Below are 144,179 nucleotides of genomic sequence, written 5' to 3'. Positions count from 1 at the left end.
TCCATTAAAAACAGCATGTCATTAAACTATACATGTGTGGCCCTTTATGTGATTCTCACCCTTTAGCCTCCTATTCAAGCCAAACTCTCTGGAAGAAAGTGGACAAATACCGTCTCCCTGCTGTTACGTCTCTCTGTGACACTCTGAAATGTTCAAAAAATAATAATAAATCACAGACTGAGTGCCAGTTCATTTTCATAATGAGCATGTATCTATTTATTTATTTACTGCTGCTTATCTTCCCCTTGATTTATTTGTGCAAATATATGAAATTAATATTGTACAAAAGAAATGGTAAATGGACTGTACTTATGCAGTCTTTGCGACCACTCAAAGCGCTTTACATTATATGTCATTCACCCATTCATACACTGATGGCAGAAGCTACCACACAGGGTGCTAACCTGCTCATCAGGGGGAATTTAACCATTCATTCACATTCATACACCGTTGGCGCAGCAACAGGAGCAATTTTGGGCTTAGATGTTTTGCCCAAGGACACATTGACATGTGGACTGGAGGAGCCGCGAATCGAACCACCAATATTCCAATTGGAGAACGACCGCTCTAGCTTCTAAGCCACAGCCGCCCAAATGAATTATATCTTACTGATTTAGAGCGTCCGTTGTCCCTGCTTTTCTATTCTGCGCTGCATGATCTCTTTCAAAAGCTTTCAGTAGGACACATGACTCTTAATGGTCGGAGGGACTCAAAAGTGAGAATATCTGTTCGCACATATGTGGATCCAAATGCACAAATCAATGCAAAGGCCACCTCCTTCAGACAGTAAAAACTTCTCTGGCAAGTTTTCCTGCTGGGAAGATTTGCAATACCATGGAGGCCCCTTGATCGATGTTGGCAGTTTTCAGTGTTTGTGTGTGTGTGAATTTGAATTTGTGTGAATTTATATGCCCGCAGTGAGGATGTGTTGAGTTCTATCTGCTGCATTTCAAACTCCTCAGTCCCCATCCACCGAAACAGGGACATGCTTTTCTTCCTCAAGTTTTCTCAGTTCATCAAAAAAGAAAACACTGGGCCATGTTGCTGGAACTCCCAAAATCTGGCACAGAACTTAGATTCCAACTCTCGCATATAGTACATGTTGACGTCATTGCGGTTGACGGTTTGAAGCCCTGACAGCTCATTCAGGAGCTTGAAGTAATGACCACTTGGAATTTCCCGTGAGTAGATGCCAGTTTTTACCATGAGCGCCATCCATGCATGAAACAGAAGCAGCATTCAGTCCCACACCTTGTAGCTGTAGGTTGAACTTGCTTAGGTGGCCTGTGATATCCATTAAGAACATGGGTTTCACAAACCATTTCTCATCGCTCAGGACAAGGTAGTCTTCTTCTTTCTGAGCAGAAAGGCCTCAATCGTATCAAAGCACTCTACAAACCTTTCAAAACCCTTACCACCACTCAGCCACCTAACACTGCAGACTACCGTTCATCTCCTCCTGCAGAGATCTGAGGTAACGGTGTGTGAAAGAGGAACCAACCACAACATAAATAACCATTTTCACCACCATAGCCATCAAGCTATTAAGATCAGACTTTTTGTGCACAAATTTCCCTGCTGAATAATGCAATGAAAGTTTATCATAGGATGGCGAACAGAGCACACAGCTCGGTTCTTTTGTGAAATAAATTCAGATTCATTTATCCAAGATGAAGCATTAAAAATGGCCGTTATGATAACAATTTAAAATTATTCATGTAAAATGTATGTATTATTAGAAACATAATCATGATTAATACATGAAATTATTTCCTCTGCCTGGATCCCTTTTGCTTTTCCTCACACTTAAAAGGTTTTGTTCAGCCAAGGCTACATGAATGGCACATGTGAGCCCATTAACTTTGTATTCCCTTACATTTCTTTGATGTCGTCCTCTCACAGTCTTTGCAGAAACTAGCCTTCACTCTGATTTCAATCCCTGCTGTACTTCAAGCTTCCTCTTTGCTCCCTCTTGATCCCCCTTCTCACGGTAACATTGCCCTGTCCTACCCAAACAAGCTCCTAATGAGGCCAAACCTCAATTTTCACACGCAGACACACGTACACACATCTGAGTGCTCTACTCATGCATGCACGCTCAAACCCGATCCGTTCTCAGGGTGGTGTTTTGGACCTTCATGACTATGATACAGAAATTTCTTCTCCATCTGTCTTTTTTTTTTACACATCTCAATCTCTGTTGTACCCTCCCTCTTCTTCATTTCCAGCTCCTCTGTCTCTGGGGAGACGGGTATGAATGTGTCTGTGGAGTTTAAAGCCTCTAGAAAGTGGGACAACGACACAGATCGCAAGTAGAGGTGACACAGATAGAATGGACACTGTGACATAGCGTAAAAGGACCCCTGCCCTGTACCTGCCCTTGTTTTAATTCTTCTCTCTCTCTCTGTGGTATTTTCCAGCAGTCTGCTCTCCGCGGCCCAGAAGCAGCAGATGTTACGGAGTTAAGCTGTAATCGTTCTGCTTTAGCTGTAGGCGACAGCTGTGCTGATATATTCTAAAACAGCAGCATCTCCTCCACTGTACCCCTCCCTCCCTGCTGGAAGAGTGATAGTTATTGGACTAAGTTTCGCTGCAAAAATCCACTCCCTGCTCCAATACACCCTTGACTTTAATGCTATTCATTTGCATCGATCTTTTTCTGTTCGCCTGATGAGTGAGTTTCTTTTTCATCTGTTCACATCATTCTTTTTCTTTTTCTATCTTTTCTTTGTTCAACACCATCAGACTGACTTGCATGTATCATCTCTCTGCATAGTCCTCCCACATTTCAGTTTCTCATCCTCATGCAGGGTTCTGTCTCCATTTCCTAATTGGTCTGTCTATAATGCATAATGCCACTCTGTAGACGGGCTTAGTGCCTCTCCAGCTTCCTAGTAGATGAAGGAGGATGTATTGGGTTATCCCTGATAACCATGGTGACCGGGGTGGCACAGTCAATGAACATACTCAGTAGAATGAACTCCACTGATTATGGTCAATACTGTCGTGTGAGTGTGTGAGAAAAACTGTGACACCCAGCAGACAGAGTATCTGCAGTGGAGTTTAAAATACTAAAAATAAGACAGTCCTTTTTTTTGGTTCAAGCCTGCTCTGTAATAGAAAGCAGCACAGTGAACTCCTCTTTCCTAAGAATACCTCAGCATGTTTCAGATTTACTACAACGATGCTTGTACACTGAGTAGTTAACAATTAGCACTACGGTAAGTTTCTATATATACATAACCAGCAGTACAAAAAAACCTAAGATGCCACAGTTTGCTTGTTGTAATAAACATGTGGGTCATCAAGTATCTCAAGAAACACAGGAAACACATTCACCTCTTTATTACGATATCAACTAACATGAAACATTTTCACATCGCCCATTCGCCTTAATATTGCAACCAAGTGGAGGGGTAAAACCATCTCACATTTTACATTTTTGAGAAGGAAATAGAAGAGAACATCAGTTACCTACACTCTTTAAAGAGTTTTTAATAGTGTTTAAATAACTGATGTTCTTCTTTACACAAAATCTGTTAAAAACGCAATTCATGATGGATTGAACACAAGCTAGTATATTTCTTATTCCACGGCACTGAATTCTGTGGAAATATACCCCAGCTATACTTACAAAATGAAATGGATTATTTTGGTGCAAGTATTTCACATGGTGTTTCACACGGATAAATAATTCTAGCTTTTCTTAACAATTTAAAATATATATATATGTTAAAATATATGTGCTTTTAATGGGGTTACCCTTTTGAAAGGCTGGTCATTTAGGTCTATAATAGTCTTCGGATACAGAATATAAACTATATGTAATTAGGTCTTCCAGGTCAAGTCAAAAAACCTTATAGCCTCTCTGTATTCCACTAGGAGGTGCAATTCACAGCATATTATTGCATAGCTAATAATAATTTTCATTATCAATTCATCTGTCAAATATTTTGGATCAATTAATCAATTAGTTGTTTGGTCTATAATATATCAGTAAATAGTGAAACACTGAATCACTCTTTACCAAAGCCTTACATGACATCCTCATGTTTACTCTCATAGAAGTCTAAAGAAGCCAGAAAAGATCCCCTTTTTAGAAACTGGATTCTTCAAAAATAACTGTAAACGATTAATTGATTATCAAAATAATTGGCGACATTTTCATGATTGCACTTTGGGCGTTTTGACAGAAAAGCTTATGAAATATTAGTAGAAAAAATTGGTAGAAAATTCAATCAAATAGCGGTTTGGAATTTATGAACAAACTATGGACTATATTACTCAGTAGTATTTTGTGAAAACAAGCAGATTTTTTTCCAGTTCTGACCCCGTAGGCTGGTGTCAAGCAGCCATTAAACACTGACATAAGTGAGCTGAGGCTACATTATGTTACAGTATGGTCTATTGATGCTACTATTGATGGAGAAATTAGCATCTCTGTCTCTTCTACAACACATGTTTTCCCTGTATAATTGATGAATGTCAAAAATGACCAAAAATGACTCTTGGTTAAAGACAATGAATAAATGTTTTTTTTTGGGGGGGGGGGGTTAAGTTTTCTGGTATTTAGCTGTACTGAAAGGGTTACTTCATTCATGTTTTGCCATTTATCTATGAAAATGATTGCCATAAGAGATGCAAAGCACACCATTAATCATTATCTGTGTTAATCTAATTATGTGGAGAAATATTCAAACATGTGCCCTTACTGTAGCAAGTGATTTATGACAGCTAAAGTGGAATAATGCAGAAGTTCACGGTCAGGGCGCTACAGTGTGTGTTTATGATGACAATGATCAAAGTCAGTGTATTGTGTACCTGTGTGATTCAGTGTGTAAGTATGAAACACTCCTTTTCTCCCCACAATGCCTTGTGTCTTTGCAGCTTGTTTATGCCAACATTTCTGCAAAATTGTTGGCACTTGCAGCAAACATTTTGCAAAAAGAGTGGATTGTCGAGATGCTTATATAATAAAAGCAATCAAGCTAATGCTAAGTATTTGCATATAATCGTATGAGAAATGGTTGCATTATAGTGTTGTTTAAGTGTGTTTGTGTGTGTGTGTGTGCGTTTATGTGAGCATGCACACATTTTTGTGGGTGCGGACATGTGTGTTTGCAGTTTGGATATCAGTGGCTCATTTAAAAATAAACTGATACTCACAATTAGATAAGAGGCTTATCGTATAGTGAGACCATCTCATAATTAAAACTGAATATGAATAATCTCTAGAGGACGTGTTTCATTAATGGAATGTCACTGCTGTATTTACTCTGACATTTATTTACGACACGTAACAAAGCCTATGTCACCCTGCAATAATGTCTCTGTTAGGTTATAAAAACAACAGCAATCACTACGCAATCTGATAATCCACCCACGCAACGTCACGTGTGAATCTAAAAGTAACTATGCTGTCGTGTTTTACCAACATTACAACAACACAGCTGATGTCCAAGGGAAGAGAAACAAGCTGCAACACAAAATTGTACCCAAAAAATTAATTGATTAATTGATTTATTGTTTTGCCTCTGCCCCCCTTGCAGAGAAGCATTCAATTAAAAATGCATCTTTGAGTGGAAGGTAACAGCAGCACATGAATCAGCTGGTACAAGGCAAGATTGATAAACAATAAGCTGTCAGGATGATAAAATATGCCTTTAAAGTAAAGAAAGGTAAGGTTGGCACAAACGAGAGGTCTCACAAACACAGCTGCACATACACACACCTCAGGAAGTGATGAGACAGCTCTACTTTTGAATTGAAGCTGCCCATCTTTGGTCAGCCCATAAAATTCCCCACAGAATCACAGGTCTGAACCGTAAAATTCCCCATGATAAAGGGAATATATGACAGCCCCCCGCCCTCTCTGCCCCCCCTTCACCCACCAACTTCCATCCTCTCCTTCGTCCCTTCTTTCTCTCTCTCTCTCTCTCTCTCAGGGAGATTGCTGTGGATGCCCTGGCCCCTTTGATGTGAGCAGAGCAAGGGCTTAACTCTGCTCTGGCCTGGCTGACTGGCTCCGATTGCAGAAGGTATTACCATGCTAACTCTTTAAGGTAAGCCAGTGCTCCGTCACCTCTGGACCGCAGGGGGCTCCTGGGTTAACACGCAGGGATTGTAGCAGGAAGGAGAAATTGGGGTGTAGGGGGGTGGGTTATGTGTGTTTACACGGTATCAATTCTAATTCATCTGCCGTCGCTGAAGTGTCCTTGTCATTATTAAAACAACAAACCAAAACAACTGGCAGCTGTAGGAGGGGATTGAAGAAGTGGATTACATGTTATTACCCTCTTTTCTGGTGACACCTCGGGATGATTATGGAGGAATTAAGTCGCTTCATCTCTGACTTCACTATTTTAGCAGCACAATACTTTATTTACCCCGCATTGTACTTCTCTCCTGGCTACATCTGTATCCACACTAAGACATGATTGGTTATTACTTCAAGTGATCTGAAAATATGTAGTCTGCTTTTCAATATCTTTAGAAGCAAACCCAACTCCCACACGACCAACAGCACATGTGCGCACATGTGACGACATGAAAAACCTCTTCCATAAACGTGTCTGGGGAAATGCTTGTGAAATGACATTTGGAGACGATGTAGCTTTCTTGATCTGTTGCCGAACAGAGCGTGTAAGGTCCCTCAGACTGGCAGAGGCAGGTAGTAGCAGGCGGAGGTAGTAGCAGACCAAAATACATCCTGAGATGTGGGCAGGATCCCTGGCAACAGTTAAACGTTTTTTAACTGGATGATTGGATACAAAAATATGTCGTTCAGTTTAATATTATTCCATTGCGCACTTGTTTCGTTCTGTTTGTATAAACCAGCTTCCCCCCGCAAAATAGCAAATAAAAACTGATTTCCTGAATAAGAAAATAAATTTGGGTTTACCACAGAAATCAATATTTCTTTTTCTTGCAGCCCACATGGTCCCAGGTAACATTCCATATATGTTAATTAAACTGGACTTCCTGGGACTACAGCAGTTCCTGGGAGTTGTCCATATCAATTAGTTTGTGCAAGTTCCTAGTCAATGAATGTAAGTGTTGCTGATTCTGTTCAATACAAACCTGAAGCTTTCCAGAATCACATGTGCTCAGATCAATGGCGGCTGACTGATGAAGCTAAGCAAAAGACTCATTTTACTCGCTTTAACTTATGTGACATATTCATCTTGGCAATAGGATATTTTTATGTTAATAGCCATCTTTAAAATGTATGTATTGGCAATCCTCCCTTCAGCCAAGATTCATCATCAGTCAGTGTGAAGATAAAGCATACCCTGTCTTTACAATATAGACAAATATACTCATCTCAGTTGCCCTAAATATTGAGCAGTGCAGCACAAATCTGCCCCGGGGACAGATGATTTGCTCTGAGAGTGGTTGCTTGACATGGTGTTAGTCACACCTATTCAGAGAGAGAGAGTGGAAAGACTGAAAGGCATCACAGGAGTGGGATAGATAGTTAGATAGGTGGGTCATTAAGTAGCAGAGAGAGAAAGACAGAATTGCACAATAATCATGTTTGTCCTATTTAAAAGTCCAACTGATTCATCCATCCTTGAATGTTTACTGTGGCATTTGGTGTAGTTCATTAAGAGATGTTTACTGCAGCCAGGCCTCTAGGCTGAGTGTTAGTATCTAAGCAGGTGCTGAAAGTCTGTCAGAGGTCACCATCTGCTAAACACAGTGTGCCGCTTTTTGTGTGGTTGCATACGGCTCTTGCTATCACAAGACTGATTGCAGCGGTATTGATCTGGCCTGCTGAGAAATCGACCTAAAACATGTTTGACAATATCTTCTCCTCCTTCTTGCTCCATCTCTTTCACACTATGTCCTCCGTCCTTTTCATCATTCTACAGTGTGGGCCGTTTTCCTTCACCTCGGCTCCTTCCTGTCTGCATTTACAAATCACTCTCTCACCTCTCCTCTCCTTATGCTATCACTGTCGCCGCCATCACTCTTTTCCCAGCACTCACCTTCGACCCCACCCTCGTCTGTCTAGATTTTTCCTCGGTTCACTTCTTGCCCCACTTTTTCTTGTGTTTCAGACCTCTGTGTTTTTCCACCTTTCTCTTTCTTGGCATGCCTTGCTTTTCCTATCTATCACCTTCTCCTTCCTGCTCAAGCAGCTGCATCTCCCCCCTCCCTCCTCCTTCACCCAATATTTCTGCCCCTTCTATTGTTCTTCTCACTTTCTTTGTTTTCTGCATTTTTCTTCAACTCTCTTCTTCTGAATCCGAACTTCTCCACCCTAACCACTTGCGCTTTCTTTTTTTAACCTTGCACCTCATCCTCTCTCCCCCTCCTTTCCTCCCAGGGTGATTAAGTGATGGTTGGGCTGGCACAGCTGGTGTAGTTGGGCAGGCAGCCCATCTTCATGACAGCTGTGCTGCAGTGTAGCTGCCAGATCCTTATTGGGGCAGTAGCACTGTAGTAATCATAACAACAACACAGGTCGTACAGGCTTTTGAGGGACTCAGTATATTATTAGGTAGGCATCTGCTTTGTCGTGATTATCTCTTGTGCTGTTATGTCACCAAATGACAGGTGCAAACAAACATATGAAATTCTGTCATGTGACGGAAACTCGTGAGCATGAAGGTGTCTGTTCCTGCACCCCTCCATCCTCGCTCATATTTTCCATCCCTCGCTCTTTCACACATCCTCACGTTGTAACAGCACTGGTTCACACTGCCTCTGCATGCACACCTTTCATTAACTCACGCCTGCATAACCAATTGAATGTCTTGTGCCGTATGGGGGTGAGCTAACATTAGCTTATGAGCCAGTGGTGCCATCTGTTAAATAGGACATTGGGGAAAAAAACGGTCTCAAAAGTCAGGGATCTGTAACCTGCCCTGGTTCATGTCTAGGTCACACACACCAGGTGGAGAGCTAGACTGACTCATGTGTGAGCAGAAACATCTGAGGTAAGCACATTTTCCCAACGCAGTAATTGAATTGTGCCAAGATGGTGCTGCAACTCTGTTATGAGCTTGGTGAGCTGTGCTAAACTCACTATTAGTCACAAGCTGTTGTCTTCTTGGCGGGAGTTTTTCCTCTTCTCCGCACACTAGTGCATCGCCGGTTTTAGGTCATGTTGACAGCTTAGGGAGATTAATGCAGTACTGGTTAAGGGGGAGAGGGAGTTCAGAGGGTGTGCTGTGGATGTCTTCACTCTTCCTCCCGCTCACCGCTGTAATACTCTGTTCAACTGCGAGCCAACAGCGTGTTTTAGTAATCATCCTCTAACAGACCCTAACCCTCAACATTAACCGTGCTGACGTCTCCTGACACAGATGCTGCAGGGACGAGTCTCCTATAAACACCACTTACATGGCACAGCAGCATGCCCATAAACCAGCTCTATCAACAATGGCTGTACCATCGTGACACTTTTATTTAAAGCTCACTATATTTAATGTTGTCTCTCTCAGCACATACTGCAGCTCTGGGTGGCCGTTCTGGTCTGTTCATATGATATCAATCTGCAATAATCTTTTCATAATTCAAAGGCAAATGTACTGTACAACATGCCATAAATGAGAGGCTTCCTTCTCAGCCATAGGCCTCCTTTGAATGATTACCCACATAAATCCAAGCTCGCTTCATAAAAGAAAAACTCACAATGGCTTATTACAGCCACTACCTTGAGCCCATCATGTACAAATCATTTCTAATTTCCTGAACCAGGAACTGTCACTATCAGGGTTGGGTTAGTGTTCAGAGAATGCACTTGCTTGATATATTAAAGATATCTAACATATTAATTCCATTTTAATGAGTTTATGGTTTCATTTAATGTATTTTACTGAAAATAATAATATCTATTCCAGGCTTGAATTCAACACAGCTTGGGAAAAAATAGCTAAAACAAATTATGTACAAGCCCATCTGAAGTATTCTGACTCACTCACTCACAAAAGAGCATCAGATGCCTAAAATATAAATGTAATGTCATGAAAATGACGGCTTGTGCAGCAATGTAAAATATGATGCTGATTTACTTGAATATTAGAGCAAGTACACATTTCCAGCTCTATAAAAAAGTTTGTCTATGATAACTTTTTCAGTGGTGCTCCAGAAAACCTCCATACTAGATCCAATAACAGGGCGTCCTCTGGGATTCATCTGTACAGTGTCTACAGCTGAGCATCTGATTGTTATGTAAGACTAAGTGTGACACACACACACACACACACACACACACACACACATACACACATGTGAATACACCATGCTCACACACATACACGCACACGCCTTTGTGTTATAATGAGACTCAGAGTGAAGACACAAACAAGCTGTGGCAGCAGACAAACAACACTTTCTCACACGTCCCTCATCTCCTGTTCTTTTACATCACTCCATCTTTACTTCCTCTCATCACTCTGAAGCGCGCATCAAACACAAACACCGGCTCCCACAAAATTCCCACAAAAATGTTCTAATTTCAACCACTTCATGCGCCAGTGTCTTTGTACGGCGTGCTGGTGGGCTTTTGGGAGGCAAAGTCATTTTTGGCTTTTCCGTTTTTGTTTGAGGGCTAATTTAGGAATTTAGTCAGGACTTGGATTTAGCATCAGTAAAAATGTCTCAGGATGAGCTTCATTAAACCCACCAGTGGGTCCTGTCTAATGTCTGTATCTGTCTGTGTGTGTCTGTGTGTGTGTGTGTGTGTCTGTGTGTGTGTGTGTGTGTGTGTGTGTGTGTGTGAAGGGAGTCAGGGAGTCTGCTTTACAAGGCATTTTCCAAAAACAACACACAAAAATGTTTACAAGCGACAAGCAGTAGGACTGCAAAGAACAAATATTTTCTATAACAAATAATATGTCAATGTTTTGTTTTTAATTAAATGTAGATGTAATAATATGTCATGAATACTGTAATAACTGTAATTGTACTGTAATAAGTACCTGTACAAGTTTCCAGAACCCAACAAGATGCCTTCAAAACAAACATTTCAGTCAGTGGAATCAGTAAATATTTGTCTCTATAGCAACTTTTAAGCTCAAATTTGCTATAAAACCATTACATAGATGCATTAGTGTTTGATTTTATGAAACAGGTCTTGTTCAAAATAAAAAATGTCCAAACAATAGCAAAGTCACACAGCTTTAGTCCGTTTTCACCTGGTTCTTCTGCTCATAAGGGCAGTTCAGACAATCTTACATTGTGTGTGCTTCTTTTGAGCGTGTATCATTTCAAATGCAGCACTAACTTTGCGTGTAAGAACCAGTCAGAGGCAGATGGGCTCGTTAATGCAGTGATGTAGTTATGTAAGACCTGCTACTGCTGCCGCTCCTGTCTGTCTATACTGCAGTACAGAGAGAGAGGCATAAAATGTAAAAGAGAGCTTTTGAGTAAGTCGCTGTGTGTCTGCATGTGTCTCAGTTTGAGCTATTATCTATGTGTGCGGACACACATTTTGGGGGATGTGTGTAGGAGTACTGTGGGACAGATGGGGATTGATGCGGTAAATCAGGGGGAATTGACTTGTTGTCCTGGGTTTGATGAACTCTTCTCCCTCTTTAACCCATCTCCTTCAATTCCCCACATGCTGGGTAACAGCCAATACAGACTGTAAACACTTTACCACACAAAGGTAGAGGAAAAGGCGAGAGACAAACAGAAAAGAGTCTCAGAAGTCAAAGTGATCAAAGAAGAGACAGATTGCAATGCAGTTTCTGTATATGAATTAATACAGCAATACATTTTAAGATAGTCAAGAGCTCCATTTGAGATTTATAGCAAAGGGTAGACAAAACAACGTAAATAATAAATGTAAAATGACTTAACTATGAAGTAACTGAATAACAAGTACAAACATTGCTTCAATATGGATGAATCGTGTGATGTTGAATGTCAATGTGCTGCATTTGTTAACTATAAAAGAGGTTATGGGATCATAATTTTGATATGAGTTCATCGAGGCAAAATCATCTGTGTTCCAAACTGCAGGTTCACTGATAAATGATTTGATAGAAAAGAAAATACAGATGTTGTAATAACATGAGGCAAACACAGAAGACAACAACTAGCCCTCCAAACTTATCAGATGTCAAAACATTGCACAGCAGTTCATAATACTATGAGACAGGATTTTTACTGCTCTGGAGAGTTAAATAGTGTAAATTTTCATTATAACATCTCTAAATAAATGGTAGAAATAGTGTTTATGTTACAGTGATCTACCAGCAAGTGTGAACTTTCACTTATGTGATAGACCAGTGTCAGACAACCCTGCATTTTCTTGTCAAAGACCTCTGTGTTGGCTCCAAGTGGCAGCTACCACTGCTTGAAGGTGAGGCATCTTTGCAGAGCTTGAGAGGCACCACCGTGCACTCCTTATTTGTAACGTCTAGGCTCCAAACAGATAAAATAGCGCAGACTATAAGCAGCAACTCATGGCTCCAAAGCAGCTCTACTGCAAGCCAGTGGGGGACGTCACACCTCACTACATCCGTCTTTAATCTTTTTACAGAGTCTACGCTTGCACCCCTGCTGCGTCAATGGAGTGATCCTATTCAAACAAGTAAGGGTGTGGAGGTAGGGGGTTGGGTAGAGTGACCTAAGGCAAATGAACAAACAGGTAAGGTTTCTGATGGAGTCCAATCATTATATTTCATGGTGAAGTGTAGTGTTAGTGAGTGGAAATGGGCTAAAATTCTATTTTTTCAGTGTTCTTTAAGGTTTTACATGATTTATCTTCAAATTCCAATTAGGAGTGCAGGACACTTTGTTTGATAATATAATGCATTATACATATATACATTTCATGAATATTTTTGCATGTAATGTTCTGGGGACAGAAAAAGCACCAATTCAGCAAATGACCCTTATGCTGTTGTCTCTCTTGTGAGGACAAGAAGACATGCATCTCAGAGGGACAGAGCTGTCCCAGTCACACACTGAAACTAACAGGGGTATGATGGACAGTACACAGGGAGTTTTTTCAATGCAGCTAATAGTAGTTACTCAGTCACTTTAAAGATGAAATCCTTTCGCATGAAGTGTTTATGTTATTTGTCGACTCCCTGTAGACACCGGGGGGGCTGCATTATGAGCCAATATGGAGACATGTATAAAATCCTATTTACTTATTTTTCTGTTTCTACAAGTTCTGTTTCCATGGTAATATCCAGCATATTCAATTTATTTATGTTTGCAGGGTTGTTTATAATCAGGAGAAGAAGATGGATATCAAGAGCTTATCTAGAATAAAACCTGGAATAGGAGCTGTTGGCTACAGTATTGCACATGCATGCAAACACGCTTACGGAGAATGTGAGTGGCGCATATCAGGATAACTAGCATGTGATAGTAGAGGATGAGAGGTTGTTTTTTTTAAAAAGGAGGGAGGCAGGGTGAAGAAGGGGAAGAAATAGGGGAGTGAAAGGATGGACTGAGCCGTGTGATCTGCCGCGAGGAAAGCAGCAAGCCCTTACTTCTGAGAGCTGTGGACCCCAAACGCCTTATCAGAAACCAAAACAGCTATCAATTATTCAACAGGTACAGAGCGAACCAGCTACAGAGGAGAAGACATGGGAGGAGAGGAGATTTGAGGGGAGAGGGGGGATAAAGGAGATATATCCTGCATGGGGGTTAGACACAAAGGATTTGAATTATTCCGTGTGTGTGTTAGGAAACATGGTATTTGTTGCTCATTCATCGACATTGCAGCCATAACTTTTTAACAACTAAGGTATCTGCAAGAGTGAACAAATATAGGACGTTTAGAGAATTAGATGCAAATATCAGTATCAGTCTGATGTGCAACAGTAAATGCACAGCCTGGCTCAAAGAAGGAAAAAATACACTTTCTGAGCTCACTAATTAATGTGCTGTAGCTCATTTGTTTAACCCATTCATGACCAGGAATGTAAAAGTGAAAACTTGTGCTTTTAGGGGGAGTCAAATGTTTGATTTATTTCTTGGCAAACTCATCCAGGTACAGTAACTTCCCAAAGCCTTGTCATTGTGCCTGAGAGAAACTAGAATAAGACCACCTGTGACCACAGACAAACAATATACACTGTGTAAATAGGCCAGGCTAGCTCTTTCCCCCTGCCTTCAGTTTTTAAGCTAAACTAAACTAAACATGAGATTAATATTAATCTCCTCATCTTACTCCTAGAAAAAAAGTAAATTAGCCTATTTATAAATAGTTAAACTACATGTCTCAGTTTATGGCTAATAGAATAAAACATGCCAACATTAACATGAATAATAGTTGCTCATTCAATTGAGTCAGCAAAAGAGGAACCTGCAGCAAGTCACTGGTTTGTCCGACTGTCTCTCTGTCTGGTGATAGAGAAATACCCAAGTTCCTGGGCCAGAGAGGGAGAAACTATCAAATCAGTCTGCACACACACATACACACATACACACATTCAATCAACTCCCGTCAGCTCAGTTTTCACTCACCACTGGCTCTGTCTCTCTCTCTCTGCATTCCTTTATCCTCCAGGTGAAGTCTGTTTCCAAATAATCGCTCATTTTCTTCGTGTCCATCTCTCCCTCTCTGTGTCTGCCTTGGTGTACAGTGTGTCTCCATCTTCCAGCTCTGACATTTACACTAACTGTTCCTGAGGCTCACACACAAACACACAGACACATACACACAAAATCCTCATGGCCACTGCACCATGTGTTCTTGCTATGTGATCACACACATTTGTGTCCCTTTCACTCAAAACCTCACACTCATAAGTATAGACAGATGTATTCATCTCATCCTCTGCCCCGTTGTCTCACACATACAGCACATACACAACTATGCTAGCTGCAGATACGTGAATCTGCAGTCAGAGGCCACCACAGGACTCCTGATAGGGAACAATGTCTCATTTGATTGAGCACTTTATTCACACAGAAGCCTCCTGCAGTGTGTGCAGCCAGCTCTCAAGGTGAACTGGAGAGATTCATAATAAAATTAGTGTGCCATATTTACCAATAATTTAGCAACAACTTTACTGTCACAGCAACTAAACAGACATATTATGGTCCTAATTAGAGGGAATTGAGTCATAAATCCTTTCTGCTCTGGCTTTTACTACTTTTTATAGTTTGAACAATGACAAATAGCACCAAGGATTGTTTCTTTTGCTGTAACTGACTCCATTGACTTGCAATGTAACGTAGAAGAAATTACTGAAAATGCAAAACGATGGTTGGTGCATGAAGATAAATGTGTGATTGAGCTTTTTTTGGCAGGAAAGTTGGGATAAAACATACCACAGGGCCATTATGAAATGCCATTTCATGCTCTGTGCAGCATAATTTGTAGCACTTGGTGTTTGTTTACTTAGGATCAAAACAATTGCTGCTCATTAAGTGTTTCATATTATTACTATTATTTATTTTTTTAGTGTTTGTTCACCCGTTTATAAGCTCAGAGCAGTAAAACATCAATCCCTGTAATTATTTTGACACGTTTATGCACCGTGTATCACATTGTAAATGAAGCACACGTTCAGGTAAATTGTTGTACAACTTGATGATAAAACAGAATTCACTGAGCGGACGCCACTGAGCCCAGGATACAGCAGGAAAAAGAAGGTATCTGTGAGTGACCTTGAGATCAGGCGAAAGGAGCGGTTGCAAAGGTCATTGATATGCACAGAACTGCACGGACGCTCGCTGTGTGTGGCGCTGTGTGTGGCGGTGTGTGTGGCGATGCGTTTCATCCGGTTCTCCACTGTGACTTGCATTACAGATGTTATTGATTATCATATGAATTCCATTCCAGTCATTGAATCCCAAGGTGATTTAGTTCTTTAACATAATATATCCACAAAATTCACAAAGTACCACTTTCCCTGTATTGTCTCCCTCTGCATAATCTGTGAAATCTGCCCACTGCCTCAGGATGTCGGTACTGCAAGAGCAAATTTGGATCAATCTCAGCACTCAATTACCCCACCATTTGGTGCTTCACGACCCGAATAAACATTTTGTCACTAATCCATATGTTATTATCATCCACTAAGGCTATCATAGATGCTACTACACACACGCACGCACACACACACAAACACACACAGCAACAGAAAAGAGCAACAGCAGCTTCTAATTGTTTGTAGACTTGACAATAGCCTGAAGGCAAAATGTATGTGTGCCAATGCAACTGTCAGCTCAGGGAGAGAAAGTAAGGATGTGACATTTCTCTTTGCCAGAATGTGTATGATATGTTTATGACAGCGATTTTATAAATAGATCAAATGAAATTCGTCCCGTGAGAAAGCATGTATAAAGATTGCTCGTTATTACTTGAATTACAGGTCAACATATAGTACACACTACAATATTTCACTTGAATACTGCTGGAGGGTTTTATAAATCAGGCCAGACTTTATTCACATTTGGGTTCAGAGAAAGCTAATGGCCCTCAGGCGAGGTTGAGGCTATAGTCTGAATGAACAGTGACTTGCAATTTTACCATCATATATTGATATTGATCAGCGAGTTTCAGCACAGAGTTTAGGTTAGTTATAGATTATCATGGCTGAAGGTAATATCACAGAACATTTCACTACCTCAGATATTGCAAATTTTTTTTACAGTATAGTCATCGGAGAAACCGGGAGCGGAGGAATCATATTAAGAAGTAATGATAGGAAGAGAAAAGGTGGGAAGTCGAGGTTTCTTAAAAGTTCACAACTCAAGAAATGTTTTCACACATTTGCTGATATTATTCCCCAAAAATGTCAAACTTTGCAAACTCACACAGGCTAAACTCTTCCATACCTTCTTCCATATAAACTGACTTCATATAACACACTAACACCATCAAATCCACATATATACTGCTATGCAGGTATTGTAGTCTTCATAAATGATGGCTGTATAGTAGAACAACATTTAAATTGCTTAATTGTGACTTTCTGAATTAAGTGTGAAGTGATATTACCAACTGCATCAGCAAACAAGTTTAATTCAAGTACAAATAATAGTTTTGAACAATTTCTAACAACAAAGTCCAGTTTTCCCAAGTCCAAGTTTCCTTCTCAAATAATTGACACAAGAGGACCAAACCATAAATTATATTGTCATCACTTTAACTCAAAATGCATTCAGCCAACAGTTGGGTTTTTTTCACCATCACTGAATTTGATTCTCACTCCATTTCTACTGTCAGCAAAAATGAATTTCGGCAGTCCATGAATGTACACTTATATCTGCAGTTTTTAGGAATATCTGAAAATTTCAAACCAAAGAAGCTGAATTCCTCAGACTAGCGGTTTGCTGCTTAAACAAATTATTTTAGGAATCTCCCCAGAATTCTTCAAACTCAGACAATTTGACTGTATTTTTCTCAAATTTGACAGAGCTGCAGCAGAGTATATGCTGGAGCAGTGCCATTTTCCAATTCATGCTTTCAAAACCTTAAGAAATGTGTTTGTGTTGATGCTGTTAATCTGATCTACCACTGGCAGAACTCTAAAGCTTCACATTTTTTACTCTTAAATGTATTACTGTCGATTGGCTCTTGTCACTGTTTCTGAGTGAAATAATGAGCTTTTCTGTGCTTTATTGGTGTAATTTTGTATTTGATGGAGCAAAAAGCTTAACCACATTTGCAATTTAGTGAAAAGAAAAAGAAAACCCTAGATGAATAGTGCTTGGATTTGGCAAAATCAGTGTGAGCTTGAGCTTTGCTGGCCAAGGACATCACCCTATTCCACTTACTCGCACTGAAACATGTAACTTGATCATTTATGAATATAAAAAATGAACAGGTGTGAACTATAACATGATAAAATGTGCTGGAGAAATAACAGCTTTAGATAATCTCATTTCAAGGCTTGAGGTGTTTTGTTTACACAGCTCCAGTTGTGACTGAGGAACTGTAGATAAATAAGGAGACAACTGAGAAGTTGGAGACAGAGGCAAAGTCAAGTAAGGGAAAAAATCCAGCTTCAAACTGGCAGGGAAACAAAGCTTGGGCAGCTACCCAAACCAGCCAGCTACTAGCCAATCAGCCTGCCAGGCCTCTCTCCTCTCACACTGTGGCTGGCAGCAGGAACTGGCCAAGCAGAGAGAAAGAGAACGAACGAGAGACAGACAAAGAGAGAGAGGGAGTTTCCATTACACAAAAACACTTATCCTCCTTCTCCTCACTCCCCCTCTTGTTTTATCCAACCGCAGAGAGATACCGTGGGTAAAGGTGACAGACATAGATAACTGTATCTCAGGCAGACTGCACAATTACTCTGAATTTTATTATTGTTACTGACAGCCACATATTTGTAGGAGGAGATACAAAGCAACGCGTCAGCCATCACAACCGTATATGTATTTATGTGCATGTGTGTGTGTGGGTGCTATCCATCTGAAATTACAGGAAGATTAAAATTAAAGCATGTCTCCCTCTAGCCAGCAAGCTCTCTGTCTCTGTTTTGCACTGTCACACACACACGCGCACGCACACACACACGCATACAGTGACAGCACTAATCAGCCCTCTGTCAAGCCCATTAGGTCCCACCCTTAATGAGGAGATCGCCCAGCTTGTGCCCTGAATCAAGCCGACCAAGTGAGCTAATGGATAATGATGTGCATGGATGTATGCATGTAGCTTTCTTCTTCGGTGTGGAGCTGCGTTGAAATGACAAAAGACAGACATCCAGTGTTTCTATTAAAGAATGTTTTTCTATTATGTTTTCAGGGTTCAGTCAGCCGTGCACTACGCTCATTATAAAACAGTAGCCTGACAATCTACCTTTCACTACAGCCCCACAGTATGTTTTTGGGGGGTGGTGGATTGGCAGATGAGTCACCACTTCACAAATGCTTCTTTTTAAAATGTGTGCGTGTGTGTGTGTCTGTGTGTGTATGTGTGTGTGTGTTTGTGCTTCCATATTTTGCTTCATATTTTCAGTTATGACATTATGAGTTGAATATTTAACATGGTGCATCAATTTGTAAAATGGCTTTTTACATTTTTGACAGACAGTGATGCTAATTGGAGCTCCTCTCTGTCACACACGTGCACGCTCGTTTGTGCATGCGCAGAAGGATGCTGTTGAGGATGAGGATTGGAGATTTCCTGTCAACACATACACAGGCAAGGTCAACTTAATACCTTTTCTCACCACAAAACAGCTGCATGTCACATATGAGAAAGCCAAGTCCTCGCCACGTGCTGTTTTTCTGGTGTCTACTCCTCCACCGGTTTCTATCCTCTGTGGGCCCGCGGACCCGGTGGGAGAGCCGCTCTCTCCCCTGGTGCAGACAGAAGTCAAAATATCCTGCTGCTGGTAGGCTGTGCGCCTCATTCTGTCACGCCAATTTCACCACACACGCGCACAGAAGTGCGCGCGCAATCAAAAGAGCGATGGGTACGCGCACGTACAAAATGTCAAACGGGTAAAACTTACAAAGTAGTAACAAAAAAGCACAATTGTGAACTTTTCCCCCCTCATGATTTCTTTCTCTCGCACACTGCCTTCTATGTATCCCTCAAGCGCACACAAGCGCGCGCAGCAACAGCGCCAGCCATCCTCGTGCAAGTCCTACAAACTGCAGTGCGGCAGAGGTTCTCTATTTTAAGAATAATTTTTACATGAAGTGGATAAATATTTAATTCCCTCTCCAGTCCTGGCCGCCAGCGAATAAAGGACGACTGGAAAGTTGTTAAGGCAGCAACGAGAAGCTCCCTAGCGACAGCCTTCAGCCAAAATTTAAAAAAAGAATAAATACAAAAGAAAACATTCCAACAATTTGTACCAACTCACAGGGACACACACACAAGCACTTATGAACAACCCAGCCACACAAGCTGCGCATCGATAGTCACAAAAACAAGTGCACCCAGTTTCTCTTACCTCGCCTGAACATATTGGCAGCGGCTGTTTGGACCGTCTAGTAGTCTCTGTGCTGAAGTAGCATCCTTGTGAGCGACAAGTCCTGCGCTGCTGTGGTGGACCAAATTGTTATTTTGATTCCCTTTGACCGATGGGCAGGCAGGCAGGGTGGCAGGCAAGCAGGCTGTAGTCTGGTCTCCTTGTTGTGTGAAGTGAAGACGGTTGTTGGAAGAGGAGGAGGAGGTGGTGATGAAGAAGGAGGGGGGTCGGATGGTGTGTTTTTAAATTAAGGATGAAAATAGAAGCTCCGCCACCGGTAGAAACGAAGTTGTCTCGTCCGCAGTTTCAAGGAAAGAGGTGCGAAAATACTTTTCTCGTCCCAAGATGTGATCAAGTGGTATTTCAACTCACCGCCATCTGGTGTTTATGAATCAATCACACGCATTATTTGCTTTATCTGATGTCCAAACGTGAATATGCTGTCAAATCAAGAGCAACTGAAAACTGAGGAAACTTGTGTCTTCATCATTTTTCCTGTCAGCTTGTCGGATTGCAGGTCAGGTAGAGTCTAAATTGTGTGTGTGGATGGTCGGTGTGAGTCAGTGCCGTTTACTGTCTCTGTTACCAGAGAGCTCGAAGGCATGCAGCCGCTTCTATCCCCCTCCCACAGCGAGATGTGACTGATGAAAGCCAGAACAGCTTTCACAGCTCTCTCTCTCTCCTTCTCTCTTTCTCTCTCCCACTCTCTTTCTCGCTTCCTCTCTCCCTCTGTCTTCAAATTTAAAATGCGTTATTGGTATGACAGGGAAGAAGCCTATATGTTGATGAGGCAGTTATAAGTTGTTCACCGACTCTTCCACCTCTGACCATGTCTCTGCTGCTCCTCCACTTCCCTCAGTTCAATTCAATTTCATTTCACCAATTCAGCATGCTTTACTAGGGTGAATGTTGCACAAACAACCAAAGCTTCAATTACAATTCAATTATTCCTTTTCTCTTGATCCCTGAACTCTGTTCCTCCGCTTCTTGCATTCTCCAAAGTCAAAGTCACATTCAGAACTGTCTTAATGGCATCACCATAATTAAATTAAACATGTATTGCTAAAGCGTGTTGAACAAGGCTTACAATATATAATGATAAAGAATATTAGGAAAAAAGACAGCAAATTGTTTGCATGTTGTAAGATAGCACACCACAATGAAAATGAACTGCTGCATAGAAAGCATTACAAAAAGATAAGGAGATCAGTGTATTGTATTTCTCTCTTTCTATTTTTCTGTACTTTGTTTTTATTATTGGTGTGGGGGTGGGGGTGGGGGTGGGGGGGGTTAATTGTATGTTTTAATGTTTCTCAAGTTACATGTTTTTCTGTAAAGCACATTGAGTTGCCATTGTATATGAAATGCGCAATATAAATAAAACTGCCTTGCCTCGACTTGTAGTGCATTGTTCAGACATTAAGTTATGTACTGAATGACAAATGTGGGGTATTTGTACTTTCCCAAACATTTTATACTACTTTATACTTCTACTACACCAAATTTCACAGTGAAATATTGCACTTTTCACTCCTTTAAGTTGCGTTATTATTAGGGCTGCAACTAATAATTTTCTTGATTAATCAAATAATCGTTCGGCCAATGAAAAAATCCTGAAACATTGCATGCACAATTTCTTAGAGCCCACGTTGATGTCTTCAGTTTGTCCAAAGCCTTCAGATTTTCAGTTCACTGTCATATATGACGAACAAAAAGCAATCATCAAAGAAAATATTTAGCATCATCATACTGAAAAATAATATACATTATAATACATCTCTTTGAAAGGACATTCTCTACAATGGGTACTTTTGATACTTTTTCTTGTTTTTTTAACATTGCTGTATTACTAACTTGTTCTTATGTAATGGATCTGAGTTCTTCAACCACTGGTTTCCCCTCAGGCTGTGACATGCTGTGACATATGTTACTGCTTGGAGGCCTGTGGCAGTTTTTACCCAATTAAATGCGGAATGTTGTTTCAGCCTTAGAGTGTGTCAAAAATGTTTAAGTTGTATTTTGTTTGTGTTTTTTGTGTCTTTATACAGGCTGCATGTGCAGGGTTTTCCTGCCTTTGACAGGTGATGTTGACGGAACGAAAAAGGCACTCGAGTGTCTGCAGCACACACAGTCTGGAGTTATCTTGGAGTTCTTCCTCAAAAACAGCAGCAGGTGCAAGCCTTTTTTGATTTAATGACAAAATGATGACTTTTGCGAGATGAACGTGATGTACAATGTGAACTTTACACATCGTCACCCAGAGACTAACATTGCAGAGCAGAGCAGTGAACTCCAGCAGTAACAAATGAGACTGGTTGTGTTATAGTGTGTGACCAACACATACTGGACAATTTAAAAAACCTAAAACCAATCCTGTGGTGAAGAAAATAACTCAGTGCTTAGTGTGTTTGACCCCTAACACCCTGCGCCCACTCAGCATGTTGAACAGTGATGTCTTTCCTGGAGCTAATGGTGCAGCAGAGATGCTGCTCTCCAGTGCTGGAGACATGACACAGCGGAGCACTCCACCTCTCCCTCAGTTTGCTATTGTTATACAGACAGACTGTTTGGTGCTTTGAAATTAATTAATTCATTTCATTAATTCAGTTATTTTTTTTAAATAAAAAGGTTACAGACCATTTATCTTATCTGCGACTTCTGTTTCATATTGTACTTCAGTGAAATGAGGACACCAGTGAATGGTTTGGCACTCAGTGTACTGAAGCATCAAACTGAAATTTGTGTCCCTTTTTCCATTCATTCAATTGAAAATCAGTCAAGAATTGTTTCTGAATCATATTGGCATCAAAGTATCATGATTGTAACACATTTGGGAGATAAGGCCTAAACAATCAATACCATCATTTGTCACAACCTTTATTCTTCTTATTTTTGTTCCATCTTGGTATACAATTTAAATCCCTATGGACCCATTTTTTAAATATTTTTTTGCTTAATTGCATGACTCTCTAATGGTGTGTGACTGCTAGCACAAACTGTGTACAACATATCATGCACCTTCTCCAGCCTTTTCCACCTTTGTCTCAAAATAGTCCAGGGAAAGTCCTGCATGTGTCACAGCAAGTGTTCATCTGTCTTTCATTCTTATTCAAGTCCATATTTATTTATATACTGTAGTCCAATATTACAAACACAAATATGTCCCAAAGGACTTTGCAACCTTTACAGCCTATATCATCCTCTGTCCCTTGATTCAAATAAGGAAATACTCCCCAACAAATGGAAGAAACCTCAGGCACAGCAACAGTTAGATGTTAGTAGATGTGTGTTCTGAATAGACCAAGATAGCAAAATTACAGTCTGGAAAAACAGGATGACAACATTATAGATAAATCGATAACATGTGTGAAAAATATGACCAGGAGGGCATAGAGGAGCTTTCAGATACCGCCAAACAACTGTTGGCAGATAGTGTTGTCACTGCTCCTCAGTATTATCTATTCAGGTCAAACCAGCACTTAAGTTTACTTAGAATTTTTGTATTATAAATCTAAAGGCTGATATACTTTTCTTTTTCTGGGGCTACAATTCATAACTGTCTCATTCAATAACTCAGCTTTGCAGAAACCTTTGTGTTTTTGATCGAACCCTCAGCCTAGATAAACATGTTAATTCAATGGTTCAATCCTACTTTTATCATCTCAAAAACATTTCAAGGATTTAGACCATTTTCTTCCTGCCAAAAAACTGGAAGCTGTCATTCACGCTTTCCTAACCATTCGATTGGACTATTGTAATTCCCTGTTCTCTGGCACCAGCCAAAAAAATCCCCCTCCTGCCTCCAGCTCATCCGAAACTCTGCTGCCAGGATTTTAACTCTGTCTAGGAAACATTATCACATTTCACCGATCCTGGCTTGCCCTTCACTGACTACCTGTTGCTTTTTGAATAGATTTTAATAATAATAGATGGATGATAATATACAGATAATAGATAGATTTTTATAATAGATTTCATTGATTACTAAAAAAAAGTCTTGAAAGGTCTCACCACAAGCTATCTATCAGATCTCGTATTGCACTTTATCCCTTTCAGCTCCCTGAGATCATCAGATGTGTCGCTTCTTGTTGTCCCAATGTCCAGATTGGTACATAGAGCCTTTGTGATCAGGACTCCTAGACTTTGGAATGACCTGCCTGAGGAGATCAGGGCTGCCAACTCTGTCGCATCTTTTAAATCACTTTTTAAAACCCAATTGCTTTGCTTTTCAGTGCTTTCAGTTAGTTATTGCATTTTAAATGTAGTCTATTTATATTGTAAAGCAGTAAAGTTATTATCATTGTTATTTGGTTGGCATGAGACTTGTGCTATCAGTCACGTCAAGTATCTTTCCCATTTTCTTTCATTTCCTGTTTCTAATTTAGTGAACCCCACTTAAATACTGCCAAAGTAATTACCAACAGCTGACTGTAATTTGAATGACACTGACACCTTTTATCAGTGAATGTTTCTGATTGTGTATTTGAATGTGTATCAGAACAGTATAATAAAATAATCACAATCATGCGAAACAGAAACAAGTGAGTGAGTGTTGATGAGAATAATTACTGTTTTCATGTGTTTCTCGAATAGTTTATGTTTACACGCTGCTATATTTAGCTGTCTCTGGGGAGCTGTTTTACTGCCATGCAGGAAGCATTTTGATTTGACCAGAGGAGGTTTTATTCTCTTTAAAAACATACTTCACTTTTGTATGGAATTTGGTACTTTTTTTAAAATCATATTTGCCACAGTGGAGCAGAAAGTGTTTGTCTGTCACCTTGTTTCAAGGGGCAGAACTGAAATCTCCTGCCTGCTCTTTGCTGCCAGGTTTGTCTTTGTATCATCCAGTCTTTTTGCCCCTCTGCCTGCTCTCTCTCATTTTGTGTTTGTATCTGCTGTTGCTGAGTAGTTTTATTACATTTAAATTGTGAGGGAAAACAATTTAACAAGACAAAATATATTTTCTCTCCATCTGTTTTCCCCGTTTTTCCTCACACACTCAATTTCCCTTTTCCCTACGTCTTAATAATCCTTATTAGCATTAATATTTCAACTACAGATACAAATCATTTAACATAGTCTGAACAACAAGAAAGTGGACTGTAACTGTAGAACACAACACAGTGAATGCAAATAGGCTTGTAAATTAAAGGTGTGTGTGTGTGTGTGTGTGTGTGTGTGTGTGTGTGTGTGTGTGTGTGTGTGTGTGTGTGTGTGTGTGTGTGTGTGTGTGTGCGTGTGTGTGTGTGTGTGTGTGTGTGTGTGTTTGCTGCAGTCCATCTTTCTGCAGTTTCTGTCCATTTCCTTAATAATTGACAGTCTTCCCTGGCAGTGAATTAACTAATAAATAAGCACAAAAAATAAGGGGGAAAAAAAGAAAAACACAAAGAGACAAAACATATTGGTGTAGGAGAGCGTACCTTCTTGTTCTTCCATGTAAAAGCCGAGAGATAATCTCACTGGTGGTGAACAAGCACAATGAAACTCTCCCCTCAACTGACAGCATTCATCTCTTACATGCCAAAAAGCTATCCGCTGAAAGACAAATCTTTTCTTTTCTGTCATACACACAACAAAAGCTTTTATGTATAATTCAGCTGTAATCAAATGCAAGATTTATCATTGCTTAGTGTTAGTGTCAGCATTACAAACAAGGAAGACATTATGTAGAAAACTCTGCCTCAGCATTGAGTCTAGAGACTGAGGCAACCACTTGTAAGTGCCTGTATCTAAATCATTTAGACAAGTAAAACATGAAGAATAAATGTTGTGGTCTAATTTGATTATTTCAAGAGATTTATATCAATAAAAACCTGCTTCATTTTAGCCACATGGGGGCAGCACAACAAGCTGAAAACAATCACCTAGTATAGTTCTTGCAATTTTTTGCATTTTTACATATATAAAAGACATTAGCATTCATTTGGAGTAGCTTCCAGTCACCTGAGAAACATACATTCCATATTTAGTGTCTTTTTAGCTCTGTTTTGGTCACTATCGAAGAATTCTTAATATCTGGCAATTTAACTGCTAAATGTTCCACTTTGTTCCCCAGCTAGCTGCTAACTCTGTCTGTTAGCTGGTCAGTAAGGCCACAACTGAAGATACCTCAACAATTACTGGATGGACTGCAATGAAAATTAGGGCAGACATTGTCCCATAGTCATAGTCCCCACATGAGGAATCCTTATGATTTTGGTGATCCCTTGATTTTTCCTCTGGCTCCACCATGAGTTTCACATTTGTGGCTTTGAGTTATATATCTGAAATTTGGTTCACACATTCATGTCCTACTTGGAACGAATTGTAATCACTTTTGTGATCCCTTACCTTTTGACCTATCTCCAACGTCAAGTCAAAATTTCAGTTTTTCCAGGTGTTATGACTTAATACCTGAAGAACTAAAGACACTTCTATCAGCCTCAGCTGTAGTCTGTGTTAAGTACTGATGTTAAACAGCAAACATTAAGATAGTGAACATGCTGAATATACCTGCCAAACATCAACAAACCAACATACTAGAATGACTGTATGTAGACTGTAGGATCTTGTTACTGGATATCTGCTGAAATATCTCACTATAGTTGAAGTTGTGTCAGTGCCCCACACTCTCATTTTTGCCAGCCCCCCCAATCCCTTTCCTCCCTTTCTTTGGGTTGCTACTATCTTTAACCATTTATTTCCATATCTCTTTATCTTGTCTGTTTCTCTTCATCTTTCGAAGCCATTTATTTTTCCATTTCACACTGATTCGGAAATCACTTTTGTACGGATGGAAAGAATTAAGCAACATTGGTAACAACAGTCGGATGTTTGGGTACCGTATTCAGTTGTTAAACCAGAGTTGTAACATGTGTTGGATTGAATTGGATCATTGGAGATATTTAGCCATGGTGAATATGAAGTTTCCCTATTCTGCAATATGATATAGGACTAATACAGTATGGAGATGCTGTAGCTGATTACAAAAATGCCATTAAGTATTTTCATTAACTCAGTATGGACTAGCACAGGAACACTATCAGTTTCCAAATGCAAATCATCAGTGTTCATTTCACTCTAAGATGTGAAAATGAACACTTCAGCATTGCTCATATTAGTCCATGCTATTAGTGCTAATTTAACTTGCACATAGTTATGAAAAGCTGCCCTGGAGTTAAATCAGCTCTGAGTGGACAAACAACTCTCCAATTGACAACAAATAATTGTCACAGGGAAAAAAATAATGCTTACAAATTTGCTGTTTTGGAGCATAATCATGTTTTGGTTTTGTTTTGCTCGGGCTTGCTGTAGAATGAATTGATTGAGTTTAATGAAACAACCGTAACATGTTGGAAGGGAAATTAATCTCAAGTCCAGGTTAAGAGACCCTCTGCTTTTCATATTTTTAGCTTGAAACATCACAGAAGCAAGTCTTTATTGGTGCACATGAAGAGGAATATATATATTTTTTTGTCTAGTGGTGCAGTCAATTCTCCAGTGTTCAAGTCAATTCTCAAATCTCATTAAGCCTAAGGCTCTGTTTATTTTATAGCTCTTGTGATTTGTCGTTTCTTTGAACATTTAAAATTTAAAACTATTGTAAATGCAAGGTCAAGGCATCTGATTAATGCGTTACCAGCATTATAACCACTCCTGTATAAAACATAGACATAGAGATGTTGAGCAAAGATCCACATAATACATAATAATTTATTTTGATTACGCTACAGTAAGACAAATATGCGTGCCAATTGTGTAAGTGTCCTTATGAAATATATGCTGCATGCCTCCATAATTATAATACATCTTTTGAAAGATTTTTTAAGCATTATAAGGCCATAAAAAAGACATATTGTGTGTAAAATCCAACTCTTGTATGTTTAAGTTATAGTGTTACAAGTTTAGTAGCTCATCACGAGCAAACAGAGAAGGAAATGTGATTTGTATGGGCACTGGATACTTGGCTTAATACATCAATTTTATACTTGAAAGTAATGTGCTTTTGGGCCCTATTAGAATAAATCTGCATATTTTCATGAAATTAAGATGACAGATTTGAAGATTTACTTGATTAATGCAATATCTAATGTCTGATATTCAGTCTCGGGGAGTCACACTTCATTTGATTGCCCAGTATTGATACTCAGTATTAAATGTGTGTGATGTGTTATTAAAAAGTTAATTAACCTGCAGTACTTTCATTTTGTGAAAAGATAGTTGATACTGTAGATAGTTAAAATCTGGGTAAGCCGAAGGTTGGACTTATACTTCAGTGTTATAATTGTACATTTTAGATGATTAAATACTGAAAACAATAAAAACAGGTATAAGTATATATACTGGATGAAGGTTGTACAGATCGAAACATCGCAGTCTAATAAATGTTTCAGCAGTGAGTGAGACAGTGTGGGGGAGTTTTTCTTGTTGTTTTCAAGTTGCACTTTCCTCCGCTACACCTGTCACATATCAACAATCAGGTGTGCAGAGATTTTTTCAGGATGATTAAATATTAAAATTAAATATGAATACATTAAAGTGAAATATGTGTCTATAATTAATTGAAGAACTGCAGTATTTTACACATAATCTTGAACCTAAACAGACCTACAGTGATATAGATTATTTTATTGGGAAGCAGATTTAGTTTGGACCATATACTGCATACAGGTTGGGATGGATATCCAAATATGTGAAGTAGTTCCTTTACTTTGAGAAAGCCTGGCAGATGAGGAAAAAGGCCCATTATCAGTATAAAACATATCATATGGTGTAGAGGTGTTACTGTAGTAATTATATCTGTCTTTTAGTTTTGTATAGGTGTTACCAGAAGTTGTCTTGCTATATTTTCACATGTGACATACAGATATGTCTTCTAATTCTAGGTAGGATGAGCCAAAAGGTTGGCATGACACAAAAATAAAAAATAACTGACTAACTGATGGACATGCACCAAAAAGGCTGGTTACTTGGATGTTTGACCTTCACTATGCAGAATTATGTAGTTTGACACTAGAAAGTTGTTTTAACATTCAGCTGTTTTGCTCACTTTAAAGGTTTACTACTCAGGATTTAAAGTTGACTCCCCTCCCTAGCTCAACCTGAGCGAGCTGAGAGAGAGCGAGAGAGCAGCAAATAAATAACAAATAAACACACCCACATCCTCCGCACTCCTCTATACAACGCTGCATGAAGGTGCCGCATTTCCGGATTTTGTGTGAATGCAGAACTTCATCCAGTCTGCTGTGGTCTCTCTGCTTGTGTGCGTGTCGGTCAAACAGACACACCGACAGCAGAGGAGCAGCACTGCACACAGCAGGGGAGAGAGACAGGACGGTAGAGGAAACAGTGAAGCATATAAAAACACAGTAATGTAACCTGCATGCTGTTATTGGCTGGGGGCTACACACCCACTGCCCAAAGGTTGATGCCAAGAATGTCCTGAACACAGCAAAATAATGAGAGAATACAGGGCAGGGTCTCTACAGAAAAATATAGCACCATTCACTTGTAGTGGATCAAAAGTGATGATTGTAAGGAATTTCTGTACATTCACTATACTATCCATTGTATATAGTAGTAGTAATAGTATAGCTTTAAAGATTCCCCAGACATGTTTAAAAATATAAAACATGGGATTTAGAAAAAAACTTCAATTATCTCATTAAAAGCCTTAAAATGACATCTACTCCTTCCCCCTCATTGAAAAACCCATAATCTCTGAATATGCAAATAACATTCACTTCAAAAGTTTTACTACCAACACAAGATGCCTCCTTCACTATGAAGTGTCTCTCTGTGTTTGTGCATTGGAGGCCTAAGGTCTCCACATCACACATGTCTAAGTTGCATATTGGACCATGATTCTCTCCACAGTTAATGTCACACACTGAGGAGCCATCCTTTCACCTGCTCGACAGCGTACAAAACTCCTGCGTGATGAACAGAATATTTTAAATTTTGATTCATCAGTGCATAACACCTTCCAGTCTTCAGTAGTCATGTTCATTGGTGGTGTTTCATGGCCCAGGCAAGCCTCTTCTTCTTATTCTGAGGTCTTAGCGATGGCCTTCTTGCTGTCGTCCTGTGAGCCGCCTATCACATACGCAAGCTGTTGACTCTCAGAAACTTGTCTTCTAACTCTGTTGTGGCTTTGGGTCTGCCAGACCTCTTCCTGTCAGAGTTTCCCCCGGTTTCTGAGTGCTTTTTGATGGTGAAGGAGACTGTACTCACTGTCACCTTGACTTTCTTCACAATGTCTCTGTAGGAAAGACCTACATTTTTAAGTGTTTTTGTATAATTTTCAGTTTTGGGTAACCTTACCTTTTTTTTTAACCTCTGGCAGTTCACCACTTACCTTTCAAGCTATTCACTGGACTTGAACTGCTTGAATTTCAATAAAAAACTGGAAACATTGGGGTGTTCTAAAACTTTTGACCAGTAGTGTATATATCATAATAATATTTACATAATATACAGAACATGTGTGTATTCTGCTGGAGTCTGGAAGATAAAGCAGGAATTCAGCATTGCTGCTGTGGCAGGGATTGTCCTTCTTTCATCACTAACAACAAAAAAACACACTCAGTAATTATTTAAGTTTTTAGGCAATACATTATGGAGCTCTTTTTGATGAAGTTTTAGAGACTGTTTTTGTATATTTGAGCAAATTGGGGTCTTGTCTTCTTATGACAGATTTGTGTGCAAATGTCTCAACACAAACCTCAAGTTCCCCATTTTCCTAAATGTAAAAAGTCTCCATTTTATCAAGAAATGTCTTCAATATTGTCCTCTACATTTTCTCTTATGTTGGGGGTAAAAATATTCCACTACTCATTTCACTTATTCAGTTTCACCTAAGGCAGTTTCACCTCTTCCTCTGCTGGCTTGTGTCTGCAACAACTCCTCCGTGGGTGGTGCTGGAATACCACACAGAGCTCCTAGAAGCCTGAAATCATGAGGCGTCCTTGACCTCACAGATAGCATACCCAAAGTGGACAACAGCCTTTTCTGCAGGGTAGCTCTTTGACATGCAGGAACGTAGCTGTAGCTCTCCACTTCATCCACTGTCTGCAGTGTTCACTTCCTCCATTACATGTTGTAACATTTAACTCAGTTTGATTTGTACTTAAGAAACTATTTTGACAACATGTCTAAAGCATAAAATGGCTTCATCCTAAACTTACTCAAATGATCCATTTGCCTTTCGCTTGGGCAATCTGCCATGGTGATGGTTGTAGTCCAGAGCAGCCAGCAGGACCCAAGCTCCATACAAAGGGTGGTGGTGGTGGTGTGGGGGTGGGCTGGTGTTTAAGCGCTTGCCAGCATTCATCAGGATGTGATTGTGGAAAGACTCCAACTCTACAGTTGACCTGTGACATTGAAATGCCGACAGTCAGATATTTCTTACCCATTTCTTTTCATTGCTACAACAGTGTCCATATGGTCAGGAGCCAAAGTTATTGTATACCGGTAGATACTGTACCAAAATAATAGCACCCATTCAGGCAGACTGACCTGAAAGTCAAACGCTTTGAGAACAAGACTTGAGCCAGCGTTCATTCAGGATTACCACTACCTCTACCTGAACTTTGAAGTCCTTGTGCATCCAGGACTTGTCTCTGTTGTCAAGAGGAGGGTGATATTTTAGGGTCAAGGGGCCTTACACAATGTACTACACATTTCAGTGGAGGCTACACCTGTGGACAATACCAGCAGCTTAAACCTTTGAGTTAGTGAATAAATGTACGTATTCCTTCATAGATTGTTGTACTATATTCACATTACATATAATATAAAATCAAACAATATGCCCACACAGGACGATTTAACTTAACATCAGAGCTTGTTATGATATTCATGTCATTTCTTTCTTTTGAGTTTATAGCTACTTTTTAAATTATTTCCAGTTTCAGATTCTTCTCTCTCTCTCTCTGCAGCAGTGTTCTCTCTCAGAGATCTTTGACAGGCTTGTTTTTAAAAAAGCACGGTCATTCTTGTCCAGCTCAGATCATCCACTTTTGGAGGAATTCATTCCCCTGCCATCTGGATGGAGATTTAGGCTACCTCGAGCACGAACAAATAGGTTCAAATTTTCTTCAAAACAACATTTCTTATTTTTATTCGGATTGAAATTGTTCTTATCAAGTTTGGTTGTGTTGTATGTCACTGTTTATTCATCTATTTATGGTTGTTGTGTTAGTTGTTTTTTGTTACTGTCACTGCAAACCAAATTTCCCCTTGAGGGACAATAAAGCTCTGAACTGAACTGATTATACTCCAATAAATACTTATTATACTTACAGCATGTGTCTTTTTATTGAGTGAGTGATGAACTCTGCTGTCTTTGATTGAAATTGACAACAAAAGATACATAAACAATGTTGGTATCAATAACATTTGGCAATCTATTTCCTGGTTGTAATCCAAAACAGTTCAGTTTATGTCGGATGAATGTTTGGGAACAAATGCTCTTTATAAGAGCACCAGCAATGAATCTGTAAACACAATATGCTTTACCAAACAGAGAGGCAATTTGACCTCTGTGCAGAACTCTGAAAGCTTCAGTTCTTCTTCAGTAAAGATTGGATGAATGCCTCTCTATAATGATGGAATTACTCCCAGCTTCTCTCTTGTTCATGTTGACCACACTACTTATTTCTTTAGTGCCGTTACACATTGTGGTGTATGTAAAAGGTAAATGAACTGTTCTTATATAGCGATTTTCTAGTCTTTACAACCACTCAAAGAGCTTTACATTACAACTCATTCACCCATTCACACACATTCATACACTGATGGCAAGGGCTACCACACAGGGTGCTAACCTTTTTACAATTAATTTAACCATTCATTCTTATTCACACACGGTTGGCACAGCAGCAGGAGCTATTTGGGGTTAAGTGTCTTACCCAAGGACACATCAACATGTGGACTGGAGGAGCCAGGAATCAAACCACCAATCTTCCTACCTCCTGAGCCACAGCCATGATATTTTGCATAGAAATCAGGTCTGTCCATTTGAGCATCAACAGAAAACACAAACAAAAATGTCATGAGTTAGTCTACTCATATCTTAAGTTTGTTTGCTTGTTGTTGTTTTTTTCCTTATTATAAATATGGATTTTCAGTGGATTTTAACATGAGGATATAGGGAAAACCTCACCCTAGCAGTAATCTTATTACTATAAAAGTAATGTTCAAGGCTCTAATAAAATAAAATAAAAAATAAAAAAACTGTGTGCAGAGTCAGGTCCAAAATTGTAGTAAAGCACATTCTATCCACTATATAATAAAGTTGATAAGACAAAATAAAAACTGACAAATAATCAAATGGAAAACACAGCTCATGTTATATTATGGTAGAGAGAGAGATTTAGCAATATGACTTCATGCTATAGCCCAACACCAAAACAACGACACTAAGGGCCAAAGCTAAAATGCATTGACCTTAAATTGAAGAGAACCTACTCTGATAATAGGAGAACTGAAATTTAAAAACAAGAATAAGCTTCAGTTTTACCAAACAGCAAACAGAGAGAAGACTGAACTGGCCAAATACCTGGCAGCTCCTGAAACCAAGGAAGACATTCAAAAACCTGGCTACTCAGAGACCAGAGACTGTCATCATTACCTCTTTAGAAATAGTGACTGAAATGCACTTCCTTCTCTCATGTCCACAATATGAGAAGATAAGGGGAAAACACTACCCTAAATTTGCAGAAATATTCAGCACAGTGAATCTCAAACATCAAACTGAGGGACCTAGATGAAAGACTAATTTTTGAGTGAAGAGGGACTTTAAATCATAGTTTGATACAGTATATGAGCAAGATCATAGTCCAGTACACAACTTACTTATTCAAAGAAAGAATGAAAAATGTGGCAGTGTTTAGCTCAGTGGGTAGAGCACCCGCCCCATGTGTAGAGGCTACAGTCCTCGCTGCAGGTGACCCCGGTCCGAATCCCGCATTGAGGGGTCCTGTCCTGCGTGTCATTGCCCCCCTCTCTGCCTCCTGTTTCCTGTCTCTCTCTACTAACCTGTATAATAAAGGCAAAAAGCCACAAAAAAGAAGGAAGAAAAAGGAGCATAGTATTTTTAAATGTCTTAAAACATGCCTGAAAGAGATCTTTAAATGTGCGCTACTTGGTACCTAAAAGTTAAGCATTGGCCTATCACAAATGTGCTTCTCATATCAAACAGATCATTGCATCCATTTATTCATAACATCCACACCTCCCGTCGACTGCTACTTTCTATCAAAACAAGATCTGCGGTACTGCAACATTATAAAATCAATACATCTCCACACCAGGTTTAACCCCTGCGTGTGAGTTCTTCTGGCCAAATGTGTTCCGTTTCCTCGTTGTGAAGTCAACACCAGTCACCCACCATCTGTCATCCCTCTCATCTGCCAAATGTTATCCAGTATTATCTACTTACTGGCAACTTTGGCAGGTAACCAACCATTGTTTGGGGACTCTTCTCCGTGATTGGTTAGTGGGTGAAACAATCAAAATCTTTAGTAAATACCAAAGAATAACAGTCTCTGACCGACCCGATGATATGTGGCTTCTTATATATTCACTGTCAGCGAGGGAATTGTGTCCTTTTGCTCGTGGGTTAGGGTTACGTTTTGTATTTTAGAGGTGAAAGGAGTCATTGGGGATTCTGTTTCATAAATGTTAACAATTCACCGTTTGTCACACTATGGAAAGTTATCTTTGATCCCATTCTCCTAATTAGTCACTTTGTTATGCTCCTGTTCATCTTTTCTGAGAAATATATATGTCTGGGAATTTTTCTTTCTGTTAATATGAGATTGTGTAGCTTATTTTCCTGCATTACTGCTGTGTTATCTCAAGAATGTCTTCAGGATTCTTTACTTTTATATTTTTTCCTTTGCCCTCCTATTTGTCTTTCCAGCGTCCTTGCATCTCTACTCTAAATGACTTGCTTCTGTTCTTGTTATCTACTCGTGTGAGGCTAATTCCTGCCTTGACCAGGTGAGCTGTGCCTATTTTCTGTAAATGCTGCATTAGTCTCACCTACGTAAAATGTATGCAACACAGAGACATTAATAACCCTTCTCTGTATCACTCTCTTGCTCACCCTGTAAAGATAGGTCATTCAGAGAAATGATGGACAGGTGATCTGTGCTGTGCTGTTGTGACCTCTATAACCTTTTAGTGACCTTTCACAACCTTCTGACCAGCCGATTAGTGTCCACCCCGTCCCTCTCTGATTAGCCTGAAAATTGGAGCTATTTGGACGACCTTTTCAGCCAAAAGGTCCACTCGCTACTCTACTTTCCCTCTTCATACACTTGTACTTCTTTTCCACTGCATTCATTTGCAGCAGTGCTCAGCCCCACACACACACATATACACACACACACACATATATACACACACACACACAAAATCTAACACTCCACCTCAAGCAACCCATCTCCCATCTCCCCTTTTTGCTTCTGAAGGGTAACATGATGAGGCTTATCGACCACAGTGTTGTTAACCACAGCAAATTTGTAGTTGTGTTCTCCTACATTTCACTGTGTCCTCCATGTGGACTCCAGCCTGAGTATATTCTAATTACTCTTCAGTTTCTGTAGCTGCTTTCACTTCACATTAACTCCTTCACTCGCCTTATTTCTCTGCATTTTTCTATAATGTGCTGTGAGTCACTTTGTGAGACAACTATGGGAGGCAGAAACGCTGTATTTTTATTAAATAGTTAAAAGTAAGGGTGGTCAGACAATACTAAAAGACCACAGACAGAGCCCACAGTGCAACTTTGTCCTCTGTTGTCAATCGACGGCTCAGTCAGACTTAATTTCAGGCGGTAACAATGCCACAGCTGCAGATGGAAATGCTCAATAGATTATATAAAGCAGTTACCTTAGGCTAGATTGTAAACCGTCAGCAGTGCCTGCCCACACACTGCATTTATTCCTCTGAGACTCACCCCAAATGAAGGAGTTATTTTATCTCCCCAATCCATATCTTTCACTTGTCCTATCGTTTATCTTTCTCTCCCTGTTGTATTTTATCGCTGTCTATCTTGTTTTACAGGGTTTGGGGAAATGAGATACAGAGAGAGTGAGAGAGGGAGAGAGAGAGCCAGAGAGGAAGACAAAGTGGTGTGTTTACTATGGAGCAACCTGGGTCTGTTGGTCCCTTTGGGAGAGCCCGTTGGCCTTCACCTTGAGGTTTGCACATACAGGCAAACGTGCTCCTGCTCACACATTCAAAGATGCACAAGTGATTTTTGTGTGAGTGGTTATAGAGGACAAATGAGGACATAAACACTGTAAACCTAAATCTGAAACGCCTATTAAGTGAGTTAATCTTATCTTATTCCAATCAGTGTTACCATTGTTTAACCCCTAAACAGGCAACATACACCAGGAGATACAGACTCTTTAACACCCTGTTGGGAGCATGATTGGTTAAGGTGGTTGTTCAATTGTACGTGCCTTGAATTGGTAGAATTGAAGCTTGTAGGCCTATATTTTGATAAAACTGATAAAAATCAGAAGAAACTAGTATGTGTGATATTAATGACCAGGGAAAGCAACAATCACTTCTCTTTATCTAATAAAACATTCAATAGTTTTTACCATTTACCTTAATAGGGGCTACCTGGTGGAGATACAACTCATTAAATCCAAAATATACAAAATATTTTAAAATATACAGTCAAGCCCGAAATTATTCATACCCCTTTTGGACATGCCACTTTTTGTTCAAATGTAAATAAAAGCTGACTGAAATATTTTTTTTACCACAATGATGCCTTTTGTACATCGTCTTTTTATCTTCTTGGAGACGCCTGTGTCACTTCCGGTCAAAAAACAACTTGCTGGTTGAATAAAAGTAACTTTAAGTCAAAATTTGCCAGGGGTATGAATAATTTCGGGCTTGACTGTATATTTATGGAAGTGTTTGACTTCGGTGCAAATGAGATAACTAGTAACATCAAATTATTTTTCCACATCTCATTTTCCACTCCTGCCTGTTTAAGTGTGAAGTATTTTATCTCTGTTTCTTTTCGACTCATTTTGACTTTACACTTGTAATATTACCCTTCCTCTTTTTTACACACATGTTGGCTACATTAGCTCCAATCTTTCTGCAGCTCTTGCTAAAAACACTGCTTGCTGGGCACTGTGACACCATTAGAGAGGAAGCAGAAAAAACAGACTGCTGGAAGACGCTATTTTTTACTGCAAGAAAAGATTTGCATCACCCCACCACAGAGCATGGTGCTTTCTATGCCAAGAGACCATTCAGCCCCTCACTGCGCCACACATTTATTTTACTCATAAACAGCAAAATATCACAGACCAAAGCAAACAACCATAATTCACAAAACTCCCCACTCCCTCCAGTAATTAGCCTCCCCCTGCATTTTCTCCTCTGCAAATACTTACACAATGCAGTGCTGTCTCACAAATTGTTTTAAACTGCGCACCTCATCCTTAACATTTAGTGTTTTCAAATGTAAAACTTCCTACATAATAAGATAATTTTCTTCACTCAAATATTTTAGCAATAATAAGCTTCATGAATAATTCAAAAGCAGAAAGATACATAAATTACATTTAATTGAATACCACAGGAAAATTACAAGCAAGCAACACTAAACAAAACATACACTAACCTGCCTGATAACCTTTCTGTTTTGATTGCACATTATTTTGTTATATTTTTGAGATGTGGTAAAAATGTATGTTGTAGATTAGGAACCTGATGAACTCCTGAACTGATGCTCTTTCTGAGCAGTATACTATGATGTTTAATTATTTATTTTAAATAGATTTATGGAACAATGTAAAAATGCAAAAACTGCAGAAACTATTCTGGCTGAATGACAAATTTGTTTGGTACAAGAACTCGCAAATCAAATTAACATAATACCTTGTGAATTTTAAATTGCCACAAGGTTTTTTTGTTGTTTTTTGGTGTATTAAGCAGTTTTGTTTCTTGCTTTTTGCTTAAGTGGCAGGTATTTGAGATGATAGTTGGTATCAACATAATCATCAGTCTTTAAAGGAATAGTTAAGGTGACACACATTCCCTTTCATGGCAAGAGTTCATTAATATAAAGCCATGAGTAGATTATCTTATCATAAAGACTGGAAGCAGGGGGGAACAACTAGCCTGAGTCTGTCCAAACATAATGCCCAGCAGCACAACTCTTAAGCTCAATAATTAGCCTGTTATGTCTCATTTGTTGAATCAATACAAAGACCGAAGACAATATGTTGTGGTTTTAACATGGGGTTGTGTGCTTTCATATTTACAGACAGAAAGTGGTATCAATCTTCTCATTCAACTCACAACCAGAAAGCTTGTAAGGATATTTGTAAGGATACTGTGAGGACAGACTCACAAACAAGATAATGTCTTCAGTCACACTGACCTTTCACCTCATTTCAACTACAGCTTGTGTAACACAACACTGTCAAACTATTTCTTTAAGGAACACGCTCAGCCATTTAATTTACCTTGATCAATGTAATGCATGAGATTAAAAAAACACCTATGTTCACAACTAGTTGACCTGTAAAGAGAGATCAAATATATGTGGCAATAGTGTCAGATAAAAGGTGAAATAAATGTATGCCAATGAATCAGTAAGTGAAATAATATCAAATAGACTTGATGTAAGAAAGAGTGGCAGGGAGAGGTGCAGTGTTGAGAGAAGTGTAGGGACTACATATCAGGTGTAATTAGGTGCATAGAGACTCTCAGGAAGAGAGAGGAGTGCTGAGTGAGCGAAACTGGGCTGTCTTTAGGCTTCTCTTTTGTCAGTTGTATTGACCCAGTGGCACTGACATCTGATCTGCATCACATTTAATGTAATCAACGCTGTGTTTTTTGCCCAGGGAGCACTGTGAATACAGATAGCTGGGAGAATGAAACAACCAAAAGCACTCCTGGTGGAGTGTAGCAGTTAAAAGCTCCACAGTGAAACTACACAAGCCCCCTTTGGCTAAAGAGTGAGTCCTTACTGTTCCCTCTCCTCGTTTTTGTCCAATACGATTCATTTTTTCTGTCTTAAAGTGAACTGGAATAATAAGACCATGCAGCTGTAGTTCAGCCAGAGCAGAGAACGAGCCTGTGGGGGGCATTGACTCATGACTTTCTTCAAAAAAAATGGCACTGGACTCTCTTTTAAAATAGGCTCAAGAAGGTTTTGAAGCAACTCTCAAGTCTGAATGGCTCCTTTCAGTTGTAATATTAGTGTGTTTGCAGCATTAAATGTAATTGGTCAATATGAAGTGAGGTGCTAGCAAGTAAGTTGATAATACGTCAATTTTGCCTGTTTACACACCCAGTATTTAAGCCAACATTAACATTCAATAAGAATTGTGTTTCTGGCTAATTGTAAATGTAAATCTAGTATTAATCTACTTTTTGCTCTGTTTTTGCGCTCTGGTTCTCAGCTGCTAAATGCTCAGCTATGTTCAAACGCTAGTTTCTTATTGTGTGTGTCTGCTGTTTCTTGACCTTAGACATAGAGTTGTCATATCATAAAGCATAATTATGTTTCTACAATTATTTGTGAAGGAAGCACAGACAAATAAAAAATGCTTCTATGTGTAAAAAACCAAGTCAGCAGCATCTCTAGGCAGTCATATAATGCGTGACCACCCAAAACAGAAAATACTTGTGAACGTTTCTGTTTTCTCGAGCCAAGACACTTTAGAAAACACTTAAAAGAACATTACTCTAACCACCAAACCAGAGACAATATTAATAATGTCAATGGCAATCTACCTCCTCAAATAAATAAAATATCTCAAGGCTTTTAACAGATCTCAAGGCTTTTTACCCATTCCCAACAGGAATCAGCACAACATCTGATAGAAAACTGGAAGCAACATGCTTCATCTTGCACATGCATGTTTCAACATTTGGAAATCAGTAAGTCAGCAGGGTCATTTAATCTTCATGGCCAGCCTTTTTGATGGTCAGTTATTAATACATTTACTGTAACAGCTGCAGTGGTGGTGTATTGGTTCAACACAGGCACACAGGTACTTACTGCTTAACCCTCCTGTTGTCCTCAGGTCAAGGAAGGAAGGAAGGAAGGAAGGAAGGACGGAAGGACAGAAGGAAGGAAGGAAGGAAGGAAGCGAGGAAAAAAGAAAGGGAGGAAGGAAAGGAAGGAAGTGAGGAAAGAAGTATGAAAGGAGGGGAAGAACAAAGGAAAAATTACAGAAAGAGGGAGGAAGGAAGGAAGGAAGGAAGGAAGGAAGGAAAGAAGGAACAGTCAAAAGAGAGATGGGGTCAATTTGACCCGGGAGGACGATAGGAGGGTTAAAGGATTTTTCTTTTTCCAACTTTGATACTATTTTTGTTGTTTCCATGTTTCATATGAGCAATAATAAGTCATTGAGTCGCTGATATCTGAGAGGTCACCACCATTACTAAACAGATGAGGTCAGATGGGACAAACAAACTTTGAAAGGAAAATGTAACATAAGGGATGTTACTCATACAGTCCAGCTCACAGACCAACCTTCTGGTCTAATGTTTTTCTCTGTAATAGGGAAATATTGCTAGTTACTACTTATTAGTTTTACCTACAAATAAAGTGTACATATACTAGCTTGTTGGGAACTTCCCCCATAGCTAATATTAGGCCAAAGACCACATTCTGGGATCCTTCCCAACCCCCCACCCTCCCCAAAAATGAGACAGCTGTTGACAGTTTTACAGCCAGTCTGATTATTAGTTGAATCTTTGTTGTAGAGATGTTCCAACATTATCAGAGCTCTGTTGAACTACAAACGTATGGTACACGGCTCTCATCAAAGTTGTTTCCAGATGCAGCAGGAAACTGTTGCGCTACCTGCTCAGCAACAAACAGCAGACAAAATTAGCAACTAGCTGTTGAACATAGTGGAGCATTTAGTGACTAAAGAGCCACATATTATCCTCAGGCATTGTTTTAGAGACCAAAACCAGAGCTAAAACAGAGCCAAAAAACTCAGTTGTTGCAGGTTTAAGCAGGTTGGCTGTTGTACTATGTGTACTAAAACTATTAGCACTTTTCCACTACACAGTTCCAGCACTGCTCGGCTCGCTCGTCTCGACACAGTTCCAGGAACAACCTTTTCCATTAAAAAAAAGGTACCTACTCAACGTGGGCGGGGTTGTCATTGCACGGCTCCGAAACTGCTGTGACTTCATTTTATACACGACACAAACACATAAACAATGGAGGACATGGAGGCGATGATGTACTTGCTGCTGTATGTGGCTTTCTGTCACACACAAAGCAACAAAATTGAGCCGTATGCCTGTTACGCTGTTGCCGGTATTTAAAAAGGCCGGGTTTGATTCATATGTGGGGCCACTCAGGACTCTTCCAGTGACGACTCTCTGACCAATCAGTGGCCGGCAGTCTGTTGACGTCACATTTAGTATCAGCTCGGCTCGCTTGGAACCTCAGCAGAACAGGTACTAAAAAAGTACCAGGTACCAGGTACTATCCCTAGTGGAAACGCAAAAAAAGTCGAGTTGAGTCGAGCCAAGTCAAGTCGAGTCGTGCTGGAACTGTGTAGTGTCATCTCTACTTTACTCTATAACGCCTCTGAAACACACACACACATTTGACAGACTTGTCACTTGTATCACTGGTATTACTGGAGAAAGAAAAAGTAGGTAGGAATATGTGCTCTCTCTCTCTCTCTCTCTCTGCCTCTGTATCTTTCTACCACTCTCTTTCTCTCTCTCTCTCTTTCTCTCTCTCTCTCTCTTTTGTTTTATAACCATCTAACCCAATCTGATTGCAAATAATGAGTGTGATTACTTTAGAAGCCGCTAATAACTGTAGCTAATCCCCCCTCTGCCCCCTTTCATTTCATCTCCTGCTGCTCCTCCTGCATCACTCCACACATCTCTCAGCTTTCTGAGTTTGCATGCCATTATTACTGAATGTGCGACCCCTGAAACCCCCCCTATCCATCACTAAGCACAGGAGGCAACGCTGTAAATGTTCTACTTGAAGTGGAATTAGTTGTGGTGTGTGTGTGTGTGTGTGTGTGTGTGTGTGTGTATTGTGACAAAAGTGTGTTAATGTTATGCTGCTCTCTAATTGGGAGTGCTGCACATGAACCACACCTGAGGAGGAGTCTTGTGACTGACCAGTAAAAGACAATCTGTACCGCCACAACAGTGCTGAAAGTTACGTTTCACTTGGGAACATTTTAACCTTCAACCGTCAAAGTTGAGGAGAAGTCGTTTTTTCTTTTCACAGTCGCCATTCAATTCTTTTTTCATATGATAACTACAAACAAAGCAAGAAGGACACAGAGCTGAGACCGCATTACCTATAGTACATTTCCTTGGTGTAATTTTTTGATGAGGTTTTCAAAATGAAGGTTAAAAGGTGGTGCTGAGTAGAGGTCCCTAGAGCTGCCTGTGGAGTAAATGAATAGCTATACAGTTATGTACACTAAAAATGTAAATGTTCTGCCAATGTGAATGATCAATTCATCTCATGCTTCTTGGTATTTTCATTAATTGAGATCAGTTAGGGAATGCCATCTGTGTACACTGACACCAGTATTTCTTTTTGAAATATAATCTATATTATTGTTTGTTAATTAAAATCGTGGATGTGCTACAAGCTCTCATGCAAGACCATATAACATTCATGAATAATGTGAGTAATGTAATAAACAAACCAGCAGGTGCACATGTTGTGGATGTATGCATGAGCATGTTTGTCAGTGGGTTGTTGGGTGAGATAAGCATTTGGTGTTTGAATGAATGAGATGAGGGTGTGAAAGAGGGGATGCAAAGCAATACTTCAAAGAGGAAAAGTGTGAAGAGTCACATCGATAAACCTTCTCTCAAGGTTATCACTGTTTCCACACTGTCTTCCTGTTCTCTCTGTGCATGTTGCACTCTGATAAGGTAAATTAAAGCTAAATAACAAGCAATGGATACATTTACACACGGCTGTACTGACGCTTGTAATAACACAAACTGAACCTGCTCCTATTCTAGTGGGTGAACTTGCTAGTACAGGAATTAAAGACAAATCCCACATTAAACGGTTGCAAAGACAGCTGTCACTCACAAATGAAAAAAAAAAAAACGCCTCAAACTGTAATATTCAGTTTCCATTTTTATTCTACATCTGGCCTGTGAAGTGACTTGTTCTTTAAATGCAGAAGGACACTGAGTTGAGTCATCTCTGCAAATGTCCGTTATGAAGACTCCCACCTTTACAGCAATACAGCAAATTAATCTCCTTTCTTTTATTTTTGGTAGAAAGCATGAGTGTGTATATGTACAACAACTTACACAAATTGCAAATGCATACAGAAGTGTTGTGTAGGTGGTGTGTGCACTAATTGTTTTGATAAAGTTTCTTTTTGATTTTGGCTTCAATATATTTTGCCACTTTGCCTGACTTGTTTGTCTTAGATACACATACACACACTTTAAACCTCCTCACTCCGTTCCCCTCTCGCTCCCCTTTGTCTGATTTGCAGCAGGAATATTATAATATTTCTGTTCCTCATAAATCACTGTGACAGGGAAGGGCCACATTACACCTGAGTATAGGAACTCCCCACTTTGTTTCTCCTTCCCTATCTTTTTATTGCACCCCGCCTCATTTGCAATCTCTCTCTCTCTCTCTCTCTCTCTCTCTCTCTCTCTCTCTCTCTCTCTCTCTCTCTCTCTCTCTCTCTCTCTCTCTCTCTCTCTCTCTCTCTCTCTCTCTCTCTCTCTCTCTCTCTCTCTCTCTCTCTCTCTCTCTCTCTCTCTCTCTCTCTCTCTCTCTCTCTCTCTCTCTCTCTCTCTCTCTCTCTCTCTCTCTCTCTCTCTGCCTCCCTCGGGGTCCAACACATGGCTCCTCATCAGTGCTGAGGAACATCAACAGCAGCCTTGTCCCCTGGGTGTGTTTTTTAACTCTCCCTAATTGGCATGTGCACCATAATACAACAGTAAGCCTGTGTGCACCCTCATCGCACAGCAACAAAACACCATTTGTAAACCTAACTAGCATAGCCTACAGTATATGTGACACCTATCTAAAACTAGTGTCATATCAAAGATAAAATATAGGAAAGGAAAATCACGGGGAGCCTGAGAGGAGAGAGTCACTGAAAACAGTCTCTCATATGGGAGCTGCATTGCCTTGAAACAGACCCAGTGGCCGCACCTATTAAACAGGTGGGTCACGCCTGCCTAACGACCAGGTCCCTGCTGGATAACTGGATAACTCAGTGCCTTTTGATAACATGTACACTCACCAAGCACTTTATTAGGAACACCTGTGCAATCTCATACAATCCACAACAGCTTTACCATAAACTCTACTTTTACATTTTCAGTTTTTGTTGACATTGACAGAAAGGTGTACATTTTGCTTCATATTTATTATTGAGGGCGTAGTGGAAGGTGGAGGTGTCCTGGGAGTACAGACTTGTGTGGTCCTTTATTATAACATAAGGAATTTTGGGGAATCCACAAGTGGAATGCAACTTTGTGACAAAATGATTTCAGAATATATTTCAGCCCTTTTTAAAAAAAACTCAGTTATATAAAACTCAGTGGACTGTTAAGGAGCTCTGATAAGGTTTCAATAAAAGGTATGAAAGTACAGTACGTAACTTTTTCTGTGCCTCTCCTGCGAGCCTCCATTAAGTTTCCCATTTTCTCAAGTCAACTGAAATACCAGGCGACCTTTCACCACAAGAGAGACAGGGATGTCTTTCTTCATTGCCTCTGTGAAAGCACTGATACACTACTTCTGTTCATCTCTTCAATCTTCATCTTCAGTGTCTATCTTTCTCTCTCCCTCTAGACACTTATCCTGCTGCAGCCTCCTTTTATGAGCTGGAGAAAATTCTCTACACAACCCAAATGCCCTAATATACAATCCTCCACAAGTTCAGAGTCATTTGTCTCTCTGAATGTTGGGCCTTTGTCCAGAAACAACAGATCCACCTTTTCTTGAAGATCAGCTACTCTGTGCTCGAGTCATTGCTTTATGCTGACAGATGAGTTTGGGACTGGATTAATGTTTTATAGCATATGCAGCAGTTGGGCTTCAATTACTAGATGTTGAAATATCTGTAACATAAAATTAAATAATTGAGCAGCATGTGAAGCGGATGATGGTGTGAGGGTAAAGAGTGGGATTTCCCACGTTCAGTGTTTGATTCCCCATGCGTCTGATCATAAAATTTAATTTCTGGTGGCGACACGGTTTATCCCCCCCCCCTTCTAGACTTTTATCAATTTGATCTCTTTGATCTATTTTTTAATGAAAGCCCGCAGTCAAAAGCATCAGGACCACTTGAAGTTCTGCTAGCTCTGCAGCAGCCAATGGACTGTGAATTTAAACAGTGATGCGTCAGTGCATCATTTCATGTGCAGCTTTTTACACATCGATACAGAGACATTTTCCTTCCTACATGTGAGAAAGAATAATTTACAATAAAGCATAATTTCACTTTTTTTTAGCCTGAGCGTCTTTACTCTTTACTTTTCCTGTTATTCACAGTATAAGACAGAGTGAAGCAGTGTGCCATTCCTACTGGTTGAGTCACAATTTGTTCTCCAAAATTAACTGCTGAGATCACAGGGAGTTCCTCCAGCATGACTCAATCAGAGTAACACTGCCACTTTCAATAAATACCAGCAGCCCTTCGATCTTCAAGGACAGTTAGAAGAAGTAGTCAGTGAGTCAGGGAGTGAACTCCAGCAACATTTTGTATCTGTAACAAAATGTTGCTGAAGCAGTGAGGTGTGAGTCTGCTCATTCAAAGTATTCAAAGCATCATCTAAAGGAAAGGATAAGAGGCTTTGTAACAGACTGTACTGTATGGTACTGAGAGCAACATCATATGGTTAAAGGACTAAAAGAGATTTTATCAGAGGGGACTACAGTTCAGCTCCAGTCTATCTATTTGTCACACATAATACCTTGGTATTTTAGTTGTTAAAATTCTTATGTTGGGCTCTACTCCACTTTTTAATTACAGTAAACAGTATTCACACAGATGAGCCAAATGGGGAACGCGCATTTATGTAATTTGTGTCATATTCCAGAAAAAAAGATGATTTTTTTGAATGAAAGTGTGAATTAAAACACTTGGATTTATCAGTGTTTGATTCTGACAAAACATAGAGTTGTAATATTTCTGCAAACAGGATTCTGCAACCACCACCTCAGATCAAATAACATAAAAACAGATGAGATTTATTCAACACTTCAGGAGATAAACAGGTAAGCCTGAGTTGATGCTGAATCAGGAAGTTGTCTGAGACCATGTCTTATTATTTAATAAAAGAATGATAATGGTGTGACACACAGAGTCAAAGTGACATTTCCAGTTACAAGAAATGACATGTCTCCAACTTCTGCAGCTTCACCTGTCAGCTGTCAAGTCTGCAATACAACTAAATAGCCTTCTATCACACAATACGCTTACTATATTAAGAACCATAGTGGTCCTTCCTGAGTAGAACATAAAACTTGAAGATAAACACTTTGAATAAGCATGGATCGTCTAGCTGCTTTTCTTCGAGGGCATCTGCGGTGTGTATGGCCTACATCGGCAGCTCCAGTGAGGATCCAGAGCGGACAGGGCATTCGTCATACTCTTCTCTGTCCTCCTTTATATGCTCACAGACTTCACAGATAGCACGGCAGAATGACAGGGGTTTCTAATAATGTCACTGCAGAGGACAGCGGCACACATCTTCCACCGGAGGACACAATCTGCAGGATGCTCTCTGAACATGACTGCTCCCTCTGTTTTGGTTCTTGGCTCTGGCTGTGAAGCTTAACCTGCATGTGCTTGTGCATGCGTCAGATCATGCTGCACCATCACTGTTCAGCTGCCGGCTTTAAAGTGAGAATGATTACAGGATTCTCTTTCCACAAATAGTGTAATTCTCAATCTGCTGGTTGGATCTGCTGTTCTTAATTTGAATAGTTTAATTTCTAATTAGAGTAATTACAGTATTATGCATGACTCCACTCTTGATCATTATTCCATCAAAGTACTTGATGTGGACTCTTATATAGTAATACACACAGGTAGGTTCAGTTTGCTGTTAGTATTATGCTACCAAGCAAGTGTGAGGTCTGCTGCTTCTTAAACCTATAGTGCACCACTGCCCCCTTGTGCACTGCAGTACAATGTGAAGGGAGACCTCATTCCCCCCCACAGCCATAGTGCTACACTGTTTTACCATTAATTTTATCTAATATTAATCTAGCAATATTAATCCCATACACAATCTTACTTCTATGTTTCTGTGAAAAATTATTGTCACATTGTTGTCACTGGAATTGAAATCAGTGTGTGCTGTACTGTGTTCAAACCCGTTATCATTAAAGTTGACTTTCAGCTGATTTAGCATAATCCATTATAAAGGCTTTAGTCACTAAAATTATAGTTATATAGTTTAATGTATTATATTGTTTGAGTGTCAAGACTGAACAAATATGAGTAACAGATATGATTTTACAAATTTTGCTTCTTAGGATTTGTAGTAATCCAAACATCCACCATGGCATAATGTTCATTTTAATTTATTTAAAAGTTCTGTCACTGAACAGAACAAATCAATCTTTAAAAAGTCCATGTTATGCATCTGAATAAATATTATGCCTTGTATTATATTTATAGATTTAGATAGAATTATGCACGTGGACAATTTAGTTAACATCTGATCTTTTTTCTGCCTAAAACTAAGAAACATACTTTTCAATAGTTGCAAATTAAACATTAAAAAGCCAATTATTCTTATTTAAACTGCTTTGAAAATAATAATAATACTTGTAATATCCAGAGTTCAGCATTCAATATTCATGCCACAGGTTGACTTCTGGTTTCATTTCACAGTTAATGTTCTGCAGTCTTTTGGTGCACATTACGGCCTCATGTTATATTTATAGACTAATCATGCTCATTATGATATTATGTTCATTGTGACAAAGGGTTGAATATTATATGCTACAATTAAGATAATTAACATCATGTTATTGGTTTGCCTATTGTGTAAAAGGTTCCTTTTGATATGTTGCTAGTTATTTGTTATATATTATGATATATTATGATATGGTGCCACAAGTCATGATATTGTTTTTTGTGTGGTATGATCCACATCAAATACTTGGGATGCTGAATTTTGAATAACAGGAAATGTCTTAAGTGTAGCGCTGGGACAGCCAGGGAGTAATGTGTTGCAGCAGCCCATTCTGGAAGGAATTAAAAATAAATAAAAAATGAAAAAGGAGATCAGTTTGCCTACACCGTCAAAGGTCTCTTGCACTCTCTTTCCCTCTCTCTGTCTCCCCGATGGATTGCCACATGGCTCCTCACCAGTGCAGGAGAACATCAACAGCAGCTTCCCCCTAATTAGCATGTGCGTCATGGCAAATCAGCACGTGCGCTTTCTCAGAAACAAAAGACCTTTACTAAACCTAATTGACAAGAGCCTGTATATGAGGCTACTCCAAAAGCTGGAACAAAATCATCAAAGAAAACAACCTTGTTGACAGAGACCCTGAAGGGAGACAGAGGCAGTGAAAACAGACTCTCTGAATCAGAAGCGTGTGCCTCGAGGCCACACTTATGAAACAGTTGGTGTCCTCCCTGCTCAACTACTGTACCAGCTGGGTAAACCCTGACCCAGAGCTCCTCCATAATACACAAATATGCACAGGTTATCTAAGTAAACATCTTTGCAGGTACACCCTGTAGCCACATAAACTATGTTGTATCAGTGAAAAGATACTGTATGTTAAAGATGAGTTATACAGAAAAGGATACAACAATTAACAAAACAACACAGTGTACATTTTATCTCCAGGGATTATAGGAAAAAGCACTGCCAGGCAGGTCAAACCCAGGTTAACTATTTGTTTTTCTTTTAACTTTTTTTCTGTCTTCCATTTCCCCTTTTTGAGCACTAAGCTTTTACGCCTGTCACTGTTTTGGGCCATCCCCAAAAACCCTCAGGAGGACTGGCTAAATGCCAACCCCTGCATATCACTCCTAAGTGAGAATATGGCCTTTTGGATATTGCCTTCACACTGTATTTGTCAAAGAGAATCTAGATCAAAGATAATGCCTGTCTTTCTGACAGGGTCCTTTGGGAGATCTGTGCTACAACTGAAGTTGAAAGAGAGTCTGATAAGTGAGTTTCCTGTGGCCTAGAATTAGCATTTCACTTTTATCAGTGTTGAAAATAAAGTTCTTTCTCCTTGCATGTGTGTGTGTTGTTGTTGCAGAGAGCTGAAAGATTTAAGCGCCCAAAAGCTTTCATGATTTTTACAGTAGCTGCTTTCCATCACCTAGATTTTCTGAGATGTCACAGCAACAGATATTCTCATCTGTGTCTTTAGAGGTCAGCCTTCCACCAGCAAGCAGTGAGTCCATCTTTGTTTGATAAGTGTGAGCTGCCCCAGGAACTCCACCACACACTGTATCCAGGTGAGAGCACCCGCAGATGTAAGGATAGAAGAATTCTGTGATTTTCCTATTTTCTTGAATAACACGGTTAGTTTCACTAGAGTGAAATAACAGTTTGGCTCCTATAACAAACTGTCAATCCTAACCTGGAGCTTACTGTAGGTCTTGGGTTAATAAGTAATAAAAACAAGGTTGCTCCAGCAAGTCTGGGTTTTCTGTAGCCTAGAGTTTAGTTTAGCTCAAGGCTACGAAATGCTTGTTCCAAGAGCCTTATTGTGCTTCAGCTAAACTATCACAAAGTTCACTGATTTGCACTTTTCTGTTGAAATTTTTTTTTCTGCCATGCACTGAGGGCTGTAGACCGTTTCTTTCTCTGCTCTGCTAGGCAGCATTCCTGTTTGCAGGCTGGCTGCTGCTAACAATAATTTTGACCAGCTTTAACTTATTTTTTCAATTAGGTTGTTTTGTCCATATGGATAAAAAAGGTTTATCCCATCACAATTTTTATCACAGTGCCCAATCTAGCATTTTATGAAAGTGTAACACTGCAACATTTGATATTTTATATGTGATATTGGACATTTTCTGTCAGTAAACTAATAAATTAATCATTTAGAAGTAGTAGACACAAAGAATATCCAAAGCAGAATTAGACCAAAGAAGTTTTTTCAGAGTTTTTTCTCTTAACAATGTCATAAACACAGCACAAATTATTACATATATAAATGCCCAGAAGTTCATTTTGCTGCATCTTAGCTTTCAGTCACACTATGGCAAATTTTTTAACAAATCTGAATCTCATAATGCAGGTTGATCCCCGCTCCACCTGGCTTCATCTTTGTAAAGTGCTGAAAGCATCAGTGAGTCCAAACACGACAAAAAGTAGTTTTGTTAGATCTATGCAGTATTTTTGTTTTATGTTGAGCTCAATAAAATATTGCATAGATTTAAGTGTGTAGAAATCTCTTTTATCAAATCTGAGTTTCATAAGATAGGATGCAAATTACTTTTCATGGATGCAAAATTTTACTTTTTCCCTATGAGAACACTCTCCAGTCATCTTGTGTCTATAAAATTCTTCAACGTCAAGCCTCATGAAGTTAACACAAGATTGCAGTGTGACATGTAGCTGGTTTTTCAGCATCATCAGTTTGAGCCATATGTTTAGCAGGCTGTTTATCAGAATGTCTGAAGGAAAGCAGGGCAGGCAGGCAGTGATGTACAAAAAAAAAAGTTTGATGCAAGGGGGTGTCAAAACTACTGACGATGTTCTCCGATAAAATATCTCTGCACTGTCTAATGTACCACTCTCCTATACATAAAGTGTGATAGAAATAGACATATAGTATGTGTATCTGTGTGTAACCTTCATCATTACAAACTCAAAATGATAAATAGGTGAAACAGATAAATCATAAATGTTGGTGATTCAGAGTCCAGGTGCTGAATTTGAACTATATGAAGCAATAGACTCTTCCAGCTTCTACAATCAGACAAACAAGTCCAACACAAGAGACTAAATGAAAGGTTGTTTCTTCAGGCCTTCAGGGTTGTGAACTCTGCATCCTGAACCTTGTCTGGTATATTGTCGTCTCTTTGCACCACCTGGCACATTTACATATCTGTACCCAGAGTGCACGTATAGTTTGCCTTACAATTGTAACACATGTATATTTTAACATCTTTATACACTGAAAAATTGTATCACTCACCTAAATACCTGTTTGACCAATATTCACATAGTTTAATGCATATATTACATACGTACTCCCTTTTTTTGGATTCTTATCAACTACATTTGTTAATTTTTGTAAAGCCCCACTTTTTGTCAGCCCTGTAGGACTAATGACACTCCACCACTGACCAGAATTAAAACCACTTAACGCACGCTGTTCCGTCGACGGGACGGGACGGATGTTAGGAGGTAGCCACAAGTTTTTCTGGATGTTTTAAACACCAACCCTTAAACATATATATTCATGCCGTACATCGTTGGAAAGCTTAGATTGTCCTGATTCATTCAAGACCACTCACGACTTATATGGTTGCTCACAGTCGTAATAGTATTAGCGATTAGTTCGGCTAGCCCCTGAGCTAAGTAAGAAAAGCTATAATGCCTACATACCTTCAAAGTCTTCCCTTTATCCACAACGACCATCTTATGACTCAGCACTTTCTGTACAGCTCGCCAAATATCCATTCTTGTGAAATATGAAATCCGTTTCCATAAAACCGAAATATTTTCCGCAATATGTCCATGTATTTAGTCCAACACGTAATGTAATAACACAAATAACAAACCAAATACGGTCCGTTTACGTCATTTCCTGACCTGCGCGTCCATCTCAGAGTACACGTGACTAGATGTTTACGACCGTGAGCCTCTTCTGCTTCTGACGACACCACACACAAGCTGTCCATAAACAAACTCCAAGCGTAACCGGCGTGCGCCCTGTGCGTAAAAGAGTTGAACCATATATCATTACGCACTCGGCATTTTGGTACACGGTTGGTTCTTCTTCGACTTGACATATGACTTATACCAAAATAAACAGATAGATAGATAGATAGATAGATAGATAGATAGATAGATAGATATGGCCAAACAAAAAAATATGGTTATATGTAATAATAATAATATTAATAATAATAATAATATGGCGTCAGCTTTCATTAGAGACCAAGATTTTGATTGTAGGCAAAGGGGATGTGAAGTTATAGGTGTTTGATTGTGGTTATACAGCTTTGGTAACCAAGTGTCCATTTGGAGTCTCCAAAAAGGACCTAAGGAAAACGCATGGACATACCTGTGGAAAAATAATTCTGAAAAATTCATCTTTTGGTCTTTTGACTCCAAATTTGGACTGCATGAAGCCAAGACCTGTGGCTGTGGCCTCATTGTGTCTATATCCTGCTGAGAGGTCCCTGAATGTCTGTACACATGTCATTGTAAAGGCAAACCTATGGGCAAGTAAACAACGTAAACAAGTGGTTAAGACATGCTAAAAACACTTTTTAAAAATACCCAAACCGTCAGATTTTATTAAGACACCAAGACAATAAATAAGGTCTACAAACAACAGTCTAAAGACAACAGCAGCACATGTTAAAATCCCAGGCTGAGAGGTAGCAAGACCAGCAGTTATTAGAATACATATTTTACAAACTAGTGTCTTTGCACAGCAATAATATGCCATCCTGCATTTGTTTGTGTTGACTTACATGACAAATAAAACATTTGAATCATGGAATCAGACCCTCAACAGGCTGAACAAAACAAATTGTAGATGTCTACTGTTTGATAATTTATCATTTAAAAAATCTAATGATACACCAGCTAAAATATAGGCCACACTTTATGCATTAAATACGGAACTTTTGCATTCAGTGAAAATATATGAAATTATGTTTTCCTAGGGATATAATACATCCATGATACATTTTCAGGTGTAGCCATAGATTGTTTAAACTGTATAAATCTTTGGTCAAGCTCACTGAAGCTACGTCCCGAGTCAGATTTTCTTCAAAATAAAGACATCAAATACAATTTAAAAAATCACAAAGCATTTCATTTTTACATTTAATTTAATTAACCTCCATTAAATATGTTAACTTTCATTTTTTAAATTTACTACATAATCATAATAAACTTATTCTGCATTTACGTTGGTACATTTAGAAAAAAAATCTTTACAGTCATGTTCATCAACAACGATTTTACTTTGAAAAGAATAAATGTGGTTTTCCTTTATGCGGATACCAGAGACATTATTGCGGATACTCTGGGAAGACTCGCTCCTACTCTGCTCTGATTGGCTCTGGCCCGGATATTCTTATCCTAACTCTGACGAATCCCATTCCTCATTCCTAAACCTAACCAACGAAGGCAACGAGTAGTAGCCAATGAGAGCGAGAGGAGGACGGGTCTTCGCGGAATGCGGGTGGGAAAAGTATAAGGCCAGCTGACTTCACGAGTTGTTACTTCCTCATTTTTCTAAATTATCTGTATTTGAACAACTAAGTGACACTTTGTCGTTGTTCAAATACACCACAGTGTATTATAACAGACTAGTCACAGTGACGTGGTCATTTTAAACATAACCACTCTACGACTTCTGACTAAATAAACTAAACTTCTCTGACTGGCTAATGCTAAGCTAACATCGTCTCCATGGCACCTCTTCGGGTCCTGTGCATCCATGGTTACCGTCAGAACAGCAGCTCGTTCCGGGAGAAGACGGGAGCTCTGCGAAAGCTGCTCAAGAAACAAGTGGAGCTTATTTACATGAGCGCACCACTCAGTGTACAACATGTTAATAGTGAAGGTGGGTCATCCTCTATACCCGTATACAACCAAAACACATGAAGGGGACAGTCGCTAGTAGCTAGTTTGTGTTATTTAAAGTTTAGAGGTGGTCACAAAGCTGCGTTCACTCAGACCCCAAGTAGCTGTATGGTCATAACGTGAAAATGTAAAATTAAGAAATGAAAATAAATAGATTAATAAACAAACGAGTAAACTCTGGCAAAATTGAAGCCAAATTCTGATTCAGAGTTGAGGGAAACATAAATAATAATATTTAGGAGCTGATTCTCCAGTTTTGCACCATTTACACTTGTGAAAAACTGTTAGTCATCAAAGCAAAAACCTCAGCACTGTTTAAACAAAATTTAAGAGTTGTGAAACCTTTATTTTATTATATAACAACACCAAATACGCTTTTCACTTATATTTCACCATCCAGAACACATCTGACCAGGTCCAAATCAAAAACCACTGAGTGTCTTTGTGTCTCCTCGGTAATCTAGTCCAGATTTGGCAGTTATAAGTATAGTGCTATATGTTCAAGACTAGAGCCCAGCTGATACATTGGTCAGCCGATATTATCAACTATATATTGGCCTTTCACATATATATCTATATCAGTGTATATGTTTTCCAAAGTGTGCCTATATATATATATATATATATATATTATTCTTTTAAAGTTATATAGGCAGCATTTTATGTATATTTGATCATTTTTCTTCATTCAGGTTTAATATAATGTACTTATGTGTCTTTTGTTTTGTGTTTTTTATTTATATTTATGAAATTTACTGTTTCAGTAAAAGGTTAGGGTTAGGGGTGCATTTTATTGTAAAATATCATCCCCCCACTACATATCTGTCACAAGTGTTGTGTAGTGGAAGTAATAATGATTTACTGTAATGCAGCCATGATTGCTTAAACAGATTTAGACAGTTGGTTTTATCTTTGTATTTGTATAATATGTCATAGAGCTGCAACAGTGAGTCACTTAATTAATTGGTTACCAACTCTTAATTTTTTTTTTTTTGGTAATCAATTCGTAGTTTTGACTGATTTTTAAGAAAACGACTCCAAATTCTCTTACTCCTCAAATATCAAATATTTTCTGGTTTCTTTAGTCTTTCATGACAGTAAACTGACCATCGTTGGGTAGTGGACTGTTGGTCTAGACAAAAGAAGACACATCACCTTGGGTTTTGGGAAACTCGACTTTTTTCATATTTTTTCATATTTTACAGACCACACAACTAATCAATTAATCAAGAAAATAATTGACATATTAATCTGTGATGAAAACAATAATTAATTGGTGACCTAATGTAATATAATATAGTACAATTACATTTATTTCTATGGTAGTTATACATTAACTTAAACAGATCAAGAGTGAGTAACAGTGTCAGACAGTAATTTTTGGTAACAGCTATAAAAAGATATATTTTCTTCACAAATTAATTTTCTGCTTGTATGCAAACAAACAAAAATAAAAATACTAAACTGCAACATAATAAATGTAAGGAGATGAAAGAAATGTTGGTCCACTCATCTGTGGTGCCTCCTTTTGAAAGTTTAATCATTTAAGACAGCATGATAGCGGCATTCTTCTTCTGTCCTTTTACAAGCTCCAGACAAGGGGAATGGTCCTGGACCTGGACCCGGAGGTGATGAGGACCACAGGGGTTGGTGGTTTTCTGACACCCAGGCTCGGAGTTTCAGTGCTCAGCAGCAGTGTGAGGAAAGCCTGGGGCTCGACGAGAGTGTGGCGGCTGTGAGAGAAGCTGTGAAGGATCAAGGTCCGTTCGACGGCATCCTTGGCTTCAGTCAGGGAGCAGCTTTTGTGGCAATGCTGTGCTCTCTGCAAGAGCAAAAACTGGAGCCAGAGTTCTGCTTCCGCTTTGCCATCCTTGTTGCTGGTTTTCGTAGCGCGTGTAGGGAACACCAAAAATTCTACGACGGTCCCATCCAGATCCCCTCCCTGCATGTGTTTGGACTGGAGGATCGTGTCATCCCTGATAACATGAGCAGGGAGCTCCTCCCCTCCTTCCAAGACCCTCAGGTCCTGACGCATCCTGGTGGCCATTTTGTCCCTGCCACATCTGCTCACAGACAAACTTACCAGGACTTTCTCAAGAGCTTCCAGTGAGAAAATAAAGTCACAGAAACTCTAAATAAGTGAAGCGGTACAATCCATGATGAAGACTTAAGCACTTAAATGAGGACAGAGAATGTTGATTATATAATGCTTAGACACATCTTGTGAGAACATAATTAATTCCAGAGGCACGTGGCATAATAATGGCAGGTTCAGAGTCATGACCTTTGTACTCTGGATGCAGTTTTTTTTCTGTCATCTGATCCATCCAAAACAATACTGCTGTTCTTCTCAGGGAAAATGTTGTCTTGTAAGAGATAATAAATAAGATAACTTGACAAATTCTGGTCTCAGTTTCTTTTTTTGTAAGCTTTCTTTTATCTTTTATTGAGCCTTTATTGGCTTACTACAAAAACATTTATACATTACTAACAACCTTTTAAAATATTTCGGAATATATGAGACGTTTTAACTAGTCATAACAAAAGCAGCAGTGTACCTAAGGACATTTACAAAGGCTTGTTATTAATTACACCAATACTTTCCTTACTGTCTACATATCTGCTGTGAAAAGGACCAATTAGAAGCAAATGTTTTAACACTTCCATCTTATTCCACATGGACATGATAATTGAATGATCATATCATAAATCATTCATCTCTCAGCTGGTCAGTCAATTTTTTTAAATATTGTGCTGAAATGAGGTTGAGATGATGAGATAAAGGTCCCAGTATGTTTACACAAGAAAAGTGATGTAAATAGTGAAGAATGAAAAAGAGAGCTTTGAAGTTCAAACACTGCTTTAATTTCACACTTGTGCACACCTGGTCGGTTGATGTGGAAAGATTCAAAAGTTGTTGGCACATCGCCCCAAATTCTGCCATCACAAACGGTTGATGTTACACCATCCGACAGGCACTTTGCTTAAAGTCGATGAGGCCTTTGGACAGATGGAAATAGTCAGGATTTTTTTTTTCCTTTCCTGGGAGCTAGATAAATATCAGGAAATATTATAATTTAAAAAATAAGGACTCCTTTTACAGGAATAAACGTAAATGTGTTTTCCATTTTTTTCCCGAGCAATAGTCTCAAAAGTGAAAGCTAGACGGTGTGTTTTCCATTAAAAAAAAATCTAAACCAAGGACTGACGTTTTTATGTTCTGGGAAGACTCCACCATGATTGTGGAAAGTTATGACAAGAATTTTACATCACAGTGGAAACCTTGATTCAATATGTTTTCACAATGTTTTGAATACTTTGCATTACTTTAGTAGCATTTTGACAGCGGTGTAAAAGTCAAACCTCTCACTTTAGCAAATCAGTTCTAAAAATGGTTTATAAAAAAACAGTGTTTATACAAATGCGGATACATGAGGAGGAGAAAATTAGATGCAAACATGATAAATGTTCTAACAATTGTTGGCATCATCTTATTACATAACAATGTGGTTACTGAGTCATTTCCACCCACAGTGGATTTACATTACAGTGGATGGGAGGAGTTAATGAAGAGTTGGTCTTCTTCCGGAAGCGATATATCTCAACGATGAGATAGGGGATTTTAGGGTTTAAAGATGCATGAGGGTGTTTCCTCATATGCAGGTTATATAGACAGGTTTATGCGCACACTCAAATGTGCGGGGTTCAAGGACATGTTGTTCTTTCATAGCTGAAGCATGTGCATGTTAGGCTGCACTCATTTGATTGTTTCCAGATGTGTGCTCTCTCCTCTCTACTTCTCTCTTTCCTTCCCTTTTTGCTTTCATCTCCCACCGGCCTCTCGAACTCTCCTCGACATCCTCCTCCCCTCCACATCATGTGTGTCATCAGCTTTGGCCACTAACATACCTTCTCACATATCTGCTACATTTGAGATGTTGACAGAAATAGTTTGGCGCTGAGGAGAATGATGCAAATTGATGTGGATGTCTCAAAATGACATATGTTACTACATCCAATGAGCTTTCACTGTCACCCACACACAGACATCATCAGTGGCAGAAAGTAACCAACATATTTACTCAAACACTGTACTCCAGTATATTTTCATTTTCTGCTACGTTATACTTCCACTCAAGTACATTTTAGAGGGAAATACTGTGCTTTACATTACATTTATTTGACAGCTTTAGCTACTTTTCAGATGAAGATTTGACACAATAGATAATATAACAAGCTTTTGACCTCTTACAAAAAGCAGTGTGAAGTTGGGGTCACATTTCAGATGTCTGAGTTGTTAACAGCTCCACCAAACAGTGTTTCTTTTCCTCTAAACCTCTCACATGGTTTCATTTCTATTAATGTTCAAATTATCCAATATTTCAACAAAAATAAAAGATTAGAGAAGGAGCTCAAAAACAGCTCGAAAACATATTTGTGTTTCCTTCTTTCCTCTCCCATTAATCATCTCAAGACTCTTCACATTTATCTGGTGACCCTTTAAAGGGGCCTGACCCCTGGGTGGGGAACTAGCTCACTGTATATAAAGTAGTTGAAACTAGCTCCACCTCCAGCAGCTGCAACTGTAACATGCTGTTTATTGATGCTTCAGTATTGATAATCTAATGATGTCACATATATCAGTCAGGGGGACCAAACCACTACTTTACTGCAATACTTTAACTACATGTTACTGCTTATATGTACATACATAGGTACTTAAGTAGTTTCCATGCAGGACTTATACTTGTAATAGAGTTTTTTTACATTGCTGTATTGGTCCATTTACTTAAGTAAAAGATCTGCATATATCTTCCACCGCTGGACATCATAGCCTTCTCTCCTGTGCTCCCCTGTGGCCCTTGTGTCCCTCCAAGACCTCACTGCAGACTCTCACACACTCATACACATGGTTTTGATAACAAGTGGAGACGAACGGAGAGAGTGAGTGAGCGAGCGAGCGAGGGAAACAGTAAAAGAAAAACACAGAGGGTCACTCTTGCCAGTAAGTTTTACAACAGAGCCGTGACTCTCTTCTCAGGAATCCGTTCCCCCTGTTGCACAACAACCGGGAAATAATGGAATGAGAGACAGAGACAGATGAGGGTGGAGTTACCCTCTCCCTCTTCCTCTCCCTCTCTCTCTTTTTCTCCCCCTTTCTTTCTCCCTTTCTGCCTCTTTCTGGCTGTTGCGGTTAAAAAGGGAGAGTGAGGGCACATTCAAGTTTTCGGAGGATCACTTTTTCCCTCTTCCCCCAGTGGAGTACAGGGGATGGAGCAGGGGGCAGAGGGGTGTGTCAGAGCACAGATGGACTCTATTTTGATTATGGAGCGTTTGTTGTTATGGGAGACGGAAGGAGGGGAGGGGCCATGTGGTGCGTGTGTGTATAAAAGACTTGCACTTAAACTCCAAAGAGCCTGGTCATCCCATGGCCCAGGCTGGTCCACACATTGACAAAGTTGACCAGCTTTGCCTTGTTATTACAGTTCTCATTACTGACAGCTCCAACTGGAGTAATCTGTGATTACAACATATTCAGCAGAGGATCTGAGATTTTATTACCTGAGATACAACTTTTGGAATTCAAGTTTTTCTTGCAGCTTTTAACTATTATTTTTATTTTTGCCACCATGCGAATCTACAATGTTTTGTTCATCACAAAGAGAAGATGTTGAAGACCGGAGCTGGATTTTTTATGCCTCTGTGGAAGGATGGACATTAACTGTTTTATGAATCAATCAGTCTGACGCAGCTCCACAAAGAATTTTTCAAATAGTTGTGTATATTTAAGTTCATACACATGTCTGCATGTGTTTATTTGCCTGCTTGCACTGGTATGCTAATTTTCATGGGTGTGATGTAATGTCATGTTGGATGTTTTCCAAAGGTATGGGCCTGTGTCCAGTGTCACATGGGGTTTAGCCATGCCTCTCTGCTTCCTGTGTTTGCTTATGTGTGTATGTGTGGGTTGGTATGTTTGTCTGTGACTAGGCTGCATGCGTGCCTGCAGTGGTTTGCATAGGTAAGAAAGAGTAGCCTCGTTGCGTGAGAGCTGCTAGGAGATGCAGTGTAGCTGGCATGTGTGTGAAAGAGGGAAACAGAGGGAGTATATTTAGCGTTGTCAGATGAGTTGCTATTTAAAGAACAGTAAAAGGAAGGAAAGTTAGTTGAAACTACACTTTGAAGAAATCAATTTCCATCTTTGATGCAGTATTAGCACGATATTTAGGACCAAAGAGCAGGCAGTGGATGTTTAGGCGTGTAGGCGTGTGTGGGTGTATATCTACATACTTTGTTGCTACATATGGGTGTGACTTGGTCATCTGTTATTGCATGTTTGCCTACTCACACACTTCTGGTTTTCCTCTGCGTTGTGGTTTTCTTGTTTGTGTGGACAAGTGGACTTGGCTGGGGTGAGGGCATATCTGTGGTTGTTATTGTGTAACATTCCCTCTGTCTGTCCCTGTCACTGATTTTGGACACAACATATTGTCATCTGCTTGTTTAATGGATGAAAGGTCTTGTCACATGTAAACAGACAGTCACACATTTGCCCTCCTGCAGCATGTTGTCTGACAGCTCAGCTTACTGGTCTATGTTGTTAAAACTGTCACTAAAATACCACATGAAAAAGTAGCTCTGTGGATGGTGTGTGATGAGGTTGTGGTAGTATCGATTCCCCGACCAAGGAGGTACAGGGGTGAACTGAGGACACAGCCATCTGAAGTTAGGGCAGCGGCCATTTGATATATGATGTCATCTGTAGCCTTTTGTCTGCTTGTGCGCTTTACTGGACTGTTTTAGAGGCCGTGGCTTGGCCCTGGCAAGGAGAGCTGTGGTTTGGCTGTCCTTATAGGTGCCTCACTGACACTACTGGGGTAAATATTAGTCATCGTGACTACGAGGGAGGACTGTGGTAGAGTCTGGAAGACAGACAGACATAGAGAGGGAGAGAGGCATGCCTTGGCTCCCATACCCAAACAATTTGAACATTGTTGTGCAATCTTGTTCAGTTTAAGACAACTACTAAAAGGTTTGGAGAGTGAAAAAGAGGCATTATCAAGAGGCATTTTAGCCTTTGTAGAGGAAACCTGTGCAGGCTAAAGAAAGTGGTGATTTTTTTGGAAGATTTAACACTAAATAAATGATGACAATCAAATAGCTGATGATGTAGTGACCATGATAAAACTCACTGATGGGTATTCAGTAAGACCACCTTTTCTCAGCCAAGTGTTGGCACCACATATGGTGTAGATAGGTAAGACTGATATTATATAGCCAATATTTATTTGATATTAAAGGGTTCAACATTTATTATAATGATTAGACAATATAATAAATAAATAGTAGACAAAAAACTACTTTCAAATGCCCCAACAATTTGAGAACATGAGAACTTTTGGGTCTTAATGAGAACTCCAGAAATCCAAGGCAATGATAAACAAATGAGCAGAAGTAATACCTTTGTGTGTGTGTTTTTGTGTGTGTGTGTGCGTCTAACAAGTTTTCCTCTCAGCCCTGAACAGTAAGAGTTTATGTGCTGTTGTTAATCTGTCAGCACATGAGCTTTTACGGTGCAGGGAGGCAGAGGATAAACAACTGTCCATCCAACTCAAATATATTTTCATGTCCTCTCATCTGTCAGCCATTTCAAAAGATCGTGAAGACAAAGATAATGAAGACATGCGCAGCAGAAATATGATGTCCAGGGATGTAGTGAAGACTAAAATAGTTGTCATAAAGTACTCATAGTACTCATAAATGTATGAAAGTCTTCAAATTTTATGCATTGTGATAGGTATCAACACTTTTGTGCCTCATATGAATGTACCAATATAACAATGTATATATCTTTTCATTTGTGTTGTTATTATTAGTGATGAATCTTAGTCATATTAGTGAGTAGAGAAGTTTCAGTGCATTACGTCGATTTTTTTATGTAAAGGATTAAATATATTGCTTCCCTCTAGCCGTAACTGCACAGTGGTCTGCATTTTTTCAGTGAGTTTAACTAATTTTGAAAAACTAAAACTTTTAAAGTGTATTATATCTGAGAGCTTGGACATCTTACATGTATAATTTGAATCAAGAAATCTACTTTTCTGTGATGGCAGAAGCTGGTGTCATCCAAATAGTATTTGTTTTATCCAACTCATATTCAGACCTATGATAACGGACCACCATCTGTCATATCAGACATTAGAAACTGATGAAAACTGAAACATAATAATAAGCATCCATAACACACTGTGGCAAATGTTTTTAATCTTTATTTCATTTAGCTAAATCAGTCATCAAAATGTTGCAGCATGGAGAAAGTTATATTTTATGTTATTCTTTTTCATAAGCTGATGACAGAGACATACTGTATCCTGACCTGTAGAGGGCAGAATAACTCTAGATATTACAGAGCAGTGCTTGAAGAAGACTGGTTCAGGGTCTAGTCAATTCTTTGTGTGTATGTGTTTGTTGTGAGCATACTGCATACATGTGTCTGCATACATGTGGGTCGGCCCACCTGTGTAGGACCCAGCGTGTGGTTTGTGTCTGCCTGCAGGTTACAGAGCTGCCTACTGGGAATTCCTGGCTGTGCTGCTTTGAAGTGAGGTTGCTCTTGTCTGATAAACAGAGAGCAGAACAGGTGCTGGAGCTGGCTGACTCATCTGTTCAGCATCTGTTCTTTGCATTCATTACTGTACTCAATTTATAAAGAAACACATTATATCTAATAAAGTAAAAGAGGAAATCTGCATGTGTCCATATGTGTCATTGCATACGTGATTGTTAAATTTAGTTTGGTGTGTCAGGCAAATTACCTTGTGTATTATTGGGACTTTATATAGAATTGTAAGAAGTAAAAGATAAAGATACACTATATTTCAAAAATGACATTCATTTTCACACATAGTTGCAGCTGTGAAGGAGTCAAATTGATAAGTTTACTCCAGCTATAAGAAGAGGATTCCAACAGATAAATAAAATTCAAACTTAAATTATTTGTTACAACTAAACTTTTTTCATTCCCTTTTGTCTCTTGATGACACCTGCCCCTAACGACCATGGCTGTAGACTGTTACCATGGTGCTGTTGCTAGAGTAACAATCTAAAGCCACGGTCACCATGGAGACAGCAGGGGAGAGGAGGAGCTGGAGTCGGCATGGTAACTGGAAATTGCAAGGTCTCATTGGTTTGAGCGTAGATGTTACGCAGTTACACGGTGTAGGACTCCCCCAATGCAAGCCCACACAGGCTTCCTTTTGAGCAGCAGAAAAGAGACAGACTGAGAGGGACAGAGAGACAAATATCTCATATGTATTGTCACTTTCAGCTATCAAGTCAATCATTTTAGAAGTACTGAACAGAGGTTGATATCACTACAACATTGCCACTGCATGTCCATGTTGTCCTCAACGAGCTGTTTGGTGCATTGCCAGGCTTCAGTAGCCATGACTGTAGACTGTTACTGTACTGTGACACTGTATAAGCAGTAAGCAGTCTAAAGCCAAGGTGCTGATGCTCTGGCCAAGGTAGGAGGATGGGGAAGAGATGACAAGAAGGACAAACACTCCCTTCGTGGAAACCTGCATGAGCAAATAGAGGAGAGGAGAATCAAACCTGACACAGTTCCCAAGCGCTGGATGCTGATCAGTACAGTTCCTGTTGACCAGGGGGGATCCCAGTGACCTGAATAATTCTCATCATGAGTGGACTACACTGACAACAAGATGCTGAAAATGATTAATTACCAACTACTTTGAACCATCAATTAAGGCTTTAAGTGTAGTTGTAACACCATGTCTGCATCATTATTACTGACCTGTGCAACCGATAATAATGAATAACAACACATTGCTCATTATACAAATCTAGGTCTTAAATATACAAAGGTGGAGGGGTTTTTGTTAACCTTTTAAATTTTAACAGTCCTGTGTAATTTCAAACCTAATATGCAATGGTTCACAATCCTGATCTTTACTCTGCTCAGGGACTGACTTACTCCTGTAAGAACTTGGGAATATAATTCTGTTGCTGGCAGGCCAAAAAAAAGCAGGGCTGTGGTAATGACCAGGACTGAGATATGTTGTATTAATTAATAATAGCAACAACTGCAAAATGTCTTTTTAAAATCTTTTAACAGTTGATACTGTTATTTATAATAATGTGGATATGATTGACTAACTGTTCATAAGTTATATACTTTGCTTTAGAAAAACACATTGATTGATATAGTGTCCAATGGAGACCAGGCTAGTTTTTGTTTATTCCACTTTGATTTTGATTTTTGATTTTATTTTATTTTAACTGTTAACATGTAAATAAGACACACCTGAATGGTTAAATTGAACCTGTTAAAACAATAAATTAATCAGCCATCAGTTAATAAGTTAGCTTTCAAAACACTCTACTGAATCAGTCAGTCAATCAAAGTAAAAACTTTGTTTGTCAGTCAAAAACTGTAATAAAATTAATAAAATATCTACAATGATTGAGTCATCCTGCTCATACCTGTGAACTTGTTCAAATCAATTTAAATGAATACTTTTTTAAAAAACAGGACTGACAGTTGGCATCATGCACTCACTGTTTAGCCTTCCTGTGTCTGACCTAGTTAGTGTTTATGTGAGTGCATGTGTACACGAGATAGAGTGAGTGAGGCAGAAGGACAACAAGAGAGGACAGAGGGATTTTGTAAATTGTGTTTGACTGTTTTGATCTGCTGAAATAGTTCAGTCAGTCAGTCTCCCAGAGAAGAATACATATCACAGCCATTTCAGGTATAGCCCTCAATAGTGTACAATAATGTCTTTTTTTTAATTGAGGCCTTCTATCTGATTGGGGATATATTGAATGTTTGAATCATTACCATAGCTTATTGATGATTACTCTTGACCATCGATTCGCTAATTTACTAAAACTTAAACATTACTGTAACTTCCTCTCTAATATTCCTGGAAAGCGCCTGCCTCAACATTCTTAAGGTGCTGGGGTTTGCAGCACAGATGTACCTGATTATGAGACTTATCTCTACTTAGTAGCTCACTAGGGACAGTTCAAAGCCGCTAATCATGTTGACCATACTAAAGACAGCACTGGTCAAACAGCCAAGTCCTCTATGAAAATGATAAATGGACAGCATTTTATATAGAGATATCAATGACAGCGATTACGACAGTTAATCAAATATGTCTTGCAAGAAAAATTAAAAGCCACTAGCTTTCACTTTTTAAAGGCTCTTTCCTTAACAGTGCACATGTCAAATATCTTGTTCAAGTGTTTATTTTATTTTTATTTTTGATATAAAACAAAGTGTGTCTTGTTAATTAGGATGTTTCCGCAACAGGTTTCCTCTTTGTGTTTCAGCACTACGGCGTCAGGACAGCGACATATCAGCGCTCTGGCTCGGCGCTGTCCACGGTGCTGAACATCCCGTCTCACTTTTTAAACCACATTAAAAGTTTTATTAAAAGGATTAAAAGTACTACCGTATGTTTAATCTCACCACAATATGTTAGATGCATTAAATATAATTGTGCATGTTGTGCCGCCTTAGTTACTACAACTTCACCACGTCCAGAGCAGGTTTCGGGCTCTGCAGTCTCTGCTCTCATTACAGGATATAATGTCGATCGGATGACGAGTAGCGTCACGCGTCTCCGTGCTCGTCGAGTCACACGCCCGAGGGTAAAGATATATGACGTCACGTTTAGAGCAAGCCAATAGGTGCTCGTCCTATTCTGCTGCCTGGCTTATCAGAGCGCAGTGGGCAGTGGCTTGGTCCGGCTCGGTTTCCATGGCGCCGGGGAGAAACCGCTTCGACCGTGTGGGTAGACTTGACGAGCATGCGGATCCTCCAGTGAAATACGCACGACATGATATAGACGTGTCCCCTGAAACTGAACCGGGACTTTAGTGGATCTTCACTTTTGTGTTATATGAAACCCTCGCGACATCTTAATCCAAATTGAAGCATTAAACCGACAGTATGCTTACTGTATGTACAATATTGTTTAAATTATGATAGTTCCGATATCATATCATTTCATAACAGGAGTTGAATCTGTTCTCATCGGTACATAAACTGTTACAGTAGGCTATCACAGTATAATAAGTTGCTTTTCTTTACTACATATAATTACATTCAAAGTCGTGCACAGCAGCAACAATAACGAGTAGTGAATGAACAAGGGGGTTTCATTGACTCGGTCCACCCACTCCTCCCTCGTGTTGTCCGTGCACGAGCATCTCACATTGCGCATTCACACCCCCGCACATGAGAGGATCACACTGCAGTGTGCGCGTGCGTGCGTGTCTGCGCGCGCGATGCCTTTAAAAGGGTTATAGTAGGTGACTGCGTATCATCTGCAAAGTGCGCAAGAATGACGCAGGGCTGACTTCACTGGCCGACTACGTCACAGAACTGAGACTGAAAAAAGTTAAAGGAAACGACGACCGGAAGTGCATGAAGGGAAAAGAGGGAGAGAGAAAGAGAGAGAGAAAAGGAGGAAAGAGGGAGGGAGGGAGGGGGGCGGAGGAGAGAAGTGTGCCGCCACACCGGAAGAAAGTGATGGCTATAATGTCATCACTATCGCCGGAAACCTCCCGGTGCCACGCGCTCCTGAGAATGTAGGGGTTGGTGAGGAACACTTCCCCACCTTCAAACTCCCCTGACTCCCCCGCACGTACACGATCATGTTGAAGCCTATACACACACACACACACACACACACACACACACACACACACACACACACACACACAAACACACACACACACACACACACACACACACACACACACACACAAACACACACATACAGGGGAGCGTGTGCGCCTCTCTGCTCGTGTACGTGTCAGTGTACATTTCACAGTGACAATTTGCACATTTCAGTTGGACGGCACCGGACAGCCGACAGATGATCCAGGGCTGTTTGATGAGCAACCAAAACAGTATCTACCTGCTTGAATCTGAACCAATCACAACCTGCATGACAGGTGTACATTAATAACCAACATATAGAGTGTAATATATTCATATAAATATATTTTATACAGTGCGTAATTGGAACAGAGTGAACCAGATTCTGATAGAAAAGACACATTTCTATGGCGATTCTTCTCCACAGGTTATATAGTGTAAGATATGTTTTTTTTTCAGCTGCAGACTGAATGCTGCCCACATGGGAGAGAAAATGAGTCACACTGCACCAACTTCTAACCGGAGAGTGAAGATGAGAATAGTGTCAGTTAAAGCAGACTACAGGGCTTCTTAAGGGGATGGCCCGTCCAATACATTCCCTCTCTCGGTTGCACCTAACCCATGTCAGAGGTGACTACTTAATAAATATTGTTCTCCCATGATTTGGATAAAGCAACAGAAAGTCATTTCTGTAGAACAAGAGAATATAACTTACCTCAGTCAAAGTTCCCTGTGTGGCCGTGACTGAGACTCCTTGCTGTAGAAATACGACTGTCCTATCTCTAAGCTCGTAGTCTTCAACAACATTGGAACTGTCAAAATCTGTGCCATGCTGTCTTCGCACAGACGCCGCTGTCGTCCCTCTTCTCCAAAGTCGCTTCCCATACAGACCGGGCTCTCCCATCAACCGTAGGCTTTTTATAGAGATCCCGTAGTAACTAGTGGAGGGAACGGAGGAGGAGGGAGGAGAGGGAGGGAGGGGGGCGGGGAGAGGAGGGAGGGGGGGACTCATTCAAAGATTCACCTACACATGTACGTGCGTATCCCACGTCATTGAAAGGAGTGAAGCTATTTATAAAGGGGAGGAAAAATAACCTGAATCACAGTGCATTTCTTTAAAAAGGGGGATGGAAATAGTATGTGCCCTTTACACCGATATAATGTAAAATATGCAAAGCTCTGGTGATAATATTCCTGTAATGTAGATATGTTTAGACTCTACGAGGTGCTCATTAGTGAGTTAAATCGTATTATTATCTCCCAATATTCCTATAATAGTCTATTTATTACGTTATTACATGTTGTTAAATTTCGCTATAGGATTCATTTCAGATATTCATTGGGTCTTCTTGGCCAAGATTAGTCGCTATGCATGCTGTGATAGCTTTTGTCAGGAGATGTAGTTGTTACTGTGGTGACAGTATTGTGCTCAGTTCAAGTGGATAACAAATATCAGGCTATTCTCCGTGTTTGAAATCAATCAGATCAATCAATTTAACCGTTTTCGATTCAGCCTGTTTATTGGATTAAATGAGACCGTTTCGAGGAAAAAATAGATGACGACACCCATCTAAAGCTGACATACCTAATCCAATATGTCAAAAAAAGTGTTTACTAAGCCTATAAGTGCGGTAAGAGAATCGTGATGTGTAGACTAGACCACGAATCACTGCAGCTGCCTGCTTAGAATGACTGAAAATGTTTGGCGCATCGAACTGACTTTTTTTTCTCATGTTAATGTAATTTCACAATTCAAAGATTTTCCAAACACCAAGATTCCACATATGTGTAGAAACTTCGTGAGTGGTATGACAGGAGTCGTGCGTAAATCCATCTCGACACCGTTGAACCTTAGGGGAGATACGAGGGAGACCCTGCATCAAGTGTGTCAGACATACGTAGGTGTGAGTAGTGGAGAGACTCCTGTTAATTAGACGCACGTTGGACACGAGGCTAAAATGCCCGTTTGGTTTTTGTTGTTTTTAAGATCTAGTAAATCGCTGGAGTTGAGAAAGTATACAGTCACGCCACATTAGAGTGAAAGTTGAGAAAAAACGAAATCTCCCCAAACACTGAAAGACAGATCAGGTGTTGATTATCATCTATCTCCTGCAGAACCTACCTCCACATGCTTCCTTTATGACTGGATGAATTGAAGATGATTTCTTTACTCACAACTGTGGATTTTTAAAGTAAAGTTTCAAATCACTTATAACTCTCGATTTCAAGATAAGTCCAAATCAAATCCATGTCATTTTAAAGGTTTCTACTCTATCACCAAATGCCACAGATTAAGCTACAGGCCTCCAGCAACAAATCAACAAGTATGATGTTATTATAATATTGTTCCAGTGTGTGTTTCATCTTCTTTCACGTTGGAGAATTTGAAACACATTAAAATGAATGACCTCTTCATTACACTTATCTAATATAATTAATTTTAAGTTGTATACACAAACCAGAACTCATAAAGGGAATATACACCCTAAAATTCAATTCACATAGCCTCAATTATGAACTTCTGATAATGTATGTACTCTGTGGAGATAACATACTGGTTGAGCTTGCTCTTCTCCCCCTCCTCCCCCTCCTCCACCCCGTCTTCCTTGCCCTCTCTTTCTGTGTTTCAAGGTTATCAAGGTCACTCTCAATGGCCTTTAACCTTTATTTACAGAGAAGCTGAAATGATTCCTAAACCAACCAAAACAAAAAGTTCCTCAATTATATCATTTTTGATTCTGAGAAAACATGCACACTAAAATATTTTGCTTTCAAAGTTTCCTTTGCTTTTGTTGCATTTTTGAAAAAGCACTCTGATGTTTGAAGTATGATGAAATCTGAATACTGTAGATACTGACTGTTGCTTACTCCAGCCATGACTTTAAAATATACATTAATATCCCACTAGAGGCAGCTTACTGGGATGTTTGCCTATCACTTAACAGAAAAAACATCTTTGCAGAACAGAAAGAAATCAAGTTAATGATACACCCACAGAAGCAAGTACAACATTCAGCTTTATTCACTGTGTTATTTCATTTTGATGTGGACTTTTGCTCTTTTCTTCTTCTCCTTTTAGGGTAAAGTTGCCTCAGCAGTGATTGCAGAAGGGGAGGAGTGTGAGTTTGAGCCTTAGGCCTCTAAACTGTAGAATCTCTTCTGACTGCAACCAAACAGCAATATAAATGTGCTGACGTCTGATGGCTCTCTATGTGAGTGTGTGGATGTGGGTAATCACTCTGTAAGTGTGTATGTACACAAGCATACACAATCCAATTTCCTCACACCCCCCACATGTAAGCAGGGGGAGGGGGAAGGGGTGAATGATTGAAATCATGTGAATGAAATAGTTACTCACTTACTCCCTCATTAATCTGACACTCCCTTTCATTACTGACCTCATACTGCTTTAAACACACATGTTCCAGCAAACATATACATGCAAACTGTCACAGTATCACTCTCTTTTTTAACATTTTCATTTTTCTGGAGTGTATTCAGCTTGTAAACGTTAACCTCTTGCTTCTTGTTTTAACACCAAGCAATCATCCCACAGGCAATCCGCCTTCAACTCATATTCAACATTCAACTTGTTTCTATCTCCCAGCTTGATCATGGATCACGATGCAGATTATTTCCATTCAAATATCTCATCTGTCTGTCATGCCGAGTTGTTGGCTCTCTTTCTATCTCCTCATCTGTATTCCAAACTGAGAATGCAGTCAGAAAAAAAAATCATCCCTCTCATACACTCTTCTCTCTCCTCACAACCGCCTACCTTGCCTTCCCACCTCCCCATCTCCCATTCTGACTCATACTGAAATCCCAGTGAGCTTCCCCCCTCCCCCCTCCCTCCCCCCTCCACTCTCATTTGTGTTTTCTTTCCCTTTGATTGCCAAGCTAACTCGAACGCAATGAGCAGGGCAAGAGAGAATGAGCAAATGAAAAAGATAGAGAGGGAGAGAGGAGCGGAGGGATGGAGACAGGGAGGGAGAGGAGGAGGAGGAGGAGGAAGACTCTGTGCTGCCAAACGTGCCCGTAATGAGGATTCTGTCAAAAGAGAGCTGGGAAGGAGGAAGGGGGGGGGGGGTTGCGTCAGAGTGAAATGGAGGTTTGGAAAGAGTGGGTGTTTATTAGTGAAACCCCTCTCACCCCCACGTCGTTCCCTCTAGCGTCTCTATGCTCTTCTTGCCTACAAGATGTGTGAGATCCCAAACCCATACTCACACAGCAGCAGCAACTTCATGTCCACCCACTCACACACACATACACGCACACACACACACAAACATACACATTTACGTCTAAACAGGGACAGATATTGTGAACCTGTATCCACTCAGAAACTTTGAATATGTGTGTATATGTTGTAATGTTGTATGAGTCGGGGAGGGAGAATCGTGTGTGAGTATGTGTGTTTCTGAGCATGTACTCTCTCAGTGACATGTGTTCCTCAGTCACCAGGGCCAATTAAATGGCTCCAGAAAAATTGACTTACTTGAGATGGCATGACAAGATTATTCCTGTGATTTCATTACATTTGCTGAGCATCGGTGGCAAAGCGTACATAGATGGGCTGTCCTTTTGCAAAGTCATATGCCGTCTCTGACAGTGACTCACACAAAAAACTTCTGAACATTATGCCAAAGCCATATGCTGAATGTAATTAATGTGCAATGCCTGCTGTATGTGTGTGTATGTGTGTGTGTGTGTGTGTGTGTGTGTGTGTGTGTGCGCGTGTGTGTGTGTGTGTGTGTGTGCGCGTGTGTGTGCGTGCGTGTGTGTGCGTGTGTGTGCGTGTGTGTTTCCTTGAAAGCATATGATTAAAAATCAGATGTAACTGTGGAGGTAACTCCCTTCAAACTCATTGACCTGCTCAGGGACATTACAAACTCATGCTGTGCAATCAATGTCCATTTACTATATTTCACAAGGATAATGCACTCAATACTGCTAAGTAGTCCCAGCTGCATATATAAAAAATAAACACTCAAAACGTGAAACTAACCACCTGCACCTGTTGTTCAAGCCAGTGACAATTGTGTCTAGATTTATGTTTATATTGTATTACAAAACTTGTGGATCAGCTTGTTCCCTGGTAGACCCGTCTATGATTTCAAGTAGCAGCGCCAAAGTACTGACAAACTTCAAAAATTGTGAACCTATCCTTTGACAAGCTTGAAGAGGTTAAGAGATGGTTGTGCATGGATGAAATACAGTTTTGGTCTTTGATTAATGTATTTTATAAAAGTTTCGTTGAATGAGGTCATGAATGCAGTCTGGTACAATCTGTGTTACATTCTGCCTCAGATGCCTTTCTTTAATATTCTCTGTTTTCTCTTTGGCTCCTCTGCGTTGACACATCACTCCGTGTACTCTATCTCATATTTGTCTTTTTCGCTCATTCCTCCCCTGTCACTCTCTCTATCACTTTTGTGAATTATACATTAAAACCAGTTGAAGCGGATGTACTCCAAACATCTAGTGCCAGCAAATATGCGTCACAACAAGCCTCTGGCCTCAGTCTCTCTTTCTCTTTGTCTTTCTGTCTGTCTGTCCTACACACACACACACACACACACACACACACACACACACACACACACACACACACACACACACACACACACACACACACACACACCTTCTTTCATTTCTGTCCTTCACTAATAGAGATGTGGATCCCATTTCAGTTGTCTCACTCTCATCTCCCTGACATTTGCCTTCTCTTTTATTTGTTACCCACTTTTTTTCAACCCCATCATTTTCATTCTGCTCCATCCTCTACCTCAATGTCCCACTCTTGTCTCCACCTTTCTCTGCTGACTGTATTCCCCCATCTGTTTTCCTCCTCCACTCCAGTCATCTCTAAAAGTCATGTACTCCCACCTCGCAGTGTCCCAGTGGGGAGAGGCAGAGTGAGATAGACAGGAAGACAAAAGGAGAGAGAGAAAATGAAATGGAGGCAGTAGAGATCGAGATGTGATTGGGCTGGAGAAACCCCCTGGTGTTAGAAATTCACCTGCAAAAACTCCCTGCTTCCCCCGCGTTTCTCATCTGTATTCACAGTCTCTCCTCCTCCTGTTCTCTCCTCTCCTCCTGCATCATGCCTCCTCACCTCTCTTTCTGGCTTCCTCTTCCTCTCTGTCTCCCTCCTTCCCTCCCTCACTGCCTCCTAGCCTCCCCCTCTCTGTCCTTCTGTGTCTCTTATCATCCTGCATTGCTCCACCTGCACTGTGGTGCAGCACTGACAATCAGAACTCTGCACACACACACACACACACACACACACACACACACACACACACAGGCACGCATGGAGGCACACAAGCACACACACACAGGGAGACACACACCCACCACTTCCGGCAGCCCCCCTCCTCCCTCCCTCCTTTCCACTGCAGACACGAAACATTCTACAACCCCTGGTGTGCCACAGCTTCATCAAGAGACAACTGCTCGCACTTCATCAAAACAGCCTTTTGCATGCACATGTGTGGCTCATTGTTTGTGCAAAGTCAAAATAATTGTACTGGCAAAACGATACACAAAGGGAAGAGTTCATTATAGGAATAAGAGAATTATAATGATTATAAAATGACAAATAACAATAATCATCATCACCATCATCATCATCAACATCATCTTAATTTAACATTGTGTGTCTTTTTGTGTGCCATACATAAAATATAAAATAAATGAATAAGACAGTAATTGACAACAGCATACCATAAAAGTAAAAAGAAATTATGTGCACTTTATAACACAGCACTTTATATACAAAAATGTTTAAAATGTGTACAAATTAATTAAATCTGTAAAATTGTGTAATTAGCCCAGTTTTTCTCTGTGTTGCCAGCTTGCTTCATTTATGCTTTGGGGGTTATACTGTAGTAGCTAAATTAAATGCAAGTGACTTATAATACTATGAGAAGTAATCTACACACACACACAAGTAGTGTATGTGTAGACCTTCCTGATTACTATGCCAAAGAAGTGAGCCAAGCACCTTGGATGAATTATTTAGCAACGTGATGAAGGAAGAAGACGAGGTTTGGCTTTGGATGAAGAATCAAGTGTGGGAGATTTATAGGAAGGACATGAGACTCTGGCCCTTTAATTTGGTGTTGCTAGGGAAATGGAGCTGTTTACTCTACCGTCAGCCACACAGATGATGTCTGCATGAACTCTCCTTGTACCCCCCCCCCCCCCAACACCAACACCAATATGTGAATGCATGCGCGTGCACATATACAAACACACACTATCCAGTTCTTCAGTGTGTGTTTCTGTCATTTCTTTGTGCAGTTTCACAGTCTCACTCAACACCTCCTCTTGCAACTTGTCAGTTCACTTGAAAGTCACTAGTAGAAGGCAGAGGAGAAATGATAAGAGGGAGCTGTTGCACTACATTAATATAAATGACTGTGATGGAAAATAAGTTGATGGAAGAAAGTTTCCTCTTGTCCCAATCTGAAGAGTAGGACAGAACTAAAATTAAGAATAAATGAACAATCCTGACACCTAGTGGATATTGCATGAAACTGAGCACAATGTGTATGTATGTAGGATATGTCTGTCTGTTTCTTTATATAATATGGAGACCTATAAGCCCCCTTCCCCCAAGCCTCATATTTAGGTCAAGACCTACGTAAGAATTACATAACTACATGTTTTGGAATGACATAAAATTTGTTCAATTGTGACAGAAAAATGTGCAGGAAAATGATAGCATTGACGAGTATGTGAACCATTTTTGCCAATAACTATGATTTTAATAGAAATGGCAATAAGAGTGGTACAGCAAAAACAATATAACCTTAAGAAGAATGGAACATTTTAAGCAGTTCTAAGTGGAGAGTGATTAAGCACATCTAGTAAAATTTTGAGGTACTTGTAGGCTACCTTACTTCCAGTATTTTCATATTTGGTACTTTTACTATACTACATTTCAGATGGGAATATTGTAGGTCTACTTTTTTCTCCACTACGTTTATCTGACAGCTTTGCATATCATTATTTTAAAAACAAAACATGATCAGATTGTAACACTGTTAGTTATCCAAACGTGTTATTGAAATTAGGTCCACCATAACCAACTACAGTTTTAAAATCTAAATTATTTTACTTGTCTATGAGTCAGTCATATAATACAGTAATATATTCTACACTAATATATCAGGGGTCATTCTGTTGCACAGTGAGTACTTTTAATTTTGATATGCCTGCCAAAATGGTGGTGCAGTGTTTAACACTGTCAAATCGCACCAAGAAGGTTCTAGGTGCCTCTTACCCAGTGATGGCTGGGATTGACTCCAACACCCCCATGACCCTCTTGAGGTCTCAGTGGTATATGAATGAGTATTCCTACTGAAAGTACATTTGGCTGATATGTTTGTATTCTACTTTACTTAAAACCTCTTAACGCACGCTGTTCCGTCTACGGGACGGGACGGATGTTAGGAGGTAGCCACAAGTTCTTCTGGATGTTTTAAACACCAACCCTTAAACATATATATTCATGCCGTACATCGTTGGAAAGCTTAGCTTGTCCTGATTCATTCAAGACCACTCACGATTTATATGGTTGCTCACAGCCGTAATAGTATTAGCGATTAGCTCGGCTAGCCCCTGAGCTAAGTAAGAAAAGCTATAATGCTTACATACCTTCAAAGTCTTCCCTTTATCTACAACGATCATCTTATGACTCAGGACTTTCTGTACAGCTCGCCAAGTATCCATTCTTGTGAAATATGAAATCCGTTTCCATAAAACCGGAATATTTTCCTCAATATGTCCATGTATTTAGTCCAACACGTAATGTAATAACACAAATAACAAACCATATACGGTCCGTTTACGTCATTTCCTGACCTGCGCGTCCATCTCAGAGTACACGTGACTAGATGTTTACGACCGTGAGCCTCTTCTGCTTCTGACGACACCACACACAAGCCAATTGGTGTTTAGGATTAGGCAGTACATGTCTCTAAAGCCAATGAGGACATGTGACCGACAACAATGACGACATGGCTTTGACTGACTGCTGTTCTAGCCTATGGAAATATTCGGTGAAATGAAGTTGATAACCTTTTAGCCAATAGACAGAGGTTTCCAACGGCGTATGACACTAAACTATTAGTTTCCATGTTCCATGTCCATAAACAAACTCCAAGCGTAACCGGCGTGTGCCCTGTGCGTAAAAGAGTTGAACCATATATCATTACGCACTCGTCATTTTGGTACACGGTTGGTTCTTCTTCGACTTAACATATGACTTATAGCAAAATAAACAGATAGATAGATAGATATGGCCAAACAAAAAAAATATGGTTATATGTAATAATAATAATAATAATAATATTAATAATAATAATAATAATAATAATAATAATAATAATAATAATAATAATAATAATATGGCGTCAGCTTTCATTAGAGACCAAGATTTTGATTGTAGGCAAAGGGGATGTGAAGTTATAGGTGTTTGATTGCAGTTATACAGCTTTGGTAACCAAGTGTCCATTTGGAGTCTCCAAAAAGGACCTGAGGAAAACGCATGGACGTACCTGTTGAAAAATAATTCTGAAAAATTCATCTTTTGGTCTTTTGACTCCAAATTGGAGTCAATTGGAGACTGCATGAAGCCAAGACGTGTGGCTGTGGCCTCATTGTGTCTATATCCTGCTGAGAGGTCCCTGAATGTCTGTACACATGTCATTGTAAAGGCAAACCTATGGGCGAGTAAACAACCCCATCATTGTAACCTCTGCCACTCTTTGTCAGTAAGTCACAGAATCACACAGACACTTTTACAAGAATCCTGAGAGTGTTTCCTTTCCAATGATACCAGACACATCTCTGAGTCTCAAACTATGTGGGATCTGTGCTGCTCACAACTTGGGCATGTCGTTTAGGCTAACAGCATAAAAAACAGGGGCGCGTGTTAAGTGGTTAAGGGATAGGTTCACAATTTTTCAAGTCTTTCTTGAAACAACAGTCAGGCCCAAAAGAACATTGAAACAGATTTGACTCACAGTAATCATCCTTGCTGTTCATACTGACCATGAGAATCACTTATCACTTCCAAACACATGTACAGTGTATGTGATGGGGGACAAAAGCAAAGCTAAACAATGTATTGAAAGGTTTATCTGAAGATAATATGAGGCTTCAACTGCCTAAGTGGATATCTTCAACAGTTACAAAAAAGTGTCTGTGTCTTCATGTTCAGTGTTTTACTGCCCAGCTGCAGTGGATGGACTGTAACAAAAAGAGGTACACAGTGCAATAAATGATCTCTTCATTTCCAGTATGAACAAGAGGAACGATTAGAGCAAGAAAAACAAATGTGTCAGTGTTCTTTTTGGGCACTTGACTGTTTTAAGTCAGACTTGAAAAATTGTGAACCTATTTTAAGAAAAATCATGAATGCAAAGCGATGGGGAGTAACTAGTAACATGTAATGGCATTATATATTTTAATTACAAAATTAATGTAACTGTAATCCATTACAGTTACTGAGAAAAATGTGAAAAATCATGAATGCAAAGCGATGGGGAGTAACTAGTAACATGTAATGGCATTATATATTTTAATTACAAAATTAATGTAACTGTAATCCATTACAGTTACTGAGAAAAATGTGTAATTACATTACAGCCACTAATGAAAATGTTGATTAAGGGGATTACATCTGAAGTCAGACCTTTAGAATTTGGCCTGGGAGGAGAGTTCTTTGATCATTTTTTGATATTTAACGTGTTACTGAATACATTTATTCCTGTATTTAATTATTTCAAAAAACAATCTTTTTTTAATACATTGTAAATAAATCATGATGTGGGTTTATTTAGAGCACACATGGGCTTCAATGGTGTCACAGGTAATCATGCCAAACTTTTGACTTTTTTTATGAAAAATCTTGCTGACTCCAAAATCTACATGAAATGAATACATCTTCAAATAAGAGATAAATCATACTTTATAAGAAATGATCTCCCTTATACATCATGTCAGTATCCATGAAAAACACCTGAGATTAGATTTTGGTGTGTTTAATTAGTACACTTATCCTAACAGTTGAAAAAAAGTAATCAGATGTAATAAGTTACATTACTTTGACTAAGTAATTGAAATAGTTACATTAATCATTACATTTTAAATAGGGTAACTAGTGATCTATAATCATAACATTTCCAAAATAACCTTACCAACCCTGCGTACTACATTACCCGTCGGCCTTTGCTCCAGCGTCATTTGGTAAATGATTGACCTAACTGGGCCACCATACTTGTTGTGTTTGTGTTAGTGAAAACAAAGATGGCGACCGAGCTAGACAGAGTGCGAATCTCAGCTGCAGAGCTCCGAGCTGAAGCGTCGAATTTAGTCAATATTTCTGACTCTCAGAAAGGTGAGACGAAGCCAGACATATATTTTGAAGTGGTACGATCATGGCAATGTCGTTAAATTGAAGCGAAGGAGTATGTGAAGTTATCTCAAAGTAGCCTGCGGACTTGCTAAGTTTGTAACAAGCTATTGTTGTTAGCTAGCTGGTCCCGCGCGGTCCGTTTTAAACGCCCCCTTCAAACAAAACGACACCAGATTATGTTTGCACGATTTAAAACAGTTCTTTAAAAATCCTCACACTGTCTGTTGTACTGACTATTTTAAGCACATTAGTAGGAGGAAGATGTCGTTTATATGTGACTGTAACGTTAAGCTGTGTTACGACCCGTGAGCTCAACTTGTCGCTGAACACTGAAGCACAAATACATGTTCCGCCGAAGAAAACAAAATGATTGAAATGAAGCTGTTTAATTGATTGCTGTTGATTGAAACCTCCTTCATCAAAAGTGTCGTGAGTCAAAACAGTGGCGTTGCTGGTTTATTAGCGGTTAAAGCCTACTCCTTACAACTCAACCAGCGGTGTGCTCGCTGACAGCTGCTGGAGTTAGTTGGTAGAGTTTGTGTTTGAATGACAACAGGCAACTTTTTCACTGGTTATTGGTCAGCGTGTGAATGTGTGTAAGATTATATCTGTCTCCCAACTATCCTCTGATTCAGAACATGTAAAAATGAAGACATCTTAAAGGACTTGGCTTTAAACAGGAACTGCAACGTTGAACTTAACGTTATCCTAGAGTCGCACTTATGTCGGTGAAGAAATGTGTGAAAATCTGATGAATGTAAATATGTCCATTGCTGTTTTTTATAGGCTCATGGTGCCGTCCTCAATTGTCTCGTTTTGTCCAGATCAACAGTTTAAAAGCCAAATATATTACGTTTATTATTCGTAAAGACTAAACTAAAGCAACCAGAAAATATTAATTCCTATCACAACCCAACATTTGTTTGAGAGTTTGTAAACTGAGAATTTTGGTATTTCTGCTTTAAAAAATGACAAAAAAGAATAATAATAAAATAATTGTTTTTTTGTCAACCAATTAATCGATTAATGTTGCAACTCTATATTCTACTTACATAAAATATTGCCTGTGTAGCCAAAGCCTGATGTTTCTTCTGTGACATAACCCTCTGGTATTCTTCAAAACTTATGAAAAACAGTGAGACACACCATTGTATGTAGGAAGAGTAATTTATTTTAAATCTGAGATTTAAAAAAAAAATCCCATACACCCTATTCTGCTGACATGCATACCCACAAGCACCAAATATATACTTACTTACTTAATTAAATATATAATACTTGATCACAACTGAAAACAACACATTTGCAATTTACTCCTATTAAAGTCATTTTTGCTTGAAACTCCTTAGCCCCTTTTAGATATGTATGCTATGTATTTGTAATCAATTTTTGAAGATTTACATTTAACTGAAAATTACACGGCTTAGGGCTGGATGTCACAGATATGGTAGTGAGGCCGGATAGAACAGAATCAGAAACAGAATTTGGATCTGACTTGTCATTGGATTTGTTGACAAAAAGAAATTCAGAATATGCCAACCTTGTCCTTGGAATTACATGCTCCATTTTATTGTGTTGAGGACTTAACTTTCTTTATCACAATTTCTTTTTTTTCTTTGTGTGTTTATTCCTTCAGTGGAAGAGTGTCAGGAGCATAATACACCCAAGCATAACAAGAGGCGTGGAGGAAAGCATCCCGATCTGCAGCGCTACCATCCGGCGCCTGGACATGGACGGCATCACCATGACAATGAGGAGGGAGCAACTGGTCAAAGTGAAGACTGTGGCCCCTTGGCCTCTGATTCACATGACCAGGATCAAATGTCAAAATCAAAGGATGACCGTAAAAATGTCTCTGATACAGTTTTGGAGAGACATGGGAGCACAGATGGAGGGATGAGTGGCAACAGAAGGGATGAAGACAGAATGAGAGGTGATGGTAGTAACACTCAGAACTGTAGGAAGGACACCCACCCACATGCTAAAACAGAAGTAAATCAGGATAAGGACATTGTTGAAAATGGCAGGGAAAATCAGGAACCTTCTGGAGCTGCAAAGCTAACAAAGAAAGCCCGCAAACCAGACAGAGAGTTTTATCAACCTGGTAGTAGGAGAAGCATCCAAGGAAAGGACTGTGGAGGTGGAAGAGAGCAGGATAACCCTCCTCCCAGGAAGACTGACCAGAAAATGGATCCAGAGTCCCAGTGTAGTACAGAGGAAAGAGAGAGGAAGCAAAAAACATCTTTACAGAAGCAGGGTGGGAAAAACAAAGAGGTGAAAGGCATTCAGGAAAATGTCAAATTAGATAAATCCAGCGAGACAAAAATAAAACAAGGAAACCGAGATGTTGAAAAACCTCCATTACCCGTGGATGCTACAGTGGAGAAACTTACTGGCAAAGTAGAAAAGCTCAGCGTTAAAGAAAGGGGAAAAGTGGGAGCTGAAGGCCAAGATGGTGAAGAAGCAAGTTGCCGGAGAGGAGAAACAACTGATAAGGGGAGGAGAGGCCAAGGGGTTGGAACAAAGGAGGAGGAAGAAAAGGTAGAGAAGAAAAGGGAAAAGGGAAACCACAGGAGAAGAGGGGGGGAGAGGGAAAAAGAGAGGAATCATCAGGATTCCAGAAGAGGAGAATATGAAGTAAGCAGTGGAGGAAAGAGTGAGCGGGGGAAAGCTGAGAAAGATAGAGACAGGAGAGCAACAGATACCAATAGGGATATCAAACCAGGCAAGACAGGAGAGACACACCAAAGCAAAGGAAGAGAGAATCGCAGAGAAAGAGAGAGCAGAAGAGGAGACAACAACAACAACAACCGGTCCAGAGATGCTGAGAAAGATGCTAAGACGGAAAGAAACATAGACAGGGCTGTAGAAAGAAGTGATAGAACCAAATCCAATGCAAACATCACAACTCCAACCTCAAAGCGCTATTCCAAGTCAGATATTAGACGCTCAAGGAATCGAACTTACAGCAGTAGCTCAGCCAGCAGCCTGGACGGTCCGGGACTAGGCAAGAATGCAGAGGGCTCAAAGTGGTTACACTTGGAACCCAGACAGAATAACAGAGAGGGGATGGCTAACAGTGGAGAGGGACGAAGGAGACATTTACAGAGCTGGACAACCAATGGGGAATCATCTACAGAATCACTGGAAGGAAGTGAGATGGGTGACATAGCAGAGGACAGAAGGAGGAGAAGGACAGGTAGAGAGGAAGAGCTGAGTGCAGAGAGGCGGAGAGAAGAAAGGAACAGACCAAAAGGAAACAAAAGTGGAGGTCGTGGAATCCTGAGGGTTTCTCTTGAGAAACAGGCAGCTCCCTCAATGCATAGTGAAGATGCACAACATCGCAAGCAAGGCTTGGTTCCTCGGGGCAGAGGTGGGGGTATCCTGGTGCTTCCAGCTCGCACTGACATCACTAATTCACCTGAGGTTGGGCAACGGCTTTTTGGTGGAATTAGGGGAGGAGCAGCTTGCAGGAGTAGAGGAGGCAGGGGAGGAGGAGTGAGACGACTTTGGGATCCAAACAACCCTGACCAGAAACCTGCCTTAACCCGCACCCCGCCATCACAGCACTCAGCTCTGCAACAGCCTATATATCTTCAGTCAGGCGCTGGATATGGACAGCTTCACTTTCTGGACACCGACGATGAGGTATCAGGCAGTCCTCCAGTCCCACAAGGTGAGCATTTCCGATCTCAGCAGCAGCAGGCTGCTGCTATGGCCTACTACAAGTTCCAAAACTCTGACAACCCATACTGCTACCCCATGGCCACCAGCAACCCACACAATCCAAGCACCACCACCAGCCAGCGCTATCCGTATCCTTATCACATGGGGCCCTACCAAATGGCTCCCCCTAACGGAGTATACCCAGGCTCTGCTGTGGGTCAGTTCTATAGAGGAGCAGGTTATTCCCAGCAAGGTGCTGGAGGTGGTTTGCCATTTGAAGAGGCGGAGCAACAAGCAAGAGGGGACCTCGGGAGGCTGCTGAGGGCTGCAGATGCCCAAGAGCTCCAGCTCAGTAACCTGTTGTCCAGGGACAGAGTGAGTGCTGATGGACTGGATCGCATGGCCCAGCTTAGGTGAGGATTTAGAGAAAGAGATGTGTGACAGTGGGAAGAGAAAAAGTAGATATTGAAAAGGGTAAAAATAAATGTCACTTATATATGTATGTATTTATTTATTTATTTTTTAGAGCTGACCTTTTGGGGCTATATGAGCAGGTCATCCTGACAGACATTGAACTATCAGACTCCCAGAATGTGGATCAGGCTTTGTGGAAGCATGTCTTTTACCAAGTCATAGAACGCTTCCGGCAGCTACTCAAAGACCCCACCTTTGATAACACCCCTCATATCAGGAACATGCTGCTCACGCTGCTTGATGAGGTAAGGAATGTGTGAGAAAGTTGGACAGGGTTACATGAAGCATAGATAAAATCCATAAAATGTGTTCTTCACTATCACGTCACTTGTCCATTGTGATAACTCTCTGTGTTTTTCAGGGTGCTCTATTCTTTGATGCGCTGCTCCAGAAGCTGCAAACAGTTTACCAGTTTAAGCTAGAGGATTATATGGATGGCATGGCTATCAGGGCTCGGCCATTACGCAAAACGGTATGGCCAAACGCAAAACTATATATATATGCTCAAGGACTTATCCAATGATGTATCTTAATAAATTGATCTTAAGTTGGGAGGCACTTAACAAATCACAAATCTTAACTGAAAAGCGTGTCATTGTTTAAGGTTTGTTGAGGGTGTGTCATAGACAACATATACCGAAGTTTATACCTGCAAAACTAATGATTTTCCCATCAGCCTCCACTTAATTAAAAAATGTTAGCATGCTAACATGCTAAACTAAGATGGTGAACATAGTAAACAGTCTACTAAACATCAGCATGTTAGCATTGCCATTGTGAGCATGAAAGAATGCTGACCTCACCATTTAGTTAAAAGCACTGCTGTGTCTGTGTACAGCCTCACAGAGATACTAGCATAGCTGTAAACTCGTGGTCTTGTAATATAGTAGTAGTCATGCAACTAATAAAATGTTGAAAATGTTGTATCTGTAATTATGTCACAATTATGTCCTATCTGAACATTGCATTTAGTTCTTGTGTTTTTTTTCCTTCTCAGGTAAAGTATGCACTTATCAGTGCTCAGCGCTGTATGATTTGTCAAGGAGATATAGCCCGCTACCGAGAACAAGCCAGTGACTCTGCCAACTATGGCAAGGCCCGCAGGTAGGCCATTACCTGTGCATGCTCTGTTTATTGTGAAATTCCTTACACACATTCAGGAGCACAGGATGAGTATTGATATAAAACTTTCACTGAGTCAGCAGGCCCCCAGTGTCAAAATCTGAACGAGTGATCAGGAATCAGTACAAGCCTTTTCACTGTTGGACAATTTTTACACCTTTCTCACAGTTCTCCAAAAAAATTATTTTTTTCTGATCATTTTTCAAAGTTTCAATCCCATCAGCTTTCAAGGCTTTCTTTGTCTTGGACAAAGCTTAATTTTTAAAAAATGTATTCTCATTGTTTTCCCTGAAAAATGCCTGCGAAAGACATGAAACCGTGTACCACAATAGAGAAAATATCCTCCTAGCTGTATATGAATGAGCAATTGCAAATCATACAATTTAAAGAATAAGGTGAAACTGAAATATTCCTCTGTGTCTTTGATGGTAGGTCTGACATATTTCCCTTTTTATTTCTTAGCTGGTACCTGAAAGCCCAGCAGATTGCCCCAAAAAATGGACGACCATATAACCAGTTGGCCTTGCTGGCAGTCTATACTGTAAGTGATATGTTGTCTAATTAGGGATGGAAAGTGGAAAGTTTGATGTTTAGCATTTAAAATTGGATTGCATTGTCCTAGCATGTCTTCAGGATTACTGAAGAAAATACAACAGTATTTTGGTTGTCTGTGTGTCCTTTTTAGGAGAATTTCTGCCTCTTACTCTTACTTGGTGCTTTTCTCACTTACAGAAGCGGAAGTTGGATGCTGTGTATTATTACATGCGCAGTTTGGCAGCCTCTAACCCCATCCTGACTGCAAAGGAAAGCCTGATGAGTCTGTTTGAGGAAGCTAAGCGCAAGGTCACACACTCACTTTGGTTGTTAACTTGTGCCAAACAATTGACATTTTCCCTTCTGACCTTGAACACATTCTTTGAAAATAACTGAAATGAATGAAAGAGATGTTTAGGGATATTAACTATTAGTATTTTGACTGAGGTAATCTCAAAACATTATTGAGAACAGAACTTTGTACACTGTAGGGCTGCATGAGTATTGTATTATTGTGATTTAGAACATTTTACCAAGCATATCACAAAGTCCTTGAGCTTATATAAATATTGATGTGTTTTGTTTATGTAATGATGTGATATGTTAAAGCAATAATTTGCTTGATAAATGATCATAACTTAGCATACCTGATAAAGTTTACTATAACATGGTGTTTACTGTTATAATACTGAGACATTATGCAGTACAAGTGCCTCTTGTTTACAAAGTTTGATTCTGTTCTTGCAGAGAGAGCAGCTCGAGCGAAAGGGGAGACAGGAGCGTGAAGGAGGCTCCAGGGGTCCAGCTGTAAGGGGACGAGGAAGAGGGGAGGAGGGAGCACGTATGGAGATTTGGATTCGTCCCAGCGGACAAGCAGCAACCCTGTCCTCCCACAGAGGAGGCAGTGAGTCCAGCAGAGACTCTGAACAGGATGGAGAGCTTAGCAGTCTCAGTGCTAGTGATGTAAGATCCTTTTTTTTCTTTATATCTCTCATTTAAACACAAACATAAACACGCATTCATTCCGGTGCATCCTTAAACCTTTACATGTATGTGCTCAATGACACTTAATAATAATAATAATAATGATAATGATAATGATAATAATAATAATAATAATAATGATGATAATGATAATAATAATAATAATAATAATGATAATAATAATAACTTTATTTTGTATAGCGCCTGTCGTCATTTCTGTTCCTATGTTGAAATATGTTTTGAACCCCTCTTTACTCAATCTCTTTTGTTGTTTGGCTGTGCCCATTTGAGTTTGTTCCTGTTTTGCTTGGAATGATTCACCATCTTTTTAGTGATGAACTTACAATGCTGTATAGTAATAATTTTTCCCGAAAAATGCTGGAAGTAGCTTTGTGCTATTTTCCATTTTACTTTGACATTTTCTTCTGCAATGTGCTCTGCCTCTGCTTACTAGTCATCATTGTTTCCTGAAGGAAGTGGTTATTTTGTGCCATCTGTAAGTGCACCTAATTGGTGAGCTTCTGAAGCCTTTCAGTCTACTTCCTGCCACCCCTGTTGTTCTCCCATTCAAAACCCCAGGTGCATTTAAGTGGTGATGTCACCAGTGCTGTGCTGTTGTTGCACAAAGATTAGTAACCCTTTTATTTAGTTGGCCTTCTCTTTTTTTTCTACAGCTAAATAAGAGATTCATTCTGAGTTTCCTGCATGCGCATGGAAAGCTCTTCACTAAAGTGGGGTGAGTAATAATCATGTTTTCTAGCTCTTACTTTAAGGACAGAATGGGTTAGTCTGCTGTTTTTATGAATATGTGTCTTTACTGTGCAGCATGGAATCCTTCCTCGGGATGGCAAGCCGTGTTCTGCAGGAGTTCAGGACACTGCTCCAGCATGGTCCTTCTCTTCTGGGTAGCACACACATGCTGCAGATCATCACCATCAACATGTTCACCATACACAATGCCCACAGCAGAGGTAATGCTGCACACACAGCATTATTATCATAATCAAACCACAAATCCTGCTTCAAATCTGCAAAATGAATGCAAATGCATGACTGGTAAAGACCTTATTTTGTTTTTATGCAGGTGATTAGCATGGATTTTGGGGGGTTGTAAAAAATGTATAACAGTTAATTAAAAGAAAATATGTTAATTGGTCGTCTTGTTTGAAGTTGGGTCACAGACAGGTCATTGGTAATGTTGATACAAGAATATTGTGTTCAGTTCTGTTTCTGGTTCTTGTCTCTTTGTCAGGTGAAGAAGGAGAAGTGCGGTCTGTTTTACAAGAGCAAAGCACTGCCCTGGGTCTCGGCATGTTTGCGCTATTGGTGCAGCGCTGCACAGAGCTACTCAGAGATATTCCTGCAGGTACACACACATATATATATATACACATACACAGGGAGGTTGTGTGTGGTGTGTGTGTGTGTGTGTGTGTGTGTGTGTGTGTGTGTGTGTATATATCTATCTATCTATATCAGCAGCATTTTTGTTGTTGTTGCTTTCCACTCATCTAATTTTTCTTCCCACCTGATTTTTTTGTTGTTGTTTGATAAGCACATTGCATGGACATTTATTTCAATTGTTGACATTTTAAAAACTCTTTGTCTCTCTCAGAACCAGTAGCCATGACAGATGGAGAGGAGGAGGGTAAAGGGGAGGAGCTGGAGGGTATGGTGAAGGTCTCTGCCTTCCCATTGGACCTAAGAGAACTACTCCCAAGCATCAAGGTCTGGTCTGACTGGATGTTGGGTCAACCAGACCAGTGGAACCCACCACCCTGCAGTATAGAGTGAGTGCTTTGAATTGCTACCTATTTTTTACTATCTGATGGTTATGCTCAACTCGTGCTTTCAGTCAAACTATAAACACAAACTCTTCAGACAGTAGCTCTTTAAAATACTCATTCCTCACCATCACTTGTGACTTTGTGTACGAAGTGGCAGCCCTGACGTTTGGCAGTGCCTGGCTGACCTGTGTAACGTCCTGGCACGGGTCGACCATGAGGAGGTGCTGCTGTACAAAGTGGACAGTGATGAAGTCGAGGGAGACGAAGAGTTGACTGTACTGCAGTTAAAGGAGGACAGGCTGCTGGCAGGCTTTGTGCCACTGCTGGCAGCACCCCAGGAGCCCTGTTACATAGACAAACACACTGACATGGTGAGCAGAAAGTAAAACTGTACAGCCCTGGTACATGCTTGTTCTCCTTTTAGAATTACTGATTACTCTTCCATTACTGTCAGAGTGCCGAATTATACTATACACTACATGTACTCTTAATGGTCCTCTTTCTGGTCTCATGCACATATACCCCCATCCTCTTTCCTCAGGCAATAGCAGCAGATTGTAAGAGAGTGACAGTGCTGAAGTACTTTCTGGAAGCTTTGTGTGGACAGGAAGAGCCTCTGCTGGCCTTTAAGGGAGGCAAATACATCTCTGTGGCAGCTTCTCCTCCATCTAACCACTCAATGGATACAAGGAGCAAGCAGGGTTCTCTAACAGAGAATGAGGTGACAGTCTTTCGTGTACTTTCCTCCCCACTTAGTTCCTTCTGCTCTTTCCATATCTCCTTGTGCTCCTTTCTTTTTAAACTTGATCGACTCATTATGTATGTATGCATTATGTAAAAACTAATAAATGTTCATTGCAGTTCATCAGTGGCTGCAAGAGGAAGCCTATATTTTGATTGTGTCTTATCCTTGTCTGTTTTGCAGGCTGATGATGTCATAGTGGAAGCAGAGTCGTCACTATCCGCATCAGAAGAAGAAGAGGATGTCGAGGAGGCAGGAGACAGCGAGAATGATATCAAACAACTGAAGGCGCGACGCCACGCCCTCACCAACAAACTGGCACAGCAGCAGAAGCGCAGGGATAAGATACAGGTAAAACACACATTGTTGTTCTATAGGTACAACAGGTGTTCAGTGATGTCTTTCCCATAGATCTAAATGCAATAATATTAATACAATAAAAATTAACATTGTGACAAATGATAACAGTGTAAAATAAAATAGATTATAATGGACTGTATGTCTCACAATGTGTAGGTAAGTAAATAATAAGAAAAGGGTCAGTAACGATTTAAAAAAAATAAAATAAAAAATAGTTGCACTTAAAATTGCCTGTTTTACTTGCTAACAATTATTTAATAAAAGGATTTCATAGCTTTATTTCATAATGCAGGTTATTATATAAAATCCTATTTTCCATAATAAATAATTAGGAACACCTCTATGGTCTAGTATTGAAATCTTCAGGTCTTGCTTTGTGTATTTGATTGTGAATTCATTTTCTTTCTAGTCATGCTTGTGTCCAAAGATAGTATTAACAAAAAAGTGCATCTTAACAAAAAAGCTTTCCAGGCAGAATATAAGAAAATGCAACAGCAAAGATGGAAGCTTTAAAAAAAACCTTTACTGTATTGACTAAATCATTTTTTTAAAAACAGCATGTTTCGACAACTGTTGGTCTTTGTTGTTACTTTTGTTTGAAGCACCCCCGTTTTATTATACAGAGCTACCAGTTGACTCTTTTCATAGTACATTAACTATCAATTAAATAGGGCAAACATATAAAACATTTCATGGTAGAATTGACTTTCACATTAAATGTAATCTCTGTGTTCTTGTGGTTGTGTGTTCGTGTTCCAGGCGGTGTTGCAGACAGGTGGGCAGTTGGAGCTGGAAGTGAGGCCGCTCTTTTTGGTTCCAGATACCAATGGATTCATTGATCATTTGGGGGGATTGAAGAAGCTCCTATGTGGAACATACATAATAGTTGTGCCACTCATCGGTAAGACTGAAAGACATGAGATATAGGAAGATTGACTTTTAATCAAAAATTGAATTTTATCAGATTAATTTAACCTATTTTTCTGCTGTAGGATCACAGTCTGTAGTTAAAGGGTTAAGGTGATGTTAAGTGTTTTAAAATGCTAATAGCCTGTCTGCCTGGCATTTAGTGCAAAAACAGAACATCTGTGATGTAATATGTGCTCTCTCTTTCTCTCAGTGATTACAGAGTTAGATGGCTTGGCTAAAGGCCAGGACAACTTTGGCGGAGGACTGGGGTCAGGTGGCCGCAGCACAGGCAGTCGCAGCAACTACAATGTTAGTGTGGCCCATGTGCGGGCCGTGCAGGAAAAGGCCCGGTTGGCAGTGGCTTTCCTAGAGAAAGGGTTTGAATCCAGGGAACCGTGCCTCAGGGCTCTTACAAGCAGAGGAAATCAGCTTGAGTCCATTGCCTTCCGCAGTGAAGACACTTCCGGACAACAGGTGAGTTTGCTTCGTTTTCTTTTATTTCATTAGCTTTGGGTAATTTGGTTTCAGATTGTCCAGTGAAAGTGTTTCTTTTGCTGGGAAGCAGTGGCTCGCTAAAGTTCAAAATGAGGGAGAGAACATTGTTACTTTTATTAAATGTTGATACTGATTCAGTAACTTAGTTTTTGTTCTTTCTCAGGGTAACAATGATGATGTGATTCTGTCCTGCTGTCTCCACTACTGCAAAGACAAAGCAAAGGATTTCATGCCTGATCAGAGAAGTATGTAATATCTATACTCTGTCAGTGTCCATTTATTGTACCTTACATATAAATACTTTATTTTCATTGTATGGTCTTCTGAGTTTACCTCTAACTCCTCTTTGGCTTCAACTCCCTCACACACACAGATGGAACAGTGAGACTGCAAAGAGAGGTGGTACTCCTTACAGATGACCGTAACCTGCGTGTTAAAGCTCTGACACGCAACGTCCCAGTGCGAGACATCCCTGCTTTCCTCAGCTGGGCCAAAGTGGGCTGAACCAGGCTAAGATGAAACCAAAGGAACACAACTGCTGAAGCCTGCTTGCCAGTAAGCCAGGGGAGAAGACACACTTAAGCAGAGAAAGAGGAGGAGGAGAAAACAGGGGGAGAGGAAATGATAAAGAAAGCGAAAAACCACTTACGAAATATGAGTGGTGAGAGCAGGGTGGTTTCAGTGAGCTTTTTTCCCCCCTCTTGTGATGAAGTGTGTGTGTGTGAATGTGTGTGTTAAGATCAGCGAGCTTCCCCAGAAAGAGACAGGGGGACTTGATAAGTCTCTGGAAGGCTGGACTGGAGGGGAGGAAGGAAGGATGGAGTGATTTAATTTCAATTGTCTGGTCCAGCCTTGAGCCTCTGCGCCTAGGTAGTGAGTGCACTCTGCAAGCAGTATTAAAATTTGAGGCTGATGATAGAATGAGCCACAGAGAGGGAGAGTGTTTATGGTCATCTAATTGATTAAAGACAGCAGTAATGAAAGCCACAACTGGCAATTCCACACTTCTCTGAGGGCCCAGTCTTACAGACTGCTGCGACCTCTGCAGCAGAGCTGAGGGAACAGTAGGCGGAGAGAAACACAGCTGGAGGATCTTTGTCAGTAGTGCCTGATTGTAGTGAGGGAAACCAAAAGCCCCCTTACACAACATCAGCGCCTCCAGTCAATCATATGCAGGTATTGTATTTCCTGGAAACCGAGGAACTGCGTCATACTAACTGGGGTTGTTCCTCCAGCTTGATGCAAACATTAAGTTTGGGTATTGGAAAAAGCTGATTTAAAAAAAAAAAAAAAATTAACAACTCAAATCTTTATTTTTCTGTTGTTTTTTTAATTTAGTTTTTGAGCTCATACTAAAAAGGTTTTCTTTCCATCCTGGAGGCCATCTCATATTTTGTCGAGAGATTATAAGTAAGATGAAGATAATAAGTATCTGCAGGTTCTCCCAATAACAAGATGAAACATAATTTTCTTAGACCATCCCACATTGAATTTTGAGTTCAAATGTACTAAGAAAATAATTATTCATTTCTGTTGTTGAGCAGTGTAACAACAAATTCCAACATAGTAGGATGAGGAGAGTTTGTGGAGAGTCTTCAGTTTCAAGAAATAATGCTACATTGACTAACTTTCATGAGATTGTTGTCTTATAGGTGAAATCCCACCCTTTTGCCAATCAGAATAAAGCCATTTGGACAGCCATGTTGTTAGGAGATACTTTGGTCCTTCATAGGGACTTTGCAGATACTTAATCAATTGCTGCCGGTGAATAATTAATGTAATATTCTGTTCATCTCAACACTTGCATATCAGTTATTTGTGCTTTTCAGTTCATACCAACACAACACTTTCCCTTTTTATTTTGTGAAATCACTAATTCCTATTTTCCTCTTCAGAGTTTGTCTTTTTTCACATATTCAAGGTCACATGTTGACATTTCTCTATTTCAAATACATTTTACAATATAACTTTACAAATTACAGCCTGTAAAATTAGCATTAAGTTCATGCAACACAAACATTTAACACATATGTAGTATTTGTGTTTGTGTGTTTGCTTGCTCTACGTTGCTTTGTGGTAGTTTCAGGAGATTCAAAGTCATGTCAGAAGTGTTTCTGTGTGTATTTGAAACAGCTGGATGCTCAATGTAGTCAATCTGTTGAATTTTATCAAGCACCATTCATCAATCAATTCATCGATCAGTTTGATCACATTGATTTAAAAGAATACTGTATGTTGGATGTATCTACTCTTTCTATTTGTTCTGTACCTTTTCAGCCAGGCTTGTACAACTCTCACCAGCAGCTTATGTTTCAAATGACTTTTTCATTGTCCATCATTAAAAATGTTTTGAAGGCATCGTTTCACCTCATTGTTGTGCAAATGAAGGATGTGATATTGTAAGAAGTGACTTTTCTTTTTACTACAGTCACTGCAGAGACTTTTGCTGTCTTGTTATAGTAGAAAAGGCACAGGTGTTGCAGCTGGCATGCCAAAATGTCTTTAATTCATATTCACATTATGAGGACCAAATTGGGAACATGTTTATGTGTATATCACTAAATTAAAGATTAGAATTGATATTTAGTAAGAGAATCATTGCTGAGCCCTTCATACATGCAATGTTGACTAAATAAAACCTAATGGACCCATTAATAAACCCAGATTAAATCATTACAAGAAACAACAAAGCATATATAACATCATCTACAGAAAGATGCATTTGAGTCACTAATACAAAAACCAATGCATGTATGTCCTCATGGTAACTGAAGATGACAGGTGGGAGTAGAGTTTTCCGTAAACTGGGAATAGACAACTGAGGAAATGTACCGGCCAACCATACTGTAATGACTATGGGGACATAAGTGAAAATACAAAATGACACATTGTAGACCATAATCATCATCTATACATGCCTCAAAAGACTGAATTGCTCTGTTTCATCCTGATATTCGGTACCTAAGGCTGATGTATTTTTAACTTAAACTGTTGGTGTAGATATAATTGGCATTAGAGATGTAAGATAAATGCTTGAAGACTTACTAATATTCACTGTTACATGATAAAACTACATCCTCAGAAAGCTTGAGTTGCACATCTGCTCAGGTTTAGTTGGAATAAACCCCAATATCTATGTAGAAAGTGTGTATTTACATTATACATGGAAGTGCGTGTGTGTGTGTGTGTGTGTGTGTGTGTGTGTGCAGCAAGGACAGAAAGTTCTACACCCTATCCATCCATATCATTTGCTTCAGTATACTTTCTGTGCCTGGATACAGACCACACAGGCAGGACCTGACTCCCATCATCATGACAACAGGGCTGCCGAGCAACCAATCAAAGCCCTCCGAGCCCCTTTCTGCAAGCTGATTGGTCCCTGGGCCTGCAGCCTGTTGTGGAATGCCCATCTTTAACCTCTCTGCTGCCATGCACACATCACACATCACATTACATCCTATATTTTCTCAATGCAGATTATAATCCTGCACTGAGATGTGGTGTCACGTTTGATCTAACATGGCATGTGTTATTATTATTGTTAATGGCACACTACATATTGGGTTTACATCATGATTTGCACATTCCTGGTAAATATTTTGTACATTATGGAAACATCTGCAGCACAGCATACTACATGTGCACACATTGTCAACTTCTGCTCTATTTTGTGTTCAAAGGTGTTTCTGTTTACTACAATCAGTGTCTTGATATAAAAACCACTATCCTCTTCGTAATGGCTGATGAGCTTCACAATGTGGTCTCAGCTCAGATGTGAGACTTTGACCCCCTTCCTTTAATGACACACTGAAAAGATTTGCTACAATTCTGGGGAAACAGTGCTTTATTAACACTGTAAATTAACGACCGTCTATTTATAGTAGAGGCCAGATTAGGACTGAAACTGATAATCAGGTTAGGAGCTCAGGTCAAAGGATGGGACAAGAGGGAGATGAATGTTCAGTACTTTGTTATAAATATTCACCGGCTCTAAAATGGACTGATGTTGTGTGTGCAGAGGTTTCTCCATCCAGACCACACACCTGTGCTTGCAGCAGCACCACCAAACACTGAGATTAGGGAGGGGGGGGGCAACATTTACCCTGTAGGCTGCAGCTAGACAGCAACCAACAAGACTCTCCAAAGCTGCCACACATGTACTCTCGCCTGTTATCCCCGCTGACTGTCCACCCGCGGTTGTGTTTTCTATCTGCTCCCTGATTCTCACGGTGGAAGGGAGGTGATTCTCCCAGCCGCCATTTTTAGGGAACTGCCTGGCTGCCTGTCGAAGAGAGAAACTTTGGTCTCTGCTGCCTGACGTTAGCAGCCAGCTCGTTGTGACAGCTAAACGCTTGACAGTCGTCAGTCAACTCAGCTTTCCACACGGTGACATGCATTAATCCTGGAGCCAGTTTGTATAGATGCAAAAACAACGCTAAATGTTAGCCAAACTCAGCGTGACCGTGTTTATTGGGCTCTGGCAACTCTACAGTTGTTAGATTAGCGTATTAGCATTGCTAATTTACTAGCTAGCGGATTCACACTTTGATTTCTCCGGATTGCCTCGTCTGTGATTTGGCGTCAGACACTTTCTCCGCCGTGTTCAGGGTGACTGGATTAATCAGCCGCTCATACCCACTTCTCAACCTGTGTGGATTCATTTTTACTAGGTGAGTATGTCGCTAACTTTTAGCTTTCTGCTAACCAACGATGGGCAGATTTCTTCTGCAGTGGAGCTCGGTTGCAACATTGGTTAGCTTGTGAGCTAGTCAACTAGATTGGCTGCTTTTCGCTAACGTTAGCTAACCAAAAGTTGCTGTTACAACTTGCATGGTCTGTCGCATCGACAGATTTTACTCTGCCTTGTTGGGCTCAAGGGTGATTTTGCTCTGATTGCAAATGTGACACATCAGCAAATAAGGATGCACTGAGAGCAGGGCTAGCGAGCACAACTGTGAGTTGCTTGTGAATAATGTGAACAGCTTTAATATTAACCTAAAGAGGGGTAAGCCAGCTACGTTAGTTTGCTAATCCGCTTTATGCAACTATCGGTGCAAGTAGTGCCACTCCCTCATTTTTGTTTTTGTCCACTGTGGCTGTAACGTTAAGTGAAACTCGGCTTTGGATGTGTCTGTTTTGGAAGTTTGCTTATCTACCAGGGACAATTATGAGTCACATACTGTCTGAGCAGCTCGCTGTGTGACGGTAGGTGACATGGGTCAAGCCTCTTACTGTGTGTCGCACGTACGAGTCCCGGTGTTGTGTTTACAAGCAGCATATCCTGGAGAGACCGACAAATCATTGCTTTTTCAGTGTGCCTACATCCATCGCCCGCTGATGGCTGTTTTTGTGCACTGACGTGAGTCGCATTCCTCAGTTTTCTGTGTTGATATTGCGTAACTCTGGCTATCTCTCAGCGAGCCACTCTTCTGCCTGGCTTATCTGCTACTCCGCCGCTTGACTTGTGCGTGACAGTGGATCAGGTACACAAGGATTTAATATAACATTCTCAATAAGGTTAAACCAGGCGTAACGTCAGTGTTGTGACACCAAGATTTACCATTCAAAGCGAGAAGTTGCTGTCTGTGTCTGTGTGTGTGTGTGTGTTCTGTCAGATGTTATGTGTATGGCTCGATACCTGAACATCTACACATGTTCCGTGTTGTATGTGCCATGCATACAGGCTCCCTCTGACAAATACGCTCTGCAGTGTGAGCAGTCCACCTATTTCGTTGGTGTCAGTGGACCATGATGAACAGACTGCCAATGATATAAATGCAGCCTGTGTTACTGTTTTTTGAAAGGCAGGTACAACTTGTCCCCTTGCTCTTGTTATCATAGATTTCTGCTTGGCTACCTGTCCCTGCTTTCCTGTTTTTCGGTAAACCTGTGCCAATATGCACACCTGTCATTTGCTCATTTATGTATCTGGCATGCCTCCTCAGAACAACAGTGCATTCACAGACAGGAACAGCTCCCCCTCTTTACTTCCAAGGACTTACTGCTAGCTGATGATGAGAGGTACACAGCTGTTATTGCCTGTGAAAATCTCTGCTTGGTAAAGTTTTCCTGTGTGTCAGTTATATCAGGGGGTACTGAATATGAGCACACTGCATAATGGTTTTAAGTGTCTCCCTGGAAAAATGGATTAGAGACTGGAGTAAAGCCTGCCCTGCTTGTTAAAGTCCAAGTCAGAGACAGTCAGCCACTGCAGAACAAGATTGGTCTCATTATGTTTATGGTCACTACAATGCTACCACCATACATTATTTGAAGTAATTATGAATGTCATAATATAACCCTATTTTAGAGTATTGATTTTAATCTGCCATTGATTTTATTTATTATTGAGTCTTAAACTTTTTATCTGGCAGAATCGACCGGTGATCAAATGGTGGTGGTCCTCAGGTTTTGACTGGGTCGACATACTCAACTGGTAGTGGCATCAATTCAAAAATAGGCGTATTTTGTTATTTATTCAAATTTTGTCATAAGTTTTATTCCTAAAAAGGAGTTCCTACTTCCTAAGCATCTCTTAATCATCTCTTTTGATTGTGGCTGGCTGCTGAACAGTTGGAAACCAACTGGATATTTGATGAGTCAGACTAAGAGCAAGAAGCATAAAGGGGAGGATAGGCTCACCCACAGTTCTTCTTCAGGCGATGGACAGAGGACACACACTGTACAATCACAATTTGCAAAATAACATTTCAATCATTTGATGTTCATCAGGTTGAGTCTCACTTTTTCCAGATTTATACAGTCTAAATGATTCTGTCTCAAGTCCAAGTTACTCTTAGGTCCAGTAGTTCTTCCATTGGAGATGACAAACCACATCCACTGGGATGGCTTTGTAAACTTGGGTGTTTGGATACCTCTGAGTCCTCCTCTTTGCCCAAGTGTCTCTTGTTCAGAGGAAACGTTGGTTTGTTGTGAGATTTATCCTGACAGGATGAGTGAAAATGGAGCTCTGTGAGAGAAATGGGATGACTCAAATCCTCTTAGTGTCCGGTCACTCCATTCCTCTCCTCTGTCACCATCACTTCTATAGCACCACAAATGGGGATGGTGGTGGTGGTGTTGTTGATGTTGGGGAGATAGAGAGCTTTCACTTCCTCCACTCAGTGAAAGCAGTCTGTGATCAGTCTGGGAAGCAGGATCATGGACACCCCACCCTCCATACTGGGGGATAGAAATGTAGCGTATGAGCCATGAGCAACAGCACACATGTAGGTCATGAAATGAACATCTTCTCTGAACAGCTGTGATGTTGTAGTGGTTTTTAAAAATGTTTTATTTGGCATGTGGCTTCTGATTTTTAGAGAAGCATCAAATTCACAGTTTTCTCTCCAAATATTGAATCTATTGTCTGAACTGACAGTAGTAGATTCAATGCTGATTGGAGTAATTTCTCTATGTTTAAGTTAACATGAGGCTGCAGCCACACCTTGTAAGTGGAACTGATCCCCTTGTGAAGATATTCTGCTTGTGAATATTTCACTTACTTGCACTTATTTGTTGATGATGTCACATAACGTTGCAGCAAAAGTTGAGTCTTGATCAAGAGCTTTGTTCATGTGGACCAGTGAAGTCTGGCTCATAAATAATGATTTAATATGATGTATCTGCTCGGTGCAGTCCGACTTTGAATTATTTAGAAAAACAGCTTTCAGGATGTTGCCGAAGGACATTTTTAAAGTATGAAAGTATATATTGTATACATTATATTTCTGTTGAGGTGTGTGTGTGTGTGTGTGTGTGTGTGTGTGTGTGTGTGTGTGTGTGTGTGTGTGTGTGTGTGTGTGTGTGTGTGTGTGTGTGTGTGTGAAATAAAGGAAGTCCTGTTCCATAAAGCACAATTACCAAATAACTACTCATGGATAAATAAACCTTTCTAAAAAAAAAATCAGGATTGCATTTAACCCTCTATTACCATCGTGTGGCAATTTTACAATTATTTTGGTCAATATTAAGATCATAATTATTTGACATGATTACTCACTGACTTTGTAAACTTGTCTATTTATCTGTGGATTTACTTGAATTTTAAATTCAGTTGAGAAACAAATAAAAAGTGAGATGAAATAAATATATAAATAAGTAGGATCGACTATGTTGTAGTGAGCTTCCACAACCTACTGAATATTACTAAACTTGTCTTCAATATATATAATAAATTGGAACACAATGATTGAGATCATACTATCATATTGTTAAAATGCTTGTGGTGTGGAGTGGGAACTTTGAGGAAGCAGACATTTAGCACATACTCTTCAGTTTCCAGGTAACAGTTTGTTTTCTCCAGAAAGTTTTTATTTCTTCACTGTCACATGAACAAGAAGCCAGCTTTCTGTAATTGGAGTACGGGATTAGAGAAACTTGATTTCTCTGCCATGTAAACACGTAGCCAATTTAATAGTTTTTTTAATCAGCTCTTTACGAGTTAGCATGAGGACCATAACAGACTGCAGACAGAGAGAGCACAGCGCCGAGTGGATGGATGAAAGAAAGAGATCATTACACGGAGCAAAGTATCTAAAATAATAGCATCCAAAGTCTGAAACTAAAACAAAATAGATTGTAGATGTCTAAATTAGTCAGTTTTCACACACAAGATTATCAGTTATCCTCAGAATCATTGGAAGCCAAAATCAATTACGGAGAGATTATTGTAATAATCAGGTAGTTGTTTTGGGTTTTAAAAAGCCAAAAACATGAAGGAGCTGTGGTGGATGGATGTTTCAGGCTCAGTACTTCCTGAACTTCTCTTTTTGATGTATCTTCTTGTGTATCCTTTTAACCAGACAGCAGGATTACTCCAGGGTTGCTTTTGTGTTGCTCACCCTGTGCAGCTAAGAGAAATTCACCATGAGGATCAATAAAGTATTTGATTATTTATTATCTCCATTCCTCTCTCTATCTTCCTCTGCGTGACAAGTCTTGCTACTCAGCCTTTGTTTATTGGTTGCCTCTTCATTAGGCTTCTTGGTGATTTTTACAGCGCAGTGGAAATCAATTCACATACTACATCAAGAGAGAGAATCCATTTTCCTGAACACGAAAGCAAAACAACTTTTGGTGCATTTCTTGAACACGCTGTTCCCTGTGATAACGAGTGAACGCACAAATCTTGCAGACCAGTCCATTTCCTCCAGACTCAGTCTTGTGACTTTGTGTGTGTGTGTGTGTGTGTGTGTGTGTGTGTGTGTGTGTGTGTGTGTGTGTGTGTGTGAGAGAGATAAAAACCCAACCGTATTTATTTGTTTTCTTATGATCTACTCCATTAGAAATATACACAGTCCAAGTCTAATCTAGCTTCATTTTTCTTATAGACTAATAAAATAATGAAGTGCTGTTAACCTTCAATTATCTCATATTGAGATTAAATCGCAGCAAATTCCTTTTAAAAAAGAAAACTGGCAAGTTACAAAGAATTAAATAGTTTTTTTTAAAACTCATTAATATTCATAAAAAATGTCAAGTTATGTAACTGTGTGTAAATCTGTGTCTGAGCCTCTTATTTACCACTTGTATATTATCATTTATCATCAATAGCATGGTAGAACTGTCTCAGGAGAATCCACACAAATGGATGGAAATTGTTGACATACAAATGATGATATATATACCGCCCCTCTAGTCAGCTACAGCCACAAATAGTATCTAATAATGTGGGAAACACTGATATTATTTAAAAGAAACATGCAGTTCATGATTTGGGAATTTGTACTTGAATTAAAAACGGTCTACTTGGCTCCTTGTGTTACTAGTTTTCTCTGTAACAATGTATCAATATAATAGTAGTCATTTGTTAAATGGGGCCATGTACAGTGTTAAACAGAAATGTTACCATTTGATCTACTCTACCAGAGTTAGCTTATAGCTCATTTACATGTGCAGTCCCCACATAAGGTCAATACTAAAACATATAACGGCACAATAACAAACAGGACACATACAAAATGCAATGAAAAAATCACAGTAGTTTTAGGTGCACGGACATTTTCTAGCAACACACTGGATAATTTACCATGAGAAAAACTTTACATCAGAACTATTAGAAACAGTCCAGTAACTGTTAAAGGGAAATGAGGTCATTTCCTTACAGCAGTTTGCTAAAGCCTTGGAGAGATGGAGTAACTTTTTTTTGTGAATGCAGTTTTAATTAAGAGGAATTAATCATTACCACTGTTATAAGGAGGCAAGCAGTTGTCATGAATGTTTCATCTGGTCAGTGTTATTGTACTAAGGTGTCACATTTTGATTTGACGACACGGTGATGCTATGCTTGATTCTCTCCTAATTTTGTCTGCAGTAAATAACCAGTAAATACTGTCTGATAGCATACTTGTTAGCGACCTACCTTGTGATCCATTTCATGGCTGCAGATTGAAATCAGTGTGTGCTGAAACAAGAAAAGTATTCATCAGGCGCTGCAATCAATGTTGGGTGGAAACAAGACTTTGTAGTACAGGAAGCATTGATATCAGAGTATTGATAAGATTGTTTTGGTGTTGCTGATTTTTTTGGGGGTGAGACAGCCTGTGTTGTCTTTGCTGGGCAGTTAATCATTTAGAGCACACCAGTGATTTTACTCCAAAGCTTAACAAAAATGTCAACATTTTATGATAAAAGATTTCTCTCAAACTCAGAAGTTAATATACAGTCTCAAAACTTCTCTGTGTTCACCATTTACATTATAGCTTGAAATCATAATGTCCTTTTTAAAATATTTCATCATTGTTATTCATCGTCCCTGCACTTTGGTTTGGTAAAACTGGCACATTGTGTGTTTAGAAGTGTTGATCGGCATGTCAGGTAGGCTCAAAGGAGCACAGTTCACTGCTTTTAACATCGTTTTCATTACATTATGTGGAATTTTGCCTACTTTTTTTTAGATGCTATAAAAGAGGTTCAGTAGATATAAAGTTTGGTCATTATAGATATAAAGACATAGAGCCTTTCAACATGTGTGGCATATTCATAATATATATATATTTTTTTGCTCATTGTCTTGTTAGAAAATGAAGACATTTCCAACATTAAATCAGATTGAATGACATTATCCTCTATGTTTTACACTGTCTGTTGTTGTGTTGTAGTTAGATTTACAGGGCTTCTTTGAGCCCTATATGAAAGTGTAATAATCAGTGTGCATTACAGGGTTTATGTAATAATGCTGCCAGGATTAAGATGAAGTGTAAAGGCCTCTCTGTCCATTTGAGTCAAGCATAAAAAGACTGGACCTCTGTTAGTGTTACTAAAGTTTGCTCCCAGCAGCAGTTTTTAGCTTCTCTTCACTAAGGTATTTGTTGTGCTTGAGGGTTGTGTGTTTTGCTGTAAGAACTCCACTCTTGTGTTTTTTTTCTCTCTCAGTCAGCTGGACAGTTTTCAGCAGGACAAACCTTGTGACATTCAGCCAGCAGTGTGGCTTTGATACAGCGGGCTGCCAGCCTGCACTGATAACTAGTTGGCTATGTTAGCGCCGCGGTGTTGCCAACCCAAAGATAAACTGAAAGGGGTCAGTGAGTTCACCCAGCGTTAGTAAATCTGCAATGATATGAATGTTGTTGGGGTATGGAGGGGCTCATTGGGCTGAAGACAAGATGCGGATATCAGGTTGAAAAGGCTAAACAATTTTTTTTTTTAAGACTGAATGTTGCAGTGCTTTCCTAACTAGAGGAGAGGGAGTTTTTCAAGGTCAGAGTAGACTCAAGGATAGAAAAGTATGTGGTCACTGGTTTGATCCCCTGGCTGTAGGGCTGGGCGATAATTTATTAATTGTAGGGCTGGGCGATATGGATAAAATCATATATCACAATATTTTTTTTAACCCTTTACCAAATGACTCGATATCGATATTGCAACAATATTGTAGGGATGATTATTGGTGCCTTCACAACATATTTGCACAATGAGATTTTTGATAAATAATCATCAGTAATTTGAATATAATGACAAAGTGCGTAAAGGTAAATACTACAGCAGCTAGAACAATCTTGTAAGTTCAGAAAATGACATCATTTTGCTGTAATGCAGCCTTTAAAACCAGGAGAAGACGACATTTCTGCTGTATCACGATATTACGATATCCAACTTCTAAGATGATATGTAGTCTCATATCACAATATCAATATAATATCAATATATTGCGCAGCCCTAATTAATTGTATTGCACTGATATGGTCATATAATATTAAAATAATGCAAAACGTTGCTGTTTTAAATTGATATTTTAAAACAAAATGTAATATAAACACTAACAAAATGAGAAGTACAAGTTTTTAATTTATACATGTACTTATATTTGTTCAATATAAGTATTTGGTCTAATTTTGCATACACCTGCAATATAATGAAAAACATGTTTACATGTGAAATATATGTTTATTCGTATGGTAACTTGAGCATGTTTGACATGAAGCCATTATTTGACATGAGACATGTGAGAGTTTGTTATGCTTTGTGATGACAAACCTTTTGTCTTCATCCTGGGCACAGATGCATCGTGAAGGTAAATGTGTATATTCAGAGAGCAAAGGATGTCATGGGTCCAAAAGCTGAAGTATGTAACTGAAGATAATTTCTAGACAGTCAGCAGTAAAAGTCGTAACCACTGAGTGATTTCAGTAATTATTGTAACTTATAGACAGATAACACAAAACAAACACAGTAAAAATACAGTAAAGCTCAATAAAGACACACAAGGACAACAGATGGCACAACATGAACATCAGAGCAGCGTTGTCTGTACCATGCAGGACATGATGAGTGAATGCTGCTAATTTGCATGAAACCAAATTGGTATGAGTAACTGTTTTTTAAAGTGTTTCTACAAAAATAGACTTTTGAAAGTCATAATTTTATGTAGTAGAGTTAGCTGGATAATACACAACATGCTTTGCACACACATACTTTAAGCAAACATTGCATGTGCACACAAACACGTATTATTATTATTACATGCATGCCTCACACATTATACAGATAAACATTGATGAATCTGGTTTAGAGTACACAGTAAAGGCTGACCCCAGGTCCTCTCACCCCTCATTACATTAGGCCCCCTTGTAACAATGGACATGAAATCAATCCTTGAGCTGGTGTAATTGCATTGTCCAGTGAGTACAGTAGTTTACAGATCTGCAATAATTGCTGAACTGGTGCACTTGTGATGACTCTGCAATTAGTAGATTATATTAAGATTTAGCGCATGAGGGGGGAGGGAGCGGATGAAAAGAGATTTCAATAAAATGTTATGAGTGAATAAATGATGAGTCTATCAAGTTTTATATTTTTGTTGTAAATTCCTCCCTCTTCAAAGGTTAGACGTTGATTTTTCTCACTGGTATATTCAAACTTGATCAGCTGAGCGAATAGACTCTTCTTCATACTGTGCAGAATCAAGTGTTTTATCTTGTCCTTGCTTAATGCTCCTTTCTGTGTCTCCTTGACTCTCCATCCAGGTGCCCATGTGCTGGTTCCTTAGGCCCATCCATTACTGCAGATGAATCTTCAGCTGCTTTGGCGTAGCTCAGCACACAGATAGTCCCATCCCCTTTGCGTGGGTGATAAGGGACTACAGCAACCAGGATGCCCTCCTCTGTAAGGGCAGGGAGCCTGAAGGATCCGGAGGTGGCTGAGCTTTTCTTCAAAGAAGACCCGGAGAAGCTTTTCTCTGACCTTCGAGAGATTGGACATGGCAGCTTTGGCGCCGTCTACTTTGTACGGCAACTACATCTTCATTCAAACTCACAGAAAAGAGAAATGCAGTTGAAAAGAATCCCAAATTATAGATGTGAATCAAGGATATGATCAGCTAAACACAGGGAAGCTGTCAGTTCAGAGTCAGATTTATTCCTTTTAAATACAGATTGAACAGTTTTGTGACGCAAATTTGGCTTTGTATTTAAATAGCTGCTGTATTTCTGTGAGGAATACAGTAATTCAAGGCTCTTTGACATGTTGGTTAATGTTAGCAACTGAGTCAAATACAGCTCATATTTTGTTTCAACACATAAGTGGGCTGAAAACCTCTGAGTATGTCTCACTATTATAAAATGTTAAGCTATTTGATCTTCAATAAAGGGCAGTAATGATTTGTGCAAAGTTATTTTTACCGGTCCACAGTGGGGTTCAATAGCAGCAAGGTACAGCAGGGCTATATGACTCACTGCTACCTTTCTGATCTGACTTTTGTTCTCAAACACTGCACACTGTGTGGTTTAAAAAAGCTACAAGAGGTCTTGAAAAAACCACATCCTCAATGAGAGAAAATATACAGAGAAATAAATATACTGTATGTTTTGGTTTGTGTACTCATGATATACTTTTTGTTTCCCAGGCAAGGGATGTGCGCACGAATGAAGTTGTGGCAATTAAAAAGATGTCCTACAATGGGAAACAGTCTAATGAGGTGAGGTAACAGAGATGAGATTGATTATATTAACATAATACAGCATACTTGACCATAAACATTTCTCCACTGTGAAGAAAGTCTTTATACATGGCAAACATTACCAGTAGTTTGACAACATAGAGAATGAAAACAGTTAAAGTCCCACTCAACTCAAAAATGTCCATCCTGTTCCAGCTGTTGAATGTTTGAGCTTCACTATGCAGGGTGGTGTGTGTGTGCAAGGTTTGACAATAGAGGGCCATTTTTGCATCTGCTTAAAGTGGAAAGTTTCTCTGAGCTCATTGAAAATCCAAGTTTAAGGGGGCAGGCCATCAAGCATGTTTGTGACCTCACAACTAGTGTGAAAGCCAATCCTGGTTCAGTATGCAACTTATGCAGGTGTGATGAGGAAACTTGAAACACTCAGAACTAACTTTACAGTGCAGCAGAAGGCAGCTTGTATCTAGCTGTTCAACTTTTTTTCTTTAACTATTTGCGTATTCATAGTTTCTGGATTTTTAATAAGCGAGAAGGAGTAGATGCCATTTTAAAAGAGAATTTGTGGTGGAAAAAACCATATCGGACACATTATTGTTGCAAGTAGATTATTTGTACACATAAGTGTTTGAAGGGGATCTTTAAGGAATCCACAAGTGTTTACTCAGCAATAGACTTTTTTTGTATGAATTACCCACATGGTCTTTTTTTCATCAGCATTTATAGCATACTTTTTCTAGATATTGCAATTTGTAGCGTAAAAAAATCTGCAGTTCATAAGTGCCATTTTAAAATAACAATTTCAAGAAATACTTTATCCTTTTGTTTGATAATGTATCAAACAATTAATAATGTGCACTTTGTTACAATTTGCATTAATGTACAGTAGCGTAATGTAATGTCTTTGTGTGATACCATACTTTCTGTGCCACAAACCAACAACAGATCACATCATGAAAACGAATGCTGAAATCAATGGTAAATATTCTCATGGAATAGTGAGAGCTGAATTCACTGAAGCAATCTGTTATGAGTGAGTGAACTGCTTTGCTACATGTGAATTCATCATCTAGAATCTGTGTGTCTATAAGGAAATTCAGGTTGTTTAAGGCCAATTTAAGAACTGTTGGACTACAGAATTATTGTTGGGTATCATTACATTTCTGACTGAGCTCTACCTTCTGATAGTAGACTGCTAAGCGTTTGCACTTTGAGCTTCCTTTTAGTAGCACAAACACACCTCACAGTCTCAATAAGGTCACTCCTGTGTGTGCTCACTTTAAATGTTGTGTCTCCTGATACAGTTCACACAGCTCATGATTTCAGATTAGCTTTAATCAGATTACACATAATCTGTGAAGAGAACCACCTTACCCCTGTTTACACTGAAAGACCATCTTCTGCACTCACCTCTAATGCAGAGAGGAACTCAAAGCTAAGTCCCTTGTTTCCCCAACAGAAATGGCAGGACATTATAAAGGAGGTGAAGTTTCTCCAAAGGATCCGGCATCCTAACAGTATAGAGTACAAAGGTTGTTACCTTCGTGAGCACACAGCATGGGTAAGTCACCTGTTTACATACACATTATTACCTCATACTATGTGGAGACGTGATGTATTATGTGTTTTATTTCTTGTGTCTCTGTGTAGCTGGTGATGGAGTACTGTCTTGGCTCAGCCTCTGATCTGCTAGAAGGTGAGCAGGTGTTTCACATCATTTTGAGTCAGGTTTTTCTTATGCAAGAGATGAGATGTTTGTGTAAGACTGGTGCTGTGTTTTCATCAGCTGTTTTTCCCCTCTCCATCAGTTCATAAAAAACCTCTACAAGAAGTAGAGATTGCTGCCATTACACACGGTGCTTTGCAGGGCCTGGCATACCTTCATTCCCACAACATGATCCACAGGTGAGTAAACTTGTTTTTATACATGACCTTCATTATTTTTAAGAAGCTTTTCTTAACAATATACCCCTCTGTCACTCATGCACCTTTTTTTATGTGTCTCAGGGATGTGAAGGCAGGTAACATCCTGCTGACTGAGCCAGGGCTGGTCAAACTGGCAGACTTTGGCTCTGCCTCCATTGCTTCGCCTGCCAACTCCTTTGTTGGAACACCATATTGGTGAGTGAAAATCCTCTCTGGTTGAGTATTTTTTGCACGTGTTATTTGTTCAGTTGGCCAAAAATGTTGACATTATGAATGGTCTCTTATTGAGCATCTGTTAAAAGAATTACTGATTGATGAAATTATGATTTGACTGTAAAATGTTTTTAAATCTATTTGCATCTATAATCTATAAGTAAAAGCTACCTGCTGTGATTATTTGGAGACTATGCATGCTGAAGTCTTTTAGTTTTGTAATATGTATAGTATGTTACTGTTTTTCTTTGCTTATCTAAAGATGGGACTGTAACTGAGTCGCAAAAGTTATTTGTGTGTTTTTAAAACCATCTAATCATTTGACTTTCTCTATTTCTCACTTCCATTTCATCTCCTTCCTCCATCCAGGATGGCCCCGGAGGTGATTCTAGCTATGGATGAGGGCCAGTATGATGGAAAGGTAGATGTCTGGTCGTTAGGGATCACCTGTATAGAATTAGGTAAGTGATAGTATGTGTGTGTATTGCATCATCATTACAACATTACTGCAGAGACCTGTTATCTATGCAGAAAAGAAAAGAATATTGATGATGATGATTTTCTTTTATGATCAGCTGAGAAAGACAGAAAATGTATTTATTATCTACAGTCTTGTTAACCTGTTAATTACATATGTGAATAGAGCTGTAATGCAAGTAGAATAAATATGTATTAACTGTTGTTGCCTCTATTGCAGCGGAGAGGAAGCCTCCCTTGTTTAACATGAATGCAATGAGTGCCTTATACCACATAGCGCAGAATGAGAGCCCCACACTGCAATCCAGTGAATGGTGAGATGACACACACACTCACTCACTCACTCACTGGACATTGATGAAATGTTCAAATCACTTGCAATAACAGAGCGAACTGTTTGGTATTCCAGGCTCCATTTCTGCATATATATCCTAATTAGCATTCTACCTGAATTGATTTAGATATGATTAAATCTAAATATGATTAGATGAGGAGCATGAACACAAGCAGCACTTTGGTCAACAAGGACAACACATTTCAGAGCATGTTTTTGAAACTGTGGTGATGCAGTATGTACCTCCATACAAATACACCTAAAATGAAATGAAAACAATGTGGACATCTGCTGAAGGCTGTCTATGTAACCTTTTATCTTCTCATTTTTGTTGCAGGACGGATTACTTTAGAAACTTTATCGATTCTTGCCTTCAGAAAATCCCCCAGGACAGACCGCACTCTGACGACATGCTGGGTGTAAGTAGACACACATATTGTACACTGCTACACAGAAACAGGGAGCGGGGTCAGTGTGTTAAGATGGAGATTGAAAAACCCTCTGGTAATAAATCTCTCTCTGATGTTTGCTCTCTGTTCTGTCCCCATAAGCTTCTATTTTGATTCACTAATCCTCTTCTTCCGGATTTACACACACACACACACACACACACATGTACAGGGACACTCACAGGGCTAGATTTTGTAGATAGAACACAGACATGATTACTGGAGAGACGTGAATTCTGCATTTATTGTTAAGTAACTGAGCAGCTGTCACTTAGCTCACTAATGGACTCACTGTTGCTAATGGAAATTGTCCTTGGGGTATGGCAACGCTGCACACTTTTTTTTATAAATGTCAAGGACCTGTTCTTAAACACAATGAAAACTGTAACTGTTTTCTGTGTAACTGCTTATCCTTGTGTTGTTGAAATGGGTTTCTGGCCCAACTTCCCAGCAATCTGCATGGAGAATAACACTAAGGTCGTGTTCACACTAGTCTTGTTTAGTCTGGTTCAATCAAACTCTGGTGAGGTTGGTTTGGGTTAATATGAACACAGGCTGAGATCTCAGGTGTAGACAAAACAACCGGACTGGTCCAGTTCATTTTTGGTGTGAACCCCTACCGCACCAGTCACAGGAACCTTATGGTGGCAGTGATGCACCATGCCAACCGCCATAAAACTACATGTTACACATACTACATGTTGTTATTTAGCCTATAATTAATATCTATAGTATAAAGGTTAATATTCATTCTTGATAAAAGGGTAGCAACTTTTTATGCATTCACTCACTCATTCAAGGAGATACATGAATTCTGCAAGTATAAGCATGAGCTAATTTTGATTTTTCCACACTTGCGATTGTGATCTTACCTCACTGTTCCCCTCTGTATGGCAAATGCAAACAAGTTATGGTAGGATCTCATTAGAGTCAGCCATCATCTGCGATAAGATCTTCTGATTGTAAAGCATCTTCCGCAAAACGCATGTATTGGTAAATTATTTAATACCCACAGTCTAAACAGATGTTCATATGCATAGTCCGCTGAAGTCTGCTGATATACTCTCCAGGTTTTTTTTGCGCCCACCTGTATGACCAGTAATTGAACAGCATTTCCACTCACATGGCTTGTTTACAGTTTATAGTCTGTTAGAGTTCTTGTGAACATAAACCGAACCAGCTGAAAAATGAAACAATTCTCGCATCTGGTGCGGACTAAGGAAGTGGACTATCAGGTGTAAACATGACCTAAAACACAGGAAAATCCTATATTTGGTTGTTATTTTATATTTTTGTCAGTTTTGACCCATGGTTGTCATCTACATGATTCATTGTACTATGCAGTTACAGTGTAGTTCGCTACAACAGCTACAGGGCTTTCAGGTGGCGTACTTGAGGTCCAAATATACTCCAAAACAGACAGCGGACATGCATAGTTCTCTTTATACTACATTGGATCTCTAGACACGGACTTGTGCAGTAAATGCACCCATCATATATTTTGAAGTGCATGTAGATCTCAGCAGACTGTGTGGAGTAAGCTTTTCAATGCTTGAAATGCTGTTGGTCTGACTCAGAGGTAATTGTTAAACCTTATATATAATGTTATAGAGCTTCTACAACAGATGTTATCAAAAAGTTTCCAATACTCATAATGGATAGAAATGTGAGAATGACAGCCAGGTTGAGAAAAATTCCCTTTCGTCTCTTCATCTTCTGCCAGTTCTCTTTTGATGATGTTCCTTTTTCCTGTCACCCTCCCTACCAGCATGCGTTTCTACAGCGTGAACGTCCAGACTCTGTGCTGATGGATCTTATTCAGAGGACCAAGGATGCAGTGCGAGAGCTGGACAACCTGCAATACCGCAAGATGAAGAAGATCCTCCTTCAGGAGGCCCACAACGGACCCACAGCAGAGGCCCAGGATGGAGAAGAGGTGTGTGGATGGTTGTATGTTAAATTTAAACTAAGAAACAGTGTTAGAAAAAGGTTTGTGTGGTTTTTGAGAACAGAAATACACTTGCCACAATGGAAAATAACCAAGCATGCTTTGGTTGCTTGCATGTCTGTCTGTGTCTCTTGGTCTTTCTTGTGTTTTCTCTCTGGCTCTTTCTCTCTCCTTCGCTCTCGCCTCTGTCGTGCTTCCACTCTGTCTCCAGGAGTTGGAGCCAGGCGCAGGTCGGACAGGAACAGTGAACAGCGTGGGCAGTAATCAGTCCATCCCCAGCATGTCGATCAGCGCCAGCTCCCAGAGCAGCTCTGTCAACAGTTTGAACGAAGCGGCCCAGGACAGCCGCAGTGAGCTGGACCTGATGGAGGGAGACCATACAGTCATGTCCAACAGCTCTGTCATACACCTCAAACCGGTGGGTGAAGTGACTCAGACACAGATATGAATTTAGATGGGGGTTTTTTCAGATTAGCCCTGTAAAATCTTTTGAATTTGGTTTTGGTTTGTTGTTGAGAAAAACGTGTTTAGTTCAATTTAGTGATACAAAACTGAGGAAAGCAGTAAAACATCACAACAAACTGTAACCAGTCTTACTCTGATTCTCACTCTGTCCCAAACCTTCCCAATGTTTCCTTTCTGTAAGTGCACTGTAACAAAATAATATGTTAATGCTGCTGCCTCATGTCTCCAGGAAGAAGAAGAGGAGAGTTTCTCTGGGGAGCAGGCAGCCAGCAGTCAACCCTCTGAGCCCGAGGAAACGCCAACTCAGGCCCCGAGGAAGCACTACCGTAACAGAGAGCATTTTGCCACCATACGCACAGCATCACTAGTGAGAACACACTTGCTTACTCCTCTATGCTTTTCATCTTGCCTATGGGTAGCGTAGACAAATTCCGTAATTTAATCTCAATCTGAATGGACTGAGCTGATTCTCTCCTTGGCGTCCTCATCTTGCAGGTGACTCGAGAGATGCAGGAACATGAGCAGGACTCGGAGCTGCGGGAGCAAATGTCAGGATACAAACGCATGAGGCGGCAACATCAGAAGCACCTGATGGCCCTGGAGAACAAGCTGAAAGGGGAGATGGATGAGCACAGGCTGAGGCTAGACAAAGAGCTGGAGAGTCAGAGAAACAACTTTACCCAAGAGATGGACAAGCTGCTGAAAAAACACCAGGCCGCTCTGGAAAAAGACGTACGTTGAGACACAAATAAAGAAAGAAAATACACAAAATATTAATTCAAGGCAAAAAAGTGAGAAATGAAAAGCACATATTTAATTTCCTTTCATATTATAGCAATTACTTTATATGATTACTTTACAGGTTATGTTAAACTTGCTGTTTTTGAAGTGTGATTCTACAACTGGAGCAAATGTTGTTTTTTTTTAATCTCTTACCCAATTTCTGCTATTGGTGCAGCTGAAGACGTTTACCAACGATGAGAAGAAGTTCCAGCAGCACATCCAGGTGCAGCAGAAGAAGGAGCTCAGCAGCTTCCTGGAGTCACAGAAGCGGGAGTACAAACTGCGCAAGGAGCAGCTCAAAGAGGTATCGCACCACAAGCTAAAGATGATTCTGTCCATCATTGTGTGTTTTCAACAAAAACAGTGCCCACCCTCCTTGACCTGTGATACCCGTAAACCTCTGTAATGACGCACTGAATGAAGCTAAACAACACCTGTGTTTACACCTGTGTGGCAGGAGCTGAGTGAGAACCAGTCCACTCCAAAGAAAGAGAAGCAGGAGTGGCTGTCCAAGCAGAAAGAGAACATCCAGCACTTCCAGGTCAGGATGTCTATGCCAATATGTACACAAGCAAAACCAAGTAATGATTTTATGCAAACACAGCAACAAATGTATGTACTCACTAGAATCTGTGACAACAAAACTTTCCCTTTCAGGTACTCACCAGGACCGACCCTTCTTAGCCTCTGAGATCAGTGTCCATAAACTTAATCTCTCAAGTCTTCTTGTGGATTCTGTGTGAGGTATTCAGTAAATTATAGTAATACCACATTGGTCATGTCTATTACCAGGCGGAGGAGGAGGCTAACCTGCTGAGGAGACAGAGGCAGTACCTGGAGTTAGAGTGTCGGCGGTTTAAACGCAGGATCCTCATTGCCAGACACAATGTCGAGCAGGATCTGGCCAGAGAGGTACTCTCACACACAAAGAGTACCAGCTAACCCTAACCCTAACCCCACTCTTACTTTTTTTGTTAGATTTCATTAAGTCTCTTAATCCTTTGACCAGTCTTACCCTGCCTTTTCCCCTCTTTTTTTCAGGAGCTGAACAAACGGCAGACACAAAAGGACCTGGAGCATGCCATGCTGCTCAGGCATCATGAGTCAATGCAGGAGCTGGAGTTCCGGCACCTGGGGACGATCCAGAAGGCGCGGGCAGAGCTGATACGAACCCAGCACCAGACAGAGCTCACCAACCAGCTGGAGTACAATAAGAGGAGGGAGAGGGAGCTGAGGCGCAAGCATGTCATGGAGGTCCGACAACAGCCCAAGAGCCTCAAGGTATATAATCTCATGGAGAGGGTTTTTCTGTTGGTTTTGACCCCTCATTTACGCAAAGCAGGTAATGGTTTGGCACCTGAGTATATTATTGACCTGCTCACTGAGTACAGTCCAGCCAGACACCTCAGGTTATCTGGTAGTTGTCATTTTAATTGTACCCAGATCAAGATCCAGGCCTTGTAGGCTATAAGACAGCCACTTGTAAACGGTAAGCGCAACTAGCCTTAACATTACGCCTATCATAATAATTTCAGATAGCCTGCCATGAGCAAACAGTTGACAGGTTATTCTAGTATTTATAGAATTTAGATGAATAATTCTCTTACCTTGATGCGACAGGTTGATTGTCGACTATCCAAGATGACAGATGATGCCCCCCCCCCCCACCAATTTTGTATTTATTTTTTCCCGGATAAAGAATGAAGACATTCAACCACCAGATGCCACTGTTAGGACACATCTTGGTGGTATTTCACATTGGCCTATTTAAATATGTTAAAAACTGATTCTTTTCCAATTCCATGACACGTTTTTTTTTTTTTTTTTTTTTTTCAAAAACTGCAAGGGGGAACGGAGACGATTTGGAATGAAAGGGAGAAAACAGGACACAGCAGAGTAACACAGCAGATATCACATAGATATATATTTTTTATTTTATTGTATTTATTTATTTATTTTTGAAAACGTTAGTTAAGGCAGCAGGTGTGTGTTGTGGGAAACCCTGCAGTTACTTTAATGCTGTTCTTAAACACCTTGATCTGCTATTGTGTATGACAAGCGCTATATAAATAAGATTGACTTGACTTGACAACATGTCCAGCAGTTAAACTCCTTTACTGAACATCTTCTGTCTTCTTCAGTCTAAGGAACTTCAGATTAAGAAGCAGTTCCAGGACACTTGTAAAACTCAGACCAGGCAGTACAAGGCTCTCAGGAACCACCTGCTGGAGACCACACCCAAGTCTGATCACAAGGCTGTGCTCAAGAGGCTGAAGGAAGAGCAGACCAGGAAGCTGGCCATCCTGGCTGAGCAGTACGACCACTCCATCAATGAAATGCTCTCCACACAGGCTGTGAGTACATGAAGAGAAGGTCTAAGGAGAAACATTGGGCCTCATGCATGAATGTTTTCTTTTTTTGTCTTGCACAAAGCAATTTGAGGAAAATATGAAAATCCTTTGTGGGATTCAACAAACTTGTACTGCCTGAGCTTGTCGTAAATCAATTGTTTCACCCTGATGAATGTCACCTGTTCATGAGGATATACGTGATTGTGAGATGTGATCATTAGCATAATCCACACCCCTAGAACCATCATATAAGGCTACATGTTCTGTTTGAGTTTCATTCACAAAAACTTCTCAAGGAGTAAAAACTTTGCACAACTTCAAGTCCTGCTTTGTGTCAGTGGGAGACCTGAAACATCTCTCTAAAGCAAACTGTGACAATCACAGTGATATTAGTGAAGAATATTATAGATTTATGATAATGGACAGAGAGCTGCAAAGACACAGAGGCAGCTGTCAGTGAGAGAAGGTTCCAACAACTACTGAAATGTAGATGTAGCTGTGCCAAAATATGCTAATAAAAGTCATAAAATCTAAAAAATGCCTTTTTAGATAAAGTGATGATGTGAATGTGATGCCATGATGATAAAATATGGCAAACAATATAAATGTGTCATTATATGCAATTTCAGTTCATATTTAAATTCTACATTTATTCAGATGAGGGCATTGTAACTGAAAGTGAAGTGTTTCTCCCCAGAGAAGAAAAGCAGATATGATCTATTCATGACTCGTACGACAGGTCTGGACCACTGGTGAATTTAATTCGTACCTAAGAGGAAAATCATTGTTGTTGAAAATTGATGAACCCTACAAATGTTCTTTAATCACTCAAATGTGCATTTGAAGAACAAATCTGTTTGTACATATGCTTCTCACGTGAGGCCTATTGATATGAAAATGTCCTCATTTAGTCTCATTACATCACATTTTCAATCAAATCAAGTAATTTAAAATGTTTTCCTGTAAAACCTTAAAGGTTTTACAGGAAAGGTTTAAAATAAGTCAAACTTATCAAATGAAGACGTGTTTACGGATCTTTGTTTTCAGTAGCCAGAAAATACAATAATACAATGTAGTTTGAAATGAGCAAAATTAATATATGAATGAGTAAATGTCTAATTTAGGAATATGTGATCAGCACCAAAAATGCAGCCAAGAACTTTTTGTGAATTTACAATACTCAACACTTCTGCTCCAGACACATCAGTATATTCAAGTATTTGTCCCGTCTTGCCCCAAGACATTTAAAGTTCTTGAATTTAACAAATGAAGTAGTCAAAAGTCAAAAGTCCTTGACTAATAGAAGGACTGTCACACATATTTTCTGTTTTGATGAAACACTTTTTGTATTTGTTTCTTTATTTGTTAAGTACATGACACATGAATACTTTCAAGGCAAATATTAGTGTTGTGTTCATTCTAATTTAGTTATTGTATTATTGTGTTCAACATTAGTCAGTTATGAGTAATAAAAATGAATTATTCTGTATTAATGGCACCTGGGCAAAAACAAAGATCACAGTGTGATGACGGAATTTGTTTTGTATCCTTTTCTCTCTTTATGTCTGTTTGACTCGCCTGACCTCAGCTGCGGTTAGATGAAGCTCAGGAGGGGGAGTGTCAGGTTCTGAGGATGCAGCTGCAGCAGGAGCTGGAGCTGCTCAATGCTTACCAGAGCAAGATCAAGATGCAAACCGACGCCCAGCACGACAAGGAAAGGAGGGAGCTGGAGCAGAGGGTCTCACTGCGAAGGGCTCTGCTGGAACAGAAAGTAAGAAAGTCCCTTTTGAGTGTTGTCTGTTGTCAGGATGTCAGGTCTTGTTAGGTCAAGTTCTGTCAGTGAATGTGGGAGTGACACTGAAGGTGTGCTGTGCTTTTGAATTTTTGTCATGAGACTACCATGTGTTGGTAACGTGATGTCTTTAAACTAAAGGCTATTTAGCCTTTCTTAGTCTTTTCCCCTTGAGTGGACCTTGTTTCTACTTGTGATCATATGCTCATAAAAAATCTGGTTTGATGTTTTATTTCTGTTTGTTTTAATCTAGAATTGAAGAACCAGCTGTCTTTTCAAACAGGAAAAGTGCACATTTATCATTTATTGTGCACTCACTTGTCCTCTGTCTTCTTCTCCCCAGATTGAGGAGGAAATGCTCGCCCTGCAGAACGAGCGCTTGGAGCGAATCCGCTCCCTGCTGGAGCGCCAGGCCCGAGAGATCGAGGCTTTTGACTCGGAGTCCATGCGGCTGGGCTTCAGCAACATGGTGCTCACCAACCTGGCTCATGATTCCCCGGGAGGCTGGGGCGGGGGGGGAGGCGGAGGCCAGGGGGCTCAGGGAGGAGGCCACTGGCCTGGAGGAAACGGAGGTGGAGGCCATCATAGTCATCACCACCAGGGGGGCTCCAGCTCGCAGCAGCCCTGGGGTCACCCCATGCTGGCTGGGGGCCCGCCACCCTGGAGCCTCCACCACCCTGGAGGAGGCGGTCAGAGGGGGAGCGGGGGAGGTGCAGGAGGGGTGAGGAACAGCCCGCAGGCTATGAGGAGGACGTCATCAGGGGGGAGGAGTGAACAGGGCATGAGCAGGAGCGCCAGCATCACCTCTCAAATCTCCAACGGATCCCACCTGTCGTACACCTAGAAAACACACACACACACACACACACACACACACACACATACACACACACATACACATACACATACACTACCAACACAATATTTGTCTTATCATTAAATCCTCGTGCACCGAGGTCACACTGTTCACAGACACACACCGTGCATGCACCACACATGCTTTACATAGACTTGTTATTTCCCACAGTACATCTGAAACACACTGCACAGTACTGAAGCCGGGTTTTCCTCAGCCCAGTTCCTCGCCCATCACCACTGCTCTCTCACATCAGTGTACTAGCAGGAGTCTGTGGAAACCCAAAAGCCCCGACACAAATCCAAGATGGCTGAGCACCATGTACAGTATGCCACAGTGCAGTAGTTTTTTGTTTTTTTTTACTATAGCCTAAAGTGGTATTTTATGTGTTTTATTTTTGCCATTTTAGTCTCTGTTGCCATAGATCCAGAGTACTATTGTTTATTTGCAGTTGTTTGCAGTTTGCTTTTCATAAGCATTTTGGGCAAATCTGATTGCTCTGATATTGTGGTTGCACAGTGACATTTCACATTCAGTGGGCAGTTTTTAAATTAATTTTAGGAAATTTGTCCGTGTGCAAATGATGAAGGCCCCGCAAACCATTCACAGCTGAAGATTTAAGTACAGACAAACGACTTACTGAAAGTTCAAAGTTTAAAGAGATTATTTCTTTTTGTGCAGTCGCAGGAAAATCAGAAGGCGGGAGGTAATGTAGGGCTCTAACTTAAGACTGAATGAATGATGGACAGTTTCAGAACATGCTGAACAGGTCTAGAGGGAATATTAAAAGAGAAAGTGCAAAAGTTGTTGTAAGTGAGTACCAGCGGGTATCTGACAAGTGTAAGTGTTATTGTGTACTGTGAGCGATGCCTCAAATATGCCAATATGTAAGGGTGCAGAGTCCGATTTTGTCATTATTCTTGCCAACATATTGTTATGTATTTAAAGAGATTGTGCCAGAGACATCAGTGGAAGTTCAGCTAATACTTTTGAGGCCAAGTACGTTCATGTGTTGCTGGATCGGAGGAGAAAAGCAGTCATTTTAGTGTATGCTCCTCCTCATCATCGGCTCAGCTCTTGGGTTTCCACAGGCCTTTGCTGTCACTCACACCTGCCCCGCTGGACGGACAGAGCGAGGGATGCTTCTGCCCGACCAGTCCGCAGCCCTCGTGTGACAGGGATGGGTTTTCAGCAGCACTAACCTCTACTTGAAAAGTTTCAGACCTGGTGTTCAGTCTTCACTTGTTTGCAGTAATTTATTGATCTAATCTGGCACTGTGTCGGTGAAAGTGACGCACTATGCAGTAGAAAACTTTCTCTGACGTATCGGATCATGCCTGTTGGCCTACCTCAAGAAGGCGCTTCACCAAGGAGTGTTGAGATCCCCAATGAAAATGTTTATTAGACATATTTACGCACACACACATAACAATCGTACAATAGTTTTTCTTGATTTAAATTCCTAGTCAAACAGTATGTCCCTTTGCACACTTTGCTGATGAATGCATGTACCAGGGTAAATTTTGTGAAAGTTGGACGTTAGGTGTAGGTGTAAAAACAAAAAGAAAACAAGAAATCTGAATTTTTGAAAACTAGCGTATTTATCAGTTGTTAACTGAGCTGGCTGTAAATGAGCCTCACACTCAGCAGCAGGCAGCAGTAAGTTCAAAAACTTAGTATTTGTGTCAGGGCAACTCTTCAGGCAGCTTTAACCATCACAGCTGCCTCAAAACGTCCCTGTGTTTGTGATTTAAAAAAAGAAAAAAGAAATAGAAGTGTCTTGAGTCAAAGTGAATGAACACGCAGCGTGAGGAGGAGCTTCACAAGCCCTCTGCTGGTTGGTGACTGCTGAATGTCTCGGTGGGTGAATGGGCGGTGATGCTGTGATCTCCGCTGCCATGCCCCTGCAACCTTCCCTGGTCTGACACCCCGCTCTGTCTCACCCCTCGTGACCCCAGTGTCGTGTTCTGACCACCGATCTCCCTGCTTCCCTTCCACCGCCGTTTCCTCCCCTCCTGAGCCTCGGTGTGGTCTCAGCCCCCTCCCCCCATCTATTTGGGAAGAGCTCTTCAACCAAGTGATAGAAAAGAAGAAAATCTATATACCAATATATGTATTATTATATAAATCTATTAAAAAAAGGATTATAGAGGAGGAAGTCTTATAGCAAAATGCAGAGTTTATGCATTATGATTTTTCAGAGGTGGAATGTACAGGAACTCTGTTAATATTGTATATTTTGAATTAGAAAATATGGAAATCTAATTGACAAAACAAAGACAAATTAACTTGTCGTGATGCGAACACAGTGACGTGTTGTAGACCAGTGCAGCAGCGTTCCAATGAACGTTTTGATTTACAGACGCTGGCTTTTTACTCTCGTAACTTGCAACTTGCAACTGTTGTGAACGGTAACACAACTCTAGGTCAGATTGCCTCGAGCAAATGGCAACATTTTGTTTTAATGCTGAATAAGAATGATTTTGCACATAATTTGAAATCTAGATAGGTTTAGCCTTTGCTTTAGCATTGGCTGTATTTTACTGACATTATGATACCCAATATAGAAGATTCAGTCTGTGCATTTAGGTTTTTCATGGTTATTAGAAGACTCTCAGGCCTAAAGTCAAGGTTATAATAACTTAGAAAAAGAAAGAATTGTCTTTTTAAAGATGTAGAAAATCAGAAAAGTTATTGAATTCTAAAATATTTGGCTGTACAAACAATATTTAGTTTCACAACCAGAAATTGACTCAAAATTCTTGCACAAGACTGAAAATGTATCTCTGATCTACAAAAGTTTACTCAGAGGTTTTCTGGGGTGAACCCTCTTTTGTTTTGGTCACACACAAAAATATTTTTTACTCTTCACTTAAGTATAGTTTTTTTTAATAAATCTTACCACCTACCATTCAGAATAGTTTTTCGTTGGCTCTGTTCTGAAAAAAAAAACAGACAATGTGGTGGTCTCACTTATCTGTGCCCAAAATCCTTTATCCACCATTTTTCCAATTCTCTATTGTTTTATTTCCTTTAATGCCAGAAAGGGCCATTTTATTATCCAAATGATATCTGCAGAGGGCCAAAACGAATGGCTTTTAGTCCATCTCTTTTGTTTACTAGAAACCCCCAGGTGTTTTTGCGAGGCAGTCAGGGCAGAGTCTAGCTTTAGACATTGGTCACTGAACTGGATCATTTGCACTGATTGCACAAGTGATTGACCAGATTAAAGAGTCTACTGTGATCCCCCTCAGTGTGCTGAGGGGCGGCTGCCATTGGCTGACAGAAAGCGGGAGGCAGGGTTACGTCTCTGTACAGTCTGTTTATCAGTATTCCTTTTATCTCTCCTGTCATTTGGTGGGTCTTGCTGTTTTTTCTCCCTGGTCCAGAGACCTGTATTAAACTGTATTAAATTGTATAGATTGTGCAAAAAGCTGAATGTCGCATAGCAGAAGAGAAAAAGCTATTCCTTACAGATGAAAAAGTGATTTAAAATGTATAAAAGAAATTCAGAAACAAAGTTTAGGGGATAAATGTAATATTTTGTTTGTAATTACTATTTTTTGTTGGAAGAGGGCTACTGGATAAAGAATCATCTGTAATAAAGTAATTTTAATATTTCTTCGTCCCTGTGGTGTTTTATGTGTGCATCAAACAAACCCCTCAGCCTAAATGTTTGAAATCTTTAAACTGTTTGTCAAATATTCCTGAGGTATTTTGATCCAATTTTTAATTCATACAGCAGAAATAAAAAAGTGTATTTTATGCCAAATTGCTTGTTTAGTTTGCATATCCTCTCTTTGACTCAATGCACAGGGGATTTTCTCACAGCAGTAGCTACATTTACATTTAAATATTTATTGTAACAAGGAAAGCCATCTTCTGAGAATATGTATGTTTTTTTTCTAGGCCCAGCAAAGAAGAATCATTTTCCCTCCCAACAATTGCTCATTTAGCTGATTTTCTTGTCCAGCTGTTTCGATGATTTTCCTTTCATCAGAACCATCAGAAAACGACTTGACAATGATCAGTAAAAACCCAAAGTTGTTGAAATCCCTCTCTGCAGATCATCGTCCACCTTCTCTTTCCCCTCAGCGTGTGTATGACCTCTTCCAGGTGAAGTTTTCTTCCTCTGCTTCCACAAAGATCTTTCCAGATACTTGAGGTCTTGGTCTCCTCATCATGGTGGCTTTCCTCCTACGAGGTGGGGCCAGGTTACTGATCCTGCTCCTCTGCCCGGCATGACTATACTCTCCTGTAGGACCATCCTTCTCCTCTCCTTTCAGAAAATCAGCCATGACTCTGAAGTACTCAAGAACTACGATATGACTCCAGTTACCTTCCTCTACCTCCTCCTTTCCGATCCTCCCTCCCTCACTCTGTTCTTGGCTCTCCAGACTGAACCCACAGTGCCCTCCTCTGTCTGTCAACACCAGAAGGAAATAAGGGTTGCTCTGGAAAAGGGGAAGGGGCAAGGTGCAGGTTGGTGGGAGGAGAGGGTCATCACGACTGCAGATGCAGAGCACAGGCACTGCCACCTCATCTGCATCTCTCAGTGGTTCATTCCTCTCCCAGTAGCTGTTCCAGTCCTGGGCTGGGGAAGCCCTCTCGCCCAGTCCCCAGGCCACTGAGGGTGCCAGACCCCGTGGGGAAGAAGATCCTGAGCTCAGACCAGAGTTTAGAGAGCTTGTTGGAGGTCTGGGGGGTGCTCGCTGATGATGGACTGATGAGCAAAAAAGAGTCTCCTCAAAGTCTCTGATGGAGGAACAGCTGAGGGCCCGATCCACATCCAGCACTGCTCTGAAGGAACTGCCATATCTTATGATGGCAACAAGTGAAGAATGAAAAAGAATAAGCTGTTATGATTATGTCCTTATGGCACTCATATCTGTAGGTAAGGTGAATTAGAGTTTCAATTTTTGAAATGGTCATTTCAAAGATACATATTGATACAAAGCCAATAGCTCATAACCACACCCAATCCCATCCTGAAATCCCTGAGGTCTTTTATAATCATATCAGAAAAGAGAATGCAAATGTCAGACTCTGAGAAAAAAAAAGAAAACAGAAAAGTTTTCCTTGTGCCAGATTGTTCCAGATAATGTGCATTTCCTAATGTGGGACAGGTCAGGCTGAAAGGTCTAATCAGTGATATTTGGTAGTAAAAGAGAAAGATGCATCTCAGCATGCATTGCATTTTCATCTTTCTCTAATTTCCCTCACCTACTCAGCTGCAGTTTCCGGTGAAAGAGCACTCCCGAACGATAAATAGGCGGCATAGCTGTTTCAAACCACAGCTGGCCCAGGAGTACAGGTGAGATGGCTGCAGCTGCTGTCAGGTGAGAACTTGATCCACACTCCCCCAAGTAGGAAAGAAGAATCCCTGAGCCCGAACCCTCGCTCACTGCGACCAGCATGGAGGACGGGTGGCAGCTATGGATATAAGCAATCGCCTGAAACATATCATCACTGTCAGGTAATTTTTCAAAAACACTGAATCAGCAAAATATACTCCCACATAAAATAATGAATTTCCCAGATTCTGAAGTGAGAATTCCAACCAGACTAAAACCTAAAGGAAATCGTCCCCTTTGAAAAAACTGGAACAATTTTATGCATTATTGTTATCTACTATCAGAATGGCTCATTTTCTGGCCATCAACTTTAATTAATTTATCGACCAATCTTTCAGTACAAATGCACAACAGTCTCATGAAATCATCATTTATAAAAACATACATTGATGAAATAAGAGGGTGTCATTTGGGGCAAACCACAATAAAAAAAAATCTTTCTGTACCTGCTCAAGATCAGCTGGGTCTCCAAACTCAGTCATTCGTGCCATGGTCATTGGTGAGCCTGCTGTACCTCGAGGGTGAAACACCACCACATAGAACCCTTGACAAATGGCCAAATGGCACAGCGCCTTTAGGTGAGGTGTTATCCCTCCCCAGGACTGTGGGATGAGGAGGAGGACTGGAGGTGTTATGGTGAAGCAGCCTGGAGTTTTCCCCCCTGACTGATGTTCCTTTCTCCCCTCCCACCTCTTCCTCCCAACCACCTCACCCAGTCTTGTTCCCACAGCCCAGTCCAGAGCTACTGTTCCTCCATCCCTCAGTAACAGATGCTCTCTAGTGAACTGTAATGTGTCTCTGTGTTGTCCAAACAGCAGGCTGGACAGAGTCTGCAGGTGGGGGTCTCCTCTGGGCCAGTTGGCTAGTCTCGGCCTGGCCAGAGAGCCACAATGCTGCAGCAGATATTTGGCGAGAGCAGTGGGTTTGCAAATCAGCATGGGTCTATCTGATGTCTGGGCTGACCCAGACAAAATATCTGTCCCTGGTGATCCTGTCTCCTCTGTCCATTTTCTTGTGTTTCTGTCTAGCGGTAGTTCCAGGATCAGGCAGATGATGACCCAGAGTCTCCTGCCTGCAGCCCTGACAGCCAGCCTTGTCCAGCAGCTCACTCTCGGCCAGCGGAGAGCCAGAGACAGCACCAACAGTAACAGAGACGGGAGCAAACAGAACAAGCAATCCAATACAAAGGCTGCCATTGGTGAATACAGTGCAATTGTACTTTCACATCAAATCCAATGTTTTCACAGCAAAGTTTTTAACCTCAGACTGCCATATTGTAAAAACTCCTGACTTGTATAAAAATACAAACGTCTTTTTGCCCCCAGTTTGTGAATAAATCCAAGAAGATATAGGAACTAATGTCAATTGTTGCCCCCCCCCCCTTGCAATTTCTCCTGCCCCTGTCATTTCTCCGCCCTCCATAAATCATTTACTCCAAGCTTAAGCTAAGATAGAAACTGAACAAACACAGGCCACATAAATCTGTCCCATTAATGCTAACCTGCTTCCCCAGTTTATCAGTTTACATTGCTGATATAGCAGTGACATTAAAGACTTGCAGTCCTTGTAAAAGTTTATTTGACATTTATAAAACTAAAACTAATCTAACAATATATTCTTAGCCTTGTTTAAAGTCAGTTATGAGTGGACACGTTCAGGGAAGCTTTTTACTTGCTGAATAAAATAATGGACATAATGACAGTCACATGCATCAGAGCAGGTCCATTTTTTATCACCAGCATCCCACTTCATAAACTGATGAGACTGACCAGTATAGTGGCTATATATTAATACATCACATATGTCAGTATTAGTATTTTTTTTTTGTTTAATTTTGCCAGACACAAAAAAAAACAACTCAGTTTTTATAGTACTGTAATTGAATTTCCAGTGAAGTTTGAGGTTAAAAATGTTATAGTGTTAATGTTAGCATGATAAAGTCTCTTGTTTAACTGTAAAATATCTGCTTCATTATGTCTTTCTTACAACACTTATACAAATAATAAGCAATCCAAGGTAAAAGATTATCACCCAATATGACATTATCAGATTCATACATTAATGGTCAAGATTTACCATTAAAGATGTTACTGGTGCCGCCCCCCCCCCCCCCCCCCCCCTCCTCCCAAAAAAAAAAAAGGTCAATTAACTTAAACTAAAAATCACACAAAATGTCTCCTTCTACACTGAAATTCTCAGTTTTCCATACCATATCCACACCAGCAGATGAATGTGAAAACAGCCTTCTGGTGTCAAACTCATTCTGCACAGTGAAGCTCAAACATCACAGAGAAGTAACAAGAAGCAACACACACATTACTGAGTGGAAGGGGACTTTTATCTTATCATAAAAGTTTCCTGTGTGTGACCTTTCACTTTAAACCAAAACTAAAATATAACAACTGTTGGCTGGATTGAAGTGAAATGTTTCTACAAAAATTCATAATGGTCACATGATGCATCCTAATGATTTTGATTTTGACTTTTCCTTTGTTGTGATGGTGCTCAGTGGACACTCAGAGCTACTCAAGTCCACACATGTTCACCTGGCTCTGTTCCACCTGCTTCTTTAATGACTTATCTATTACAAACCCAGCCAAACTCACACGCATAACCAACACTGCTGCCAGGATAATTGTTCTCCCCGCACCCAACCCAACCCCCCAGAACTTAACAATAAAGCCATGCACGCTTTGCAAACTCAGTAGCACAGGATATGATACATCCACTCAATCACCACCTTATCCTAATATCCTCTGGGTATTGTTACAGAGCATTGAGGATGCAGAAGGGTTCACTTTGGAAAAGCCTGATTCCTGCAGTCATAGCTGCATTAATCAGCAATCAATCAATAAATCAATCAATCAATCAATCTTTATTTGTATAGCGCCAAATCACAACAAAGTTATCTCAAGGCACTTTACACATAGAGCAGGTTCTAAACCGAACTCTCCAGGTTTTAACTTTAAAGAGACCTAACACTCCCACATGAGCAAGCACTTGGCAACAGTGGCAAGAAAAAACTCCCTTTTAACAGGAAGAAACCTCAGGCAGAACCAGACTCAGAGTGGGCAGCCATCTGCCTCGACCGGTTGGAATAGAGAGGGGAGGATAGAAGAGAGAAGCACAATGAAAATCAACAATGAAGCTGATGTTGCTAAATAGGCCTGAGTTTGTACCGCTCTCTGTGCAATGCTATGGAAAGGAATTTTTCCTTGAGCGTAATAAAGTCTTAAATCTAATAAAGGAGCCATCATGATTCATTACCTCTTTTTTCTGTTGTTTTTCAACAGTGATGTATGTCTCTGCAATGTTCTATGCTACACAGTATTAATTCTGCTAAATTCAGATGTGACTCTGAGCATGTTATGCTGTGCTTCAGTACAGCCTCACAGAGCTGCTACTATGGCTGCTGACTACACTTCCAGTCACAGTAGTTGTGTGATATAACTTATGTCTGTCATTGTTCACATACCATCAGCAACTGTTAAGTTTGATTCACACCCATGATTGTGAGAAATGAAAATGAAAGAATTCAGCTGAGCAAATTAGTCCCACGTGAGGGAGCAGATTAAGAATGATTCATAAACCCCAGAGAATCAATCTGTCTGTTTGATCTGATCTATGTCCTGCCTGCAGATGTTTCTGTTTTATCTGCACCCCCTACATATCTACACTAGCATTTTTATATAAAATAATTGAGAATAGTTTATTTAAAAGAAATGTGCAAATGTTGTTCAAAGACATTCCAACAGCTACACTTTTATGAATAACTTCTCCCCACTTTTTTTCCTTTTTTTTTTAAAGAAAGCTAAATTACTAAATAAGTGAAAAACATCTTGATAATTATTTTCTTATCACCCATTTTTATTTCTTGATTATGATGGTAATACATATATACATAAAGATAATGTTAAATAAATGATCATAAAATTATACATTATTAAGTAAGTCATTAAAATGTTTTTTTTCTAATCACAAACAAAAATGTCAAGTTTGTGTCAGCAACACAAAATGTTTGAATGGAAATTTCACAATAATGTCATTTAATACTTATTTCCTTGTAGAGTCATGGTTTTACAGAAAGCCAGGGTGTGATAATACCTCACATGACCAGTTTTGTTATGGTAATTCACAGCATGAATCACTGCATGTGGACATCACAGGGGGAAAAAGTGATGTCACCAAATAAACCTGGTATGTCCAGATAAAATAATGAATATTATTAATCATGAATAAACTAAATATAACACTATTACACTATTTTTTTCATGGTAATAAGCCACTTTCACTTTAAGTGTAACCATGTTTTAGCAGAAGAAACTAAAAAACAATCACAGTTATTCACACTCTTTGTTTTACACGTTTAACAGGTTTAATGCTTGCCGGAACAGTCACGCCTCTGTCCCAGTCATGAGGCTTTATAAATGAAGTAGAGTGGGACATTTAGTGTACCGGAGACAGCGAGACCTGTAAGGTAAGTCTAGATATATGATAAGATAAGGAAAAAAAAAGATTCTAATATTTACTTTTTAAATGTAGAAATTAGTGACTCAATTAATATTGTGACATACAATGTTACTCAAGGTCAAATCATATAGAAAATTATTTTATTTTTTTATTTTTAAATTTTACTTTTTTGTTTTAAGATTTATTTTGGGCTTTTTTGCCTTTATTCAGATAGTGTCTGGCAGAGATGCTGACAGGACACAGGGAGAAAAGAGGAAAATGACGTGCAGCATCTGTCCCTCGAACCAGAGACGCTGCAATTATGTGGCTCGCTCTTTAACCACTCAACCAACAGCACACTCCTGTTTTATTTTCTTAGTTTTACAAATTTGGAGGATGTTAGAACTGAGTAGTTATAGTGGTATAACAAGGTCTGCCATCCATTTAACAGTCATAAAGCAGTAGTGATATTTAATTATTTATTTAATTACTGTATTTTTGTAGTTCTTCTTTTTTTCAAATATATTACCACACCACTCTATTTATCTGGCAACAATAATTACTCTAGTTATTTTGCATATAAGGGTTTTTTTCATCCAAAATACATAATCAGGAAACTCTGTCATGGGGCCATTCTTGTTAATGTGTACTTCTTTTGAGTTGCTGGGTAGATCTCTTTTTAGGGTTGTGTGGCAACGGGATGCATAAAAACTATTGTTCAGACAGAAGATAGGAATATACTGTATGTGTCACATACTCAAGCTGAGAAGCACTTTGGATGCAGCATACCTCACAAACATCTTTCAACTTCTAGTCGTCCTCCGACTGAGCCGCAGCCCGACATGCATGAGGGGGCGAGGGCCCGTTCATCGCTGCTTCTGAGATTCAATAACCAGTTAATTAACCAGCTCAGTGCTTGGTTTTGGTTTTACCTTGTGGTTGACTTTTGTTTTGCTTTGTCTAGATTCTGTTTCCATATCAAGTTAACAAGTCCAACAAGTTCAGCACAGTATTTAATTTTAGAGCAATATAAATCAAGTGCTGCAACAATACAGATGACATCAAGACGTCTGTTTGTTCAGTTGTAAAATTTGGGTCTTTTGAGCGGTGCGTTGATGGTAAAAGCGTTGCTCTATGACTGGCAATGTCCTTGTATCAGTCTGTTGACTACCTCTTTACACACAGTAAAGACAGCAAAATCTTATCTTAATCTGTCAGATTAAGATAAGATAACTTTTCCTGTGGCCCAACTTTGAGGTTGATGTCTGTGCTCCCTAACGTGACCTTAAGTGACATCATCAGGTGAAGATTTCAACTTGTCCAATGACCAAATACTTGCAACTAATTACTGACAACTAATTAATGACATACCCATCAGCCTCAGCAGTACTTTGTGTTTATGGCAACAAGGTAAAAATAATGTTAATGTTGTAAGGTGTAAAGCAGCCATTTTGGCCATGGAGCACAGCTATGTCCTGTCCTAGTAAGGGGGGAAGAACCACAGGCAACAACGAAACTGCTTATACCTGAGTCCAAATCTACTTTATAAAGGGAAGTGGTCAAACATAAGGGCAAAGCCTTTAAGTCCGGTCAAAAAGTTGATTGTTATTGTTTGTAATCTGAATCACCCAAATGGACATCTTAAATAGCCAAAACTTTTGAATACAGCTGTCAAGGTTACAAAGGATATACATAAAGATCTCTTCAGTCACTTATGCAAAGCAGTTTTAAGGTTTAAAAGCTCATTATGAAGTTTGACACAGCAGTCTTGATTCAAAATCCACTTAAGATCATGACTGAACTTTCATGCTCAAACTTCTGGCATTGTTTAATGCTACCTGACTGTAATGACATGTTACGCCTTATATTAAGAACAGATTTTCATCCCTCTCCCCGTCTATTGACAGGTTGCGCAGTGATGGCTGGGCTTGCTGCATTGTGTCTCCTGCTTCTACAGACTGGAGCTCTTGGGTTTGAAATATTTGGAGATTCTGTGACCCACCAGAAGATCACAGAGAGAGCCATTTTAAATGCCACCGTGCAGGTGTGCCGTGCTGTGGCTAAAGCTGAGGGCAAAGACTTTGCTTTTCCTGTAAGGTTCAACTTTCCAAATGACCAGTGCTTTTATTATTAAGAAATGTGATTTGACACTGCAATAAATGTGTGTGTGTGTGTGTGTGTGTGTGTGTGTGTGTGTGTGTGTGTGTGTGTGTGTGTGTGTGTGTGTGTGTGTGTGTGTGTGTGTGTGTGTGTGTGTGTGTGTGTGTGTGTGTGTGTGTGTGTGTGTGTGTGTGTGTGTGTGTGTGTGTGCGTGTATGTAGCCACAGCCTTTTACAGCTCAATCTGTTGCTGTTGCCTGTGAATCATCAAACTCCAAGAGTTTCCTGCAGACCATCAGGTTGGTCCAAAAAAGGAACAAACGAGTAGACCTACGGCATCCATTAGACGCGTCCTTTCACTTTGATGATGAGAGCTTTGCAGGAGGACGGGACATAATCACAGCAGGATTATCAGCTGTCAAAGCCAGCAACCAGCAAGAAAACTTTGAGGCAGCAAGAGAAAAACTTGGAGAAATTCTACACCCTTTACAGGTATTTTATGTCATTGCTTGTGGGTTGTTTTTTTCAACAGTTTCTTCACACAACAAGTGTTTTCATGGCTTTGAAAAAATATGCTTTATAATTCAATTGTAACAAACAGCACAACAATATACTTCAATAAGACAATTTATTACTATTTGTTTTGAAATCGCATGTATAGTACTGTATATTTAAGTTCACAACATTATATAAAAGTGAACAGAGTTCATGCAAATGTTGTCTTTGCATCGTCAATTCATCCTGTCAGTTCAACAAAACTTTCAAAGCTGCATATTGATGTGTAGAGAAAAGTAAAGAGCTGTGAAAAAGTGGTCTTGATATTTAAAGATGCAGCTTTTCTTGATGTACATGCAATTGTTAACATACAAATGTTGTAAATATCTATCTTGTTTCCTTTTTTAATTTTTTCCTCAATCTGAAGGATTTCTACAGCCACAGTAACTGGGTGGAACTGGGGAATGAAAATCCAAACTCCAATCTATTCAAATCAGGCACCAGCATTGGTAACATAGCAGGTAAAGAGATGATATAATGTCAGTGTGTGTTCGGTTGTGTAAACAAAACAAAACAAATAGAGTTGAGGAATGCAAACGATGTGATTAGAGAGATAGTTTCACAGAACAAAACATTTCTAGTTTACTTGTGGGTTCACTCTCGAACAGATGAAAGCAGAGCGACCTGTCGTAACTGCGATGGAGACGACTGCAGGAACAACATTTTGGAAGATATCCTACGGGAAAAGATACTTACTTCCGGATATTTCAGTGCTGTGCCACTATTGTCGAGCAAGCCGCAGGGTAATTGCTTCCATTAATTCATATTTTAAAATGATTGCTTCAGCAATAAATTCAGGTTTTCAAAACATTGTTTTGTTCTGTTTCTAATGCTGAACAGGAAAATGCAGTCATGGGGGTAAATTTGATCGAACAAAAAACACAGAGCCTAGAGGTGGGATCAACAAAGACAATACAGAATCAGAGCATGGGCATCTCCACAATAAAGCAGTAAATGTGGCAATAGCTGCAACCACAGAGATACTTGAGGACATTCGAGGGGCTGCTGGTGACAGACCATTCCTCCAGTATGAAACCCACTCTGCACATTTCATCTATGTACTGTCAAATGACTTTTTTTTTCAACTCTTTCTCTGCATTCTTCTGTCATTCTCTCTCAGGATGATGGGAATTATCAAAGGTAGGGCTCTTTGTTTTGCAATTGACACAACAGGAAGCATGAGTGATGATATTGCTGCAGTGAGGACCGTCACTTCTGACATAATCAACAGCAAAGTGGGAACACAGGATGAGCCCTCTGTTTACATTCTGGTACCTTTCAATGACCCAGGTAGGATCTTAAAGCCCCAGACACAACTTCACAATCCTGACTATCTTTTTTCTATTAATGAAAAGTTTATGAATTCACTCTTTCTGTTGTAGATTTGTATGTGTTGTTATTTTCTATATACTTAAAAAAAATACCTTTCTTTCTCCTTTCTCCACCTGAACCCCAGACTTCGGGCCACTGATAAAAACTACAGACCCAACAGTCTTCAAGAATGCTATTAATTCACTAACAGCAACTGGTGGAGGAGATGCTCCTGAACTGAGTCTTTCAGGACTTCAGGTGCTGTGATGTTTGTGTGTGTGTATCTGCTTCAAATTCTGTCCTCCAAAAACTACTCTATCATTCCTGCCTTGTTTTCCTCATACAGCTGGCTTTAACTGGTGCGCCACCTAATTCTGAAATCTTCGTCTTCACGGATGCGCCTGCTAAAGACACACAACTGAGAAGCACAGTGCTGGCACTCATAGAGCAGAAAAAGACAGTGGTGAGTGGCTGCTGTATTAAAAAAAAAGGAATAAATATAAAATAAAACATGATGAACAATTGATGTAATAACTGTGTGAAATAACTGAAAAAGAAACTCACAATGTAAAAGCCTGATGGAATGAGACTACAGACATGCTAGGAGCTCTGTGAGATGCTTTTGAGACATACCTTTGAGATATGTCACTATATATGAAAAGGAATAATAAAAAACAATAAACATTTTTCCGAAGATTAATCATCAACTGTTATATATATGTTAATGATACTTTATTATTCATATCCAATCTGTGTAGGCTTTACGTCTCAAATCACCATTCATCTCTTTTCTTGCCAGGTGAATTTTATGATAACGAATGTACTGTCATTTCGTCGTCGAAGACAGAATTATAACAACCAACAACAAAATCGCCCTCGAATGGGGGCGTCAGATGTGCAGCTGTACAGAGACTTGGCTCAGGCTTCAGGGGGTCAGGCTATTGAAGTGTCAAAGAGTGACCTCCCTAAGGTCACCAGTATCATAACAGAGTCATCCAGCTCCTCTCTGGTATTACTAAAAGTCTCTTACTGGTCATCACCAATTATTTTTGTGAATACATTTAAAATAAAAAAAACCTGTGTCACCAGTTTCATGTAATCTCGTAGGTGACCCTCCTGCAAGCTGCCAGAAACCCAGGAAAGGCTGAAAATTTCACTTTTACAGTTGATGAGACAGTAAAAAACCTCACAATTTACATCACTGGGACAGCTGTCAGCTTTACTCTAATAAGTCCTTCAGGTAACACTTTGGTGCAATCAATCCAGAAGGCTGGACTAGTATTTTAAAACCACTTTGTGCAAGATTTGTAAGTTTTCCAATTTTGTCTCATCTGGTATTAGTATTACACAGTGGTAGACAACAATAAAGCTACTACTACAACTAATGGTCTTATAAATTAATTCCTATAAGTTAAACTCTTGACCTTTGTGTGCTTCATTACTTGACCTTGTTTTTAGGTAACACGACAGAACCATCAAACATTGTAGCGGGAAACTTCCAGACTCTGCAGCTTACAACACAAGCGGGACAGTGGGAAATGAGAATGGTGTCAACAAATCCCTATACTCTGAAAGTAGTAGGTGAGAAATCAGTTTTCATTGGAACTATCTTCTGCTAAAGGAAAAGCTTGTATAAAGGATTATGTTGATTGGTCGGATGATGGTTTATACTAATTCAGTGTTTGGAAGCTCCCTTGTGTATATGGCATCTTCAGTTGATTTTTTTCTTGCAAATTTTTATTTGCAGGTCAGAGTGCCATTGACTTCCTGTTTGACTTTTTGGAGGTATCTCAGGGCCCATTTGGAGGTTTTGATGTCGTAGACAATCGCCCCAGAGCTGGTAAAGGAATACAAATTATATGATATTCTGAAGTACCATAATCAATTTAGATGTACTTAAATGCATAAACTCTTTTTCTGGAGGTGTTAATGGTAGCCTGCAGGTGACTGTAACTGGGAGCGACTCCGCCACAGTGACAGAGGTCACTCTGGTCGAATCATCAGGATCAGAACAGGTGAACGGCAGTGTGGAGGCTCAGGGTGATCGAAACTTCTTAGTACATTTTGACAGGATACCATCACAGGAGTTTGTGGTGCTTGTAAAGGGGCAGAACAGCAATGCTTCCTCCAGAGCATCCTCAGTGCTCTTCCAAAGGCAGTCCCCCACCAGCATCAGAGCTTCTACTGTGACTGTTACTGCTGTAAGTAAAGCACTATAAAACATTTCTAAAAAACTATAATATGCCTTTTTATAGGCTTTTAATTAGACAACTAATACTGACTTATTTCTGTTTTCCTCCATATTTAGGATGATTCAAGCGATGTCTTAGCCCCAGGAAAATCATTGTCAGTTCCCTTCTCTGTGACAACCAGTGGTGCAGGAGGAACTTTCAGCATCCAAGCTACCAATGATCAAGGTTTTAGCTCATCTTCCCCACCCAGTTTAGTCCTGGAAACTGGAGGTAGTGCTAACGGAACAGTGAACCTTACAGCACCTGGTAACACCGCATCTGGTACTGACGTCACCCTGACCATTGAGGCCCAGGCTCCTGGAGGCGGAGACACCAACTATGTTGTGTTGCGTTTCACTGTACTTAAAACGGTAACTCCCCATTTGTGAAAGAAAATCACATTTGAATAAATGTTAAGGCAATGAATAATTATTTTCAGCTTATTAAAGGCAACATATGCTTTTGGTGCTTTTCCGTTATTTTTAATACTACTACTACTACTACTACTACTACTACTACTACTACTCTACAACTACTGTTGAACTGCCTCATGAGACACAGCTTTCACCAGCTAACCAATCAGAACAAAGTGGGCTCATCAGGAGGGGGGCCTTAAAGAGACAGGAAGTAAAACAGGCTGTTTCAGAGAGAGGCTGAACTGAGGGGCTGCATAATGAGCCAGTATAAAATAAATAAGTTGAAATAGTACGTTTTCAACTGTAAATCATGCAGATATTTCAGTAGTGCAAAAGAATATGGACTTGTAAATATGCATGATATGTCCCCTTTAAATCATTTCATCAATGTTTATTAACTCACAGATGAAAACTTTTTCTTCTTTTCATAGGTGACTGATTTCACTCAGCCAGTGTGTAAGCTGCTCAGCCTGCAGTCCAACTGCTCTACCAACTGTAGCGTAATGTGGGAGCTCTCTGTTCAGGTGACTGATGGGGCTGAAGGAACGGGTTTGGACCGTGTCAGCCTCAGACAGGGCAACGGATCCTTTAACACCAGCCTGTCTGCTGGCAATGTAACCATGGTGTCCTACCAAGCTTCTTGCTGCTCACCTGATGTGGAGCTGGTGGTGGTGGATAAAGTGGGTAATGTAGGCACCTGTTTCTACTCTGTGCGGGCAGCAACCACCAACAGTCCACAAACTACAACCGTCACTACAACCACCACTACAACTACCCAGACACTATTGACTATGCCACTTGTTGGTTCTTCATCTACCAGACCTGTTCAGTCTTTTCTTCTTTCCCTTGGCATTGCTATTCTAGGACTCCATTTACCAGAAATTTGGATGAATTGAGTGTTCACATATTGGTGTGAGGAAGAGTTTCAACAGGGACTTTTTGATTTGGAAAATCTATTGTTTAAACTCAGCTGTAGCTTAATCTCATGCAATACAACAGCCCAGCAATAAATCCTATGAGGGGTTATGATGTTCAGTTTTCTTTGAAATCATTTTTTTTAGAGGTGTTGGTTCACTCTCATTAATTTTCATTCATTGGTTCTAATGTATAATGTATACATGTATACTGTTGAATTATACTGTCTGATACTGATCCGAATGCTATAATTAGACGCAGGCTATATGAGCATTTTAATCTAATTTATACTTAAATAAATAGTTATTCTTTTACATTTTGTGTGCTGCTGATATTAAGTTGTGGAATGATATTGTTGATTTATTAATCAGTTAAATTTCATTAATTACATTTTTGTGATCTTTTTAAATCTATATTTAAAGCTTGCTTTTTGCATGTATGATTGCTATAAAACATTAAGGATGACAAAATAAATAAAACAAATAAAAAAAGGTCACATCCATTGTGGTACTTTTGGGGTAAAATGTGCGTGGGTACTTCGCAGTTTCACCAAAAAGTAACAACTAAATCAGATATCCACACAACTGGTGAGAAATGAACACCATTAAATAAACTTGTGTGTATGGTGTTGCATTGACTGAAAACCTGCAGTGACAGGTTACACACAACTCAAAATGACTTTCTTCTCCTGTTGTTTCAATGTCTTTCTGTAGGCTGTTCAACAGGACAGCAGCATTAAATGAAAAAGATTATTAGATCATTAATATTGGGCTGTATCCTGTCTGGTGTGGATTCACCACTGTTGTGAATTTTGTACATTATATTACATTATTTTAAAATGAATATAGTGCAACATAATCTAAAAGTGACTATTATTGCTGAATTCTCACACCGTTAGTTTGAGGATTCAGCTAGTCAGTGAGATTATTAATTAATTCAATTTCTCAGAGAGATTGAAGTCATGCCTTCAGCCTCCAGAGTAACTGTCAGGTGTCACATTTATCAGAGCTGACAGTTAGGTGTGGTGTACTGTATCTCTGTATCTCAGTGTGAGTGTTATCACTGTTTCTCACCTGTGACACAACAGATAAGTATGGAATACTTTTGCCTAATGTACTGAGGAGTAACCAACTGTATATGACCAAAAGAAGAACTTGAGTTTCCCCCACAAATCCAGCCGGACAAGTTTCGTGGTATTTGCAAATGACATTGTGCTTCACTGACATGTTAGTGGTGAAAGCTCACTGGCATTCACTTCTGTCATTTCCATAAAAGTTCCACGTTGAGATGGTTGAGTCATTGCAAAAATAAACTATTGTTGTGTGCACCTCCACCAAACAGTGTGGTTACTGTGAAGCTTGTCAGTTATGTACAGTATGTATCACAGATACCAGCCATCAACTGTGGTTAGAGAGGAGTGAAAATGAACTTCATCATATACTATACTACACTAAGTGTTATTTGATTCCACCCTCATATTTGAAATGCAAGTGAGTACAATCTTGCTTTCAACATTAATGGAACATTGCTGAAATCTGTTTATATCTGACACATATCGGACACAGAATTCATCATATATGCTATACTTTCCTCATCTTTAAATTACTGTGATGGTCTCCTAACTAACATAAATTAGTTATGAAATCTTGGAAGTTGTGTAAGACTAAAGGTGACACATACAGCTCCTGTAAAAATGTATAAATGTAAAATAAAACATGATGAACAATTGATGTAATAACTGTGTGAAATAACTGAAAAAGAAACTCACAATGTAAAAGCCTGATGGAATGAGACTACAGACATGCTAGGAGCTCTGTGAGATGCTTGATGGGAACATGAGCAGTTGTTGTTGAGAAATTTCACTCACAGCCACAAATCTGAACCTCATGGTGGTACTAAAGGAATCTCCAGAGTCAGTAGGATTCATCCTCTGGGGACTCTGAATGTTATTAAAAAATGTCCTACTAATCAAGTAGACATTTCACAAGGTAAATAGGAAAGGAAAAGTCATTAGGATTATTCCTCTGAGCACCATCAATATCTAATGTTACAGAGATATTAGATAAGAGAGATACCTTTGAGATATGTCACTATATATGAAAAGGAATAATAAAAAACAATAAACATTTTAGAAATATTTTTCCAAAGATTAATCATCGACTTATATATATGTTAATGATACTTTATTATTCATATCCAATCTGTGTAGGCTTTATGTCTCAAATCACCATTCATCTCTTTTCTTTTCAGGTGAATTTCATGATAACGAATGTACTGTCGTCGAAGACTATGAAGAATTATAACAACCAACAACAAAGTCTCAATCGAATGGGGGCGTCAGATGTGCAGCTGTACAGAGACTTGGCTCAGGCTTCAGGGGGTCAGGCTATTGAAGTGTCAAAGAGTGACCTCCCTAAGGTCACTAGTATCATAACCGAGTCCTCCAGCTCCTCTCTGGTATTACTAAAAGTCTCTTACTGGTCATCACCAATTATTTTTGTTAATACATTTAAAAGAAAAAAAGCTCTGTGAAGTTTCTCAGAGGGATTGAAGTCATGCCTTCAGCCTCCAGAGTAACTGTCAGGTGTCACATTTATCAGAGCTGATAGTTAGGTGTGGTGTACTCTATCTCTGTATCTCATTGTGAGTGTTATCACTGTATCTCACCTGTGCCAGTGAGATTATTTTCATGAAGAGGAATGTACAGTATGGTATCTAAGATGGTTTTATACCAGTCACTCCCACACAGGAAATGTTGAACACATCTGTATACAGAGACAAACCTGAATGAAAAAAAAAGACATTTTCAAATGAATGACTAGCAGTCAGAGGGGGACTCTAAAGATGGAGCTGTAAGTCTCCATAATTACTATTCATATCGGTTTTTACACAGTCGACTGGGTGGATCCGAAGGTCTGGACCCAGGCACATTTTCATTTTGAAAATATAAATGTGGAAATGCAGCTTTAACAGAAGTCATATAGATTCATCTATTAATGCCTTTTTGTCAGTTTTAGCTAAAGCTCTAATGGTTTTGTGCCATAAGTCTCTCTGTTAGCCAGAGAGACTAATAATAATAATAATATGTTTAATTTATATAGTGCCTTTCACAAACCCAAGGACGCCTTACAGCGGGAAAACAAAACAAAAACAACAAATAAATCAAACAAAACAGATAGAAACAAGACTATGCAGAGGAGGATGAAGAGAAATGTTCATTGAAAAGAAAAGTTTTTAACTGAGACTTGAATATGGAAAAGGAAGGACAGTTACAGAGGGATAATAGAAAAAAGTTACTTACATTAATGTGTACAGGATCATTCCAGAGGAACAAGTTGAACAAGTTTAGGATGACACTCACCTTGCTGCATCACTATAAGCGAGTGTGGACACAAAAGTCATCAAGTGTGAAGGACAGTAGTTTGACCTAAGGTATAGTACTCTTTAAACTCATCATTAATGAGAATGCCTAAGAAAATAGATGTTATATCAGATTTTTACTACATACAGCAGGCAAGCATGCATAATATGTTTTATTTGAGTTATACATTTCAAATTCAATCAAATGAAATTACACATGCATTGAGTGCTTCAATGAAAATGACATAAAAAGAAAGAACAATATAAAATAAGAAGGATAATAAAACACACTTGATAACATAAATAGAAATAATATAAAATAAAGTGAGTGCAGAATGTGTGCTTCAGTGGTGATAATTTGGGACTTAATAACTCACAGTATTTCACCCTGTGTAAAATCAGCGCTTAGGTCTCTGAAGACATCAGTAAATAAAACCTCTCTTTTCCCAACGGACACAAATTCTCCATCATTCTTGGTTAACTGAAATAAACCTCTTTCACCTTACCCCAGAACCTCTTCTCACAGGTTCGACCTTATTTTGGGTCTGAGCTGCCTTGGGAAAAAAACACCCTAAGTGGTGCATGTGAGGGTTAAAAACACACACACACACACACACACACACACACACACACACACACACACACACACACACACACACACACACACACCACGGTATTTTTGCTCGAACCTACCAAGCGCTGACCTTGACACCGATGTAACATGAGATGGAAAATAAAACCCATTTAAGAGCATTTAGAAAAAAACATTAATGTAACACGAGGTGGAGATAAAATCTAATAGCAATAAGATCAAATAGGTGTAAATGCAATAAATAGAATGTTTGCTTCAGTGGTAATTTGTGACGCATGAAGCAAAAACTCAGAAAGTATTTCACCCTTTGTACACAGTTCATAAATCGGGGCCTCGGTCTCTTAAGCCATACACAAACAGAACCTCCCTTTTCACAGTGGACACAGACTCACCACCAGTCTTAATAATAAGCCTCTTAAAGCTTACCCCAGAACAAATTTGTGTGTTCATCTGATGTAACTTGTACACAATCCATAAATAGGTGCCTCAATCTCTGAAGACATAAGGAAACAGAACCTCCCTTTTCCAATGGATAAAGACTCAGCACTGATCTTACAATTAAGCCTCTTTAAGCTTACCCCAGAACAAATTTGCATGTACAGCTGATGTAACTTGTACACAATCAGTAAATCGGCACTTCAATCTCTGAGGCCATGAGCAAACAGTACCTAACTTTTTCCAGACACAGACTCATGTAACTAACTGATGTAACTTAACTGTCGCATATAATGGTAGAAAATCTGTGTGTCCATCAATCAGACCTCGTGCAACATTATTGTTGAAAATATTCCTGCACAATTTTTCTGACAGGTGAGGAGGGGTGTCAGGAGGTGTGTGTGTGTGTGTGTGTGTGTGTGTGTGTGTGTGTGTGTGTCCAGGCATAACCTTTCACTGCTGAGGGTGTTGCTGTTGCCTGTGGAGCACAACAATCGTCTAAGAGTTTTCGCAAAGCCATTACATCCATCATACTGAGAAACGTACGGGTGGATCCGTCATGCCCTCAATGCAAGCTTCCACTTTGATAAAGATATGTTTGTTCAAGGAAGGAAAATCATCACAGATGGAATACGGGCTGTCAAGGCCAGCGCCAAGGAAATTTTTTGGGAGGTGGCGTGGGAGAAACTGGGAAAGATTTTATATCCTTTACAGGACACAGAAATCTTCACAGTTTGTGAAGTATAAAATAGCATCAAATGAAGACTCAAGTACAAGTACATCAAAATTGTATTTGAGTACACAAGGTAAACATACTAAGCTTTCCACCATTGTTAATTGGTTGTTTAGTCTAACTTTATTGGCATAAATTTTGTAATTTGTGAAATTGTCAGATCAGATGTATAAATCAATGGTCAAATCAAAACATTTCAACTAAGAACTATTTATATATTATTATTATATATTTTGTGGTGCAATGGCAGCTCTGATTTAGTAAATCTCCACCTAAGGAACACCACTTTATAATTAAGCTACAGTAAGTTTGAACTTACGAACAGTTGGTGTTTGTGGCTCCTGTAGTTCAACGTTTTTTCTTTCTCTTATCTGTCTGTCTCTATCACTCAGGATGATGGGAATCTCCAAAGGATCCAGTAAAGCTTTGTTTTGTGATTGACACCACAAAAAGCATGAGTGATGACATTGAGGCAGTGAGAAATGTCACTTATTTGATCATCAACAGTGACGTGGGAACAGAGAATGAGCCCTCACTTTATATTTTGGTAGCTTTCCAGGTAGGAGCTTAAAGACTTTGCTTGTGCAAATATGATTGTGTTTCCTATTAAAATAAACATTTTTTTGGGTGACAATGGAGAATAAAAAATTCTGTCTCCAAATATCTTTAGGATTCGGGCAAATGATGAAGACTACAGACCCCACAGCCTTCAAAAAGTGCTATTAATTCATTATCAGCAACTGGTGGAGGAGATGTGGAGGAACTCAGTCTTTCAGGGCTTCAGGTGTGTTGATGTGTTTGACTGTTTCAAATCTGTCCTGAAAACATTTTTAGAGGGGTCAGTGTGTATGAGAATATCTGGTCAGTGTCACAATATACACATCACACACCACCAAAATCTATCCTGTAAGATTGTTTTCATGATAGCACTGTAACTTCTTTATAAGAAATATAATCAGCACCACTCAAACGTTTGGACACACTCTCTCATTTAAGCCAATGGGAAGGTGGTGCCACATATACTATTGTACTTTTTACTTATATTAATTGTTGCTATAGGCCTTTCTAATAGCTATGTTTTCCTTTTCAGGTGAACTTCATGATTACTGACTCAACGGCACTCAATCGTCGCAGGTGGAGGAATGACAGTAAGATAACAGCATCAGATATGCAGCTGTACAGAGACTTGGCTCATGTTTCAGGCGGTCAGGCTATCGAAGTCACAAAGAGTGAGCTCCCTGTGGCCACCAGCTTCATAACAGAGTCCTTCAACTCCTCTCTGGTAATATCACAAAGATCTCACTGGGCATTACCAGCTAGTTTTGTCAATGTAAATATTTCATCTGTGTAATTAATTGAATGTATTCTTCCAGGTGACTCTTCTGCAGGCAGCCAGAAGCCCAGGAAAGGCAGATAACTTCACTTTTATGGTTGACGAAACAGTAACAAAACTTACAGTTTACATCACTGGACGATCTCTCACTTTTACTCTCATCAGCCCCACAGGTGATACTACTCTCTCAATTATTATTATTTTTTAATTATGCTAATTTTGTTTCATTACTATATAATTACTGTCATCAAAGAGTAACTTATTAAGCTGACTGACAGATGTATAGGATATGCATCATTCTTTAGTTTACATTGAACTGAAACTTTGCTTTTGATTTACAACAAAACATATTTAATGCAATTAAAAATGTTGTATGTAAATTTTGTAGGCAATCACTGCAGTCAAGTGCTTTTTGTAATTCAAGTGTAAAAAGGTTTCTACACTTCTACACTAGTAGTTTAGCCCATTGGTGAGCAAAAACTGCCTGTGGTAGCAAAACAAAGCACATTTTCCCAGAGGGACTGTTGTTTGGCAACATGCATTTGGGCAAAGTCCGGTCACCTTGACCATTGAGGCCGAGGACCTTAGGGGTGATGACACAAATTATGTTGTGCTGCGATTCTCCATTGTTAACATGGTAACACTCCCACTGAAAAAATATGTTAAAGTGTTAAAGAAGTCTTTTCTTACACTAATTTATGTCACATGGACCTTGGCAACAATGTAGATAAGAAATATATAAATTGGCTGCAAGTGGTCAATTGTTTGCTCATTTGTTAGTGATCAACTTTATAAGGTGATAATATGTAAGGACTTTTTGTCTCTCAGTTTGTTTTCAAGTTCTTCTGCCCAAAATCAATTGATGCAGCTTTAAATCTCTGATTGTCTGGCAATGTGCATGAATCACTTGGTGCTTTGCCATTATGAGATAGCCCTCCTCACTCCACTTTTATACTCCTCTCATTCTTTACAAATTACTGTAAAGGTGTGAATATATTTGAATGTTTTGCTACAACATTAAAGGTACGTCATGTTAAGACTGGAATGTGGATCATGTACAATCAACCATGAAACAATTACACAAGATATGGATGTAATTTGCTCAAAATTGTTAAACCGTCATTTTGCATTTACATTCTCCACATTCATATTCTTAAACGATGGTATCTGTAATGAGGCAACACTGTTATAGTATTTGATTCCTCGCCTACGCAAGGGAAATGTGTTTTAATAATAACAGTTATTCTGAAATTCAGTTCTTCAGCTCATCAGGCAGTGCCATTGGTGTACTGGGAAAGCTTATTCTCCAATCTTCTCCAACAACCTCTCAAGCAACTGAGGCTGGACAGGAAAAGGGTGGAAAGAAGGAAACAAAGGAAACATGACAGTGATAGGGAGGGGAAAATTAAGGATGAAGAAAGAGAGAAAGAGAAAAATAGATCAAAGACAGTGTTGTGTAATTTGAAAAATAAATTAAGAAAAATAGGGGAGATTTGGTAATAAAGAGTTGTGGACAGGTACATATAGACTACAGATAAATTAAACGAGTCAGACAACACATTCAAAATATGGACTGCAAAGCTTTTTTAAATTGAAAATGTGAAGCATAAAGCTACAAACAACAACAACAACACATAAAATACAGCAGTGTATGGTACATACATGCTGGTACAACACAGCTCAGAAATAAATAAAAAAACATTTGTATTTGTATTCTTATATATCCTTATATCAAAATCCAATTGTTTTCTTCTTGTGAAACAAAATATGATGTGTGCTTATGTTGGCTTGAACAAATTTAAACCCATGATATCATAACATTCACCTATCAATGAGTCGTCAGCTTTCAGCAGCTGAGAATCGTGATGGCACACCCAACATTCAACACTAAAATCAGAATCCTCTAAACATTATGTCCCAAATGCATCTCAATACGTAAATGCCATTTCATCTGGACTTTAAACCAGACGTTCAAAACTTCACCTCTTAATTAGGCAGCTCCAAATTCTGTTAAGGTCTTGTTAGTAAATGATCATTTTTCGATATCATTGCTTATTTCTCACTTTCTTCCCTTGCTTAATGTGGTGAAACATATGATAATGTAACATAAACAACTTACCAGCAGAATGTTGCTGTGTCATGTGGTGAAACTGGAGTCCAGGATGTCCTTCTCAGTCATTTTAAGCTCTTGGCATACAGCCATCCTTCAAGGATACCAGAATTGGGTCTTCATCATGGCCCTCCAGCCACTCTGCAAGCTTCATGGCAGGGTCAGGCCCTGCTGTGTCTGGGTACAGGTCATCCTGGAAGAGGTCCAACAGTACAAGAGGTTTGGCAGGGGGAAAAGAGACCACCATGTAGTTTTGTTGTTCATTTTGGGTTTTGGTATGGTGGTTGCTTTTGCAGGTTTAAAATCTAAACCTGCATTCTGCATTCACCTGTCATTCTGTCTTCCCAAGAGGATGAGTGTAAGAGAAGATAAAAGGAGCAAACAAAAGAAAACATTTGAAGGAATATAAATACTAATATTAATGTTTCTTATGTACAGGATGTGATCAGACCAGAGGAACAGGTTGTGTCCTGCATGACGCTGCCCTCACCATGTGCTCCAGCACTATAAAGCGAGGTCGGACACAACAGTCATCAAGTGTGAAGGACATCATTCAGACCTAAGGTATAGTACTCTTTTAACTCTTGGAAAAATAGATGTTTCATCTGATTTTTACTACATACTGTACAGCAGGCAAAAAAGTTTGTTTTATTTGGGTTATACATTTCTTAATTTTTGTATTTTTTGTCTCTGTGAATGTAAGATTAACAACTTCAGTCAGCTGTCATACGTGATAAACTTAAAGGGTTAAGATGAATTTTATCTTCGTGAAGAAATAAATGACTTTTTTAAAGTGCTTATGCTTTAATTTTAGATTTGAATGTAAATTAAACAGAATCAGAATAGAAGTCAGTTGTGAGTATGATAGAAGATTGAGAGCTACATCTGTATAAGGAGGATTTATTTAATCTCAAGTATCTGTGTCATTTGAATAAAGTTGCTTCAATGCATCAAATTTATATTTTTAGGTTTTAAGTGTTTGAATCAATGACACTACTGATACAGTATTAATAGATGCTGATAAGAGTAATAAGAGACTAAGAGACTAATTTTTAATAATAATAATAATAATAATCATAATAATAATAATAATAATAATAACCTAGGTCTCTGAAGCTATAAGCAAATTGAACCCCTCTTTTCCCAGTGGACACAGACTCACCAGTGGTCTTGATTAATCAAAATAAGCCTACTTCAGCTTACCATAGAACTTCTACCTGTCCATGGTTTTAACCTCTCTGTGGGTCTTATCTATGCCAGGTGAAACACAAAGCTGCCCTGGAAAAAACACACCCTAAGTGGTGCATATGAGGGTTAAAAAACACACACACCACACACTTTTCGCTCGAACCTACCTCTCACTGACCCTGAAAGCCATGTAACATGAGATGTGAAATAAAACCCACTTAAAGGCATGTACAAAAAAACAATAATATTGTAACATGAGATAAAACCCAGTAGAAATAATATAACTAAAATAAGATACGTGAAAATGCAATACACAGTATGAGTACTTCAATGGTATAAATTTGAGAGGCAATAAGTGAAAACTCAGAAAGTATTTCGCCCTTTGTACACAGTCTGTAAATTCGATGCCTCAATCTTTGAAGCCATAAGGAAACAGAACTTCCCTTTTCCCAACAGACACACACTCACCACTGCTCTTAATGATAAGCCTCTTTAAGCTTACCCCCGGTGTTTATCTGATGTAACTTACAAATTGTCGCATACTATGGTAGAAAATGTGTGTGTCCATCACTCAGACTTTGTGAAACCTTATTGTTGAAAATACTCCTGCACAAATTTTACATACTAAACAAAATATTTCTACAGCTTCAAAAAGTTTTTACACATGCAAATTATATTTTTGTGCACAAAACTGGACATTCACAAATAATTTCATAATGACATTGATATAGCCTGATCCATATGATAAAGGTTAAATTAATGTTTTCTTCTACAGACTGATCTGATAGGTTGAGGAGAGATGTCGGGAGGTCTGACTGTTTTGTGTCTCCTGCTCCTGCACACTGGAGCTCAGGGTTTTGGTTTAGTGCCAGGAAAGTCTCTGACTCACCAGGACATCACAGAGAGAGCAATTTTCAATGCCACTGTGCAGGTGTGCCGCGCTCTGGCCGAAGCTGAGGGGAAAGACTTCACTCTTCCTGTAAGAATTCACTCCCACCAAGAAAATAGTACATCTCTTTTATTAATGTTAGGATGTGACTGTCTCTGTCTCTCTCTCTCTCTCTCTCTCTCTCTCTCTCTCTCTCTCTCTCTCTCTCTCTCTCTCTCTCTCTCTGTGTGTGTGTGTGTATCCAGGCACAGCCTTTCACTGCTGAGGGTGTTGCTATTGCCTGTGGAGCACGAAGATCAACTAAGAGTTTCTGTAAATCCACGATAACCATGGTACTGAGAAATGTACGGGTGGACATCCGTCATGTCTTTAATGGAGAATACCACTTTGATGAAGAAATGTTTGTTCAAGGACGCAAAATCATCACAGATGGAATACGGGCTGTCAAGGCAAGCATCAAGCGAGAAAATTTTGAAGCTGCAAGGCAGAAACTGGGACAGATTTTTCATCCTTTACAGGTATTTGTGCTTGTTTTAATTTTTAATTTAATAACTTTGAAAAAGATTCAAAGAAACTTGTATGGATTATTAACGTTCTTTTGTCAACCTGAAGGATTTCTACAGTCACAGTAACTGGGTGGAAATGGGGAACAAGCTCCCAAACCCCAATCTAATCAGATCAGACACCAGCATTGGTAAAATAGCAGGTAAAGAGGTTATATAATGTGATAATTGTTGATAAACACATACCAACAGGATTGAGGAATGTAGATTGGGTGTGACTGGAAGACAGAAGATAACGTAGTTAAAATGTCTTGTGAATTTACATTTCCACAGATAAAAGCAGGGCGACCTGCCGCAACTGTGATGGAGACGACTGCACAAACAACATTTTAGAGGATATCCTTAAGGAGAGGATACTGATCTCTGGGTACACTTCTATGCTGCCCATATTTGCAAGCAAACCTAAAGGTAAGTCATTCCTTTCATTCATATTTAAAACAACTGCCACAGCAATATTGCCACACATTATTAATTGTGATCAAACATACAAGATAAGTGTGGAGGATAAATTCAACACATGACCATATAGATATGTGCTTGAGGTTTCCACTTTGTGCTCTACTGAAAAAATTGATTTCTTAAAGGTCAATATACTGCCTTTTCCCATAACTTTTAACTGTATCAAATAGTCTTCGTCACTGCCTTAAACAGAAATTTGAAAGAAAGTTAATGGATATGGGTTTGCATAAAGATGTAAATACTCATGTTGCAAAAAACTGACTCAACCATCTCTGACTTCTATTAAATGTACAGAGCAGTGATGGCGATGGCTTATAGTGATGATGATGATGATGATGAC

General features: G+C 39.6%; 5 protein-coding genes and 1 pseudogene across 6 annotated transcripts; 5 read left to right on the top strand and 1 right to left on the bottom strand.

The window, feature by feature from the left end:
• The first annotated feature begins 53,230 nt into the window (after positions 1–53,230).
• On the top strand, positions 53,231–56,012 carry ovca2 (OVCA2 serine hydrolase domain containing). Its single transcript, XM_053331737.1, has 2 exons — positions 53,231–53,637; positions 55,247–56,012. The coding sequence occupies exons 1-2, from the start codon at positions 53,484–53,486 to the stop codon at positions 55,765–55,767; spliced, it is 675 nt and encodes a 224-aa protein (XP_053187712.1). The 5' UTR covers positions 53,231–53,483; the 3' UTR covers positions 55,768–56,012.
• A 21,664-nt stretch (positions 56,013–77,676) lies between these two features.
• smg6 (SMG6 nonsense mediated mRNA decay factor) lies at positions 77,677–91,210 on the top strand. The gene is made up of 19 exons (XM_053331738.1): positions 77,677–77,767; positions 79,422–81,864; positions 81,978–82,170; positions 82,287–82,397; positions 82,923–83,029; positions 83,510–83,588; positions 83,780–83,890; positions 84,329–84,544; positions 85,240–85,301; positions 85,391–85,536; positions 85,818–85,931; positions 86,181–86,355; positions 86,504–86,723; positions 86,894–87,073; positions 87,278–87,445; positions 88,214–88,355; positions 88,575–88,837; positions 89,022–89,103; positions 89,232–91,210. The coding sequence occupies exons 1-19, from the start codon at positions 77,677–77,679 to the stop codon at positions 89,360–89,362; spliced, it is 5,034 nt and encodes a 1,677-aa protein (XP_053187713.1). The 3' UTR covers positions 89,363–91,210.
• A 1,952-nt stretch (positions 91,211–93,162) lies between these two features.
• taok1b (TAO kinase 1b) lies at positions 93,163–118,468 on the top strand. Of its 2 annotated transcripts, none has more exons than XM_053332288.1 (21): positions 93,163–93,528; positions 102,325–102,583; positions 103,203–103,274; positions 104,713–104,814; positions 104,904–104,949; positions 105,062–105,158; positions 105,261–105,374; positions 105,762–105,853; positions 106,090–106,183; positions 106,541–106,622; positions 108,421–108,588; positions 108,812–109,018; positions 109,295–109,432; positions 109,561–109,797; positions 110,024–110,152; positions 110,306–110,389; positions 110,641–110,760; positions 110,890–111,129; positions 111,990–112,202; positions 113,788–113,970; positions 114,335–118,468. In XM_053332288.1, exons 2-21 carry the CDS (start codon positions 102,452–102,454, stop codon positions 114,833–114,835), a joined length of 3,051 nt encoding a protein of 1,016 aa, XP_053188263.1. In that variant the 5' UTR covers positions 93,163–93,528; positions 102,325–102,451; the 3' UTR covers positions 114,836–118,468. The 2 variants fall into 2 exon arrangements, with proteins under 2 accessions (XP_053188263.1, XP_053188264.1); XM_053332289.1 differs by having other exon boundaries at positions 108,812–109,022; positions 109,302–109,432.
• Positions 118,469–118,694: 226 nt separating this feature from the next.
• LOC128371900 (protein ABHD15) lies at positions 118,695–121,482 on the bottom strand. Its single transcript, XM_053332291.1, has 3 exons — positions 120,648–121,482; positions 120,071–120,300; positions 118,695–119,665 (listed from the first exon to the last, which is right to left on the bottom strand). Exons 1-3 carry the CDS (start codon positions 121,395–121,397, stop codon positions 118,939–118,941), a joined length of 1,707 nt encoding a protein of 568 aa, XP_053188266.1. The 5' UTR covers positions 121,398–121,482; the 3' UTR covers positions 118,695–118,938.
• Positions 121,483–126,568: 5,086 nt separating this feature from the next.
• LOC128370892 (von Willebrand factor A domain-containing protein 7-like) lies at positions 126,569–141,303 on the top strand. Its single transcript, XM_053331075.1, has 19 exons — positions 126,569–126,742; positions 126,972–127,241; positions 127,672–127,765; positions 127,913–128,047; positions 128,145–128,331; positions 128,425–128,594; positions 128,761–128,873; positions 128,962–129,078; positions 129,415–129,624; positions 129,723–129,855; positions 130,074–130,196; positions 130,363–130,455; positions 130,539–130,816; positions 130,924–131,217; positions 131,694–132,062; positions 134,428–134,634; positions 138,388–138,579; positions 138,671–138,803; positions 141,179–141,303. Exons 1-19 carry the CDS (start codon positions 126,569–126,571, stop codon positions 141,301–141,303), a joined length of 3,417 nt encoding a protein of 1,138 aa, XP_053187050.1.
• Positions 141,304–142,727: 1,424 nt separating this feature from the next.
• Positions 142,728–144,179, top strand: part of LOC128370891 (von Willebrand factor A domain-containing protein 7-like) — an 8,323-nt pseudogene continuing 6,871 nt past the window's right edge.

This window comes from Scomber japonicus, chromosome 13, assembly GCF_027409825.1.
Source record: "Scomber japonicus isolate fScoJap1 chromosome 13, fScoJap1.pri, whole genome shotgun sequence".
NCBI classification, from domain to species: domain Eukaryota; kingdom Metazoa; phylum Chordata; class Actinopteri; order Scombriformes; family Scombridae; genus Scomber; species Scomber japonicus.
The sequence above is the reverse complement of the archived record's forward strand: the minus strand, read 5'-3'. Positions and strand labels throughout refer to the sequence as shown.

Bases quoted from the DNA above. Each gene is read 5' to 3' on its own strand.
- ovca2 (XM_053331737.1), top strand. From the start codon at position 53,484: ATGGCACCTCTTCGGGTCCTGTGCATCCATGGTTACCGTCAGAACAGC. The intron at 53,638-55,246 runs GTGGGTCATCCT...TCCTTTTACAAG, and splicing joins ACAACATGTTAATAGTGAAG to CTCCAGACAAGGGGAATGGT.
- smg6 (XM_053331738.1), top strand. From the start codon at position 77,677: ATGGCGACCGAGCTAGACAGAGTGCGAATCTCAGCTGCAGAGCTCCGA. The intron at 77,768-79,421 runs GTGAGACGAAGC...TTATTCCTTCAG, and splicing joins TATTTCTGACTCTCAGAAAG to TGGAAGAGTGTCAGGAGCAT. The intron at 88,356-88,574 runs GTAAGACTGAAA...TCTTTCTCTCAG, and splicing joins AATAGTTGTGCCACTCATCG to TGATTACAGAGTTAGATGGC.
- taok1b (XM_053332288.1), top strand. From the start codon at position 102,452: ATGCCCTCCTCTGTAAGGGCAGGGAGCCTGAAGGATCCGGAGGTGGCT. The intron at 105,159-105,260 runs GTGAGTAAACTT...TATGTGTCTCAG, and splicing joins TCCCACAACATGATCCACAG to GGATGTGAAGGCAGGTAACA. The intron at 109,019-109,294 runs GTGGGTGAAGTG...TCATGTCTCCAG, and splicing joins CTGTCATACACCTCAAACCG to GAAGAAGAAGAGGAGAGTTT.
- LOC128371900 (XM_053332291.1), bottom strand. From the start codon at position 121,397: ATGGCAGCCTTTGTATTGGATTGCTTGTTCTGTTTGCTCCCGTCTCTG. The intron at 120,301-120,647 runs GTACAGAAAGAT...GATATGTTTCAG, and splicing joins ACCCAGCTGATCTTGAGCAG to GCGATTGCTTATATCCATAG. The intron at 119,666-120,070 runs GTGAGGGAAATT...TGCCATCATAAG, and splicing joins CGGAAACTGCAGCTGAGTAG to ATATGGCAGTTCCTTCAGAG.
- LOC128370892 (XM_053331075.1), top strand. From the start codon at position 126,569: ATGGCTGGGCTTGCTGCATTGTGTCTCCTGCTTCTACAGACTGGAGCT. The intron at 127,766-127,912 runs GTAAAGAGATGA...ACTCTCGAACAG, and splicing joins CAGCATTGGTAACATAGCAG to ATGAAAGCAGAGCGACCTGT. The intron at 131,218-131,693 runs GTAACTCCCCAT...TTCTTTTCATAG, and splicing joins GTTTCACTGTACTTAAAACG to GTGACTGATTTCACTCAGCC.